At 37.1% G+C, this 121279-nt stretch overlaps 6 protein-coding genes, 1 long non-coding RNA gene and 7 pseudogenes across 8 annotated transcripts; 6 read left to right on the forward strand and 8 right to left on the reverse strand.

Moving 5' to 3' along the window:
* Positions 1-24963: 24963 nt before the first annotated feature.
* LOC121268905 (actin-depolymerizing factor 10) lies at positions 24964-26616 on the reverse strand. The gene is made up of 3 exons (XM_041173177.1): positions 26405-26616; positions 25728-25993; positions 24964-25352 (listed from the first exon to the last, which is right to left on the reverse strand). The coding sequence occupies exons 1-3, from the start codon at positions 26405-26407 to the stop codon at positions 25202-25204; spliced, it is 420 nt and encodes a 139-aa protein (XP_041029111.1). The 5' UTR covers positions 26408-26616; the 3' UTR covers positions 24964-25201.
* An 11110-nt stretch (positions 26617-37726) lies between these two features.
* Positions 37727-43074, forward strand: LOC121239979 (FT-interacting protein 3-like). 2 transcript variants are annotated; one of them, XM_041137411.1, is made up of 3 exons: positions 37727-37979; positions 38425-38486; positions 39781-43074. In XM_041137411.1, exon 3 carries the CDS (start codon positions 39859-39861, stop codon positions 42889-42891), a length of 3033 nt encoding a protein of 1010 aa, XP_040993345.1. In that variant the 5' UTR covers positions 37727-37979; positions 38425-38486; positions 39781-39858; the 3' UTR covers positions 42892-43074. The 2 variants fall into 2 exon arrangements, with proteins under 2 accessions (XP_040993345.1, XP_040993337.1); XM_041137403.1 differs by lacking the exon at positions 38425-38486.
* Positions 43075-44418: 1344 nt separating this feature from the next.
* LOC121240026 lies at positions 44419-45490 on the reverse strand (annotated as a pseudogene).
* A 4267-nt stretch (positions 45491-49757) lies between these two features.
* On the forward strand, positions 49758-50622 carry LOC121240011 (annotated as a pseudogene).
* Positions 50623-51631: 1009 nt separating this feature from the next.
* Positions 51632-52198, reverse strand: LOC121239995 (kiwellin-1-like). Its single transcript, XM_041137421.1, has one exon. The coding sequence runs from the start codon at positions 52196-52198 to the stop codon at positions 51632-51634; it is 567 nt and encodes a 188-aa protein (XP_040993355.1).
* Positions 52199-54460: 2262 nt separating this feature from the next.
* Positions 54461-55310, forward strand: LOC121240019 (kiwellin-1-like). Its single transcript, XM_041137456.1, is given in 3 exon segments — positions 54461-54529; positions 54532-55001; positions 55283-55310. Coding segments are annotated over 3 exon segments (567 nt in total).
* A 1054-nt stretch (positions 55311-56364) lies between these two features.
* On the reverse strand, positions 56365-56927 carry LOC121240001 (annotated as a pseudogene).
* A 23777-nt stretch (positions 56928-80704) lies between these two features.
* On the reverse strand, positions 80705-90811 carry LOC121258720 (annotated as a pseudogene).
* A 3140-nt stretch (positions 90812-93951) lies between these two features.
* LOC121242998 lies at positions 93952-94646 on the forward strand (annotated as a pseudogene).
* A 2468-nt stretch (positions 94647-97114) lies between these two features.
* On the forward strand, positions 97115-116462 carry LOC121243030. The gene is made up of 3 exons (XR_005936042.1): positions 97115-97605; positions 112103-112105; positions 116452-116462. It is a non-coding gene; the product is annotated as an uncharacterized LOC121243030 (long non-coding RNA).
* LOC121243023 lies at positions 97915-98478 on the reverse strand (annotated as a pseudogene).
* On the reverse strand, positions 104286-104852 carry LOC121243017 (kiwellin-1-like). Its single transcript, XM_041141066.1, has one exon. It carries the CDS (start codon positions 104850-104852, stop codon positions 104286-104288), a length of 567 nt encoding a protein of 188 aa, XP_040997000.1.
* A 1136-nt stretch (positions 116463-117598) lies between the features above and the next one.
* LOC121258801 lies at positions 117599-118342 on the forward strand. Its single transcript, XM_041160362.1, has one exon. It carries the CDS (start codon positions 117599-117601, stop codon positions 118340-118342), a length of 744 nt encoding a protein of 247 aa, XP_041016296.1.
* Positions 118343-119454: 1112 nt separating this feature from the next.
* On the reverse strand, positions 119455-120063 carry LOC121258890 (annotated as a pseudogene).
* Between the last annotated feature and the right edge of the window lie 1216 nt (positions 120064-121279).

Below are 121279 nucleotides of genomic sequence, written 5' to 3' on the forward strand. Positions count from 1 at the left end.
ATGGATGATGAGAATACATGTAAAAATATGATTTTCTTTTTATTTTTATTTTTGGAATGCATGTCAGTATGTTACTTGTTTTATTTAGTTGTATTTTTTGTTATAATCAAAAGTTTAATAAGTTTAGATTGTAATTTTGAGAAAATTAAAATTTGAAAGCCCACAATTTTTTTTTTAAAAAGTGGGTCAAATATGAAGTTAGAAAAGACAACAAAAAAAAAAAAAAAGTCCAGAAATCCGACTCCATTCCGAGAAGTTGAAGTCAGAGGCGGAGCGGATTCTGTACATCTCGGAGTCGGAGTCGGAGGTTGGGCCCTCCGACTCCGAAATGGTCAGTACTCAGCCCTACAAATGAGCGTTGCGCGGTTGAAGGGAGAGTTTCTCTTACTCCGCGTTCACCCAGGGACGTTAACAATGACGTTAGGACTATTTGGATAGTAAAAATATTTCATCTCATTTCATCATTATAATTTTTTTAAATTTTCATGTAAAATATAATAAATAATTTAACTTTTTCAAATGTAAAAACAATAATAATATTCAAAAATAATATTCTAACAACATTTTATTTAATTTTCGTCTGATCAACTCACTATCCAAACGGCACTAGCTAAGAAGATCAAAGTGTCACTCACCTTACCTTTAAAAACTTTTATTTTATTATCGAAGCACTAGATACAAAAGATTCTATAATTTAAAATAAAACATAATTCACTAAAATCTAAAAGAAAATACGTGAAACTACTTATTAAAATTTCTCAAACTTTATACTATAATACTCATTAACTCAAGTTTTGTACATAATCTAGGCATCTGTCACACCTGTTAAGATATGAAATAAATAATAAAATCCATCAATTCTCATAAGCTTAAACGTTTAAGACAAGTGGTGATTTCACATTATATAAGAGCAGAGATCTTGAGTTCGAACCCTGACTCTACACTTTATCACATTGAATTAAATATTCCACATGTTGAGCCACCCATTGAGGGAGAGTCTGACTCACACGTGAGTGGAAGTGTTGAGATATAAAATAAATAATAAAATCTATCTCTTCTCATCAAATTAAACTTTTGAGATAAGTGGTGGTTTCACAATGCCTCCCTAGGCCGAGTCACATCCTGCACTCCATCATTATAAATATTCTCACTTGTGGTGCTTAAAACATAAAACATATAATAACAAAATAAGTTGAATACTCAATAAGTAGTTTATCATACAATAAACATAACAAATATAGGGTTTCTGGAAATACGTGCATACTTAATTCTTATATTAACATAATACTTATGACATGCTTGACTTTTCTTATCATAATTGATCTTGACTTATTTAAATTATCTGACCATTTGAATTATCTTACTTATATAAATTATCTAACTGACCAACACACTGTAATTCGTGTGTAAGGTTGTGTACCGATTCCACATTTTGTGGCCACAGGAGGTGTAATAACCCAGCCCATATTAAGACCCAAGTCCAAATTTTAAGCCCAAGCTTAAGTCATCAAAAAACCATATTTCTCTTCCCCAGCCCCTGCCCCAACCTCTCCTTTCCTCTTTTTCTCTCCTCCTAGAGACAACCCCACACCTCTCCTTCTCTCTACCTGTTTCCCTCGTCATTCGTCTTGTTTATGAGTTCAATCATTTTGGTGATAAAGTAGTTTATGTTATGCTTGGCCATATCTGCAGAATGCACAACTCTGCCATGGGGTAAACATGGCCTTTGTTTTGAGTACTTCAATTTGGTTACAAAAAAGTAATTTATGTTCTATTTGGCTAACCGCATACATGCAGACCCCTGCCATGTTTCTGATGTTGTTTCAGTTATGTTTATGCCTATAGTATTTTGTATATTATTATTGTAATGAAAATACCATTGCCATATTTTTTTAGATCTATCTATTTCTGCATTCTATAATTAGCTCATTTTTACACACTAGTATAGATTCGCTACTTATTGAATTGTTTATAACTCACCCAATTATCTCCATTATCTTTTGCCAAATGACGTTGAGATTCTAATTGAGGACCAAGAATGGAAAGCACAGGCGAGATTAGTTGAGCGAAGGACTAGGAATGGGAAGCATGGACGAGATTAGTTGAGCGTAGAGGAATAACTGCTTAAAAGGCACAAGTAAGCTATCAGACTGAAATAAGTGCCAAATGATACAAGTGATTATTGGTTTATTGTTATTTAGGATATTAGTTATTGTACCTTTGAGTAGTATTTTTAGACAATGATCCATTATTTGAGACCTTGTGGAGTTTGTTTTTTATGTGGAAGGAGTTTCATTGGCGTCCCTATGGAGGGCGGTAAATTTGCATAAATGAAGTACACATATTATAGAGCCTAGGCTTTTATTGTTTGGAGTCTATGCTTGTATTGTTGGAAATCTGAATTTTTAAATGACAAGAACTAACCTTCTGACCCTCTAGGATCGAGGCATTACAAGGGGAATCTCTGATTTAATCATAACATATTGTAGTGAATCACGCTTAAGTTCGTGGCTTGCACATCCATCCCTGATGGTATTTGTACTATGCATATATGATGGTCATTCTTAAATCTTCTTTCATAAATTGTTTTTTATCTTTCTTACCGTGATGCATGTGGAACACATAATGACATAGCTTATTGTAATCATGAATGAAAACATATCATGATCATGCATATAACACATATTACTATGACATTCAAAATTCACATACATAAAAAGGAGCTTCTAATAAAGGACATACATGCACAATACTTTTATAAAATGACATGTCATTTACCGTACACACGTTGGTATGATGATGCTACTTCTCGTATCGCTAATACAATATTTCTAGAGTGCGACTGATTACCTATAAAATACACGTATCGTCACGTAAATTACTAATAAAATGTACAATTTAATTATAAACTCTAAATACTTAAATAACCTATATTCCTTAAAACTTAAGATTATCGTCACTTCACATAATTTCTCTAAACAATCTCACTATTAAATCTTAAGATCATATTAGCTTCAGTTGAGTTTTGTTCTAATCCAACTGCTGCAGAAATTCGGGTTGCACCAATGGCATGTATTAATAGTAGAAATTTGGGATTAGTTAATGTGATTCTTGAAGGGGATGCATTAGTTGTTGTACATGTTCACAAATCTGAAGAAAACTTGAGCAAGTATAGGCATATGGTGGAAGTAATTGGTAGATTCAAGCTGTGAAGAGGGACTGCAACCAAGTTGCTCATTTGTTAGCAAAAAATGCGTTGTTATGTACTTTTTAGTTATTGATTTTGAAAGTGTTCCTAGATGTATTCATTCAGCTGTATTGACTGAGTTAGCTCATCATTAGTATATGAAGTTCTTTATTCTCATAAAAAAAATCATATTAGCTTCGTAAATTGGTCTTATATTATCGCCTATGCAAGGTCGTATCATCCATGCAAATACATGGTCTTAACCCATAAAATAAACATATTAAGTCCACTCTAAACATAAATTCATGACCAACTTTAAGACATGGGAGTACAACTCTCAACTCAGGTAATATGCCCTCACCTGTAATATACTTGTAATGCATGAGAGAGAGATTGTGAGAGAGAGACTAACCGAGAGAGAGAGCTTGACCAGCAGAGGAGTATGGGTCAACGGAAACATGGTGTTGGCGTTTTGTGGAGGCACAACAAGTTAAGGCTTGATATTTATATCGAAATGTTGCCGAGCGTGTATGGAGCTGTGCGATGGAGTTGGTTTCGCTTTGGACGGAGGACCCATGTGGTTTGGGCTGCAATCTAGGTGATCTTAGAGGGAGGAGATGCCGTGGTTTACGGTTGGGTTCGTTTGTGGTTTGCAGCGATGCAAGGGCTGCGACGTTGCTCTATTTTGTGGTGTGAAAACAGACTGTGCATTTGAGTATAGCTTGTGGCGTTCTGGTGGAGCGTCGCGGTGGTGTAGGCGATGGTATAGGGCTGAAAGCGGGGTGTGCTTCCAGCTTCCCTGACCATGAGGGAAAGGGGCATGGCAATTTCCATTTTCGTCTTACAAGAGAAAGCTCGGCAGCGTGCAGTGGTCTGGCTTCTACTAGCTACGTAGGGTAGGTCTCCATTGGTTCTTTTGCTGCCCTAATTTACGTAAGATGGTGGAGGAGCTACCTGTGGCTGAGGGGTGTCGCTTACGTGGGCTGCGGTTGTGTTAGGGACCTCGGTCAAGTCCCTAAACACTATGATCTCCACGCCTAGGATCTCCTTGAGATGACCGAAAGCTCGTTCCTCTCTTGCTTGATTCTCGAACAATGGTGGCCAAGATAACCACTTTGGTATGGTGAGTTTAGGTGTTTAGGCTTGAATTGGTGTATGGGATGATGGAAAGGTTTGATGAAGTGTATGAGCTACAATGGAGCAAGGGCGCACAACACTAGTGAGGAACTAGGGTTGGCGCCACTTAGAACTTTGGGTTGAGGGTTTGGAAGATGGTGATGGACGGCTAGGGTTTAGGTTTAGGGTTTTGGAGTTGGGCGGCTAGGGTTGGACGAGTTGGGTGTTGATTGATTTTAGGAAAGTTTCCTAAAATCTTAGAACTCAAATGATGGGAAGTGTATGGCCGGCTAGGGTAAAGGTTTTGGTCAATTAGGAATCCTAAAATGTAGGAACACTAATATGGAAAGAGTGATGGACGGCTAGGGCAAATTCAAATAAGGCAAGTAGTGACCGAATAGGAATTTGAACCAAGTAGGAAAGTGTGTTTCGGCTAGGGTAAAATGGATGGAGCAAATGAATTATGAAAAGTTGACAAACACTTGGATTGGTCGACTAGGAAATTCAAGTGCAAGACATCATTTATGATGTCTCAAACAATAGTCTTCCCTCTAGGAAATTTTCCAAAAGATCCTAAAGCAAGTAAATGATGTCCTATTTATAAGCAATACAATTTGAAAACCCCCAATAGGTCCCTTAAAAATAAATAAATAAATAACATAATAGTGGCATGGACCAAGCTTGGTTGTGGCATGCATGGGCCCATGGCGGCTAGGTTGGTTCATGGTGGTCTTTGGGCTGGTCCACGGTTAAGTTGTGCGGCATGGCTTGCCGATGGTGAGTCATGTGTGTTCATTGAATGGCCCAGGCTGGTGGCCTTGGCGCCAACTTTGCATGGCCCAAGCTGGTGCCTTGGGCGTTGAGGCTACAAGGCATGGGCTGGAGCCATGCGCTGGACCAGGCATGCCACTGGCCTAGCCTGCAAGGCATGGGCTGGAACTGTGCACTGGATGGCATGCATGTGAGGCATGCCACTAACCTCGCTGGCGTGCGGCAGGTGGTTGTGCAGGGCCACGCGATGTAGGGGCCTGCGCAATGGGGTGCGTGGCGCAGTGCTACCTGCATGGGTAGGCACCCCTAACCTCGCTGGCCCACATGCTGCGCGCATGGGCAGGCGCCCACCAACCTCACTGGCCTGCATGCTGGGCACCCCGTGTGTGTAATCGTGGGGCTTGTGCGACACATGGGCGCACGTATGGCCTTGCGGCACCTGGGCGCGCACAGGGCCACGCGACGCATGGGGCTGGCATGAGCGCGCGGTGCAGCGCTAAGCGCAATGTCACTAACCTCTCTGGCATTGCGGCTCATGACTGTGCCCATGACTGCGTAGGCCCACAAGGTGCGGCGCATGACTGCATGCATAGGCAAGCGTCCACTAACCTCGCTAGCCTGCATGCTAAGCGCCCCTGTGTGTCATCGCACGGGCCAAGGCATACATGCATGCTAGGCGCCCCATGCTTGTCACCCCACGAGCCAAGGCATGTTTGTGGCCTAGCTAAGGTGCATGTCCCCACCATGACTAGGCATGTGCGGCATCTCTAGAGGCTACTCGACATGGGGGTCTAGCAATCCCCCTCTCTTTAAGTATATCCTTGCCCTTAAGGATAAATTTAGGAAATCTTTCCCTTATATCATCATAATCTTTCCAAGTAGCCTCTTCTCTTGGAGCTTTATCCCACTTAATGAAAACTTGCCACACACTTTGCCTCTTTCTTCCTCTTGGAATAACCCTATAGTTAAGAGCCTCATTTGGTTGTAAAAGCATATGCCCTTCTTCATCAACCTTGGAAAGCTCTTCCACAATGAGACTAGGGTCACCAATCTTCTTCTTGAGCACGGTTACATGGAACACCGGGTGTAGTTTGGAACTTGGAGGAAGTTCCAACCTATATGCCACTTCGCCCAACCTCTCAAGCACCTTGAAAGGTCCATAGTGCTTCTTGGCCAATTTCAAGTTAAGCTTATTTCTCAATGTCATTTGGCCAAAGGGTTGAAGCTTTAAATACACATAGTCTCCCACTTCAAAAGCAACCATTCTTCTACACTAGGACCTCATCCCTAGTTAGCAATTCCTTTTCAACTTCATCATTTTTAGCCGTGCCCCTCTCATAGTTCACCAATATTGGTGGTGGTCTTCTATAGACAACCTCAAATGGGCTTCATTGTATGGAAGCATGGAATGAAGTGTTGTACCAATACTTGGCCCAAGACAAATAATCATCCCACTTTCTTTGTTCTTCATGACAAAATCACCTCAAGTATTGCTCAAGTGTTTTATTAACCACTTCCATTTGCCCATCGGTTTGTGGGTAATATGATGAACTAGCCTTCAACTTGCTCCCTTGGAGCTCAAACAATTCCTTCCAAAAGGAACTCATAAACACTCTACCCCTATCCGTGACAATGCTCATGGATAACCCATGAAGCTTCACAACATGATCAACAAAAGCCTTGGCCACACTTTTTGTCGTGTATGGGTGAGTGAGTGGAATGAAATGCCCATACTTGTTTAGTCTATCAACCACAACAAGTATCACCTCGAAACCGCTACTAATGGGGAGCCCTTCAACAAAATCTATGCTCAAGTCCTCCTAAATCAAATTAGGAATAGGAAGGGGTTGTAATAACCCGGATGGAAGTCTCGTCTCATACTTAGACTTTTGGCACACATCACATTCAGCTACAAGCTTCTTCACAGCCTTCTTTATGCCTTTCCAATAGAATAAATGTTTCACACTTATGTAAGTCCTTAACCACCCCAAGTGTCTACCCTCTTTGCTATGATGGAAGTGATCAAGAATCTCTCTTCTCAAATTAAGCACGTTGGGAACATAAATATAATCTTTGTAGTAGATTAGGCCATCTTTCACCTTGAACTCAATGACTCCATCATCTTGAGCTTCTAAAAGCTCCACAATTTCAATGGTTCTTGCATCTAACTTTGTTGCTTTCCGGATCTTATCCCATATCCTCCATTCGGCCCCACTCAAGGCCAACAAACTAGCTTCATCTTCATCATGTACTTGCCACAACAATGAACTTCCCTCTCTTCTACTAAAGCATTTGCCACCTTGTTTTCTTTACCCGGTTGGTAAATGATGTCATACTCAAAACCAAGCAACTTTACTAAGAACTTTTGTTGATCGGGTGTCACTATCTTTTGTTGAAGTAAGTGCCTCAATGCTTGTTGATCTGTGACAATAGCAAACTTCCTTCCCAACAAATAAGGTCTCCACACTTTCACGGCATGCACAACCGCAAGCACCTCCCTAGCATAAGTACTCCAAGCTTTCTTCATAGGACCAAGTGCTTTGGAAATAAAGGCTATTGGTCTTTTTTCTTGAACCAAAACAGCCCTTATCCCCTCACCACTAACATCGGTGTATACCTCAAAAGGTTTCTCAAAGTTTGGCAAATCCAATACGAGAGTGGTAGGCATTGCCCTCTTCATCTCATCAAAGGCTTCTTTAGCCTCTTGTGTCCATTCAAAGTTGTCTTTTTTTAACAAAAAGGTGAGAGGCTTAGCAATCAACCCATAATGCTTGACAAACCTTCTATAGTAACCGGTTAAGCCCAAAAATCCCCTCAAGGCCGAAACATCAATGGGCAATGGCCAATCTACCATAGCTTCAATCTTCCTTTGGTCTACCTTCACTCATTCTCCAGAAATAAAGTGGCCCAAATATTCAAGTTCTTTTTCCATGAAGGCACATTTGGATGCCTTAATGAAAAAATGATGTTCTTCAAGGATCTTCATCACAACCTTCAAGTGTAGCTTATGTTCTTTTACGATCTTGGAATACACCAATATATCATCAAAGAAAACCAACACAAACTTCCTCAACAACGGCTTGAAGATAGTGTTCATGGCGGCTTGGAAAGTGGCATAGCAAGGTACTCAAAGTGCCCATTGTGAGTTCTAAAAGTCGTTTTGTGTACATCTCCTTCCCTCATGCAGATTTGATGATAACCCACCCTCAAGTCAAGCTTTGAAAAGATACTAGCCCCATGCAACTCATCCAACATTTCATCAACGGTAGATATGGGAAACCTATCCTTGATGGTAACTTCATTCAATGCTCTATAATCGGTACAAAACTGCCAAGTGCCATCCTTCTTTCTCACCAATAATACTGGTGAAGAAAAAGGACTAGTACTAGGCCTTATCAAACCTTCCTTGAACATCTCCTCAACTTGCCTCTCTATTTCTTCTTTTTTAAAGTGAGCATACCGGTATGGAAGAACATTAACCGGTTTACTCTCATCACAAGGTAATGCGATGATCAAAGAACCTAGTGGGTGGTAAAGTAGTTGGAACCTCTAGGACCCCCCAATGGTCTCTCAAGACCTCTTGGACCTCCACGGGCAGCAATGACAAATCATCCTTCTTGCTCCCCTCTTCAATCTTTTCAACCCCAAAAAGTGCCTCTTGCTTTGCTTGCAAAGCAACTAGCTCCACCCTTGCATAGTCTTTCAAACATCATAGGTTCACAAGACTTTATTTCCTTGGATGTCAAAGCGTCCACAACTTCTTCTTGGACCCAATCCAAAATTTCATGGTCATTTTATCATAGTCATTCGCAACTTTGCCAATGCCTCTAAGCCAAGCATTGCCCAAGACAACATCTAGTCCCACTAGTGATAAAATATGCAAATCCGCAACAATTCTCACTCCTTGGACATTCATCTTGACCTCTCTCACAAGGCCTTCATATCTTAGCTTGTCTCCATTGACAACCTTCACTTCAAATGGTTTAATAGTGCTCGACATCAATCCAACTTTGGTGACAATGTTGGAATTGATAAAATTGTGGGTTGAGCCACTATCAACCAATAATGTAACCTCAAACTTGTTTATCCATGCCATGACCCTCATAGAAGTGGGCTTTTGAACCTCGGATATGGCATTTAGAGACAACGCGGCATCCTCCTCTTCATCACTAGGTTTGGCCTCCTCATGCTTGGATTCATGACTTGAAGATTCTTCATGTTCATCATCTTCATGTTCATCATCTTCAATCATTACAAAGGTTTTACCGGATTTACAAGAGTGCTCCGTGCTCCACTTATCTCCACACTTGGAAGCACAATCCCTTCTTAATTTTCTCTTGAACTTCCTTTCTAGAAAATTTCTTAATCTCATATGGCTTAGGTTTAGAAACATCCACCTCCACTCTATTTTTCCAAGGTGGTTTGGTTTGCAAAGTTTTTGAGACTTTACTCCCCACATCCTTGGAAAAATTTCTCTCCATGGTATTACTTTCTTCAAGGATCTCGGCCATCCTCATCACCTCTTGAATTCTTGTAGGTTGCTTCAACTTAATTTCATTGGCTAACCAAGCCTTCAAGCCATCAATGAATGTACCCAAGTGTGCCTTTTCGGACCATCCTCTCACAAGGGTTTGTAATTGGCAAAATTCTTCAATATAGTGGTGGACTTTTCCTTGCTTCAATTTAGCCAATTGCCCATGATGATTAATGGTGAGCGAATGGCTAAATTGTAGCACAAATTCCTTTTCAAATGCGGTCCACTCCAATCTCTTCTCATCCTTCTCATATTGATCTCTAATCCACCTCCACCACTTGCTTGTTTTTCCTTCCAAGAACATGTCGTAGACACTCTTTCTCTCATCGGCACCTCATAAGTATGGAAGTAGTGATCCACCTTGTCAAGCCATTCATATCGATCTTTCCCATTGAACTCAGGGAAGTCCACCTTAAGTCACTTGGGTCCATGATCATTAGCCCGGTTTCCCCTTCTGTCTTCATAGAATTCATCATCAAATCTTCTTCCATGGTTGCCTCCATTTCTATCATAGTAATGGTGTCTTCTGTCTTCACGGTTTTCATAGCCCCAAGGCCTCTCATCTTCATAAGTATATTCGGCCTCATAGCCATCTTTATATCTTGGCATCTCATACCTCACATCTTGGTGTCTCCCTCTAATGCTCGGGCTTCTATGGTGGCTTCCACCATGAATCCATCTTTCAACCGCAACATCATCATGCTCAACACATCCACCTCTTCTTAACTCTACTCTTGGTGGTTCATGCATAGATTTGGTCACACTTGTTTCAACACCATCCACAAAAGCATCTTGCCTTTGTCCATTAGTCTCATGCCAATCTTCTTTCAATTCTTTCAATACTCTCATGTGTTTCTCTTTTCATAGTCTCTATGGTCCTTCTATGCTCTTCACTATCACGGGTTGTAACATTCAAAGCCATCTTAAGTTTGGCCATAATGGTGTTGACCTCACTTAGAATGTCCATGACTTTAGCATTGTGCTCTTGAAGCACCTCAATCCGTTCCCGGTTGGAACTCTTATTCAACTCGGCTTCTTGATTGCTTGTAGACATGGCGCTTGCAAACTACCCACTTGCAAACTAGTCTTGCAAACTGAAATTTCTGGTTTGTGTACTTTGGACAGCAACTTGCACTCTTCTGTGGACGGTAGGAAGGGCTCAAAAATCCAACCTTGAGTTGTCCACCTTTGTGGGTGGGCAACCCCTCTTGCACAAGCAAATGTCCAACCTTGGATCCCCCACCTTCAAGGGTGGTTGATCCCTTCGAAAGCACTACTTCGTCTTTCACCTCAACCCCCAAACTTCGTATTTCACAATCAACAAAAATAAATGGGATCCAACGAGAGTCTCCCCCAATCAATTCATAAATTTTTTGGGTTAACGCGTCTTTTACCTCTTGGAGAAGTAAGAACTTCTCAAAATTCACCAAACAAGAATCCTCTCAATGAAAGCACCAATTAATGTTAAGGACCTCAGTCAAGTCCCTAAACACTATGATCTCCACGACTAGGATCTCCTTGAGATAACCGAAAGCCCGTTCCTCTTTTGCTTGATGCATAGGGTTTAGGTTTAGGGTTTTGGAGTTGGGCGGCTAGGGATGGACGAGTTGGGTGTTGAGTGATTTTAGGAAAGTTTCCTAAAATCTTCGAACTCAAATGATGGGAAGTGTATGGTCGGCTAGGGTAAAGGATTTGGTCAATTAGGAATCCTAAAATGTAGGAACACTAATATGGAAAGAGTGATGGAAGGTTAGGGCAAATTCAAATAAGACAAGTGGTGACCGAATAGGAATTTGAACCAAGTAGGAAAGTGTGTTTCGGCTAGGGTAAAATGGATGGAGCAAATGAATTATGGAAAGTTGACAAACATTTGGATTGGTCGACTATTAGGGTTGATGGATTGGAAGAGTAATAATGTGATGAACACCAAGAACACAGTGAAGAACACTCAAGAACAAAATCATAAAACACTTAAGAACTTGAATGAACAAATGAACAATAATGACAATTCAATAATTGATTCACAGATTGCACAAGAGTTGAATAAACCTTATATATTGATAAACACAACTTGGATTCACGAATTGCACCAAGTTGCTTGAACAAGATAACTAAATCACACTTATTCAAAGAATTGCAAAGTGTGATTCTCTCTTTGGGATTCACGAATTTCACCCAAAAAGCCCAAGTGTAAAGACATCGTTTATGATCTCTCAAACAATAGTCTTCCCTCTAGGAAATTTGCCAAAAGATCCTAAGGCAAGTGAATGATGTTCTATTTATAAGTAATACAATTTGGAAAACCCCAAGAAAATAAATAAATAAATCAAATTAAATAAATAAAATAAATAACATGATAGTGGTATAGACCAAGCTTGGTCATGGCATGCATGGGCCTATGGCGGGCTAGGTTGGTGCATGGTGGTCTTCGGGCTGGTCCATGGCTAAGTGGTGCGGCATGGCTTGCTGATGGTGAACCATGTGTGCGCGCTGCAAGGCCCAGGCTAGTGGCCAACGCGCTGACTCTGCATGGCTCAAGCTGGTGGCTTGGGCGTTGAGGTTGCAAGGTATGGGCTAGAGCCATGCGCTGCAAGGCATGGGCTGGATGGCATGCCTGGTAGGCATGCCACTGGCCTAGCCTGCAGGGCACGGGCTGGAGCCATGCACTGGATGGCATGCCTACTAACCTCCTTGGCGTGCGGCAGGTGGCTGTGCGTGAGCGCCCGCATGGCCTTGCGGCACTTGGGCATGCGCTGGGCCATGCAACACATGGGCCTGTACAATGGGGCCCGCATGAGCATGCGGCGCAATGCCACTCGCATGGGTGCGGTGCTGGGCGCAATGCTGCGCTCATGAGCGTGCGGCGCATGCCTGCGCGCTTTGTCGCACTCATGGGTACGCGGCGCATGACTGCGCGCATGGGCAGGCGCCCACTAACCTCGTTGGCCCGCATGCTGGGCTCCCCGTGTGTGTCATCGTGCAGGCCAATGCATGCATCAATGCTGGGCACACCATGCGTATCACCCCACGAGCCAAGGTATGCTTGTAGGCTAGTCGAGGTGCATATCCCCACCATGACTAGGACATGTGCAGCATCTCTAGAGGTAACTCGAGGTGGAGGTCTAATAGGTTGCTGGACTTCACCGTTCACGGCAGTGGGAGTCGTGCAGGACTGCTCTATTTTGAACAGAAAGAACAGAGGCTTAACCAAGTGGTTTACAGTGGTCTATAGGTGGTGCTTGCAGAGGAGGGAGGTGCATCGGAGTGGGTCTTCACATCCTTGGGGAGCAGTTGGCATGACGGTAGCTTCCGGTTTTGCAGTCATGGAGGTTGGCCACAATTTTGGCATGGTGAACGTGGGACTTGCACGATGCTACCGTTTTGGTCATGTTGTGCATGTTAGTAGTGCTAGCTGGTTTTATACATATAATTTTTTCTTATTAATAAATAATTTTTTTTTACACTATAGAGCACACTTTTTTATAAAGATTTATATAAAATTTGTGAGAAAAGCTGGGGAACGGTTCGACTGTTAAGTAAAGAATAGCAGCCCTTCATTCACGGCGTGACACGTAGGTGATTTATTGTGTTTATTTTACATCTGCATGGAGCCAATCATTGAATCCATTACATCTTCCTCACTCGTATTCTTATGCTGCCCTTTCTACTTCTTCCTATGGAACCCTGACGGGCTCAAGATCTCAACACTGCCATCCCGGACGACGCTCAACTCAATTGGTGGCAGAGCTCAACCAAGATGGTGTCGGTGACCCAGACGGTGGCGATGACCCAGACGATCCAGAGGATTGGCTGAGGCCGAGAGGAACAGAAAGGGAGTGCGAGAGAGAGGAACCCGCTTACTTGACTCACCTTGCTCATGGCAGATTTTCTAGAATGAAGGAATCGGGTTCCATCTTCTACAACTTTTGGACAAAAATCAAGCAAAAATTCTCAAGAACACAAAAGCCCTCAAGAGAAAACAAAAAATAACTTGAATCGCAACTCATCAAAGCTTTAATCCAACTAAGAAATCACAAAAATCTAGAAAATAATTAGAAAAAATGAGAAAGAAGGTGAGAATCCAGCAATGGAGACACACAAAGATGGGAAGAAGAAGAAAATCTTGAGCTTCACCCCGCTCAACCCATCTCTCTTCCGTTAGAAGCTCGAGCTCCCCTTAATCGAGTTTTCAGACTGTGAACTCCCTTTCTCATGTTCTTGCAAAGTGGGCTGCCTCCAACCTTGGTCGGTGGTCGACGGTGGAGGGCGAGTCTTGGTCTTTGGGCGGCGGGCTCGGTGGCGAAGCAAGGAGGTGGGCTGGAAATGCACGAAGACAAGAAAAGAAATGTGAAAGTTGGAAACCCAATTATGTGGAGAGAATTGCTTGTGATTCTGTGTGGTGAGGTCTAAAAGGTTTATTATGTTGTCCAAGTGTCACCGTATCAATGGAGGGCTGCTCACTATAGGAGATTGTGTTTTTGAGACAAAAAATTGTCTCAAAAACCACAATTTTCGTCACAAATTATATTTGAAGATAAAAAAAATAAAAATAAAAATAAAAATCGTCTCTAATTTGTCTCAAAAAGACCGTCTCAAAAAATTTTTGAGGACGAAAATCAAATTTTGTCTCAAAAAATCATTTTTAGAGACGAAATTGGAAAGATCCAGTTGAAACCGTTCAAATGGATAATTTTTTTTAGATGAACCGATTTCGTCTCAATAAATTGTTCAAATGGAATATTTCTCCATCCGAACCGAGATGTCCATTTGAATATTATGAAATATTCACTTAAACTAATGACCATATTTGATCATGTTCGAACGAATAGAGTGTTCGAACTAATAAATTTTTCAAACAACTTGTGTTCGAGCAAAAATTATGTCTGTTAGAATAGATATTTTATTTTCAGAAATTATATCCGTTCGAACAGGGTTTTGCATATTAATGTTGTTCAAACAAATAATTTATTGTTCGAATGTCCGTATTTCTCTTTTGTCATTCGAATGGGTTAATTTTTTGTTTGAATAGGTCTGTTTTAGTTTGAATGTAATTACAAATAGTAATTTACCGTTCAAACTGTATTAATCATACAAATCATTATTTAATTAAAAATACCATACTAATATTACACAAATTGTAATTCAAATATCAATTGTTCAAATGTTTTGGAATATCATAATATAAATGCAATTAAAGAAAATATAAATTTTAAGACTATGGTGGTGGCATAGAGTTTTGGAACATCATTGCCTGAATTGTTCAAAAAAGTTTTGGTTATTCAACTACATCCTCTCTTCTAATCTTACCTCCAAATTCGCTGCTTAATCTAATCTGGTCAGCAACTCTTTTTTCCTCGGACCTCAACCGTTCTATCTCAAGTGCTGCTTCCTCTAATTGTTTAATCTTGTCTTCATTCGATCTAGCTTGAGAATAGGATGATGATGATGAGGATGGCTTTATGCAACGTCCTAAGCCCCTCAAATATCTAGAACGTGATCCAAGAACTTGAGAAAGGATTTGAGCATCGTTGATAGATGACGCATCAGATGGATCCGCAGCAGTTTCCTTAAGAGATATCATCTTGTCCTACAAAAACAAAAACATTAAAGTTAATATAAGTAACAAAAATATTATATGACAATGGAATTAAAAAAACTTAAATTTACATAATTTGCCTCTGCTTCGAGACTGGACCAAACACCATCATGATTTTTATGTGTTTTATGATACAATTAGGTGAAATCATAGTAGCGAGATTTTCTTCTTTCTGTAAAAGGAAAATCTATATTAAAACTTAAATCAGAAAATGTGTATTATATGTTAATATTTAACGGTCACTAAAATACCTTACCATTTTGTTAGACAAACGATGAAAAGATTGAGAATCTGCATGATGGTTTATCTTTAAATTTGATCTATTTGCTTTGTTCATAGTACTCCGTTGCTAAAAAAAATATTAGTCTATATGTTTATTACATCTGTGATATACTATTAAAAAAAGATAATAACAATATTACCTGATAAGTAGGATCTTCAAACATATCACAAATATTCTCTCATTCATTTAGTGAAATTGCTTGGAATGGATTTTGGCGCGCCTCTATTGTAGTACTGAACTTCTTACAATATGCATAGCATCGACCTTTGTACTTCCGAATGCATTCGACGTCAATTCCTCAACCTTTAATCGATTCTCTCTTCGGCCAAAATTAAGCTCAAACTCATCATTTCAAAAATTATAAACAATTAGTATAAATACAAAGTAACTTGAAAGTAACATGTTATATACTTAGTTGCTAAAAATGTAGCTTATTACCAAATAACGATTTTTGATGTGGTCTTTCACATCTTGGGGAACTTTAGACCAAGAGGATGTAGCAATCGGTGCATACGTGCGAGTAAGTGTACCAACATAAGAAGCAAGCCACGCTGCCGAATCTCTGGAGCCACCGGTGTGATCATCAGGAATATCAACCTTGATTTTACCCACTTTCCTTATTTTCTCTATGCAGACACCCATCGTAATGCCTCTACCTCAGTGCTTGCTTTCAACAGCTATATATACAATAATTAAAGCATAACATTTTAATTAATTTATTTTATTTTATAGATATACTACTTAAATTTAGTATAAAATGTGATATTTAATTTGATAAAACATCTTGTTCTGGGCCTGTGATGTTGGCTCACTATTCATGACAGGTGAATCACACGAGGAGTCAGTAATGGATGAGGATGGCACATGTTGCTTTGCGTTTAGGAGTCATATCTATTTGAAATTGTAACAAATTATTATTCAAACAAACGTTACAGATATTTATAAGGTAATATTACTTACAAAAATTTATGTTTGAAATTCATTCACGATCCGTTTTGCCGGACCAGTCGCCCTCATCCTCACTAGACACTTCAATTGATTCATCTTCTTCCGATATTTCACCCTCAATTACTTTGGACTGAACATCTTCTCTACGTAATAGGACCATATCATATTGGCTTAGATCAACAAATAGATTGATGCCTACTTCATTTTCTTGATATGCTTCTTCATTTGCTAGACTATCAACTTCTTCATGTGGTTCGTTTGGTTTTGGAATGTAATCATATACATTTCTTGGTGCAAACTTCTCCACTACCTGTCATGGGTTTATGTACTCCGAATCATCTAAATAAAAAATTGATTTGCTTGGCAAGCGAGAATGAAAGGATCGTCCTCATACCATGTGCGAGATGTATTGACACTCACAAAATAATCATCGTTACGCACTCCCAACCTAGGATTTGAGACATCCCACCAATTACATTTAAACAGCCAAACCATATATCCCCCCCCCCCACGAACTTTAACGCTATGATATCTTCCACAATTCCGTAGAAGTCAATGTTATCATCCATATGGCTTCCTTCGACTACGACCCCACAATTTTGAGTTTTCCTATATCGTTCTCTATCAGTTGAGTGAAATCTATATCCATGCACCAAACATCCTGAGTATTGGATGGCCCGCCTAGATGAACCACATGCTAGAGCATACAGTTCTGGTGAGATTTCTTTTGAATTTTCACCATATTTCAATACAACCTATATCAATAAATATTATTATATACAAAGAAAAGTAGAGTTTAGTAGTATGAAATTCATATTATAAAATGTGGCTTAACAGTAATACCGTATGTTCAAACCATAAGGCAAATTCTTCTTCGTGTGTCTTTTCTATGTCAATTACACCATTCGAGTGAAATAGTTGTATATGTTCGTTGCGTATGTTCATGTGAATGTTTAATGTGTATGAAGTTATAATATATTATTATACATAAACTTAAAGATAATATTGAGTTAAAGGATCATCACTAACCTCAAGTAGTGATCAATCTCTGCGCAGTTATTCAAAACATATCATTGACCTCTTTCAAACTCTCGCTCACATAGATCGTAGCCCCTTGTGTGCCTATGGGATGCACGGTCTGAGAACATACAGTAAATGTCGATAAGACTCTCATCTCTCGCCCACTTTCATAATTTTGGTCTAGTCTTGTAAATCTAGTATCAGTCCCATGAAAATACATATGACTCTGCAATCAAATCTTCTGGATGAGTTTTATTCCCCACAATAGGAAACATCCACCTATACTAAACCGGGCCAGGGACTAAAGCCTCACGAGGTAGGTGCACAACCAAATGAACCATTACATCAAAGAATGAAGGCGGGTACAAACTCTCTAATTTGCACAATATTACTGCAATGTCAGCTTCCATTTTTAACAATGCATCAACTTTCAACGTTCTACTACAAATGTCTCTGAAGATTCCCCCTAATTCTGTGAGAGCTGTACGAAATCTTTGGTAAGCTTTTAAAGCACACCAACCGACAACAGACGCTACAAAAATACATGACAGTCGTGACTTTTAAGACCAGTTATCTTCCAATCATGTGTTCGAACACATCTTGTTATGTTTGAAGCATAGTCATTGAGTAATTTGATTTTCATAAACCAATCACAAAATTTTTTTCTCTCATCATTTGAAAGTGTATACCATCCTATGGACATATAAGTTGACGACCCATTATCTTGCAAATGCAACTCCGATCTTTTCCCTAGCTCCTTTACGTCTTTATGAGAATTAGCTGTATCTTTTGTCTTCTCTTCTATTGACATCAGAGTGCCCAATATATTCTCACATATATTTTTCTCAATGTGCATAACATCTAAATTATGGCGCAATGTCAAGGTAGATCAGTATGACAATTCAAATAAAATACTTTTTTTGTCCAATTCAACTCCACATTTTGTCCTTTTCTCTTTCGAACCCTTGCATCTTTCCCAAATCTATTTTCTGAATTATCCCCCAACTGCGTGATAATATCATTTCCAGACAAAGCTAGCAGTGATGCCCTGCGCTCTTCCCTTCTATCAAACATCGCTCTATTTGAACGTCATCTATAATCATGTGGTAGATAATGACAATGTCCCATAAAACATAATTTCCTACCATGACTCAAGCACTGAGACTGTGTATCTTTATTGCAAACATGACAAGTCATTTTACCTTTTGTGCTCCACCCAGACAAAGTTTCATATGCTGAAAAATCGTTTATTGTCCACATTACTGCAGCATGCATCTTGAACTCCGCCGACGAGGCCGCATCATATGTACTGACACCTTGATACCACCACTTTTTCAACTCTGCAATCAATGATTGCAGATATACATCTAATTCATTCCCTGGTGACATTGGCCCTGTTATCAGTAGAGTCATCATAAAATATGGATCCTTCATACACTTCCAAGGTGGCAAGTTATAGGACATTAATATGACAGCTCAAGTACTATGAGAAGTGCTCATGTTGCCAAATGGATTAAAATCATCCGCTGCTAAACCAAGACGTACATTGCGAGATTTTTCAGCAAACATTTTAGTGCAAAACATTTTGTAATTATATTATATTATTTTGTAATTAAATATTTTATAAGTATAGTACATTAATTTAAGTATAATTATTTTACTATGTTATATTATATTTTAAGTTTCCATTTTAATTTTAGTACAAAATATTTTGTAATTATACTACATGATTTTATATTTTTATATCTTATAATTTTATAATTGTTATGTTATATTAAGATTCTATTCGAACAAGATTCTTATCGGACAGGATCTCATTCGAACTAATAATATAGCGTTCGAACGGGACAAACCCAGATTCCAGACATGAAACAGAGACAAAATGGTTGTCACAAAACACAATTTTCACAATCACAATCTCATAAAATGTATATTGGCAGAATGCCCATTTTAAATGGGATTTCACAAACACAAATATATCAAAAATCTTAACATAATTAATTATAAACTATAAATTATCAAAAATCTAAAAATTATAAATATTACTTCGAATTTAAGCAATCCAAACAAAATATGAATCCACAATACCTACATAAGCATAAAACACATTATGAGAAAACCTAAAACTCGAAATACAAAAAAACATAGAAAAAAAAAAGTAATACCTTTTATAAACCCTTTCAAACTCTCAAGAATCTCTTCTCTTATTCAAGTTTGTTCCTCTCCCTCTCTCCACAACACTCACACACACAAAATCGCCTGCCATGCTCTACCTCTAAAGAAATTTTCATCAATTGTGAAAATGAACTGGAGGTTGAGGTATTTGAATCTGTGAAGTCTCGTTCGAACTGGACATTTACGCATTCGAACACGAAAATTTTGAATACGCACCAAATTTGCCGTGATTTATTTTATGTTCAAACGTGTAATATTGTTGTTCAAACTAACAAATCAGAATATTTCTTGGAATATTCTTCAAATGTAGACAAGCTCAAAGGGTATTTTCTTAACATTATTCGACCAGTGCATTCGAATGAAGAATTTTCACGTTTGAATAAACAAACATTCAGAGTATTTGACGCGAAGTTTCCCTCCAAATACATTCCACGAGATAAAACCGTTCGAACGGTTCCGTTATTGGGTTCGAACTAATGTATACAATATTTTAATATTATATAGTATAAGTATTATATTAACTATTAGAACAAAAGTATATTATATATTATCAATTATAATATAAAATATAAAATATAAAATATAAGCTATAGTATATATATATATATATTATATACTATATACTAACTATTAATATATAGTACTTATTAATATATATATATATATACTTTTGGTCTTCTAATTTTGCACTATATATTATATAACGTACTACCTTGTAATATAAAATATAATAAGTATAGTTATCATAACTTATAATAGTAACTAGTAATTATAGTAACCATAGTAGTTATAATAGTTATGATAACTTGTATAGTTATCCTAACTTATAATACTTACATTGTAGTAGCTATATAACTAATAGCTACTATATATATATATATTAACTATATTAACTTGTATAGTTATCATAATTTATAATAGTTATACCTATATACTAACTATTTATAATACTTACGCTGTAATAGCTATATAACTAATAACTACTATAATTAATAACTACTATAGCTATATAGTAACTATATATAATACTTACACTGTAATAACTATATAACTAATAGCTACTATATCTATATTTATATTAATTATATTAACTTATATAATTATCATAACTTTTAATAGTTATAGCTATATAGTAACTATATATAATACTTACACATAGTAACTAACTAATAACTATTATAGCTATATTTATATTAATTATATTAACTTGTATAGTTATCATAATTTATAATAGCTATAGCTATATAGTAACTATATATAATACTTACACTGTAGTAGCTATATAACTAATAACTACTATAGCTATATTTATATTAATTATATTAACTTGTTTAGTTATCATAACTTATAATAGTTATAGTTATATAGTAACTATATATAATAGTTATATAACTAGTAACTATAGTTAGTGTTATAATATTATATAAACTATATGAGTATAGTTATCATAACTTATATATAGTAGCTATATAATTGAGCCATTGTAATTATACTAAGTAATTAGTATGTGCTTAGTAGAATAGAATAAATATATTTACAAATAATATACTAAATATATTACTACTTCTGTACTTTGTAATATTAGTATTATTATATATTACTATTAGTAATATAATTATAAATATATTAGATTAATAACAGTTCAAACGGATATTTATCCCGTTCGAACGAGATGCCGCAGTCATTGTATACCAAGTTCAATTACAATGAAACAAAACTCTCTCATTCGAACCAGCAATCGTCGAGAGCCTCCAAGTTAGCCCCTTATCTCCGTCGCGAAAACCGCCACTCAACCACCGTAGCAACCCCACATTTGAACTTCTAAGAGGTATGGGTCAACTCTCCACCCCTATTGTTTAGTTTTTTGCATGAATGGATTGTGTTTAGGGGATATGGATTTCAAATCCGAAATCCCTCCATTTTGGTGTATTCCGTAGAAATAACATCAAAATAATCAGTAGAAATGATTGAGTTTCACTCCTTAATCATTTCTATCGATTAAAACAAAGGATAACATCTAGATAAGAAGTTTTTTAGTTCAGGACTGAGTCGACTCAGCCATGGCTGTTTGGCTTATTTTCGTTCGAACTAACTCTATTCTGTTCAAACTCTCAGTTGCCAAACAGCATTATTTCTATTCGAACAAAATAAATTCGTTCGAATGAATAAAGATTGCTGGTTTGAATGAATAGAACAGTCCATTCGAATAGATTTTACTAGTTCGAACAAAATATGTTCCGTTCGAACGAGTTATTTCAATTCAGTTCAATATAGTATAATTATTCAATAATATAATTTAAATATTATGGTTAATTAAATTCTTAGTTTCCTTATGGTTAAAAAGTATATCAATGGCATCCAGCGGAATAAAACATGCGAGAGATCAGTCGAGCTAAAGTAGTGGAGCAGCTCATGCTCAGGAGACGAGGCCTATACTTGTCGAGCGTCTAGTCATTGTCTGACTTCTCCAATCTTTCATGGGAGGGACAGAGCATACAGACCATCTTCACCGAATGGAGATGGATACCGATCTGTGAGCAGCGGGGACTGCATATCCAAAGATGGTCGGTGAGTTCTACTGTGCCATGGGAGAACTTAGGGCTGATGCTCTATTTTACACTTTATCGGTCCAGGGAGTAAGTATTAATTTCTCTCCCCGCATTATTGTTGAGTTCCTTGACATCCCGCGCGTGGCCAACGCATTTCCTGCACCGGCTACAAGGGGACCAGCGGCTACACCATCTGATTCCGACACACCGGCCGCATCCTCCTCGCTAGTCTTGAATGTAGATTCGGATGCTAGTTCGGATGGTAGTGAGAATGAGGATCTACCTAATCATGGTCTCACAGATGATCAAGTGCGTCAGCAAGTGCGAGATCCATCGGTTCCTCCATATGATAGGAGCAAGGTGATCCGACAGGCTAATTATATAACATTTTTCAGAATGCTTAATTTGATTGTTGGCTATAACATCAATCCGAAAAAACACAAGACTGATTTCTGGATCGATCGAGCCAAATTTTTGCTACGGATAGCACGGGGGATCCCATTGATCTGGCATTGTATTTATTCCTCTGCACTCGATCGGAGTCACACTTTTCCAGTGGAGGTAGTCTATCATTTGCACTGTTGATATCTAACCTCCTACTCCGATTGGGAGTTACAGTGTCGGCTACTGAGCGGATGTCTCTACAGATGGATCCCCTTAACAAGATCACATTCAGCAGGAGTAAGAGGCACTTGCGAAAAACTGTACCAGAACAGCCTAGTGATTCTTCCACAAATCCAGCTTCTAGTAGTATTGCCGCTGTTGAGAGACAGCCTCGTGGGACTACTTTGGATCAGGTACGAGCTTTGTTTGTGGAGTTCGTTGAGCCCATCATGAAGAAGCTTAGGGATCTAGAATGAAGTATTAAAATGTTGCAAGAGGATGTTGATCTACTTAGGCAATAGTGATCATTTTAGTTATTATTTTACTTTTTATGTTGTATTGAACATTATATATTTGAGAAGTAATTAATGTATAGTTTTTATTTTTTGTGTTTACTACTTTATTTATTTTTTTCATTTTACATGTCATTCATGATAATATAAAAAATGATATTATTTTTAAAGTTATATTTATATAAATTTAACATAAAAGAAATCACTATAAAGTTTTAAAATTAATTACGTAAAATTAATTTATAAATTTATAAATATTTTAACTCATCGTAAATCATAATATATAATATATACACATTTTTATATTTTGAAAATGATAACAAATTAATGGAAAAAACTATTTATTACTTTAATGGAAAAAAATATATGCACAATCCCATATTAATAAAAAAAATTAATTGAAAAAATGTCCGTTCGATCAAAGAAATTTAAGTTCGAACGGTTATTAAATTTTCCTGGAAAAAATAAATTAATTTCCCGTCAATATTATTATTCGAACAGATTATATACTGTTCGAACAGACATTAATTCCATATCTGAATCTATTTTGTTCCGTTCGAACGGTTTTACTTTTTTTAGACGATTTTGTTCATTACAAAATATCTTGTTCAAATGGATATTTCTCCGTTCAAACGAATTTAGTAGCTCAGGCATTTTTTGAGACGAAAATTACTTTTAGGGACGAAAATTACTTTTGAGACGAAAATGTAAATTTTGTCTAAAAAAATGACTTTTAGGGACGAAATTTAATTTCTCTCTAACAAATTTCATCTAGGGGTGTAAATTTAAACCGAAAAGGTTTTGAACCGGTCTGGTCCGAAATCGATTCTTGAATTATGCAAACCGGCCGGAACCGGACTGGTTCCAGTTCTACAATTTTTAGGAACGGACCAGACCGATTGGAGGAAAAAATATAAAAATTAATATTTTATATATAAGTTTTTTATATAATATATAATTATATGTGAAATTTTTATATATAATATATATAATTATATATCATATATGAAATAATTTCATATAATAATTTATAAATTATAACATAAAATATTAATCTTAAATATGAACATTTGTAATTTATTTGATTATATGTTATTAACATAATTATATATAAGATAATGTTATTATAATTTATAAAATAAAAGTTTAATCTTGAAGATGAAAATTTAATTGCTCATATGCTTTAAACATAAAATATATATATTAAATTATATTATATATAGTCTAATATATTATATAGCTATACTACTAATACTAATTTTTTTACTAAAACAGACTTTTTTACTAAAACAGATTTTGTAATAGGAACAAATTTTTAGAACAGATTTTTTGAACCAATTTTTTTTATTAACAGATTTTTATTTTTTAATGAAAAACTTATATTTTAAAAAATCGTAAAACTGAACCGGAAACCGGTAAAACCAGAGATACCGGTTTAGGAGGGTAACCGGTGTGTAATCGGTTTTGAAAAATACAAAACCGGTATATAACAGTTCGGTCTTAAATTTTATCTAAAACCGAATCGGTTACGCCTCTAATTTCATTCCTAAAAATCAAATTTCTTATAGTGGCTTTTCTCAGCTTAAAAGCCGGACTGCACCGCAGCAGAACTGAAAATTTGTCTATGCATATATGCGGTACACGGGCCAGAGAATGAAGTCGGCATGTGCATGGGGCTCGTGGGTATATAAAGCAGTCGGCCCGTTGGGTATGGTTTTCTTTGCAACTGGGTTTGGGCTTTTCATTGGGTTCTTGAGTTGGCCAGTCACACACATACATACAATCTAACAAATGAGTTGGGCCATTTTAAGGGTTCAACTAAATTTTAGAACTTACCTATAATTTCTCGAGTCAGTAATCAATAAATTCTAATGGGTCTAGTATCCAATTAAGAAATCCCTGCATATGCCAGTAGTACTCCAACAAATTAAGAATCTATAACATGAAATTATATCGTAATTTCCAGACTCAACCAAAACATGAATGATCCAAAGAAAAGAGAAAAAAAAAAAAAGTCACCGGAAAAGAGGTATAGATGATCTCGAGTACAAGTACTCGAACAATAATAGATCAGGACAATCAGGCTTTGTCTTGAAGATAACAGTGAATGAATACTATAAGATGATTTAGAGAGCTCGCCCCTTAATGATATCAAAGCTCATCTCGCTTGGATCTGTTGCTTGCAACTCCACTTGAACCCCGTCCAATTCTCTCCTGAATCTGTCCTTCGAGCTTGCATAAAGCATCTTACTCCTCACCCTGGATGTGTCAGGTGCCCTATTGTACATGACATATGAGGAGGTAAGAAAATAATATTCATAAGAAAAACTCTCTGTTCTCAAGCATGTGTGTAGAGTATACTGTATAAAGTGCTTACATGAATAATCTGATTTGTAAGATAAAAAATTTTAAAATTTGAATTTTACAAATCATGAAGTCTTACCATCTAAGTGATATAAATGATGTGTTCTACACACTAATAAAGAATTATATCGTAATAATAATATTCATCATGACATGATTATATGTGTGTGTGTGTGTGTGTGTTGAGACATTTATACTTTCTGCTAATTAACTGAAAGCTAGCTCTCGTGCATGCATGCTGCAGATTGTACGTATGTATAAATTAATTAACATAATTAATTATATTACCATGCAATGAAGAAGATCTTGCTTTTCTGGCAATTCTCGTTGGTAGTGAAATCAAGATCATAGACAGCATAACGACACTCATTTTCGGGCATGGAGGCAGTGAAATCATCATAGGTTTCATCAGGATTCCCAAGCTTCTCTACTATCACCTGTTGGATCTTCTCTTCAATCTTAAACACAATGAATCGATAGTTCCTCTTTGCTTTTAGCTCCAAGAACTTGAGCTTGCATTCATCATGTACAGCCATCCCAGATGATGAATTTGCCTATCAATTATTAAAAATAATATATATATATTGCAGGGAATAAGATCTAAAGGAATGGATATATGTAGATCAATAACTCCCAAACTTAGCAGTACAAGACTTGTAATAACTCCCAAATCATTCCTCGTTTGTTCGTTATAATTATGGGGGGAGAAAAAAAAAGATATACGATGAACATATCAATGTAATATACATATATATATATATATATATATATATATATATGTCTGCGGGCATCTCATTTCATGCCATGTCATGTCATACGAATCCTTATTTGATCTACTGTACATGTGAGAAAAGAATATATGGAAATTAGCAGGATAATTCAAACCTCCAATTAACCACCGCACCAAGCCAGCTTTATCGTATGAAATGACGAACATGTTTGGCTAAAGAGGTTTGAGAACATACCATGTTAATGCTATAGGATCTTCTCCGATGATGGATGGAATATGAGTAGTACCCACTTATTAGCTAGGGAATGAACAAAAAAATTAAAGAAAATTAAGCAGAAAACAGATGGAGTAATAGTAATGGATCTGGATCAACAGAAAGAAGAAGAGAGAAAGAGATGAAGAAGATGGATCCCCCCTAGGCTGGATTTGATAGGGGCATGAGAATTGGGTTGTTTTCAGGAGGATAATAATATTATAAAATAGAGTACTTGGCATTGCATGGATGCATATAATCTTCTTTGTTTAGCTTTTCTTATTTGGGATTGAACCATTCATTCCATTACCAACTTTGCGTTGCATGCTGCCACGTTGTGGGTTAATTTCGTTTTTTCCCAATTTTGGTTCAAGAATTCGATATTTTAGGCTCTGGAAATTTTATTTATTTTGGATTTTACAGAGTTGTTGGAATTTTGACCATGTTTTTCTCCCTTTTTAAGGTCTCTCAAACCTTGGCTTCCCATATACTTCGGAATTCTGTTCCATTGTTATAGCTAGCTAGGTTAATTTGGTAATTAGAACCAGTTAGGATTGGTCATAAACAAAAATAGCTTTTAATTAATTAATTTTTTTTTTTTTTAATTCAAGCTTTGGATCAGCCTTATTATAAACAGATAATGCTATTAATTATAATGCTATTTTAAAACATTTTGGGGGTGTGAAACTTTAGGACACAATCATGGCATGAAAAAGGAGACTTTGGTGGATTTTATGAAATTTGTGATACAAAAGTGTGTGTTGTTCTGAGTCAGCTTCCATCCCAACCTACCATACTGAATTATATTAATTATCAGAAGACTTGGACTTAATTTGGTAATATATTAACCCTTTTTTTGTGTTTTTTTTTTTTTTTAAGAAGCAATTAAATTTTCATTTCCTTTAGCTGTAAGTACAAATGGATATGCTATTTTAATTAGCCTTTTAATCCCAATTTGATTGACCGAAACGAGCAAATGAATTGGGGGAACTCAATAAGGCCTCGTTTCGTTACGTAGTTCAGTTCAGATTAGATGAGATGTTAAAAGTTGAATAAAATATTATTATAATATAATTTTTATTTTAAGATTTAAAAAATTAAATTGTTTATTATATTTTATGTGGAAGTTTGATAAATTGTAATGATTATATGAGATGAAATAATTTGATTTTATATAATCAAACAGAACTAAGTTACTCAAGTAGTTCCTTCTGCCTTTTGGACGTTTAACTTAATTGAATTAAGTTGACATGAATGGTAGAAATTATAAAAAAAATATGAAAGTTTCTACTTGTATAAAAAAATATGGAAAAATATTATTTTTATAGAAGATTTTTACCGAAATGTTGTATCAAATTTTATTTTTTAATTTTTTTACTTAACGATGGTAGAAGTATTTTTAAATAAATTTATATTTTTTTATATTTTTTAAAAGGAAAATGCTTGCTCCACATATGAAGTCCACCGAAAGTAGCTACCGATTTCTTTTTTTATTTTTTTATTATTATTTTTTTACTTAGTGATTAAGAAAATTTTTTAAAAAAATATTGTGAATTTTAAAAAAATATATAAAAAATGTATGAAAAAAGAAAGAAATTAAAAAAAAAATACATTTACTCTATTCGATGGCCTTCTTCTGTAGATGTAGCAGCGTCCTTTTTAAAAATATTTAAAGTATGAATTCTCTATAAGAATCTTCTATAGATGTAGCAACACCCGTTATTAATACTTTGACCATTTTTTTATAAATATAAGTTATCGATGTCATAGTCAGGAAACAATATAACCATTTATGCACTATATCTATTATTTCCTTTCGGCTATAATCAACCCAAAAGGTCTTACGTGTTTGAAACATCAAACATCTCTATAAAAAACTTTTTTCATCATTCTTACATCACACATTATATATATTTTTATCTTTTTATTTTTTTCTTATAACAAGTACGTGGTATAAGATGATGAGTAAAAGAATTCAATTAGTTTCTTAAAAATAAAATAAAAATAAATATAATATGTGACGTGCGAGATGATGAATAACAAAGCTCGAAATGTTATCATCATGAAATTTACAAGAATTCCACATCTTGGAACCAAATACTGATGTTCCAAGCAATTACATTAATTAGGTTTCCATCATTTTCATCTTTTTTTCGTTGGTCTGGCTGAGTTCTCATTGACAATTTAAAAAAAAAAAAAAAAAGTTTCTGAATTTTTGATATATTTATTAGAGTGATGCAAACAGAGTTTCGACAAAGAAATTAAAAAAATATATATTAATCTTATTTTCTTGTTGCATTGAATATGACAACAAATTTCTAGGAAAATGCTTAATTGCCGAAAGGGTCCAAGTTTATTAGAGTGGGCATGCGTTGAGTCAATGTTACTGTTAGAGCCAAATTCAGAGTACTGTGAAGTGCTCGTCAGGCGTCATGACTAGGTGTTGCTGTCTATGCCTTGGTGAATTGTATGGCCCCTATTTTTTTATAAGTTAGGTGTGTTAATCAAACCATTCAAAAATCTTAGGTTGGTAACACTTTCGAATCACAAATTAATAAATTATATGGTCCCAATTAATATATATTACGTATGAATTGACGTTTTTTTTTTTTTTTTTTTTTAACAGCGTGGTTGTCACGTCAGTTGCTTTCTTCTATCTTAAATTTGGCTTTTCAGCTCGACATCAATTGATGTTCTTCATCGAATATTGTGCTTTTGGGTTTTTTTTTTTTATTATTTTATTATTTTTTTATTTAAATCAAAGTATTAGAAAAACTTTATACACAAAATGCCCTCAAATTATTGATAAGATCAGTTATTATTTATTTTCATATTTTATATTTATAATTTTTTAATAAAATATTGAGATATATTTTTATAAAATGTGAAGTATGAGATAATAAATAATAGTTGATACATAAATTTTTTTTTTTATTATTGATTTGCAAATGCAAGAACACAAAAGTAAAACTCTTGTAAATAATCTTTATTGCTAAAAAAAAATACAAATTAAAGAAAAGACACAAAATTATTAATATTTCTTAATATATTGCAAATTGTAGCAGTAAAATCAGAACCCATTTTCCTTTTAACTTTAATGGGACATATAGCTAGCGTAGATCAAGGGAAGCACTACAGAGTTTCAGAGGGTCCAAGAGAACAGTAAAGTTGTGTTTAGACGTTTAATTTAATTGAATTAAATTAATTTGAAATATAAAAATTAAATAAAATATTATTAAAATATTATTTTTTAATATTATTATTATTTAAAAATTTTAAATAATAATAATAATTAAATAAAATAAATCTATATAAATTGAATTTGAGATCCAAAGTAGCCCAACAGACTGCAGTTGGACCATATTACAGACTAGTGTACAGGTTGAACTTTGGGCAGGCAGCCATCATCAATGACTTTTCTTAGTATTGCAACTTCGCCGTGTTTCATGCCATTTCTATGAAAGTTCATTAATTATGGACAACTCATCAACACGCAAGATTTTAAAAGCATTCTTATAAAAATAAATAAATCAATTAAATAGGCCTACTTTTAGAATTCATTTTAAAAGAGTTTAAATATATTTAAATATTAAAATAAATTTAATATTATTTATAAAAAATTAAAAAAATTGGTAAGTCTCACGTAAAAAAAATATTTTGAGTTAAAAAAATTATAAATCTTACGTATAAAAAAATTTTAAGTTAAGATAATTTTAATAATTTAAAAATTAGATATTTAAATGTTAGACTTAATTTAAATTTAAAGTGAATTGAGCCAATTGAGTCTTATAATCAAACAGAATACTTAAGAAGTGTTGAGAATGTTTGTGAATAGTAGTAAAAAAGTAATAAAAAAATAATAATAGAATAATGAATAGTAGATAAAAAGTATTGAATAGTAAAAAAATAGGTAAAAAATAATAATAAAGTAAAGAATAATAATGAAAGTACTTGAAGTACTTTTGATATCCAAACGTAACCGAATCTTATAACCAAACAGAAACTCCCATATGAGATCTAAACAACATTATCCTTTTTTTTAAAAAAAAAAATCAAATCACGTGATCTATTGTTTGTGCGCGCGGTTGTTTCTCAATTCCCTTTTGAATTCTCGCACAGGTTGTCCTTCCTCGGGGAGGATGATGCTTGACACTTTAGCTAGAATATAATCACGAGTGGATGTTGCACATTGATACTTGTTCGCTTTCTAGATTACTTCTTTGTTCCAATAACTTTGGTTTTTCTCCACTTCCTCCGTCTCCACGTTCTCGCTTGCAGGACAATGATGACAAGTTTATCGAAGTCTTTAGTCATGTATGTGCAACACAAGCCCCTCAATGACTTTCTAGAGGATAAATAACAACTTTAATTCCAAAGCGCACATGGCTCCATGTGTCGTAAAGGTTGTGTGTGGTCTTCACAACTGTCTCGTTTGTTTTTTGAGATCAGATAAAATGAATTAAGATGAAAGTTAAATAAAATATTTTTTAATATTATTTTTATATTAAGATTTGAAAAAGTTGAATTGTTTATTATATTTTATATAGAAATTTAAAAAAGTTGAAATGATTAAATGAGATGAGTTGAGATGAATTATAAAAACAAACGAATCTTCAATTTTAAATCTTTTAGACTTGACTATATACGCTCATCTACTAACTGCGCGTGAGTCTTATGCATCGATACAAAATTATTTTATGTATGCTCAACTTGTTCACTAGTTGAATTCGAAGTCTGATTTTGCTTACCAACGTCTTTGTATAACATTTTGGGTCACTCATCCAACCATCCATCCTTGTGATGATACTTTACTATCATTTAATAGGTAAAAAACTTGAAATCAATGCATTATGACTTCACTTCTTAATAATTTTTATTTTCTTTTTTTGTTCCAATACTATATATTAATTTGTGTCATGAATTCCATATTTTTCTTAGCTATCATTAATACAAATAGAAAAAAGAAGAAAAGAAGAAAAGGTGGTCCAAGATGGTCATATGCATGTGAAAAGTGGAGGAGATAGAAGATATAAAAATTTTAAAAATTTTTTATGTAATTATTTTTATATATATTTTTATACTTTTTATTAATATGATTAATTGCATTATTTTTTTTAATAACAAATAACTGTTTCAATCAATTATATCAAATAAATGTCAAATATAAAATATACAAAGTAATATATATATATATATATATATATATATATATATATATATAGCAGAAATCTAAAATTAAGCTCCAAAGCTTCTTTTTCGTGGGCATGGGATCCACACATTGGAATATCCAATATGCTTCTCAATTCCCCCATCAATTTGACCCCACCACCATCCTCCCTCTCACCTTTTCATCCCCATTTGTTCCACCTTTCCCTTGTCAAGGTGGAGGCGAAATCAGTCATTTGCCACTCCTTCTGTTCACTTTTTATCCTAGCTTTAAATTGCAGTATCAAGCATCGAGGTGGTGATAACGATGTGTCGACCGGAATGGACCCCACCTTAGTTTTGGGTACAGGCAAAAATTCAAGAATACAAAAATAAAATAGCGGGGCGACATGCTCCAAATAAAAACTCAATAAAATCAAACCACCATATAAAAATAAAATTGAAAAAGCATAATGGACCAAAAATTCAAGTTGTGCGAAAATCAATTCGAATAATTTTTTCAAATTATTTTTTTTTTCTAGAAATATTTATACATACCAATCATATATATATTAGTTTGATTTAATGTGATTTAAGAATATAACTGATGCAGTATTAATTTTTTAAATTTTAAAACTAGTATATATATAAATTCGATGTTAAAATATATCTAAAATGGAACTAACCGGACCGGTTACCCTTGGCAAAAATAATCCCGTCCGCGAATATCTATTGAATTTATGAGACCAGCCAAAACAGTCTCTGATGTTACAAATATGGGATATACTTCATGTACTTAAATTTTCGTTTTTTATTTACTAAAAATATCTTCAAAAACTAATAAGTTGCCGTTTTTTTTTTATCCCCACTTAATATTTAAGCTATAACGTATATACCTCAATTAAAACTTGACTGTTAATATAAAAAGTAATATAATATAAGATAATTTTAATGATTATATTTTAAGAGGAAATTATTGATTAACTCCACTCTGGTGGACCACCTCATCTTATATATATAGATTAGCCAGTAGTACTCATTTTATTTGTTTTATACATCCTTTTATATATATCATTGGACGAAGCATATACGTCATTTTTTATATTTAAAACAGATGGAAGGTAGTTTTAGTAATAGTATTGGTGGATCAGTACCTATTTCATTGGATATAGAAGAAAATATTAGTCATTTAGTACATTTCTCTATGAATACCTAAAATCCCACACAATCTCTCCCTCCAAAGTCAAAAAGAGCCAAGAAGGCTACGAACCAATCTCTTGGATGTGATCATTTTACAAGGATTGAACCTATTGATCTCATTGCACCCAAAGTTCAATGCAATTATTGCTTTAAGATTTATGGGTGCCATTATAAAAATGGTACTTCATCAATGTCACACCATCTAAGATATTCTTATCCAAACTCTCCCATTAGAGAGAATAAAAATCTTGGGAATGATAAATCACTATCACATACTAGAGTTAGGATTGATGGTAAAGGATCTAGTCCTCAAGTGTTAGGACAATATGATCGTGAAAAATTAAAGGCGAGGATTTCCAATTTGTTTATCCAGTGTGAATTGCCATTCAAAGTTATAGAGTATCCGGCATTTGTTAAACTTTTGGGTTATTTAGAACCTATACACACTTTGCCATCCCGAACCACCTTTCAAAAATAGTGTATTAATTTATATAAAGAGGAGAAGCAAAAGTTGAAGGTATTGTTGAGCAGTCAAAGAGTTTGTTTGACCACAGGTATATAGAGATCGGTACAAAACAAGAATTATATTTGTGTTACATGCCATTATATTGATCAAAGTTGGGTATTACACAAGAAAATTATAATGTTTTTCAAGATTACTAATCATAGGGGTGAGACTATTGCTTAGATGTTAGAGTCTTGCTTAGCGGATTGGGAGATTAACCGTCTTTGTACGATCACCATGGATAATGCTTCCTCTAATGATGTTGCTATTGATCATGTGAGGAGGAACATAAGAGATAATGAGTTCACAATTTTGAGAGGCGAGTTCATACATGTGCGATGTGCTGCACATATTTTAAACCTCATTGTATGTGATGGTTTAAAAATTATTCATGATGCTATAAATAAGATTAGAGAAGCAATAAGATTTGTGAGGTCCTTACCGGCAATGCTTGATATGTTTAAAACGTGTGCAAACAAGCTGAATATTTTGTGTGGAAAAATGGTATGTCTAGATGTTCCTACTAGATGGAACTCAACATACCTAATGCTTAGTATTGCTGAAAAATACGAAAGAGTTTTCGTACTAATGGGAGTGAAGGAGTCACAGCTTTTGGCACCTCCGTTTGAAGATTGGTAAATGGCTCGTATTTTTATTAAATTTCTAAAAGTTTTTTATGATGCCACTTTGAAAATCTCTGGCTCATTGTACGTGACCTCTAATAAGTTATTTCAATAAATTTATACAATTGAGAACACTTTAAACAACATAGGTCAGAGTGGGGATGCTATGTTGATGAAGATGGCTTCTACTATGAAACTTAAGTTTGATAAATATTATGGGAAACAGATAGGATGGACATGATTGTTTATGTAGCTTTTGTCCTTGACCCTCGATATAAGATTACAGCCTTGTCATATTGGTTAAAAAGGTGCAAAGGGGATGAATGCGGGATAGAATTGAGGCCAAAGTAAGATTGCTCATGAATCGTTTGATTGAGCAATACTGCAAGTTTTATGGGCTAGGTAGTGGAAGATCAAATATGACCCATAGAAGTTCATCAAGTATTATTGGTGATGACTTGAACTGTGAATATTTTGATACAGCTCTAGAGCAATATCTTGAGAAGCAAAACAATTCAGTACTTGGCTCGGACATAGATAGGTATTTGTCGAATGTGATTGAACCAAAAATACCCGAGTTTGATATTTTGGATTGGTGGAAGAAGAACTCATTTAGATATCTCATCCTTGCGGAGATCGCACGTGATGTATTGGGCATTTCTATTTTCACCGTTGCATCCGAGTCCGCATTTAGCACCGGTGGACGTGTAATAGACCCATATCGAAGCTCATTAGCTCCAGAGACTGTCCAAGCACTAATTTGCACGCAAAATTGGTTGACTTGTAAACCACTTAGTTCTTGGGAGGTCAAGGAGCATGTAGAACGCGTTGACATCGAAGGTAAACACTTTTATTTGTTAAGTTTGGTTTTTTATTATTAATTTATCCATTTAACTTAACATATATATATATATATATATATATATTTTGCTTAAGGTAACCCCCTTCCTTCAACTTCAGCAACTTAAGTAACTTCAACTTCAACTTAATTCTCTTCTTAAGGTTCCCTTTATTTTTGTAATAATTCATTGTAATACTCTGTTTGTTTGGATTAATGAATTACTGGTTTGTTCTGATTTCTGATTTATATGGTCTAGATTTTGATGCCAATAACTACAAGGTATGATCATATAAGACAAATTTTGATGCCAATAACTACAAGGTTTATATGGTCTCAGCCTAGTCTTTTGTTTCAACTTTTTAATGCTCCACTCAACACAAATGTATCTATCTAACATATATATGAAACGTTTTACTTCTTATTTCTGTCTTTTTTATACTTTATGATCTTAAAACTCAGATTGAAACTCTTAAATATTTTTTTCCTATAAAATGAAAGTATCACCAGATCAAAGAGAATATGAATTGAATGGACTAGGAAAAAAAAAAAAAAAAAGAGGAAGAAAAGAGAGAAGATTGGCATTCTAATACTTACACTACTCCTATATATCTAACCAGTTCTTATTTAACAGTAACACCATACAATGCTAGAAGATCAAAATTGAGAGCAAAGAAATATATATTCTCATAATTTGTACATTGCTGAAGGCACATAGATAGATCATTTGGGGAAGTTATTTAATAATACTTTTTCTTTTCAAGTCTCTTCATGCCAGTGGCTGAGTAGCTGAGTAGTGTTTCATTTGAAATGAATAGGGGAGGACAATGGAATTCAGGTGAGAATTGTGAGGAAGGTACTCAACACCTCAACAAAACTTCAATCACCAGCTACCCTGAGAAGAATATCATTGTAGAGCAAGTCATAAAGCAGGTAAAAACTCCTGTGACTTTCTTGAATATTACTGATTTATTGAGTTTTTTTTATCTGGATTCATTTTGCAAGCAGCTTCATTTGTATATTCATCTATGTGGTGCCACCAAGAAATAGTTTAATTAGTTGTGATGTATTGTTATTTCTTTTGTTTTTTATAAATTTATGTTTTAGTTTAATTCGTTGTGATGTATTATTATTTATTTTATTTTTTTGTAAATTTATATTTTGCATTGTGATGTAATAACAATATTATTTATTTTGTATTTTTATTTATTTTGTTTTTTAATTGATTTTTTTATCAAAATCTTTTATAAAGTGTTTAAATTATTTTTTTAAAACAATTTGGGCAATTTAAGCATATCAGATTTTTTTTTTTAAAAAAAACAAGTGTTATGAATCATTTTTTTAAGTTTTAAAAATAAAAAATAAAAAATAAAAACCGGATTTATCCAGTTATAACCCGGATTAAAACCGAATTTTTAATCCGATTATCCGTCCGGATTAAATCCAGATTAATCCGGGCGATTATCCACCAGTATTTTAGCATCCGGATCTTGGTCCGGTTATATTCGGATCCCGATGAACACCCGTATTGGTGGTGGGTAACTTCTCCTGATTTCATATTTAATGGTAAAAAAACTTAATTTTTTTCCACATAAAACTTTATTTCTCCAATTAGTGTGAAAGATGGATCAGAAATTATTAAAAAAAAAACGCCTATTTAGAAATAATTCTCAAGATTTTCATTAGAGGGGTGCGAGTGTATTAACATTTTTAATAATTTTTCTCCAGACTTGAAAACTTAGATATTTTTATAATTTCTTGCCCCTGATTAATATATATATATATATATTTAAAATAGAAATGATATATATAATCCTGAAGTGTATATTCTCTGCATACTCTCTTTAAAAAAAGTAGATAAATTTATGATCTTTATCTTTTTCTTTTTTAAAGTGCTTCCATTTTTTTCCAAATAGAGTATGCTGAGACTACATAATTTATAACTGTATATAGTATTACTGTATTTAAAATCAAAATCCTATTTTTATATTGAATCATAGAAGACAAACTCGTGATCAATTGTAAAATAATTTTGTTATACATCAGCTACTATTCACATCCATACTCTAAACCTGATAAATTTTTTTCCCATAGAGTATGTGATGTTTTTTTATAAGATATGAAATGTAGAGTATAAGGAAGTAAATAGTTACTGATGAAAAGAATTATTTATTACAGAAAAAGAGAATATTTATTGTTGGATTCCAACCTATTAGCACATGGTTCAGACATTAATAATTAAGTAAAAGACAGCCACTAGGCTAGCAACTTAACATGGATATACTTGGCTTGGGAAGCTTTTCACAAATTTTTTATAATTATTTTTTTATATATTCCAAATATAAACACTTTCTGATCTGTTCTAAAGAAATTCTCATGTCTCCAAACTTTACTTTACATCTCATCATCTGTCTCGATCTTTATAATAAAAAGATAAAAATTAGAATAATTTTTATATAAGCTAAAATAAACACATTTTAAACAATTTTTGTCCAAATAGTTTCTTATTCCATCTCTCCACTTTCAACAAATACAATATAAATAATATATCATTAATTTTGTTTTTTAAAAAAAATCAGGCAACCTTTCGTTATCAATCTATGTCCTAATAATCGTGTTGTCTGAGCGTAGGGGATAAGATTCTCGTATCTCCAGCCTCAAAAGGAGAGAAAAAAATTCAACAGAAAATTTTAAAGTTGCGTGGTTAGTTGAAATTGAATTGAAATTATAAAATATTATTATTATTTTAAAATTTAAAAAAATTATAATAATAAATTAAAATAAATTAAGATGAATTTAATAACCGTCAGGACGTAGAGATGTCACGTCAGCGTGCTTGACTCATGCAGAGAGTCTTTGCGTTCTACCCAATACCGCAATACGTACATTCCCATTGGCCATTATCTTTTGAAGCATATGGCATGCCAACAGAAAAGTACAAAGGAGTAGGGACAAATAATCCACACGCGATTCTCAAGAGCCTCCTTAGTTTTACCCCCTCTTCTTTCTTTGTTGATTCTCTCTTCTCCGTTCAATAATATAAACCTGTTTTACTCGTTTTCTAGGACTCTCTTACGCCTTTTGGAACCATCCCAGAACCAAACCTGGGCTTTCCATCTGTTTTTCTTCTTCTCCTTCGTTTATAAGTTTATCAAAGTCTGTCTCTGAGCTCACCAAAACAGGTTCTTTGTTTTTTTTTTAATTACTCGGCTCCTGATCTCAAGTACTCTGTGGCTTTGAAACAAGGTGCGTCGGATCTTGTTCTTCTTTCTGAGTTTTGATTATTGTGGTTTTTTGTTGTTGTATTTGGGTTTAATCAGCTGTAAATGATTTTTACTGCTTGAGGGTGTTCTTGTTTGATGGTGTATGAGGTATTTGAAGCTAAATGGTTCTTTGACCCAGTGGGAAAATTTCAGAAATTTTGTTTTGGGGGATAACTATTTTTGCACAAGTTTACTTTAGAATCTGGATTTTAAGTATTTCCCGAAACTTTTAGAGTAACTGGGTGGAAAACTTGTCTGTTTTATCTCTTTGTTCTGGGGAAAAAGTTTATTTTTGCAGAAAATTATTTTTTCTAGTTTTCTAGAAATTTTTGGAGGATCGGATTAATTAGAGAGACTCGGATTTTTTGTTTTTTGTTTCTGTTTTTGTGTTCTGTCCCGATTAAAAATCTGATAATTTCTTTTTGAAGATTCCGTATATTATGCCCTCTTTTACGGTCAATGGTCACTGAAACGGCTCAGGAATTTTCTGGTGTGATTCTTATTTCAAAAAGTCAAGGACTTTTCGCTATTTGTTCCTTCCTCTTTTCTTTTCGTTTATCTGTTCTATTGTAATTCTTAGTTTCATTAGAAAGCTAAAAAGCGATGTAGCTTTTCTATGAGAATCTGCTGCTGAAAAGATGCATCAATTTTCTTTTCCTCTTTATCTTTTGTTTGGAAGCCAATGAAAATTTAGGGTTATTGTCCCATTTTTATTGATTCTTTCTTGCTTTTCGTAGGAGTTTCATGATATATCTATTATTGTTTTGCTTACTGAGATATACGAGATAATTAAAAAAAACATGGTGTCTGATTTTTAATAAAAGATTAAAATATGATGACCTGAAACTTATTTCAATTAAACCAATTAACGGGGGCTGTGGTGCATAATTTAGTGATAGAAGTTAATATCTTTGTCAAGGAGCCCCGACTTACTATTATCTTTGTAGGAGTTATTATCTCTACTTTAAGCTCGATGCACTGTGTCATGGGTAGATAATTGGGGAATCAGTCAAAAGAGACTGCATGTTAGATTGATTTGATAATTGACTTTAGTGTTTTCCATCAGCCTAGGTTTTTAGCGTAAATGATAATTTACCATGATATTAGTCTTTCTATCTTCTTTCTAGACCACAAGTTCAAGTTCGAAAGTTCTATGCATCTGATTCTGTTCATTAAGAGTAAATGTGGACCCATTTTTTTTTATGGGGGGGGGGGGGGGAGAGGGGGTCTTTTAGATTGATTTAATGATTAAATTTACTTCTTCTCATCACCTTGTGTTTTTTAGATAAGTATTAATTTATCAAAGGGGCTTGAGATAGTTTTGGAAGACCTAATGGCTTATGTCTAAACTAAAATATGCTTGAGGAATGACAGACAGAAAGGATTAACCTGTTGACTCTAGATTGTCAAGAATGGAATCAATTGAGTATAGTTGGATTGCATTTTGATGGTTGCTGTGATTAAATATCTCCAAACTGATATTGTATTCTCTCTCTTTCTCTATAAAGCTAAGTGTCTCGTGCATTCTTGCTTCATATTAGGTAACATTGAAAGTGCAGGTTATTGTAAGATATTGACTTGAATTTGGGCATACAGATGCAAAAGTACAGCGGACTAGATCCAATATAAGTTGTTCTTTTTTGCATTTTCTGTTTTGTGTGTTTCAACTTTCAACTGGTTCGAGTGTTTCAGTTTCTCAAGTCCATGTGTGAATTGTTTAATTATTCTTCTCTATTTTCTTGGTTAATATTCTTCAATGCTGACTATTTGTTCCTGCCTTTCAGGTGCCCTACTGACAAGTCCGGCGAATAGCTTCTTATATAATTTTCACTTATCTCTTGCCAGTTCTAAACATACATATCATGAGTAATCTCAAACTAGGGGTTGAAGTTGTGAGTGCTCATGACCTTATGGCCAAAGATGGGCAGGGCTCATCTGATACTTTTGTGGAACTCCACTTTGATGGACAAAGATTCCGTACTGCTACTAAAGAAAAAGACCTGAATCCTGTTTGGAACGAACAGTTTTACTTCAATGTCTCTGACCCAAACATCCTATCTAACCTCACCCTTGATGCCTGTATCTATAACCTTAATAAAGCCAACAACTCAAAATCCTTCCTTGGTAAGGTTCGTCTCACTGGGACATCATTTGTGCCATATTCTGATGCTGTTGTTTTGCACTACCCTCTTGAAAAGCGTGGTTTTTTATCACGCGTAAAAGGGGAGCTTGGTCTGAAAGTCTTTGTCACCGATGATCCTTCTATAAAATCCTCAAATCCACTCCCTGCAATGGAGTCCTCTCTGCATACAGGCTCAGATTCAATCCAAAGTCAAGAACCAGTAGAACAGGTTCAAAAATTTCTCCCAAACCTTTTCTCTAATGAAAAGTCCCGGTCAAGACAAACATTCCACCACCTTCCTAATGCCAATCCTGCACAACCACTGCAGCATAACATTCCCTCGATGGCAACCCAGTCAACTGTAAACTATGGGATGCAAGAGATGAAATCTGAACCACAGGCCCCAAAAGTTTTTCAGATGTATTCGGGTTCATCACCGCAATCAGCTGATTATACAGTTAGAGAGACGAGTCCTCACCTTGGAGGGGGACGAATTGTTCATGGTCGAGTGATACCTGGAGACAGGCCAGTTAGCACATATGATCTTGTTGAACAGATGCGGTACCTTTTTGTACGTGTTGTGAAAGCTCGTGATCTTCCTTCAAAAGATGTGACTGGTAGCCTTGACCCTTATGTTGAAGTAAAAGTTGGGAACTTCAAAGGAACTACAAAGTACTTTGAGAAAAAACAAAACCCTGAGTGGAATGAGGTGTTTGCCTTTGCAAAGGACAATGTACAGTCAACTTTTCTGGAAGTTGTAGTAAAGGATAAGGATACACTAAAAGATGACTTTGTTGGGCTTCTGCGGTTTGATCTCCGTGAAGTGCCTACACGGGTTCCACCTGATAGTCCTTTGGCTCCAGAATGGTATAGGCTTGAAGACAAGAAAGGGGAGAGGGTGAAAGGAGAGCTAATGCTTGCTGTCTGGTATGGCACACAAGCTGATGAGGCTTTTCCTGATGCTTGGCACTCGGATACATATACTCCCAATGATAGCTCTTCAACTATCTCCTCACATACCCGCTCAAAAGTTTACCATTCACCCAGATTATGGTATGTTCGTGTTAATATAATTGAGGCACAAGACTTGGTTGTATCTGATAAGTCTCGTTTTCCAGATGCATATGTTAAGGTCCAGATTGGTAACCAGCAGTTAAAGACAAAACCAACTCAAGTGCGAAGTCTTAATGCAGTCTGGAAGGAGGAGTTCTTGCTTGTTGCTTCTGAGCCTTTTGAAGAACTTCTGGTCCTTTCAGTTGAAGATCGAGTTAGTCCCACCAAAGAGGAGACCATTGGGAAGGTTGTTATACCTTTAAGTATAGTTGAGAGGCGTGCTGATGATCGAATCATCCGAAGCCGGTGGGTCAACATTGAGAAGTCCATGTCAGCTGCCATGGATGGGGATCAGGGAAAGAAAGACAAGTTCTCTAGTAAACTACATCTCAGTGTATGTCTCGATGGAGGTTACCATGTGCTTGATGAGCCTACTCACTACAGTAGTGACCTCCGTCCTACAGCAAAGCAGCTCTGGAAGCCTTCAATTGGTGTCTTGGAACTCGGCATTCTGAATGCTGATGGGCTCCACCCAATCAAAACAAGGGGAGAGAAAGGTACAGCAGACACGTATTGTGTAGCAAAGTATGGGCACAAATGGGTTCGAACTCGAACAATAATGAACAGCTTGAGTCCAAAGTACAATGAACAGTACACTTGGGAGGTTTACGATCCAGCTACGGTTATTACAGTCGGGGTTTTTGATGACAGCCACGTTGGTGGTTCAAATGATAACAAAGACTTAAAAGTTGGCAAAGTCCGTATTCGAATTTCTACTCTTGAGACTGGCCGAGTTTACACCCACTCTTATCCATTGCTAGTCCTGCACCCTTCCGGTGTCAAAAAAATGGGTGAATTACATCTGGCAATACGGTTCTCGTGCACATCACTGATGAACATGATGATGATATACTCTCGACCTGTTCTGCCGAAGATGCACTACATAAGGCCTCTGAATGTGATGCAGCAGGATTGGTTGCGTCACCAGGCTGTAAGCATAGTGGCAGCAAGGCTTGGTCGAGCAGAACCCCCGCTTAGGAGGGAGGTAGTTGAGTACATGTCTGATGCACACTCTCATCTTTGGAGCATGAGGCGTAGCAAGGCAAACTTTTTCCGGGTGATGTCGGTTTTCTCTGGATTACTGGCGGTTGGAAAGTGGTTTGGGGATGTATGCATGTGGAAGAACCCGATAACAGCAGTACTAGTACATGTTCTCTTTGTCATGCTCGTGTGTTTTCCAGAGCTGATTCTACCAACAGTTTTTCTGTACTTGGTCGTGATAGGATTTTGGAATTTGAGGTTCCGCCCAAAAACTCCTCCTCATATGAATACAAGAATCTCTTATGCGGATTCAGCACTCCCTGATGAGCTTGATGAAGAATTCGATACATTTCCAACACAACGGGCTCCTGACATAGTTCGAGTAAGATATGATCGGTTAAGGGTTGTGGCTGGGAAAATTCAGAATGTTGTGGGGGATGTGGCTTCCCAGCTAGAGCGAGTTCAGGCACTCCTAAGCTGGCGGGATACTCGTGCCACCATTATATTTGTGATCTTCTGTTTTGTGTCTGCCATTGTATTGTATGTGACACCTTTCCAGGTGATTGTTCTTCTGGCCGGGTTTTACTTCATGAGACACCCCAGGTTTCGGCGTAGGACCCCGGGAGCACCACTTAATTTCTTCCGCCGGCTGCCAGCCAGGACAGATATCATGTTGTAGGCTCGTTTTGTATCAAAATATTCTCCTTTCAGCGCGAAAGTGTTTTGGATGTGTTTTGCAGTGATTGTAAATGTTTTGTCCATCTCTAGTTTCTGTTGCTTATGTTTTCCTGTCATGTAAGTTGATACAAATGAATGCAAGCTATAATATACATTGTAGTTTTGTATAAACTTATGTTTATTTCTGAGTTTGAATAAATTCTTGGTCTGAATGTCTTTTTAGATTAAATTCCTAGAGATTTGGGGGTTTGCTTAAGTCTTAAGGTTATACTTTTTGGGCGCAAGCAATTTCTATGGATCATGTTTTCATTGGTTTTTAAATTGATAATTCACATGATCATCCATGTGATATATGTGCATTACTTGGGTCTAACCGGACAAAATACATGTTGCGTTTTCTCCAAATTTTCTCGAAACAAAAAAAAAAAAAAAAAAAAAAAAAAAAAAAAAAAAAAATTGTCTTTCTTGATCTTCTTTTGAACGACAAAGGGGCGTTAGTTGTCGTGCCGCTATTTTGGGGACCTTGACTGGAACTCTTTAAATTTCAGACACATCGTGGCAATACTTTGATGGCTTCTCCAAAATAAAATAGCTGAATATTTAGCAGATATGGAGTAAAATGTCTGAATGAGAGGATTAACTTGGTTCTTATTCAATGAAGCCACCTTTTTTATTTGAGAAATGATATTTGCAGTCGTGGAGTGCGTAAGTGTCGTGCAATCTTTTAAAAAAAAATGAATAAATATTAGATTCACATAAAAAAATTTAATTTTTTAATAATAGATTTTACTCTTTTACAAAGCGATTGCGAGACGCTTACACATTCTACGACTGTATATAACATTACTCTTTTACTTTTTGGCTATTGTATAGCACGGATTTTGCTAGAAAAAATGACATTGCGGATTGTCATTTACTCATTGTAACAAGTTCTTGAGCACTAATGTCATGTAATCTAGTAGGGTTGGTGTAACTCGACTAGTACCATAAAAATGTTCCAAAAATGATGAGTTGACAACGGTTTCTGGGGTGATGCATACATACATACAGATCTTCCTTCCACTTATGTTTGTGTTTAATCCACGTAATACGAACTCTGAAGCCCAACTCGTTGCTTCAATTGAAACCTTTACCACTTCAGGCATTTGTCACAATCAAGCAAACCAAACCAGGTTTATATTATAATTTTGCACAGAAAGAAAAATCTTAAATTCATTTGCCTATTTTAACTTGCTGAGAAGTAGACATGAAGTAAGTAGAGGTCAGAACAGAGCACAAGGATCTCTTTGGCTGGCAGGTGATAGTAGCTATTCGATTTAAGAAGAAGATTTATATGATTATACACCCCAGGCAAGCTTTTGTTTCTAGTCAGGTTAACCCTGAGGACTGCATACCATCTATGCAAAAGGTGTCCCAATTTTCAGCATCAAAGTAGCCAGTTCTCAAAACATGTATATCTTTTGGTCCGTTACAGAATAGTATCAAAAAGCATGATTTATGGAGAAAATGGTTGCGTGATGTGATTCAGTTGTCTACACCTATGCCACAAGATGATAACCAGCACCCATCTATCAATGCAAAAGCAAACATATGAAACATAATAATCAAACCAGCTAAAGAGAAAATATTTTGTACCTGCCACCCTTTGCACTATCCACAAGAATCCAATCAACTAGAGAGCATTCTTCATCAGAAATTTGGTTTAGAAGGTTTCCATCTTCATTTGCATGTAGAACATATATTAGTCGCTTCTCTTGCAATATATCCGGAAAATCCTCTCGAGAATCATTTCCATGAAGCTGCATCACCTCAAATCAATGCCATACTAACTATCTCGTTATTCTCTATGAAAGGTAATGAGGATTAGGCAAATATGTACCTGCACAAGTTCAAGGTTCGATGCATCAGAAGCTCTTAAAATCGTGTCTGCATCATCATCCACAAATACTCCATCCAACAGGCTCTGCCCCATATTCCCTTGCAACTTTTGAAATTTCCTCCGCTTCCGAAAGTGAAACAGAACGTTTTGAATTGGGCCAAATAATCATCCCAATAAAATCAGCACCAGCTTCTGCAGCCATTGCAGCATCTTTAGCTGATGTAATCCCGCACATTTTAACCAAAAGGCCTAGTCTTTTCAGCTTCCTGATCAGGACTGAAGGAGACTTTTTCTGACTGGGAAAACTTACGAGTAAATTTATTCTGCGTAGATGACTTGATTCTTGAAAAGTGTAGTATTCGCCCTTTCATTCCTGCAAGTACAGTGGAGAAATAAGCCAGCGATCCATCTGGTTAAGAGGATAGGAATATGGCTTATTTTTTCCAGGACTAACTTCAGCCCCTATGCCTAAAGTTCATCCATGGGTCCATAAGAGGCTCCATTTTCAAGGCAGGGTAAAAGGGAGAGGGAGGAGGAAGAAAGAAAGAGAGAAAGAAAAGAACGTCTGTTCTTCCGACCAAGCAATGCCTTCGACCTATGCAGCACGTAGAACATCCTGAAGGATGAAACTACTTCCTTCGGCCAAGAACAATGGCTTGGGCTTCACGTAAAACTAACACCTGAAATTTCAATGAAACATGGAGAAGAACTCAAGTAACCGAACCATGATATGTCTCTATACGATCTTTGTGAGGAAATTCACTGAGTAGTTAAAGTGCAATGCGATAAAGCAAACATTCAAACAATAGAAAACACGCAGAGAGACTGTGAGCATATTAATTGTTTATTTTGGGATTAAAAAACGAAACTTGTTTTCAGGAGGTGCCGATGAAAGGAGCAAAGATCGTCGATCTCCGTCTCAATTCACGCCTTTGACTGAACAATGCACCAAATCATCATAGTCATCCATCACAAATGGATCATTTGTTGCATGTTTTTCAGCAAAATGGATAACATCTAATTAACATTGCCAAAGTAACTTAAATCAATCTTGTACACCAATCATTATAAATAATAAATAAAACCATTTAAAATACAATAGATCAAAAGTTAGGAGATGCCAAAATCCGGGATGAAATATAACATTTCCCTTTCCTCAAAATTGACGATGAGGACTTGAGTTTTTGGGATTTGGCTAATATGGCTCGGGAAAGAGGGTCAGAGTAGGACTTGGCTACTTTTATTGCAATTGCTTGGGCGCTTTGGTATAGAAGAAACAATTTGATATATGAGCAGGTCCTTCTTGGAACACAAATGGTGGTTAATAATACTCTTATCTTTGAAGTTAGAGTTCAAATAACTTCAAGTTTTTGATGCATCACAGAATCACGTTAAGAAAGTTGTATCTTGGGATTCTCTACTAGGCTACCTTAAGTTGAATGTTGATGGTACAACCTTTTATGAACAACATACAACAGGGGTAGGAGTGCTTCTTCGAGATTACAATGGTGATGTTTTGGTTGCTTGCAGTAAAGTGGAAAGGGAGGTAGTGTCTTCTGAATTTATTGAGGCTATTGCTATGCTTAGAGGATTGCAATTGTGTGTCCAATGGTGTGTTCCAAAGTTAATGATTGAAACAGATTGTTTGCTTCTTGTGAATGCTTGAATAATCTTACTGATTATATTACTGATTTTGATTTTCTACTTCAAGATATTCGAAGAATGATGACTTGTTTTCAAGACGTTCAAGTTTTGCATGTAAACAGACTAGGGAATACTACTGCACATCAATTGGCAAGGTATCTTAGAATGTTAGTGATATTGAAATGTGGTGGGATTTTTGTCCTTCATTTGAAAGTTAAGCTGTTTGGTTTGACCAAAACAATTTGTTGTAAGGACTTATTTGATTCAATGAATGAGATGTTGGTTATAAGAAAAAAAAAATTGATGATGAGGAATAATTATCCATATCAATGTTTTGAATATCGTTTTGGTGGCTGTTTCAGTTAAGACACTGAAATAAAATATTTCGATACTGGTACCGTTTCGGATAACGTTTTGGGATAGTCTATATATAATAAATTAATTATATATGTATAAATTATATTTCAAAATAACATCAACGCAAGTTTTTAAAAGTTAAAACACATATTTATAAAACTCAATAATACTTTTAAGTTCTCAATCCAACTTTTTTAAAAAATAATTACTCATCTTCATCACCAAAAGGGAAGTAGGGATTTGATTTTTAGTTCTCGAGAAAAGGGGATTAAAAAAATTTAAGAAAATAGTCTTCAAATGTGAGAATTGGCTTTCCTGAGCAGCTATAAAATTGAAAGAAGCTAAGAGTCTTAGTAGACGGGATGAAGAGGTTTTAAGGTGCCTTAACTTGCCAATTAAGCCTAGTAACTTGGCCATTTCTATGGTCCGGTGGAATCGTCCTAAGGAGGGATGGGTAAAGTTGAATGTGAAAGGAAGTTCTATGGGTAATCCAGGTCCCTCAGGTGTGGGGGGAGTTATTCGTGATTCAAAAGGGGATTTTCTTTGTGGTTTTGTTGTTTCTACTGGCCATAACTCAAATAATTATATAGAATTGATGGGATTATTACATGGCCTTCGACATATTTGCAGCTTGGGTTACACAAATGTAGAAATTGAACTTGATTCTATGATTATTATTCATTGGCTTAGGATGAAGAGATGTAGGATTTGGTATATGGAGGATTTTTGAGAGGAAATTCAAATGGAGGTTAGTAGACCTCAATTACTCTTTTTCTCATTCTTTCAGAGAAACTAATGCAGCAGTGGATGGTTTAGCTAAAAAAGGAGCTCAAGGTGTTAATGGGTCTTGGTCCTCAATTTCGGATCTCCCTTCTTTCATTAGAGGAATCATTAGATTGAATAGGGGTGGTTTCCCTTATGTTCGGAGGAATAGGAAATGAAGTTTAGTTTTGGGATGGTTGTTAGTTTGTTTTTGATTGTTATTTATGATTTGTTCTTTTGTGTTGCGGGGTCAAAAAGTCTTGAATGTTATCACGGTATTCTTCTGCTATTAAGTGAGGGAGTTTAATAAAACTAGGAGGGAGTCATTCTTGGACATGAGACCTTTTTCTCTTTATAAAAAAAAAAAAAAAGATGTTAGAATTAGATTGAAAATTATGAAAAAGTCAGAGTTTTAACATTAGTTACAAAAAAAAAAATAATTTCGGCTGGTACACTGAAAGAAGCTGGCACATCAAAAACCGGTCGGTATTGACCAAAACACACCGGTACGGCTGATATTTGACCCAGTACCAAACATATACATTTCCTGCATCGGTCACTATCCCGATACGATACGAAATTTAAAAGACTGATCCATATATCACTCAATTTCATTTCATTTTATTCTAATTTGACATTAAAATTATTAAATGGGTTTGGATGGGTTTTCCTTGAGAGAAATGATATTTACAGTCGTGGAGTGTGTGAGTAAATAAGAGACCCACATGAAAAAAAATAATTTTTTAATAGTAAATTTCACTATTTTCAAAACTATTGCGAGATACTGACGTACTTCACGACTGTATCTAGCATTACTGATGAGGCAAAAATAATAAAACTTATTATGTTTTTGTTTTCATTTTGATGCACCAAGTTAAAGATATTCAAAAACTAGGACTACACAGCTTGGGCCACCCACAGGTTGGCTCCAGATGGCCCAGCCCGTCTTGGGTGGTCTGAGTTGGACTACCATGGGGCCTATCAAGAGGTCATAGCCCAATATATAGTTGCTACCTCTAGTGCAGGTATCCCTTTTTTTTTTTTTTGTTTTTTTTTTGAGTTTTATTATGGGTTGTTTTTATAATAATTTGATAAGCACGTGTTAAATTTGATTATAATAATTTAAGGTACAATATGCGGGTTGGGGATCTCTACAGTCATCCCAAAATACTCAAACCTACGTATTAAATAGTAAGAAAATTATAAAAAGAAAATACAGGGAAGGAAAATTGGAAAAAAGGGAGTTGCCCGGCCAACTCCTAATTGGCAAATAAACTGCTACATAATCCTAGAGAAGGCCTTTGATCATGAAGGTGATTTTTGCTAGCTAGTAGTCAGAGAAGAGTTACTACGTACCCTAAGTTTCTACTATAGCTATTATATATATATATATATATATATATATATATATATATATATATATATAGGATTTCTCTAGTTCTGAAGGACTTAACTAGTTTCTACTATAGCTAAGTTTCTACTATAATAACAGTACTCTTGCATGTCTTAATTAAACATGTTTGTAGCCCTCATCTTTCAGCAAGTATTAGCAGTTATTTGAAGAGAAATGATAACCTTTTTACTCTTCTACAATTTCTATACAACTTTCTAATAAAATAATATTTTTTAAATTTTGATTTAAATTTGATGTATTTAAAATTTAAAAAAAATATTATTTTATTAAAAATTTGTAGAAAAAATGTAAAAGAGGGGTATGGATATCATTGCTCTTCTTTGAATATCCATCGGTCTGTAAACAGTGTCATGACAACGAAACAGCTGCTCCAGACAATCAAGTCAAAACTGATAAAGCATACAAAAGGGCTTGTTATAGTTTGCCAACATATACACTAGCCTTGCTCTTTGTATCTTCTAACGAGTGTCTTTTCTGCATCTATACCGGATCAACTTTATTATATATATAATTCAACCTGCAGATCAATCTCTGTCATGTGTGCATATATGTGCGCTTTAAAATTCAAAGTCGGGTATGCTAATCTCCGCCAGGAGAAAAAGAAAAAAAATACAATCATTCTCAGCCAGTATAAGATGCTTTTAGACCACAAACATCCAATGAAAAACATCTAGCGCACGAGGGAAATCCTAGAAAAGAAGCACACAATTAATTACGTTTAATTCTCTCTCTCTCTAGATATCTATATTGTATGTACCTACGCGTAATTCATCTATGCATGAGCATTCAACACAAGAAAAAAAGTGTGAGAATGAAGAGCTTGTGCTCAAAAGCATCCTTTCATCCTTTCTCCTTTTTTTCAATTCTCCTATTAACAAACTACTGGGGCGTAAAAGCTAAGAAATGCAATCCAAGCGGCAGCATATAAAGGGGAAAGGAACGCCCTAGCCTCTTGGGCAATGCAATACTGAGAATGACTCAGAATGTTGTCTTGAAGGCAAGATATACACCACTTACGAGTGCTCACCACCAGTAGTTTGCTACACAAAAGCCTTTCTCACCCTCAACAACTTAGAGGAGGGAGGAGATGGTGGTGGCCCATCAGAATGTGATGATCAGTTCCACTCTAACGACAAACCCATGGTGGCGCTATTGACCGGATGGTTCAACAAAAAGAGGAGATGTCTTAACAACGTCACCATTAGAACCAATGGGCAGAGTGTGGTAGCCTTGGTGGTAGACGAGTGTGATTCAACTATAGGGTGTGATGCAGACCATGATTATCAGCCTCCATGTCCTGACAACATTGTTGATGCCTCTAAGGCCGTGTGGGAAGCTTTGGGTGTGCCTCGTGATGATTGGGGTGGGCTATGTTAAGATATAAAATAAATAATAAAAATTTAACTCTTCCTATCAGCTTAACCTTTCGGGACAAGTGGTAATTTCACATGGTATCATAGTAGAGATCTTGAGTTCAAACCCTGACTCTACACTCTACCCCATTTAATTAAATATTCCACGTGTTGGATTACCTATTGAGGGAGAGTCTGGCTCACGCGTGAGAGAGATTGTTAAGATATATAATAAATAATAAAAATCTATCCCTTCCTATTAGTTTAAGCTTTTGGGACAAGTGGTAATTTCACAGGCTAGACATTATATGGTCCGATGCTTAGTTACTTTCATATGGATTGCCTTTAAAATAACAAACTTTCAAGTCCTCTTGCTGTTATATATTGTAGTTGTTTTATGGTGATGGAGAACTGGAAATGCACTTGAAATAATCTATTATGTATGGTAAGTGTTAAATATAGTTTTCATATTCAAGTTAATACACTACTAGGTATGCACTTCCACCTGCTATATTGCTTTTTATCATCATTGGCCATGCTTGAAGAATCTTGTAGTATTTGAAAAATTATATTTACAAGCTAGTATGGATAGGAGTGCACGTCCTTCACACTGAGGACATAGCTGGATTTCTCTAAATTTGCCCACCCATACATGGTTGTTGCGAGTAAAGATATATATGTGGGTTTAGTTGGTTCATCAATAGAACAAAGAAATAACAAAACCATCGCCTTACGAGAAAACTGGATTACTTCAATGTGCGCATGCATGGTGCATAGCATGGCAAACAAGAAATCAATAAAGAATAGAGTAGGGGACTATATATTTTAGGTTGATTCATAGACAAAAGAATCGGCCACTATTATGGTGAGATTGGAAGACTAGTTTTTAGCATGGTTATTTTTTCTTTCATGGAAAATTACTCGTAGCAAATTAATCTCACTCTCCTTGTGGGCTATTGTACATCCCGACTCCAAGATCCTCATGTCAATACAACACAATAGATGTATTAATTGATGCAAAACTTTCAAGGTGCTGAATACAAACAGGTTTTTAATTTCGTAGGCATTCAAAGTTATAGCAAAAAAAAAAAAAAAAAAAAAAATCTTCTTACTCATTCGGTTCATGAAGTACTAGCAAGTTGCAAACATGGTGCAATGAAATTGTAAAAATTGTAAATAGTATACCATATACTCTGCAATAACGTAGAAATGCAAAACAAAAGTACTAGCAGAATAAACATGCCTTTGTATTCATAGTAATATCATACACGTACAAACTATAAATCAGAATGAACCTCCCCACAGGTGTAGTATATCTTAAATACAATGGAAACTAAACATCAAACCAATAAATGTCTAATTCACCCCAATCACTTTGTGGCACTCCCAAAGCCATCCAAACAGCTTTAGAGGCATCAACAATGTTGTTAGGACATGGAGGTTGGTAATCATGGTCAGCATCACAACCCATAGTGGAATCACACTCGTAAACTACCTTGGCCTTGACACTCCTTCCATTGCCATAGATGGTGATATAATTCGAACACCTTTGCTTATTATTGAACCATCCTGTTGACAGTGCTACCATAGGAGTGTCATCAGGGTGATACTTGTTGTCGCATTCTGAAGGTCCGCCACCATCCCCACCTTTTTGAAAGCTGTTGTTGGTTAGTGTCGCCTTTGTATGGCTAGACACGGGGGGTGAACACTTATAAATAGTACAAGGCTTGCCTTGCACGTAACAACCAGAGTCGTTCTCTTGGTTATGTTGTCCTGGTGGAGGCTTTGTCCCCCTTATTATGCCACTGGGCTTGCAAGTTTGAGCTTCAACTCCGGACCACTTGGTGAGAAGGAGAAAGAAGAAGAGGGCAAAGCTTGTAAAACAAACTTGGTTCTTCATATTTTTTTCCTCTCTGGCTTCAGTTATGTTCGGTGTGAAGAAGTTGTAGTGGTTGTGTGTCCTATTTATCAGGGGCGACTCAATATAAATTGTGGTCTAAGGTGAAATTTAACTGAATAATTCGTAATTATAATACAATAAAATATAAATTATTATATGAAATATTTTCAAACTTTTCAATAAAATGAGATTTTAATTAAAATATTTAAATTTAATTTTTTATGAATTTATATTTACAACAACAACTTAAAATGAGGTCTCAATACAGATTTTGTGCCCTCAATTTAGCAAGATCTTAAAAAAATTATTTAAAATATAAATAATCCATTGTATTACTTATAAAAAAAATCATTGTATTAAATATTAAATTTAATATTATGGGGCCTTGCACATATTGAAAACTATAACAATTATTTAAAATTTTATTTAATGAAATGATTTTTATTTTTTTTTCAAAAAAAAAAATCTGGAGGCCTTACATAGGGTGGGGCTTTAAGTAATGGCCTAAATGGCCTTACCATTGAGTCGGCCCTGCTTTTTACAGAGATATTTTTAATGTCATGGTGGGACATGTGTGTAGCCATATCTTTTGAGGAAATATATATATGGTACTTTTTCTTTGAAAGGTGATTTGGTATGTACATGCATCTTGGAAAAGAACGAAACTCGACTCAACGATTGAAATTAAATATAAAACCATATTATAAAACTGTGTTGATTACGTACGTAACCATATACGAAGCCCTACTTTTGTATCTTTTGGCCAGCCTCTAACATCTCAATCTTGTGGCCGGGCAGTCAATCTGTACCCTTGAGATGCAGATCCAGTACTAATGCATGCTTTTGATCATGTCTATTGTCTACAATCTCAACTTTTCATCGCCAAGCAAATTTGTTATATATGGAAGGTTGTAAGTATGTTTTCTAACGTCAAAAAATAATTTTGAGGGATAAGTACTATTCTGGCTTGTAGGATTTGATTTTTTTTCAAATGAGTCCTTGAGATCTGCCGCCGGGGGAGGGGGGGGGGGATATCAAATGATTTCTTCTAGCACTGTTCATTCGTTCCCGGCCTGGTTCGGAACCTGCAAAACAGGATTTCGATTTTGGGTTCCAGCCCGGATAAAAACGGATCCGGAACCCGGATTGCAAAATCCGGACCAACACGGTCTGGGTACGGGTCGAGGACCTTGGTACCGGATTTAAACCCTATACCTAGGTCTTTTTAAAAAGAGCCCCCGTGTGATTGCTCCCCCCCCCACTCACTTCTCTCTCTCTCTCTCTAGTCTCTCGTTCTCTCTCTCGTTGCATTGCGGCAGAAGCAGAAATCCTAGGTCCGTAATTTCTTCATCGAAATTCCCTTAATTAATGAAAGTTACTTTACATGAAACTCATTTGTTACCATTCTTTTAAGAATCTAAAAAATGATGTCAATCAAAATGCCAAGTGAACAACAAATGTTACAATATTAAAAGCCTTGAAAAAACTTAAACTTATAAAACTAAAATCAAAGCCAAAATTAATAACCTAAATTCTTTTGGAAAATCAAATTAATTTAAAATTATAAATAAAAATGCCCAATTAGAAGAAATTGAAACACTAATATTTAAAATACATTTGAGAAAAAGATTGAGAAAAAAATGGAGCCAACCAGTACGAACTAATTCAGGTGGCACTAATCATGGATGGCCGGCCACATATACATGGCCACGTTCAACAACTAATCATCCTTGTTTTAGAGATTTATTATGAATCAGTCACTATTTATTTTTAATTTATAATTTTTTCATGAAGTGTGTTGGTATTTTTATAGGATATGAGGTGTAAAGTAATGAATAATTAGTGAGAAGAATTTTTCTTTATTTTATTTTATTTTTTCTCCTTGCTTTTCATTTTTTTAATTATAGTTTCTAATCTTTTTACTTTCAGTTTATTGTTATAATATCAACTTTATTATATATATAATTCAACCTGCAGATCAATCTCTGTCATGTGTGCATATATGTCCGCTTTAAAATACAAAGTCGGGTATGCTAATCTCCGCCAGGAGAAAAAGAAAAAAATACAATCATTCTCAGCCAGTATAAGATGCTTTTAGACCACAAACATCCAATGAAAAACATCTAGCGCACGAGGGAAATCCTAGAAAAGAAGCACACAATTAATTACGTTTAATTCTCTCTCTCTTGATATCTATATTATATGTACCTACGCATAATTCATCTATGCATGAGCATTCAACACAAGAAAAAAAGTGTGAGAATGAAGAGCTTGTGCTCAGAAGCATCCTTTCTCCTTTTTTTCAATTCTCCTATTAACAAACTGTTGGGGGCGTAAAAGCTAAGAAATGCAATCCAAGCGGCAGCATAAGGGGAAAGGAACCCCCTCTTGGGCAATGCAATACTGAGAATGACTCAGAATGTTGTGTTGAAGGCAAGATATACACCACTTACGAGTGCTCACCACCAGTAGTTCGCCACACAAAAGCCTTTCTCACCCTCAACAGCTTTGAGGAGGGAGGAGATGGCGGTGGTCCATTAGAATGTGTTAATCAGTTCCACTCTAACGACAAACCCGTGGTGGCGCTATCGACCGGATGGTTCAACAAAAAGAGGAGATGTCTTAACAACGTCACCATCAAAGCCAATGGGCGGAGTGTGCAAACCGTGGTGGTAGACGAGTGTGATTCAACTATAGGGTGTGATGCAGACCATGATTATCAGCCTCCATGTCCTAACAACATTGTTGATGCCTCTAGGGCCGTGTGGGAAGCTTTGGGTGTGCCTCGTGATAATTGGGGTGAGCTATGTTAAGATATAAAATAAATAATAAAAATCTAACTCTTCCTATCAGCTTAAACTTTTGGGACAAGTAGTAATTTCACATAGTATCAGAGCCGAGGTTCTGAGTTCAAACCCTGACTCTACACTTTACCCCATGTAATTAAATATTTCACGTGTTGGGTCACCCATTGAGGGAGAGTCTGGCTCACACGTGAGAGGGAGTGTTAATATATAAAATAAATAATAAAAATATACTTCTTCCTATCAGTTTAAGCTTTTGGGAGAAGTAGTAATTTCACAGGCTAGACATTATATGGTCCGATGCTTAGTTACTTTCATATGGATTGCCTTTAAAAAAAAAAAGCTTGCAAGTCCTCTTGCTGTTATATATTGTAGTTGTTTTATGGTGATGGAGAACGTAACTAGAAATGCACTTGAAATAATCTATTATGTATGGTAAGTGTTAAATATGGTTTTCATGTTTAAGTTAATACACTATTATGTATGCACTTCCACCTGCTATATTGCTTTTTATCATCATTGGCCATACTTGTAGAATCTTGTAGTATTTGAAAAATTATATTTGCAAGTTATTATGGATATGGAGTGCACGTCCTTTACACCGAGGACATAGCAGGATTTCTCTAAATTTGCCCACACATACATGGTTGTTGCGAGTAAAGAGATGTGGGTTAGTTGGTTCATCAATGAAACAAAGAAATAACAAAATCCATCGCCTTACGAGAAAACTGGATTACTTCAATGTACGCATGGTGCATAGCATGGCAAACAAGAAATTGATAAAGAATAGAGTAGGGGACTATATATTTTAGGATGATTCATAGACAATTTTAGCAGAATCGGCCACTATTATGGTGAGATTGGAAGACTAGTTTTTAGCATGGTTATTTTTCTTTTGTGGAAAATTACTCGTAGCAAATCTCACTTGCCTTGTGGCCTATTGTACATCCCAAATCCAAGATCCTCACGAGCACTTAATGTCAATACAACATAATAGATGTATTTGATGCAAAACTTTCAAGGTACTGAATACAAACAGGGTTTTAATTTCTTAGGCATTCAGAGTTACACAAAAAAAAAAAAAAAAAAAAAAAAAAAAAAAAAAAAAAAAAAAAAAAAAAGAAAAGAAAAGAAAAAAAAACTTCTTAAGCATTCGGTTCATGAAGTACTAGCAAGTTGCAAACACGGTGCACTGAAATTGTAAAAGTCGTAAATAGCATATACTCTGGAATAACGCAGAAATGCAAAATAAAACTAGTAGAATAAACACGCATTTGTATTCATAGTAATACAATACACGTACGAACTATAAATCACAATGAACCTCCACACATGTGTAGTATATCTTAAATATAATGGAAACTAAGCATCAGACCAATAAATGTCTAGTTCACCCCAATCACTTTCTGGCACCCCCAGAGCCTTCCAAACAGCTTTAGAGGCATCGATAATGTTGTTAGGACATGGAGGTTGGTAATCATGGTCGGCATCGGAACCCATAGTGGAATCACACTCGTCAACTACCTTGGCCTTGACGCTCATTCCATTGCCATAGATCGTGATATAATTCAAACACCTCTACTTATTATTGAACCATCCTGTTGACAGTGCTACCACAGGAGTGTCATCAGGGTGATACTTGTCGCATTCTGATGGTCCACCACCATCCCCTCCTTTCTGAAAGCTGTTGATGGTTAGTGTCGCCTTTGTATGGTTGGACATGGGGGGTGAACACTTATAAATACTGTAAGGCTTGCCTTGCACGCAACAACAGAGTCGTTCTCTTGGTTACATTGTCCTGGTGGAGTCTTTTTCCCCCTTATCATGCCACTGGGCTTGCAAGTTTGAGCTTCAACTCCGGACCACTTGGTGAGAAGGAGAAAGAAGAAGAGAGCAAAGCCTGTAAAACAAACTTGGTTCTTCATATTTATTTCCTCTTTGGCTTTAGTTATGTTTGGTGTGAAGAAGTTGTAGTGGTTGTGTGTCCTATTTATAGAGATATTTTTAATGTCATGGTGTATTAAGGCCTCAGTCATCACTCCCTCAGCTGAGCATTAGTAGTCCAGCACACATGGAAATATTCAGCACGTACAAGGAGGAATATTCTAGAATCTATCCATAACAGATTGGTAGCTAGGTGTTACAATATGATTGGCCAAAGGCCTAAAGTTTTTTATTGTATTATGCCTATATAAGAGGCAAATAGTCTGTATAAGAGGACACGCAATAAGAAACATACTTGTCTTTTCTCTATGGCATTTATACAAACAGTTATCGTCTCTCTCTATTTTGCTTGATTCAACATGGTATCAAGAGCCATTCCGACTCATGTCTGAATCCATGGCAACTTTTGACAAAACCAACCCTCCCTCCACCATCTCCTCCTCCTCCGTCATCACCTCTACCTCTCATTTAGTCACAGTCAAGCTTACCATAGAAAACTATCTTCTATGGAAAGCTCAAACTGTCCCATTTCTTAAGGGACATCAACTCTTTGGCCATGTTGATGGATCCTTACCTATTCCCCCCCCCCCCACCCCCACCATTAGTGGCGAAATTAATCCTGCTCATTCCCAATGGATGCTGCAAGATCAGTTGATCATCTCGACTATAAACTCCTCCTTATCTAAGTCAGTTCTATCGCAGGTCTTGGACTGTAAGACCTCGGGTGATGTCTGGACCACTATAGAAAATTTATTTAGTGCTCAGTCCACTGCTTATGCTATGCACACCCGTTTTTAACTTGCTACTCTTCGAAAGGGATCTGAGTCAATCTCTGAGTATTTTACTAAGGCTAAAAACCTCTCTTCCTCTCTTGGAGCTGCCGGTCATCCCTTAACTGACCAAGAATTTTCTGTCTATCTCTTGGCGGGACTTGGGACTGACTATGAGTCTCTTGTCACGTCTCTCACCACCAGACCAGAACCTCTTTCCCTTTACCAACTATATAGCTTTCTCTTGAATCATGAATCTCGTCTTTCTCATCAAACTAAGTCCCTCCTTTCTGGCACCAATCTTGCAGCTCATAACATGTCTGTCACAAATCAGGCCATTCTGCTGATTCCTGCTACCATCGGTTTGACTATTCCTATCAACCTCCAGGCCCGTCCTCCTTGGCTGCTAATTTCACGACGATACCAGCTACTTCACCACCTACCTCGGCTTGGTTTCCAGATACGGCAGCCACACATCATTTCACCTCTGAATTTTCTAAACTAAACCTTGGTTAAGGCAGGGATTTGACACAGTTAGTATTGGAGATGGCAGTTCTCTTCCTATCCAACATCAAGGCTCGGCTCATCTCAACACTTCCTCTGGCGATTTTCTTTTACACAGCTTACTTCATGTTCCTGCAATCTGTCATAACCTTCTTTCTGTTCTACAATTTTGCCATGATAATCTGGTATTTTTTGAATTTCACCATAACTCTTTCTTTGTGAAGGATTCTCATTCCCGGGCTGTTCTTCTTCAGGGAGCTGTTGAAGATGGATTGTATGTCCTTCCTGCTGTTGCGAACAAGGCCACTATTCCATCAAATCTCTCTCCTCAGGCTCACATTGGTGTTCGGACCTCTCCTATCTTTGGCATCTTTGCATGGGACATCCTTTTTCCAGACTCACTGCTTTTACTCTTCGTCACTTCAATCTGCCATCTGCAGGTCATGGGTTCTCTCATTGTTCAACCTGTCATCAGGCCAAGGCCCATACCCTACCTTATCCTAGTTCCCCTTCCCGGTCCAATAAACTATTTAGTTTACTATTTCTTGATGTATGGGGTCCGGCCCCGATATTATCCACCAATGGTAGTCGTTATTATCTTTCTGTTTTAGATGATTTCTCTAAGTACCTCTGGCTTTTTCCAATGCAAACTAAATCTAATGTGTCTCCTCTAATTCTGGCATTTTTACGCTTTGTTCATAATACTTTTTCTACAAATATCATTTCCAATCAATCCGATTGGGGTGGGGAATTTTGTCCCCTTCGTTCAATTTTTCAACAATTTGGTATCACACATCGCATTACTTGTCCTCACTCTCATCCTCAAAATGAGAGCATTGAACGCTGTCATCGACATATAGTTGAGACGGGTCTTTCTCTTTTGGCCCATGCTTCCATGCCTCAAAAGTATTGGGCCGAGGCTTTTCAAACGGCCGCATTTTTAATTAATCGAATGCCCACTCCCATTCTTAATCACAAATCTCCTTATGAAACTTTGATGGGTTGCCCGCCCGATTACAAATTTCTTCGTGTCTTTGGGTCCACTTGTTGGCCTAATCTCCATCCCTACAATAAACATAAACTAGACTTTAAGTCTTTACCTTGTGTCTTCATGGGCTACAGCCCAGATCATAAAGGGTATCTTTGTCTTCATTTACCAATGGGCCGGACCTACATCTCAAGGGATGTAACTTTCAATGAAACTCTGTTTCCCTTTGAAAAACAACCTAGCTCTCCCTCTAATTCTAATCCTTCTCCTACTGGCGTCGTTCCTCTCTCTTTGGTCTCGCCCATTACTCCTTTAGGCCCACTTGCACCAAGCTCAAGCCCACAAACACCTTTACGCCCATCCAGCCCGTCCACTACCTTGCCTAGGGTTACATCTCAAGTTTCATCCTCATCCTCCAGCCGTCACACACCCCTGCACACAGAGTCTTCATCATCTCGTGAATCTCCCCCTAATCCACCTCCTCCACTCTCTAATCACCCCATGAAAACATGATCTCAAGCCAACATACATCGCCCTCGCGTCTTCAAAGATGGAACCGTCCCTTGGCCTCCCCTAAAACCCACGACCTCTCTCTCCACCGTGACTTCTTCCTCCATACCAAAGGAACCATCCTCCTTTTCTGAAGCGGCGAAACATCCCGAATGGCACTCAGCCATGAACCAAGAATTTCATGCTCTTCTCTCCAACCATACCTGGGATCTTGTTCCATCCACGCCTCAGTTCAACATTTTGGGATCCAAATGGATCCTCAAAACCAAACGTAGGGCCGATGGGTCCCTTGAACGCCGGAAGGCGCGCCTTGTGGCCAAGGGGTACCATCAACAGCCCGGCGTGGACTTCTCTGAAACCTTTAGCCTAGTTGTCAAACCAGTCACCATTCGTCTACTTCTTTCCATTGCTGTTACCTCACGGTGGTCTCTTCGGCAGTTGGACATCCAAAATGCCTTCCTACATGGCGACCTTGAAGAGACGGTTTACATGCATCAACCACCCGGGTTCGTCAATCCGGATCATCCCTCCTATGTCTGCAAACTACGTAAGTCCATTTATGGTTTGAAATAGGCTCCTCGGGCCTGGTTTGCAAAGTTGTCCGACTGTCTTCTAATCTTGGGATTTCTTTGTTCTCGATCTAATGCATCTCTGTTTATTCATAAAACTGTGTCTGCGTGTATTTATGTGTTGATTTATGTTGACGATATAATCGTCACTGGTTCTGACTCTAGGTTGATTTATGAATTTATTTGCACTTTAAGCAATTATTTTCCGGTTAAGGATTTAGGCACTCTACATTATTTCCTAGGCATTGAAGTCACACATTCATCCTCTGGTTTGCACTTGTCTCAGTCAAAATATGTCACCGATCTCTTGGTTCGTACTAATATGCACCAGTCCAAACCAGTGTCCACTCCTATGTCTTCTTCCATTAAACTTTCAGCTGTTGAGGGGTGCTCTTTTGAGGATCCTCATCTCTATCGGAGTGTGGTTGGAAGCTTACAATACTTAGCTTTTACTAGACCCGATATCTTTTTTGCTGTCAACCGAGTTTGTCAATATATGCACTCTCCTCGGTTGCCCCACTGGCAGGTCGTAAAACGCATACTGCGTTACTTGAACAACACCAAGTCCTTCGGCCTCACCTTCTCCCCATCCTCTTCCTTTACACTCTTTGCCTTCTCCGATGCCGACTGGGGTGGATGCCCTGATGATCGTAGATCAACAGCAGGATTTTGTGTCTATTTTGGTAAGCATCTTATTTCATGGGGATCAAAGAAACAAGCCACCATTGCTCGGTCCTCTACTGAGGCTGAGTATAAAACTGTGGCCAATACCACTTGTGAACTTTTGTGGATTCAATCCCTGTTGAAAGAACTTGGCATTTCCCTTCTTAATCCCCCCACTCTTTGGTGTGACAATATGGGGGCAACTTATCTTGCTGTAAATCCTGTCTTTCACTCACGAATGAAACATGTTGAACTTGATTATTACTTGTCCGTGATAGAGTGGCAGCAAAGTCATTGCAGGTGTCTTTCATCTCCAGCAAAGACCAAATAGCAAATATACTCACCAAGCCCTTATCATCATTACGGTTTCTTCAACTCGATCAAGCCTCACTGTTGACTCAGTGCCGCTTAACTCGTGGGAGGATATTAAGGCCTCAGTCATCACTCCCTCAGCTGAGCATTAGTAGTCCAGCACACATGGAAATATTCAGCACGTACAAGGAGGAATATTCTAGAATCTGTCCATAACAGATTGGTAGCTAGGTGTTACAATATGATTGGCCAAAGGCCTGAAGTTTGTTATTGTATTACGCCTATATAAGAGGCAAATAGTCTGTATAAGAGGACAAGCAATAAGAAACATACTTGTCTTTTCTCTATGGCATTTATACAAACAGTTAATCGTCTCTCTCTGTTTTGCTTGATTCAACATGGTGGGACATGTGTGTAGTTATATCTTTTGAGGAAATATATATGGTACTTTTTCTTTGAAAGGTGATTTGGTATGTACATGCATCTTGGAAAAGAACGAAACTCGACTCAACGATTGAAATTAAATATAAAACCATATTATAAAACTGTGTTGATTACGTACGTAACCATATACGAAGCCCTACGTTTGTATCTTTTGGCCTGCATCTAACATCTCAATCTTGTGGCCGGCAGTCAATCCGTAGCCTTGAGATGCAGATCCAGTAATGCATGCTTTTGATCATGTCTATTGTCTACAATCTCAATTTTTCATCGCCAAGCAAATCTGTTATATATGGAAGGTTGTAAGTATGTTTTGTAACATCAAAAAATAATTTTGAGGGATAAGTTCTATACTGGCTTGTAGCATTTTATATTTTTCAAATGAGTCCTTGAGATCATAAGAAAAAAGGGAAAAAAAGAAAAATAAAAAAAGTCTTTCTGGGTTCCTAACATAATACTCATATATATCAAATGATTTCTTCATCCAAATTCCCTTAATTAATGAAAGTTACTTCACACGAAACTCATTTGTTGCCATTCTTTTAGAATCTTAAAAATGATGTCAATCAAAATGCCAAGTGAACAACAAATGTTACAATATTAAAAGCATTGAAAAAACTTAAACTTATAAAACTAAAATCAAAGCCAAAATTAATAACCTAAACTCTTTTGGAAAATCAAATTAATTTAAAAATATAAATAAAAATGCCCAATTAGAAGAAATTGAAACACTAATATTTAAAATACATTTGAGAAAACAATAATCCTAAATACAACTGGATTGAGCACCTGCCGCGGAACTAGCTGACATGGCAGACTGCCACGTTATTGGGTAATATTAAAAAAAAAAAAACCGCAGAAAGAGAAACAAAGTATTAGTTTATGGATAATGCTACGGCCCCAGCTCTTCAGTCCCGCTTCTCCTTCTCGCTTGATGTGGCAAGCCCTTGTGACATCTATTTTAATATTAAAAAAAAAATATCAGGCATCTATTTTAATAACAAAAAAAATCACAGAAACGCTTCATTTCTTTTTTTTTTCTTCTTCTCTCTCGAAAAGCTTCTTTCTTTTTTTGTCGCTTCATTTATTTTTCCAGAAAAGCTTCTTTCTTTTTTGTTCTGGGCTAACTTTGTGTCAGCTTTTTTTATTTTTTTTTGTTCTTCTTCTTCTTCTTTGAATCAGTAGGCTTTTGTTCTTCTCTCCCGAAAAAAAAATACCCATTCTGGTGGCAAGTAACAATTTCAAATGCCAAAATGGTTTGCAGCATTTTGAAAATTATTGAGGCTCAGTCTTGCCCAATAGGTCTTTGGCCCGAATCACCTCCATTGATGCTTTGCATCATTCATCATGTGCTACACATCATTGCCAACTCTCATAATCCGAACGAGCACCTCAAGATTCCCCTCGCCCATTGGGTCTCCTAAGTCCCTTGTGGAGTTCTACATGGAAGACAAGGACTTCGTATGTGCCAATATTGTTGGTATCACCTTGGTCTCAGCTGAATCACATCATAGTTGACATTATTGGTTCTCATTAATCGGTTGGTATTGGAAGCCACCATCTGCATCGAGGTGAGATTCACAAAATGAGAGGATGATATGCTGTACTAGTACTGCATGTTGCCCATGCAAACCATTTTGGCATTTGAAATTGTTGCTTGCCATCAGAATGGGTATTTTTTTTTTATTTATTTTTTTCCAAGAGAGAAGAATAATATACATGTTGGTGAAACTAGGGGTGTTCATCTGGATTCCAACTCGGGAACCTGGGTATACTCGGACCGGAACCCTGGTTTCAAACTCGGGCTGGGTTGGTCCGGGTCAGACCCGAGCTGGAACCCGGATGGATCCGGGTTGTACCTGGGTTTTTTTTTTTTTATTTTGGGTTGATATAAAGGGTTTAGAACCATAATTTTTCTTGATAAAAGCCTATAATTAAAATATTGAAAAGCATAATTCTTCTATATTTATTAAAAAAAATTTAAATAAGTGTTGAAAATCATAATTTTTTTATAAAAGCATATATTTATGAAAAAAATTTCTGAGTCATCATTAAAAAGCATAATACTAACATTTTCTAGAATAATAAAAATATATAAAAATGAAAAACTAAAATGAATGCAATCCATTACATATTACACTATTTTGTTATTTACACATTACATTACATTGCAAAATACAAAACTACAATATATGAATTATAAAATAATTCTGGCAAGTAGCAACTTCAAGTGATCTGACTACCTATTACATTATTTGTTATTTCTATATTACATTACAAAATACAAAATTATAATATATGAATTACAAAATCCGTAACATGTCCATCAATGATTTAATCTTAAACCAAATAGCAACTTCAAGTGATTGGACTGAGAGATCCTGCAAAAACAAAAAATTTCAAGTCAAAAAGTGTTCAGGAACGAAAGAAATATTTCATTCCATCTACCTTGTAGTCATCATGCTTCTCAAAGAAAATTTTCCACAAAAATGAGCGGAAACCCACCATTTGACAATTAGGCCGCACTGGTTCTTTTATCAAGCCAAACAATACAATACAAAATGATAAAAATCAAGCATATGGGTAAATCTGAAAGGATATACACCTACAATGGAATTATTGACTTGGTGGAATACACGAAAGTGAACTTTTGTAACATACTTGAGTTTTAACATAACCCTGACTTATTATGGTTAGCAAGGGCAGTAATAAGTATATGAAGTACTTAAAACAAGCAGAGAGGGAAAGAACGCAGCAGAGATGCAAATATGTAATGACACTTATCCAAATCTCACGTGATCCACCAAGTAGTATAATGTAATATTGTTGTATTGGGCAATCACAAATAATTTAATAAGAAAATATACAACCTATATGATTATGATAAGATGGATAAGTGGTGACACAAGGAATATGCAACATTTAATAAGATCATAAAACAGTCGAATAAAAGATGATAGATCCATGTTGAAGACCTATAACATGGCCATCACATGATATTATACAGATAACAACATTTTACTAAACTTTGTTATAATCTACTCTGCTTCTCCATTCTTTAAGATAATCTACAAAGCATACCTTCCCGAAATATAAGTACAGTAGCTAACTGCTAAATATTGCTGTGATCGACTCTCCAAGTTGTTCCCAATTACATGTCTTCTTGAATCTTCCCGAAAATTTTAATTTGACCAACTCTTGTTACCCTAAAACATAGAATAGTGATTTGGTTGGATCTAGAGAGTACAGACTACAAGGAGCTTCTATTGGCATGGTACATGCCGACAGATCATAACAAAACAATACATTTTTATACAAATCAACAATAAGAAAGCACAGAGCAATAAAATAAAACCAACAACAAAAAAGAAAGTAACGTGAATGGTGGGATTATAACAAAGAGCAGGCAAACACATGGCAGATAGAGAGAGAGAGAGAGAGAGAGAGAGAGAGAGAGAGAGAGAGAGAGAGAGAGAGAGAGAGCGAGTGAGAGACTTACCGAAGTGAGAGACAGAAGAGAGACTTACCGATCGGAAGTCTGGCCAGCGGCAACGGTGAGAGAGAGAGAGTGAGATGGCAAAACTTGAAGGAGAAAGCTAGAGTTTCATGGCTCGAGGGGGAGAGAGAGGAGAGCAGAGATTCGAGAGATAACATTCAGCCAAAATTATCACACCGGGGGGGGGGGGGGGTGGGGGCTTAGATTTAGGCTTAGTTATTTTTTTTTATTAAAATCGGGTACCGGGGTTAAAATCCGGTACCCGGGTGTAATATCGTAATCGGCCTGGGTTGGGTCGGTTAGGAGTGATGCGGGTTCCGGACTAGGCCAGATAACAATCAGGCCCAGATGAACAGTCTTAGGTGAAACCTTCATTTTCTTTGTGATAGATGGTGTGTTGTTGACTGTTGCAAGGTCATCTTCATGGCCAAAGAAGAGTAAAAATCAAATGGAAGAAAAGGAGAAGAGAGATTGAAGAGAATAGAAAGGAGTTTCTGTTCAGGCCACTGCAATTATGTTATGTCTCGATCGAATATCCAAGAGGTTACTTATACACCAACTGTACTGCTGCTAGCTCAGAAGCTTTAGGATCAACAATGGTAACTCAAATTGTTGGAAAGGGAGTATAGCTTTGTTGAGGGTAAACTTACAGCAAATAAAAGCCGACTGATTCAGAGAAGAAGAAGAACAAAAAAATAGAAGCTGAGGCCGAGTTCACCCAGAACAGAAAAGAAATAAGCTTTTCAGGAAAAAGAAATGAAGTGACAAAAAAGAAAGAAGCTTTTCGGAAGAGATGAAGAAGAAGAAAAGAAATAAAGCGTTTTAGACATTTTTTTTTTATTAAAATAGATGCCTGACATTTGTTTTTTTTTCTTAATTTTAAAATCGATGTCACGGAGGCATGCCACATCAAGCGGGAAGGGAAAACGGGACTCAAGAGCGGGGGTCGTAGCAATATCCTTAGTTTATTTATTACTCTCTTTATCCATTGCCGCTCTCTTTTGAAATTGAAAAGTTCTGGTTCTATCCCTCCATACTTCCTTAGTTCCTTTGAACAAAGTTCAAAAGAATCAAAACTCCAGACTCCATGACCAAACAACACCACCAAAATGGCTGTCCATTTCATCCACTTCGTCGTCGGCTTGGTTCTATTCACCGTTTTACCATTCTTGGTCGCCCAGTCTCTGTCTAAGGGTGCCGATTCACGAAACGGCGTATACTTGTCCTACACCTACAACGGTGGAAGGAAGCTCATGCCGAATCGTACGTCGTATCCACCCGGCAGCCTTACCGGTTCGAGTTGGTTCTGACCGTGCTCAACAACGGGATCGTGGACCTCAAGTCGTGGAGGGTCTTCGTTGGGTTCAAGCACGACGAGTACTTGGTCTCCTTTTCCAACGCAGTGTTGGCCGACGGGACCAGCCTTCTAGGTAGCATCGAAAATGACACCATTTTCTCCGGGTACCTGATGATGGACCTCAAGACGGTAGTTGAGATCGCCATGGACTTGACCTAGATTCTGGTCTAGGTCTAGCTAGTGGGAACACCGTTTGGTGTGGCTCCCCCCACGGTTCCATTGCCCTCGAACATTTCTCTGGCCAATGATGGCTGGGTTTGTCCTAGGCCAGTTGCTCGAGGTAAACATCTCTTCCTTTTTTTTTTTTCCCCAATTTTGATTTATGGGTATTTGGTGGCCCTTTGTTTTGAATCTTTGGATTTTTTTTTTCCTTAAAATTTTATTTTTTGGTGTGTACTTGTATGTGGTGCTGTATGGGTATTTTTATGCTCTCCATATTCTTCACATTATTTTGAGTTGTAGTAATGGTTTTTCAGGTAGTGTCGAGTCAGTGGTTATATTAATTTTGATCTATATTATGCGATCAGGTGCTCCAGATTTTTTTGGCCAACTCCCTAACATCCTCCATGGTCAAGTTAGAATCTTATCCTCTACTGTTTCTACATGCGACTACTTCATGAATCCTGTTAGAATTATGTGTTCTTGTATTGTGAAGGCTTAAGGTTGTGGCAGTTTTAGTTGTTTCACTAGAAAGTGAAGGTTTAAAAGAAGGGGGAGAAAAATATCGAAAACATGCAACATACTTCTTTGTGCTAATTAGTATTTTGTTGAAGAGAATGGGATCAAGATTTTTTTGACGTGGCATGCTAATATAAAGTGGTCCATATTAACTTGTTTAAGAGTATCATATTTTGTAAACTTGGCGTCGCTTTATTGCTTGGCCAGATGAATTTTCAATTTTCATTCATGAGGAAAGTCTTGACGACGCATAATTACCATAGAAAATGAAATGGAGAGTGGAACAAAGTTCTTTGCTCTCGGAAAACTCGTTTTTTTTTTTTTTTTTTTTTTTTTTTTTTTTTTTTTTTTTATGCTGCCTTCTTTTTGTAAACAAAATTATAAATGCACTTGATGTCAGAGCACAACATATAGTTTTTACGATGAATTGGTTTTGTGCTTGAAGAGAATATGTTCATGAGCATGAATGTTGGTTTTTCAGGGAATGTGACAAAAGTATGTTGCACACAAGACCCAAATGCCAAATCAAACATTACTGTAGATGAGGAGTTCCTGCCTCGCCAGAGTGGCTACCTTACTATTATGTATGATGTGATCTGGACATATGAGTCGAACTACTGGGTACAAGTCACACTCTCAAACCACAAGGGATGAATTTATCTATGCGATGAAAGGGGCATATCCATCAGCTGTTGATTCTTTTGAATGCTTATTTGGCCCTCAAGGTACATATTACCAGAGTATAGAATTTTCCACTGTATTAAATTGCGAAAGAACTCCAACCATAATTGACTTGCCTCCAACCAAGTACAACAACACGACCATTGGATTGATCCCTTATTGTTGCCGAAATGGTACAATCTTACCTCATGAGATGGCCCCAAGCAAGTCAATTTCAGCATTCTAGATGCAAGCCTATAAAATGCCACCAGATCTCAAACGATCACTGTTTAAGGGGCTGACTGAAGAAATAAATATTTCAGTCCTCTTTGGAAGAACATGGAAAGCATTGGTAGAGTGGCATACAATGAAAGCAGGTCTGGAGCTATTTTTTTGGGAACTTATATTACATTTTGACTCTCATTTGGAATGAAAATCAATCTGTGTAATGCTTTGAGAAGCTGAAATGAAATCTGTGTAATGCATGCGAAATGAAATCTGTTTCGCTTGTATCCATAGTTTATACTCATTGCTCAGCTTCACTGCAATTTGAAGAATGCAGACTTCAAAACAAATTGTGCTTTAGCTCACCTTTAAGCATAGGCCTAATCAGATCAAGATTTTCAGTCTCAATAGTCTCACAATAAAATTAGTTTCACGGATGAAAAGTGTATTTTCACTTCTCACTAAGCATATGCATAAAACTGTAAAGAGAGACAATATTTCTACTGGTTTACTTGAACTTTTATACAAATTGGCCAATAACCAAAGTGAGTTTATGTGACACCCGGGTCTAGCATAGAGCTCGCAGTCAATATACATATATATTTTTTTATTTACTCCCAACTCTCACTCATCCGTTCCTCATGCCCACGTACAAGAAGTTCCCCGCATCAAGCACGGCAACTGCATGTAACCGCTGCCCCATGCGTGTAACCACCCTTTTTCCCGTGCGTTTTGGTTTCTCAATAAACTTCACCTTGTAGATCGATGCTCTCTACCTTTATTTTTTTTTTCTATCTTCTCTGCACCAAGTCGGAAGGCACCTAGAATCCACCACAAACCAGTTACTGCCTGCGTGAACCCGAGTTACCCAGCAACCTCCAACGGACACCACCATCCAACCACCTCGTAAGCCTCGACTCCTCCACGCATGACCAATGCAACACCCCTGTTTAACCACCGTGTGAAACTGCCCAGCTCCATGCACAGCATCTAGCGACGCTGACCAGCATGCCGAGGTACTCTCCCACGCACGTCGAAAGCCACTGAGCCACATTTTAAACCTCCACTGCTCTGCCTTGCACCACCGTACCCCACACTTAGCCACCGAACGTAAAGCTCTGTCGCACGCATCACCGAAACACCCCTGTTTTTGCATCTCAAAACAGAGCACCACTCAACTCTTTCGGTGACGCTAGCCACGGCAGGGGAAGTCCAGCGGCGTTAACGCCCAACGACTCCGCGATCTACTGCCGCCCCAACCACCTTGTCGCTGTCTCTTGCTGCCTCGGTGAGCATCTCGCATGGATCCCTCTCACCGTGTTTCATCTCTCTGGCGTCTCTCTCACTCTCTCACCGTGTGTTTCTCTCGTTCATCTCTCTCTCACTCTCTATCATTTTTTTCAACTGCTCAAGCGCCGCACCTCCACCGCCGACCTCAGCTATCTCCAAGCGCTGGCGCACGTTCCCTTCCTTCTCAGTGAGTTCCTGTCATCGTTGTTTTCTTTTATTCATGTGTATGTTCATCTCTAGTTTTTCTTCTTTAGGTGTATTTTTATTTATATATATATATATATATGTATATATATGGAAGGTTCTCAATTTTAACCTAATGTTTTTCGGGTGAGTAGTCTTTATTTTTATTTTTTAATTTTTTTTGGATTTATTTAAATGGGAATTTTGCTTTGAGTTTCAATAATTATTATTGTATTTTGATAATATTGTTAGTTAAAGGAAGTAAGCCTAGTTTTCTTAAGAGATGAATTTTTTTTTTCGTTACTTACTTTATGGAAATTTTTAATAACCAATGTATTCTTTTTATTTATAAAATATTGTTGGTATTTTAGATATTTTGTATATTAATTTTTATTGAGTTCTATAATTATCATAATACTTATTAGATAAATTTTATTCTTCAGTACGAATTCGAGTAAGTGGATATTGATGATCTTAGAAAATGATGGTATTTTTTTTTTTAGGTTATAAGGATTTGTTAGGTATTGAAGGATTAAAACAAGTTATTTTAGAAGCCTAGGATTAAATATCGAAATATGTGATTAATTAGAAATTTATAGGTGACGATTAATAATTGTTCGGCATTTTGAGAAAATTCCAGAAAAGCTAGGAAGTTCAGGTAAGCGGGGTTCATATACTAGTTTTGCATAAAACAAATAAAATGAGGTTGACTTTGAGAATAAATGTGTTTATTTTTTTGAAAAGAGATGATCTGAAAACAACCTCAGATGTTTATTCTGCATATGCATAAATTCTACATAAGAGAAAGTATTTTTCTGTCATGACTGGTGTAGACATGAGCTACTTTTGTGCACTTTATTTCTGAACTATGTAAAAGAGTGAATAAGGAATTCTAAAAGTTTTATTATGAACAAATGAGAATATTTTGTTTATGTTTATCTCGAAAATGTGAAATGATCTGAAACTTTTTAGTGTTTTGTTTTGATGTGATGTGTCATCTGAAAACCTTGGCATGAAGTTTTGATTCTGTATATGATTGTAATCAGATTTTCGATGAAATCCGTTCTGTTTCTGTTAAGGCCCAGGCACGGGTATAATGGTGGTTCATAACCCTACCACGTGGGTGAAACATGGTATACGGCCCAGCCATGGGTATAATGGTGGTTTATAACCTTACCACGGGGGTGAAACATGGAAAATGACCCAGCCACGGGTATAATGGTGGTTTATAACCCTACCACGGGAGTGAAACATGGAAAATGGCCCAGCCATGGGTATAATGGTGGTTTATAACCCTACCACGGGGGTTAAACATGGTATTGTCCCGATGTGATATTAAACGATGATAAGATTATAATTGTAACACCCCGTATTTCAGTGTATTTTTACTAAAGGATTATTTTTTTATTGTTCAAAAATTTATCCTCTTATTTTTAAATTGGTTGGATTTTTAGTAAGTTTATTTCTATGATTTTAATTTGGTGAAAATTATTTTTATGTGCTTTCCAAATATTTATTTATTGTTATGCATTTAAATTACTTTTAATATTTAAATTAATTACTGTGAGATTTAATTATTTCAATTTGACTTTACCATTACGTTTAAATTATTTTGTTTAACTTGTGGTTTTAAAATCATCTCCATTGGATCATTTTTGTGACCCAAGTTATGAGGATTGGACCTCATTTCTTTTCCCTCCATTTTTCTTTCCTTCCTTTTTCTTTTCTTTCTTTTCTTTTTTCTTCTTTATTTTTCTCCTTCCCGCGCGCAACTCCCTCTCCCTCCCTCTCTCTCCGTCCGTTCTTCCTCTCCCCCAGCCCGCCGCCGTCGCGCCGCCGTGCGCGACACCGCCCGGCCGACCAGCTCCCCCTCCCTCCGGCGACCTCACCTCCCAAATCTTAGCCCCTACCTCGCCGCCGGTAGCCCACACGCACCCCACGAAGCCGCGGGCCACTTTCACGCCAGCGCCGCCGTGAGCCGGCGGTGGCCTTCACCGCCCAGCCCGCTAGCTTCCCCAGCCGCCGGCGACCTCACCCCACCAATATCACCTCCGTTCGTGCCGCCGTTAGCCCCCACGAAGCCCACGAAGCCCATGAGGCCGCGGCACTCTTTCCGCCGTTGCGCCGCCGTCGCACCGCCATTGGCCACCATCTTCCTACCACTTCATCCCCGACCTCTTGGCAACCCATTGGACCCAACTCCAGCTCCGATCCGTCACCGGTGAAGCCCCACCAAGCCTATTTCCGATTTGTGCATTTTTAGCCTAAAACCACCCCTTGCGCCGCCACCCACGGCAAACCACTACCACCATTGGCTTCACCGACCTCTCTAGGCCCTACCCTACCATTTTTGGGTCTTCGTTTGTCCTCGTTGAAAAGTGGGTATCTGTGACCCACGGCCACAGTGTATTTTACACTGTGGTGTTGCTCAGACATCACCACTTGCAACTTCGTGATCCTTCGGAAATTGTTATATTGCACTGTAAGTATTTTCCTTAAAGAACTTTCGTGATTTAAATATATTTTTACACTAACACATATTATCTGTGAATTGGTTTGTTTTGCCGGACTGAGTCCGAGGAGTTTCGGGGGTCGGATGGATTGTGGACGGAGTTGTGTGTTTGTTTGCATTGTGAATTGTGGTTGTTGGTTATTGGTTATGGCTTGTTCATGTACATCGCATATTGCATGCATGATCATGTTTGTAAAGAAAACTGGGTTTTCGCATGATTGCATACATGTTCATGTGTTTATTGGAATTGGATTCTCATGTGAGTAAAAGGAAAAGAGACTGTAGGGATGGTGGTAAGCAGGGATGGTGGTTGTGTCCCGCCTGTGATTCCCGCCTACAATGCTCTGTTAAGTATTTATTATGTGTAAAGGAACTGTAGGGATGGTGCTAAGCAGGGATGGTGGTAGAGTCCCGCCTGTGATTCCCGCCTACGGTGCACGCGATAGGGATGGTGGTAAGCAGGGATGGTGGTTGTGTCCAGCTTGTGATTCCCGCCTACGGTGCACGCGGTAGGGATGGTGGTAAGCAGGGACGGTGGTAGAGTCCCGCCTGCGATTCCCGCCTACAGTGTCCGATAAATGGATTGTTTGTGTGAATCATTTTATGGGAAAATGTTTTACGGATATTTTGGGCCAAAATGGTATTTTATAGCTAAATGTATTTTGCTATATTGTTGGTTGCATTAATGTATTTTTATCCCGAGAGTTGTTTGGTTTATACTTACCTGTGGTACCATTTTATGGTATCGCAGATTTTGATGCAGATGATGATGACGAGCCTTAGCTTGGCTCCCTTGGAGGAGTGATCTGGGATTGCTCCTGTTTAGTGAGTTATGTTTTTATCAATTTATGTATTTACCTTTTGTATTATATTTGGGATGACTGTATATTTTTAAAGATAAATTGTGTTGAATATTTGTATTTAAATTTCTGGTACTTAGTTGACTTATTTATATTATCCGCTGCGACTTTTATTGTGCACCTTTGCATGTTGCACACACACTTGAGCACATTTCGTTGGGATGCGTGACCGTGTTGTCACCATCCTGACGTCACGATTCCCTTGTTTTTTGTACGTGGGAGTCGGGGCGTCACAATAATGTTTCAGTTTGGAAATGCCAACGGATTTTCTTTTTGGAATAAGTTTATTTTTTCTGAACATTTCGCTCTAATGTTTTTGTACAAAGTTTTGTTTCTGCATTCTGAAAATAAATGTTTTGTTCTGCTTATCAAATGTTATAAATGCTCATGTTTACATGCTAGTATATGCTCTCTGCTTACTGAGTTGTTGATAACTCACCCCTTATCTCCACAATATTTTTCAGATATTTTGATGGTTCAGCTGATGATCAAGATTTTGAGGCTTTGGGTGAGATGATTTAAGTATAGTGGTTTGAATCAAATTTTTCTTTATGATATTGGGAATTTGGAGTTTTTTTTTTTTAATATTGTTGAAATGTGAGTTTAAGTGTTAGGAAGTAACTCTCCGACCCGTGCGGGACCGGGGCATTACAGTTTAAGATTACAAGTTAGTCACCAACTTTGGGCAGAATCTAAGAACTTAATATATTTGCATCAAGTATGAAGTCCAATACAACAAGCAACTACAAATGCAAAAGCACAATACAACCGTAGTAGTGTGCCTGAATGCGACATTTCAGCTTCACGTACAACGAGCACCGACTCCTTCTGAACCTTCTCATTAGTTTTGGATAGTAGCATCTCTCTCTTCTTGATGTCATCCGATCTCTTACGGAGCTCAATCTCCTTCTTTTCGACATTGTCAAGTCTCTTATTGAGTTCTCTCTCATTTCTTAACAGTTCATTTGTTCTTTCTCGAAGTTGAAGCTCATTCTCTTAATTATTATCTGCCCACTTGAAAAACTTACAGTATGATAAATCATTTTATACATATATAAATATAGGAAATGTTAGATGTGCAGCATATTAATCATCAAATATTAAAAATGTATTATGTACAAATGATATAGTCACCTTTGTGTTGTAGTTTGGACACCCTAAGAAGGGTCGTCCTGGATTTTTTGTAGTATTTGAGAATTTCAGTGTGGCTTCGACATCACAAAAGTAAGGTTGACCCAAAGTGTGTTTAACAAAGGATGACCCAAACATTGTTGATGATGACGACAACATTCTAAGATGAACCAAAATATTCTTGTGGTGAAATCGTAAAGAGAAAGAATATACAAAAGAGCTTTGATGAAACAAATTCATGTCTCATGAATGTTGTTTTTGTATATCATGTCAACACCAATTAAAGCCCTTGCAACAAACTATCAAGGTTCCATGTAGGTCATAAATCAGAATGGAGTCCATCAATCAAACCACACATCCAAATTGAACATATATCTGAGTGCATCTTGAAACATCAGTACAACCTAATATCTATCGACAGAGAAACATTCATAGAGCATTCATCAATCAGTCGACACATTCATAGAACTTAGCTCATAGCTATCAACAAAGAAACAAGAAGTCCTACAAATGAATAATTATTCGCGGCAATTATGATTCCACTTGTACCGGGACATATATCTGAGCTGTTCAAGGACTATAATTCAAAAACTATGATTCCACTGAACATATATCTGAGTTGTTCAAAGAATTGAAAAAAAAAGTAAGTATAGCTAAGGATTGTTTGAAAAAAAACAAGTGCGCCAAAATGGAGAAAAAAATAGGACAACGGACATGGAACCTTACTTGGGACAACCTGTCTTCGTGCGTTAGCTCCTTTGTTCACTCCCACAACTGTGTTGCTGCTGTAAGTGAGGTATGGATTGTATTTGAAGTTTTGAACTTAGAAAGGGTATGGGTTAGGTCATGCGTTAGGGTTTCGGGTTAGGGTTTGGATTAGGGTTTCGGGGCTCTGTGGGATGGGGATTTCAGGGTACAGGTTAGGTTGTGTGTTAGGGTTGGGGTTTCAGGGCTCTGTGGGAAGGGAATTTCAGATCTGGGTGGAGAAGAAGAAAAAAGGGGCTTCTTCGATTCGTTGGTGTGGCTTTTTGGCTTCGTGGATACGACGGCGAGAAGAGATCCATCGTGGGTTCGACTGTTTTTATGGCTATTTTCGTGAGACAGAGCGGTGAAAGTGGAAGGGAGAAGAAAAAGATGGCAAGAGTTCATGGGTGGGTGGATTTATGGCTTTGTCGAAGATGAAGGGTAATCGTGACAGAAGGGATCTGCGGGTTTCTCGAAGCGACAAAAGGGAGAAGAAGAAGATGGAAGAAAGAGAGACAAAATGTGAACCAAAATGGGGAGACGAGAGGCCCTTCTTTGAGTTGCAGTATTGTTACGAAACAATGTCGTTTTTAATTTTTGCCACGTCGGATCCGATACTGCGTCTCGGTGGTATATAGAATTATTGTTGAGAAAAAGATTGAAAAAAAAAAATGGAGCCAACCACGAACTAATTTAGGTGGCACTAATCATGGATGGCAGGCCCTATATATATGTGGCCACGTTCAACCACTAATTTTCCCTTAGGTGATGCTTTTTATTTTAGGGATTTATTATGCATCAGTCACTATTCACTCTTACACCCTACGCCTATAACTTTTTCATAGGGCGTGATGGTGTTTTCATAGGAAATGGGGGTGTTTTTCATAGGGTGGGGTGTAGGGCAGTAAATAATTGCTGATAAGAAGAATTTTTCTTTATTTTGATTTACATTTTCTTTTCATTTATTTAATTACAGTTTCTAATCTTTATTTTAGTTTCTAATCTTTTTAGTTTCAGTTTATTGTTATAATATCATGATATCTTAATGAAGTTAGTTATTAACTTCATTAAAATATCATGATATTTTAATTATATTTTACTTTTTTGGTAACATGGCATGTTAAGTTGTATTTTTTAATCTTTTATTAAAAAAGATTAACCATGCACATGATATGCGTGACAAACACATGAATTCACCTAGAGAGAGAGAGAGAGAGAGAGAGAGAGAGCAGTACTGCTACATCTACGAGGGTTGTAGCCCGAGGATCTCCCGAGATTGAAGGCAAAAAAAGTTTTCTATTTTTTCTGATTTATTTTTATTCATTTTTCGGTATATTTAAATATTTTTTACAAAAGAAAAAAAATTCACATCATTAAAAAACACTTTCTTAATTACTAAGTAAAATAATAAAAAAAAAATAACACTGTCAGGAGAAATGCTTGGTTCCCATTATCTAGATCCCAAACATATCTCATACATATATATATATATAATATATATATATACATTTGTCTGTAAAGGGTTATAACCTCGCGACAAGTGAGTAGTACTAACAACATCTTCCATTCCTCTATCCGGGTTGCTACAGCCACTTCCTATTCCTAATTTGATTTGGAGGACTTAAGCATGGATTTTGTTGAAAGGCTTCCTATTAGTAGCGGTTTTGAAGTGATACTTGTGGTGGTTGATAGACTAAGCAAGAATGGACATTTCATTCCACTCACTCACCCATACATGACCAAGAGTGTGGCCAAGACTTTTGTTGATCATGTTGTGAAGCTTCATGGGTTTTCCAAGAGCATTGTCACGGATAGGGATATGGTGTTTATGAGCTCCTTTTGGAAGGAGTTGTTTGAGCTCCAAGGGATCAAGTTGAAGGTTTGTTCATCACATCACCCACAAACCGATGGGCAAACGGAAGTGGTTAATAGAACACTTAAGCGATACTTGAGATGCTTTTGCCATGAAGAACAAAGGAGGTGGGGTGATTATTTATCTTGGGCCGAATTTTGGTATAATACTACATTCTATGCTTCCATACAACGAAAACCTTTTGAAGTTGTCTATGGAAGACCACCACCAATATTGGTGAACTATGAGAGGGGCACGGCTAAAAATGATGAAGTTGAAAAAGAATTGTTTACTAGGGATGAGATCCTAGTGAAAGTGAAAAAGGAGCTACAAAGAATGAAAAAAAATACTATGATGAGGGTAGGAGAATGGTTACCTTTGAAGTGGAAGATTATGTGTATTTAAAGTTACAACCTTTTGGCCAAATAACATTAATAAAGAAGCTTAACTTGAAGTTGGCCAAGAAATACTATGGACCTTTCAAAGTGCTTGAGAGATTGGGTGAAGTGGCATATAGGTTTGAACTTCCTCCAACTTCCAAACTACACCCGGTGTTCCAACCGTGCTCAAGAAGAGAATTGGCGACCCTAGTCTCATTGTGGAAGAGCTACCCAAGTTTGATGGGAATGGCGTATGTTCTTACAACCAAAGGAAGCTCTTAATTATAGGGTTGTATCAAGGGGAAGGAAGAGGCTTATATTGTGGCAAGTTTTGATTAAATGTGGTAGAGCTCCAAGAGAAGAGGCTATTTCGGAAGATTATGATGATATGAGGGAAATATTTTCTGAATTTATCCTTGAGGGCAAGGATATACTTGAAGAGAGGGGGATTGTTAGACCTCCACGTCGAGTTGCCTCTAGAGATGCCGCACATGCCCTAGTCATGATGGGGACATGCCCCTTGGCTAGCCCACAAATATGACTTGGCTAGTGTCGTGACACGCACAGGGCGCCCAGCATGCATGTATGCCTTGGCCCATGTGATGGCACGCATGGGGTGCCTAGCATGCAGGCCAGTGAGGTTAGTGACCCTGGCATGCGCACGCCCATGCGCCCGGCATTGCGCATGCCCCTGCGCATTCCTATGCGCCGCATGGCCCTGCGCGCTCCTAGGTGCCGCAAGGCCATGCATGTGCCCATGCGCCGCAATGCTCCCATGCGCGCGCCCATGCGCAGTGCAGCAATGTCAGCACCCAAGCCTCCAGCCTGGGCCATGCCACTCAACAGCATGTCCCAAGCCACCTGCCGCACACCAGCGAGGTTAGTGGCATGCCCTCACAGGCATGCCATCTAGCGCATGGCTCCAGCCTGTGCCTTGCAGGTAAGGCCAGTGGCATGCCCACCAAACATGCCATCCAACACATGGCTCCATCCCATGCTTTGCAGTCTCAATGCCCAAGCCACGAGTTTCGGCCATGCAGAGCTAGCGCCTAAGCCACCAACCTGGGCCATGCAGTGCACACACATGGCTCACCATCAGTAAGCCATGCCGCACCACCTAGCCATGGGCCAACCCGAAGACCACCATGCAGCATCCTAGCCCACCGTGGGCCCATGCATGCCACAACCAAGCTTGGTCCATGCCACTATCTTATTGTTTTATTTATTTATTTTTATTTATTTTCAAGGGACCTATTGAAAGTTTCCAACTTGTATTGCTTATAAATAGGACATCATTCACTTGCTTTAGAATCTATTGGCAAATACCTTAGAGGGAGGATTATTGTTTGAGAGATCATAAATGGTGCCTTTGCACTTGAGCTTTTTGAGTAAAATTCGTGACTCTCAAAGAGAGGATCACACCTTACAATTCTTTGAATAGGTGTGATTCATTTATCTTGTTCTTGCAACTTGGTGCAATTCGTGAATCCAAGTTGTGGTTATCATTGTTTTTATCATTTGATCAATATATGAGGTTTATTCAACACTTGTGCAATCCGTGAATCATTTGTTAAATTATTATCATTTTGTTCAATCAAGTTCTTAAGTATTTTTGCTTTTGTTCTTGAGTGTTCATCTTTGTGTTCTTCATTCCAATTGCTCTTCCAATCCATCCAATCCATAATCTCGACCAACCCTAGTATTTGTCACTTTCCATAAATTGTTTGCCTCATCAAACCTTGCCCTAGCCGAAATACATTATCCTTGCTAATTCAAATTCAAATTTGGGCAATCACTTGCCTTATTTGAATTGCCATAGCCTCCCACTCCACTTTCCATATTAGTGTTCCTATAATTTAGGAACTCAAATTGCTCCATCTTATTCCCTATAGCCGGCCATATACACTTCCCATTTGAGTTCCAAGATTTTAGAAAACTTTCCTAAAATCACTCAACTACCTAACTCGTCCAACCCAAGCCGCCCATCACCAAAACCCTAATTCCAAACCCTAGCTGTCCATCATCATCATCCAAACTCTAAACCTAATTCCCAAGTGGCGCCAACACTAGTTCCTCACTAGTGCCGTGCACCCCTTACACCATTGCAGCCCATACCCTCCATCACCTTTTTCCCACCATTCCATACACCAATCCTAACCTAAACACATAACCTCATCTTACCAAAGTGGTCATCTTGGCCACCATTGTTTGAGAATCAAGTAAGAGAGGAACGGAGATTCGGTCACATTCATGACAATTGTTAATAGCTTCCAGCACACTTCCGTGATTGACATGGTTTAGTCCAGACAACAGATCTCTAAATACCTAAGTCTAAGAGATAGCACAACTGGGTCCACGATAGAGGTAATAGAACCCCGTGACAAAATCCCATACCTCGACTAAGCAGAGTAGGGTGCACCAAAACCCACCATAAGCACAGCCTAAGCGGAGGGGGACCACTCCATTTGGGGAAGGTGGGTTGCGTTCGATCAACAGACGGAATCCATTGCCTCTCTTAGATCATTGACAAGCTTTTTTCATTCCACGTACGGACTAGTTTTAAAATTAATGAAACTGATCTATGGAACAATACTCCTATAACTAATTATTATCTTCATCCAAAGTTTACTAATTCGTTCATATTAATTGATATGTTTTATTTTAAATAATCTTTTGCCCAACAAATTAAATAGAAAGTAAGTTATAGGAAGTGCGCTGCAATTAAATTGCAAACATAGTAACCAGTACTATAACACGAGGGAATTAACATAGAAAAGCAAAACAAAGCTAACAAAATAAACACACTCATGTATTCAAAGTAATTCCTTAGGCATTCGGTTCATGAAATACTAGCAAGTTGCAAACATGGTGCAATTAGGGCTGAAAAAAAATCGGTGAAGCGGTAAACCAAACCAGTGGGTTAATTGGTCCAGTCCGGTACCGGTTTTATTTTTTTCAAAACCGGTCAAAATTAGTCCGGTTCCAGTTTTCCTTTTTCTAACACCGGATCTAACCGGTTCATATATATATATATATTTTAATTTTTATATTGTATAAAATATTTTTTATATGATTTTTTATATGATATATAATTTTTATATATAACATACATAATTATATATAAAATAAATTTTTATTATATGATAAATTACTAATTAATATAATATTAAATTTTAAAATCCTATATCACTATAGTCTATAATATAATTATAATATATATTATAATATATTATTACTATATTATTATATGCTATAATATACCATATTATATGTGTTATATAATATATCGAAAAAATCAGACTGAACTGGACTAGAACTGATAAAACCGGAAGTACCAGTTTAAGAGTGTAACCAGTGCGGTATCGATTTTTCAAATCTCAAAACTGAAATATACCAGTTTGCTTCTAAAATATGTCCAAAACAGAACTGAACCAGATCGGTTACACCCCTAAGTGCAATGAAATTGTAAAAATCGTAAACGATATACCATATACTCCAGAATAACGCAGAAATGAAAAACAAAACTAGCAAAATAAACAAGCCTTTGTATTTATAGTAATACCATAAACGTACAAACATATAAATCACAACAAACCTCTACACAGGTGTAGTATATCTTAAACACAATGGAAACTAAGCATCAGACCAATATATGTTTAATTCACCCCAATCACTTTCTGGCACTCCCAAAGCCTTCCAAACAGCTTTAGAGGCATCAACAATATTATTAGGACATGGAGGTTGGTAATCATGGTCAGCATCGCACCCCATAGTGGAATCACACTCGTCAACTACCTTGGCCTTGACGCTCCTTCCATTGCCATGGATGGTGATATAATTCAAACACCTTTGCTTATTGTTGAACCATCCTGTTGATAGTGCCACCACAGGGGTGTCATCAGGGTGATACTTGTTGTCGCATTCCGATGGTCCACCACCATCCCCACCTTTCTGAAAGCTGTTGATGGTTAGTGTCGCCTTTGTATGACTAAACACGGGGGGTGAACACTTATAAACAGTGTAAGGCTTGCCTTGCACGCAACATTCAGAATCGTTTGCTTTGTTACATTGTCCTGGTGGAGGCTTTTTCCCCTTTATCGTCCCGCTAGGTTTGCATGTCTGAGCTTCAACATTTGACCACTTTGTAACAAGAAGAAAGAAGAAGATGGCAAAGCTTGTAAAACAAATTTGGTTCTTCATTTTCTTTTTCTCTCTTGCTTTGGTTATGTTTGTTGTAAAGAAGTTGTAGTGGGCGTATCCTATTTATAGATCAGATTAACTAGTACTCCAAATAGATATTTTAAATGTCAAAGTAGGACACGTGTGTAGTCATGTCTTTTGAGGAAAAATACTTTTTTCTTTGAAAGGTGATTTGGCATTTTCGTGGATCTTGAAAAGGAACAAAACTCGACTCAAGGATTTAAATTAAGTATAAAAAACCACATTATAAAACTCATGTGTTGATAACGTACGTAACCATGCATATACGGAACCCTACTTTTATATCTTTTGGCCGTAAGCATCTAACATCTTATGGAATTTCCTTAATTTATTCGGAAAGAAAAAAGGTATTCATTCCTTTGAATCTTGTGGCAGTCAATGATTAGCCTTGAGATGCAGATCCAGTAATACTTTTGATGTAATCTCAAATTTCCATTCATCGCCAAGCAAACTTGATGTTATTATATAATGGTTGTAAGTATTATTTTTGGCTTTATCGAATTCTCCTTGGCAACTTGTACAATTTTTTCTAACATCACAAAATAATTTTGAGGGATAAGTAATAGAGTGATTGTAGGATTTGATATTTTTTTGAGATGATTCTTTGAGGGTAAGATGAAAAGAAAAAGAAAAGAAAATAAAACAAAGTCTTGTCTGGATTACTATGCTAATACTTATATATAATCAAATGATTTTTTCATCCAAATTCCCTTAAGTAATTAAAATTACTTTACATGTAACTCATTTGTCACCATTTTTTTAAGAATTTAAAAATGATGTCAATCAACATGCATGCCAGCCAAGTCATGAACAACAAATGTTACAATATCAAAAGCATTGAGAAAACAAGTTACAAAATAAAATGACTTGAATTTCAAAATATGTCTAAAATAATAATAAAAAACTTATAAAACTGAAATCAAAACCAAAATTAATAACCTGAATTCTTTCGAAAAATCAAATTAATTTAAAATTATAAATAAAAATATCCAATTAGAAGAAAAAACACTAAAATACATTTAAGAAAAAGATTGAGATTACAAACAAAAAAGAAACTAAACCACAGGTTGAGAGACTACGGCTCAAGGGGTGGCTTATGAAGGAGTAGTGCTACACCCACCGAGGGTGTAGTGTTAGGAACCTTGGTCTTGTCCCTAAACATTAAATCCACGAGCTCGCCTTGGTGATGTTGGTGATTGAGTGATCTTGCCAACTTGCTTGGCCATCAACAAAGGGTAGGTGTGTGGGAGGTGGAATGATGGAGATGATGGTGGAATTGGATAGGCTAAGTGTTCAGGGTTTGCAATTCACTATGGACGGCTAGGGTTTGTCCCTTGAGTGTGGCGCCAAGTTGATAGGGCTAGGGTTGATGAGAGATAGTGAGGCTAGGGTTTAGGGTATGCGGCAACTGGGGTTGCCGAAATTAGCTAATGGGAATTAGGGTTGGCGCCAAGATGGATGGATGCTAGGGTTTCGGATCGCAAGGCAACTAGGGTTGTCGAAATTGATGAGTGGAAGGGTTTTTGGAAAGATTTCTAAGTGGTAGGAATCCTTGAGGATTCGGTTGGGCTAGTTTGGAAAGTCAATGTTGACTTCAGAGATTTAAGGGATGAGGGATTTAAGGAATTGAAGAGGATTATCAATTCCTTAAATTAAGGGATTTGAATTGGAGGAAGTCAAGACTCCTAAAAGGAAAGAGTTTCCTTATGGAGAATTGAGGGTTTGGCTAGGGCAATTTGGGATGGAAGAAGGGTAAAGATGGTAGTGCCGTGTATGGTAAGTGAGGATTTGGCTAGGGTTTTATGGAAGTGGCGGCAAGGCTATTTATGGAATGGGGGCTAGGGAAAACACTATAGTGGGTGACACTAAGTGTTTGGATGGATCAAATGAGGCAAATGGTGGATTATGGCAAAGAACAACCGAAGAACACAAGTATTCATAAGAACATCTCAAGAACAATTCAAGAACAATGCATATAAAATAATAAGATCAATGGATGGAAAATGGAAGACAAGAGAGTGAATGAATAATACTCATAAGATTGATAAATTGAATCACACTTATTCACGAATTGCAAAGTGTGATTATCTCCTTAGGGATTCACGAATTGCACTCCAAAGAGCCCAAGTGCTAAGCACTGAAATAGATGATCTCAAGAACAAAGCTGTCCAAAAGGAATTTGTCAAAAGATGTAAAAGAAAAGACTATGAGTCCTATTTATAAGAGTTATAAACTTGAAACCCCCAATAGGTCCATTGAAAATAAATAAATAAAATAAAATAAATAAAATGGAAATAACATAGTGGCATGAGCCAAGTTGGCCGTGGCATGCATGAGCCCATGGTGGGCTAGAATGGTGCATGGTGGCCTTCGGGCTGGTCCATGGCTAGGTGGCACAACATGGTTTGCTGATGGGCATGACATGATGCCATGCAAGGGCCTGCTGGTAGGCATGGCATGGTGCCATGCAAGGCTAGCTGATGGTGAGCCATGTGTGCGTGCTATATGGCCCAGGCTAATGGCCTGGGCATTGAAGCTGCAAGGCATGGGCTGGAGCCATGCACTGGATGGCATGCTATTAGCCTGGGCATTGAAGCTGCAAGGCATGGGCTGGAGCCATGCACTGGATGGCATGCCACTAGCTTAACCTGTAAGGCACAAGCTGGAGCCGTGCACTGGATGGCATGCTTGCGAAGGTATGCCACTAACCTCGCTGGCGTGCGGCGTGGGGCGCATGCTAGGGTGCTCCTAGGGGCGCGCGCGCAAGGGCTTGCGTGTGGCCGTGTGCAGGGGCGTGCGCATGGGCGTGCGGCGCAGGGTTGTGTGCTTGGGCATGTGCATAGGCGTGCGCATGCCAGGCCACGCGCTGGGCTGCAGGCGGCTACTAACCTTGCTGGCTTGCATGCTGGTCGCCCCGTGAGTGTCAATGCGCGGGCCAAGGCATGTGTGTAAGCTGGCTATGGTGCTATCCTTGCCTCCTAAGGGCAATGTCGAGGCTTGTATCGAGGCCAATTTTCTAGGGATTTTAACATGTAGCCTGATGATGGGTCCCGAGAAAGCCAAATCCTACTTCTTCTTCTTCTTCTTCTTCCTTTTCTTTTTTTTTTTTTTTTTTTTTTTTTTTTTTTTTTTTTTTAATATCCTTAAACATTATAAAAAAAAAAAATACAACCTTCTTAAAAAATACATCCTTAATCACTAAGTAAAAAAAAAGTGTCAGTACCAACTCTCGGTAGCTCTATCATTTTCCCCTAAGAAGGCTACCCTATATATGGGTGGCCACCTTCAACCACTAATCTCCCCTTAGGTTCTAGTGCATTCTCTTTCTCTTTCTCTTTCTCTTTCTCTTTCTCTCCCTCTCTCTTAATTTTAGTTTCTAATCTTTGTCTTATTTTATTTTTAAATTTTTTCTAGTATTAAGTCTTTTAAGGGGGCTCGTTGTGGGGAGAGGTAGCTCTGATGACTAAGTTAGTGAGAATCGAGTATATTGAGTATTTTAGTTTTCGAATTGAGAAGTTACCTTTGGTATGTACTTTGACCTCTATTTATATAGATCAAGTGTTTAATTAGTAAGGCATGCCTTACAACCTGATTCTATCTAATTCGTGAACAGTTAGAACTTCAAATTTGCTTCTATGGGAAGTACTATGATGAGCATAATTAATATTATGGACGGATTTTGTGAGCAGGCATCACACTGGAGGTTATTAATATTGCTTCGTGTCCGTTACATAATTAAATCACTATTAATGACAATTGGATTCAAATTCCGTATTAATGCATTTTGATAGTTTACGATCTTAGCCTTCATTGGTCAAGCTTACTCTTTTGAGCCCATGGGGATGTAGTAATGCTGCATCCCCGAGGGATGTAGCCCGAGGATCTCCCGAGATCGAAGGCAAAAAATATTTTTTTATTTTTTCTGATTTATTTTTATTCATTTCTTGGTATATTTAAATATATTTTAAAAAAGAAAAAAATTCACAACATAATTAAAAAACACTTTCTTAATTGCTAAGTAAAAAAAAAAAAAAAAAACATTGTCAGGAGAAATGCTTGGTTCCCATTATTTGGATCCCAAACATTTCTCATACACACAAACAAGCATGCGCGCGCGCACACACACACATATACACACATTTGTTTGTAAAGGGTTATAATGTCGTGACAAGTGAGTAGTACCATCTCTTTTTTTTTTTTTTTTTGATAATATTGGATCACATTCCATTCATTAAGAGAGGACATTACAAAGTTGACTTAAAAACAAGCCAGTTACAATCATTAATAGCTTCCCAACAAGCTTCCCAACACACTTTCGTGACTGATATGGTCTAGTCCAGACAACAAATCTCTAAAGATTTAAGTCTAAGAGATAGCAAAACTCTGTCCACGACAGAGGTAACAGAATCCCGTGACAAAGCCCCATACCCCGACTAAGCGGAGTAGGTTGCACCAAACCCCACCATAAGCACCGCCTAAGCAGAGGGGGGACCACTCCATTCGGACTATGGTCCGAAGGTACTATTTTTTAGATTTTTATTTTTCTAAAATACACTGCGAAAATAAAAAAAATAGTGCACACAAAGGCTGCTTGGCGAGTGCAGTACACGCGCTACTCTAGGAGGAAAGTTGGCGGTCTTAGAAGTCCCTGATTGACAAGCCCCAGAAACTTCGACTCGTGCTTGCGGGCTACTCGCAGCTCCGTTTGGTGCCTCATTCGGTGGTCTTGAAGATCGGCGGCTAGGCAACACCATGGAGGGCGTGCTGGTCTATGATCAGCGGAAGGATCCAAATCTGCGATTCTCCCTTATTTGGCCTGAAAAAATACAAAAATACAAAACAAAATAATATACAGAGGAGGAGAGAGGGGGAAGGGAGCCGAAGCTCCCACTCCTTCTAGTCGGATCTGTGGAGAAAGTTTAGAGAGAAGGGAGAGAGTTTTGGTCTAGAGAGAGAACAAGGAAGTTCTTGGATCTGTTGGCTATTGCAAGAAATTCGAAATTGCATCGGGGAAGGTGGGTTGCGTTCGATCAACGGACGGAATCCATTGCCTCTCTTAGATCATTGACAAGCTTTTTTCATTCCACGTACGGACTAGTTTTAAAATTAATGAAATTGATCTATGGACCAATACAATAATTGGAATGTTTTCCTATAACTAATTATTATCTTCATCCAAAGTTTACTAATTCGTTCATATTAATTGATATGGTTTATTTTAAATAATCTTTTGCCCACCAAATTAAATAGAAAGTAAGTTATAGGAAATGTGTTGCAGTTAAACTGTAAACATAGTAAACAGTATAACACGAGGGAATTAACATAGAAAAGCAAAAGAAAGCTAACAAAATAAACACACTCTTGTATTCAAAGTAATTCCTTAGGCATTCGGTTCATGAAATATTAGCAAGTTGCAAACATGGTGTAACTAGAGGTGAAAAAAAAATCGGTGAACGGTAACCCAGACTGGTGGGTTTGGTCTGGTCTGGTACCAGTTTTATTTTTCTCAAAACCGGTCAAAATTAGTCCGGTTCTAGTTTTCCTTTTTCTAACACCAGACCAGACCAGTTCACCGGTTCATATATATATTTTTTAATTTTTATATTGTATAAAATATTTTTTATATGATTTTTTATATTATATATAATTTATATATATAATTATATATAAAATAATTTTTTATTTTATGATAAATTACAAATTAATATAATATTAAATTTTAAAATCCTATATCACTATAGTCTATTGTATTAATAGTTATACTAATACCATATCACTCAATATTATAATATACTATAATATATCACTATAGTCTATAATATATATTATAATATATATTATCACTATATTATTATATACTATAATATACTATATTATATTATACTATATAATATACTATATTATATATGCTATATAATATACCGAACAAATAAGACCGAACCAGACTAGAACTGATAAAACTGGACGTACTTGTTTAGCGGTGTAACTAGTGCGGTTTCGGTTTTTCAAATCTCAAAACTGGAATATACCGATTCAATTCTAAAATATGTCAAAAACTGAACCGAACCGGACCGGTTATACCTCTAGGTGCAATGAAATTGTAAAAATTGTAAACAACATACTCTAGAGTAACACAAAAATGCAAAACAAAACTAGCAAAATAAACAAGCCTTTGTATTTGTAGTAATATCATAAACGTAGAAACATATAAATCACAACATACCACTGCACAGGTGTAGTATATCATAAACACAATGGAAACTAAACATCAGACCAATATATGTCTAATTCACCCCAATCACTTTTTGGCACCCCTAAAGCCTTCCAAACAGCTTTAGAGGCATCAACAATATTGTTAGGACATGGAGGTTGGTAATCATGGTCGGTATCGCACCCCATAGTGGAATCACACTCGTCAACTACCTTGGCCTTGACGCTCCTTCCATTGCCATGGATGGTGATATAATTCAAACACCTTTACTTATTGTTGAACCATCTTGTTGATAGTGCCACCACAGGGGTGTCATCAGGGTGATACTTGTTGTCGCATTCCGATGGTTCACCACCATCCCCATCTTTCTGAAAGCTGTTGATGGTTAGTGTCGCCTTTGTATTAATAGTTATACTAATACCATATCACTAAATATTATAATATACTATAATATATCACTATAGTCTATAATATATATTATCACTATATTATTATATACTATAATATACTATATTATATATGCTATATAATATGCCGAACAAATAAGACCGAACCGGACTAGAACTGATAAAACTGGACGTACTTGTTTAGCGGTGTAACTAGTGCCGTTTCGGTTTTTCAAATCTCAAAACTGTAATATACCGATTCAATTATAAAATATGTCAAAAATTGAACCGAACCGGACCGGTTACACCTCTAGGTGCAATGAAATTGTAAAAATTGTAAACAACATACTCTAGAGTAACACAAAAATGCAAAACAAAACTAGCAAAATAAACAAGCCTTTGTATTTATAGTAATATCATAAACGTAGAAACATATAAATCACAACATACCACTACACAGGTGTAGTATATCATAAACACAATGGAAACTAAGCATCAGACCAATATATGTCTAATTCACCCCAATCACTTTTTGGCACCCCTAAAGCCTTCCAAACAGCTTTAGAGGTATCAACAATATTGTTAGGACATGGAGGTTGGTAATCATGGTCGGCATTGCACCCCATAGTGGAATCACACTCGTCAACTACCTTGGCCTTGACGCTCCTTCCATTGCCATGGATGGTGATATAATTCAAACACCTCTGCTTATTGTTGAACCATCCTGTTGATAGTGCCACCACAGGGGTGTCATCAGGGTGATACTTGTCGCATTCCGATGGTCCACCACCATCCCCATCTTTCTGAAAGCTGATGATGGTTAGTGTCGCCTTTGTACGACTAAACACGGGGGGTGAACACTTATAAACAGTGTAAGGCTTTCCTTGCACGCAACATTCAGAATCGTTTGCTTTGTTACATTGTCCTGGTGGAGGCTTTTTCCCCTTTATCGTCCCGCTAGGTTTGCAAGTCTGAGCATCAACGTCTGATCACTTTGTAATAAGAAGAAAGAAGAAGATGGCAAAGCTTGTAAAACAAATTTGGTTCTTCATTTTCTTTTTCTCTCTTGCTTTGGTTATGTTTGTTGTAAAGAAGTTGTAGTTGGCGTATCCTATTTATAGATCAGATTAATTAGTACTCCAAATAGATATTTTAAATGTCAAAGTAGGACACGTGTGTAGTCATGTCTTTTGGGGAAAAATACTTTTTTCTTTGAAAGGTGATTTGGCATTTTCTTGGATCTTGAAAAGGAACAAAACTCGACTCAAGGATTTAAATTAAGTATAAAAAACCACATTATAAAACTCATGTGTTGATAACGTACATAACCATGCATATACGGAACCCTACTTTTATATATTTTGGCCGTAAGCATCTAACATCTTATGGAATTTCCTTAATTTATTCGGAAAGAAAAAAGGTATTCATTCCTTTGAATCTTGGTCAATGATTAGCCTTGAGATGCAGATCCAGTAATACTTTTGATGTAATCTCAAATTTCCATTCATCGCCAAGCAAACTTATATAGTGGATAAGTAATAGAGTGATTTGTAGGATTTGATATTTTTGAAATGATTCCTTGAGGGTAAGATCAAAAGAAAAACAAAAATAAAAACAAAACAAAAGAATTAAAATTCCCTTAAGTAATTAAAATTACTTTACATGAAACTCATTTGTCACCATTTTTTTTTAAGAATTTAAAAAATGATGTCAATCAACATGCATGCCAAGTCATGAACAACAAATGTTACAAACATTAAAGGCATTGAGAAAACAAGTTACAAAATAAAATGACTTGAATTTCAAAATATGTCTAAAATAATAAAAGAAACTTGTAAAACTAAAATGAAAAACAAAATTAATAACCTAAATTCTTTTGAAAAATCAAATTAATTTAAAATTATAAATAAAAACCTCCAATTAGAGGAAGAAACACTAAAATACATTTAAGAAAAAGATTGAGATTACCAAAGAAAAAAAAAAAAAACCTAAACCACAGGTTGAGAGACTATAGCTCAGGGCGTGGCTTACAAAGGTGTGGTGCTGCACCCACCGAGGGTGTAGTTTGAGGATGGGTCCTGAGAAGGCCAAATCTTTTTTTTTTGTCCCTAGATTTTTTATATCCTTAAACATTATAAAAAAAAATTACAACATTATTAAAAAACACATCCTTAATCATTAAGTAAAAAAAAAAAAAAAGTGTCGGTACCAACTCTATGTAGCTCTATCATTTTCCCTTAAGAAGGCTACCCTATATATGGGTGGCCATGCACCTTCAACCACTAATCACCCCTTAGATTCTAGTGCATTCTCTCTCTCTCTCCCCCTCTGTCTTAATTTTAGTTTCTAATCTGTCTTATTTTATTATTATTTTTCTAGTATTAAGTCTTTTAAGGCGGCTCATTGTGGGGAGAGGTAGCTCTGATGACTAAGTTAGTGAGAATAGAGTATATTGTGTATTTTAGTTTTCGAGTTGAGAAGTTACCTTTGATATGTACTTTGACCTCTATTTATATAGATCGAGTGTTCAATTAATAAGGCTTGCCTGACAGCTTGATTCTATCTAATCCGCGAACTGTTAGAACTTCAAATTTGCTTCTATGAGAAGTACTGTTCTGAGGATAATTAATATTATGGACGGATATTGTGGGCAGGCATCACACTGGAGGTTATTAATATTGCTCCGCGTTCGTTACATCATTAAATCACTATTAATGACAATTGGATTCAAATTCCATATCAATGCATTTTGATAGTTTACGATCTTAGCCTTCGTTGGTCAAGCTTACTCTTTCGAGCCCATGGGGCCCTAGGTATTGTGGTCTTGTCCAAATCTCTTTGGGGAATACTTAGCCCACCAGTTATCCCGCAAACTCCTATCACATGGGTTTGATGGGAATTTTCCACTTTGCTTCGTGTCATTTCAGTGACTTTTTGTTCGTTTCGTCCCACTTGTAACTGCCTTCTTGATGACACATATTCCCACGTCTGGGGTTGCTGTGTAGCTTACCTTCCACTTCCTTTCGTGCAATGCGGGTCACAGAATTGCTCGTTCCATTCCTGTGTCAGTGACACCTGTTATTTCCTTGTTGCACTCACTTTCAAACGCTAATAGTTTCTTGTCGTTGCACTCCCCTAATCTTCTATCTTTCAGTCTTCCCTTTTGGTCTTTGCTCTTTCCATCGCTAATGGCTCCCTATAATGGCTCTCGCTTTGGCTCCTATGGCATACATTTTTCATGCCCTCAAGGTTCTCCCAACAAATTTGAGGGTGCCAGTCTGCATCGTTCAAATGGTTTTGCGGAACACCGATGGTCTGACCTCCTAGGTCTCGATTTGGCGAGGAACCGATATGGGGTCCCAAATTCTGTAGTCATGGACCTACTTGGTACCCATCGTGGGGTTGTCGACTAGGATGGTTTTGTGGAACGGGTCACTCTGTACACAAGCATGTTCCTGTGGGGGCTACGACTATCCTTTTGCTACCCTGTTCGCGATGTTTTGGATTTCTTGGGTTTGACCCATTCACAACTCCTTCCTAATGCCTAGCGGATCCTGTTATCATGCTACGTGGTTTGGCACCAAGCTTGGAGCCCACCGATGAGGAATATCCAGACCTCACTACCCGGGAGTTCGTTTATACCCCCAATGTTAGACGTTACGATGGGAACTAGTGTAGCTTTCGTTCCTCGACTGGATATAGAGTGGCATGTTTGGAGTCTCGCTTCTGCCTTGCCAAAGATTGGCATAAGATATTTTTCTTCTTTTATGGTTTAGGTTGGGAGTTTCTGGCAGGAATTTCTAGTTCATGCCATGTGGGGGATTCGTCCCCGAGGAACGTGAAATGGGTGTAACTCTTTCCAACCAGGAACAAGCATGCTTAGAACTCATATATTTATGAATTGATCAAAATCCTAATGCTGTTTGGTTTGATTTTCTTCTCACTTGGGTGGATATTGACTAATTTCTAGTGTTACTGAATCGTCCCCATGTTGTGTGTCGCAAATTTCTTAGCGAGCTGTCTGTTCCTTTCGGACAGAAAAGGCCTACTTCTGTCATGGTGGGCCAAGATATGCAAACAGAGTTTTAGTTCCTTAGACATTCGGTTCATGAACTTGCAAATGTGTTGAAATTAAACTACAAACATAATAAACAATATAACATGAGGGAAGTAACACATAAAAGCAAAAAAAAACTAACAAAATAAACACACATTTGTATTCATAGTAATCATGAACATAAATTCATAAATCACAACAAATCTCCACTCAGGTTTGGTATATCTTATATAAAATGGAAGTTAAGCATCATAACACTATCTAGGAAAGGAACAAAACTCGATTCAATGAATTAAAATATCAAAAATCATATTATAAAACTATTACTTTTTTTTTTTGTATACGCGTATACAAAGCCCTACTTTTGTATTTTAACGCAAGCATATTTCATCTCATCTTATCGCATGGCCGTAATTTATTCTTAAAGAGTAACTGTTAATCTTTTTGAATCTCGTGGTAGTCAATCAGTCTTGAGATGCAGGCCCAGTAATAGTTTTCAAATCCAAAATCTCAAGTTTTCAACCCCTAGCAAATTTATAGAGCAATCTTACTCCGTTACACGCCAATGAAGGAAAATTGGAAGTGAAGGGAGAGGAGTTATGGTGCGGCTGTGTTCGGGGATGTGGAGGAGTGCTGTTGGAGAATATCCTAGAAGCTGAGTATGGAGCTCGAGCCAGATGGGCTGGAAGACAATCAAGGAGTTGGGCCAATGAAGAGATGCGATGGTCCAAGGGCCAAGAGTCATGCTCGGGCCTCTTAGTTGCTTATGTTTATTTGCAGTTACATTTACAATATGGGCTGTAGGCCTTAGTGATAAGGGTAGTTAAGTACTTTACGATCTTTGCTTTATATTCCCTGTAAGCAGATAGTTATTTTTTTTCTAGACTATTGTTGTGTTGTCAGGCTTTTGGAGGAGCTCCCCTCGAAGAGAGCATTTCACTATCAATTTCAATACAATATCACTATTCTTCTATCATTTTCTCAGAATTTTTGTTGCTATTATACAATCCATCGACTTAAGTGTAACAAATTGGTACTAGAGACCCCATTCCTCCCCTGCTTCCATGGCTGATGGCATAAGATTGAGGGATCTTCAAGAAGGATTTCAATCCTTCAAGAAGACCACAGAGGCTCACATTAAACAATCGGAATCCCAGTTTTGTACAGTTGTGGAGCTACAAGCAATGAGGAAACAAATGGAGGGCATGATGAAGCAGTTATCCACCGTTGCAACGGATCTGCACAAAAATAAAAAGCAAGGGTCAGGTGGATCCATCAGTCATGAAAAGGCATATCAACAAGATCAAGTGACTCCTCACACAAGGGAAATACTTCCTAGAGCCGTGCAACTAGATTTCCTTACTTTTCATGGTGAAGAACTCCATGGTTGGCTGTATAAGGTCAATCAATTCTTCAAGTTCCATAATAATTTACCACAATAGCGTTCTTGTTTCTTTCCATATGTAGGGCAAGGGCCTAGTATGGTTTCAGGACTTGGATGAATCTGGTTTGGTTTATGATTGGGAAGGGTTTGTGAGAGAATTGTTGATTAGGTTTGGGCCCAGTAGTTATGATAACCCCATGGAATAATTAACTGTGGAAGAATACAAGGCTCACTTTGAAGACTTTTCTAATAGACTTTGAGGTTTATAGGAACAATACAAATTAACCTGTTTCCTAAGTGGCCTAAGAGATGAATTTGGATTACCGGTGCATATGTTCAACCCAATCAATCTCACCTCAGCCAATAACCTTGCCAAAATACAAGAAGAACACGTTTCCCTCTATAAAAAAAAACTCATAACCTGAACCTACATCAAGCATCAGCATGAACCAGCCTCACTTAAAATCAACTCAAGCCCTAAAAACCATGACACCAAAAACTCTGGAAGGGCTGTAGTACCTGTGCAGAAAATTATGTTTCTCTCTCTCTAGATATCTATATATGTACCTACGCATAATTCGTCTATGCATGAACATTCAACACAAGAAACAAAGTGTGAGAATGAAGAGCTTGTGCTCAAAAGCATCCTGTCTCCTTTTTCCATTCTCCTATTAACAAACTATTGGGGCGTAAAAGCTAAGAAATGCAATCCAAGTGGCAACATAAGGGGAAAGAAACCCCCTCTTGGGCAATGCAATACTGAGAATGACTCAGAATGTTGTGTTGAAGGTAAAATATACACCACTTATGAGTGCTCACCACTAATAGTTCGCCACAAAAAAGCCCTTCTCACCCTTAACAACTTTGAGGAGGGAGGAGATGGTTGTGGCCCATCAGAATGTGATGATCAGTTCCACTCTAATGATAAACCGGTGGTGGTGCTATCGACTTGGTGGTTCAACCAAAAGAGGAGATGTCTTAACAGCACACTACAAGAAAGCTGATTAATTATGGCCAGTTATTCCTTGTGAAAATGACTATTTTCTACTAAAATGAATATGTTTTCATTGCAAATAGTTATTGTTGTCGCAAATACTCGATTTTATTTTAGTGACATCACCATTAGAGCCAATGGGCAGAGTGTGGTAGCCATGGTGGTAGATGAGTGTGATTTGACTATAAGGTGTGATGCAGACCATGATTATTAGCCTCCATGTCTTAACAACATTGTTGATGCCTCTAGGGCTGTGTGGGATGCTTTGGGTGTGCCTTGTGATGATTGGGGTGGGCTAGACATTACATGGTCCGATGCTTAGTTACTTTCATTTGGGCCGTAGACCTTTAAAATAAAAAACTTGCATGTCCTCTTGCTGTTATATATTGTAGTTGTTTTATGGTGATGGAGAACTGGAAATGCACTTGAATTAATCTATTACGTATGGTAAGTGTTAAATATAGTTTTCATGTTCAAGTTAATACACTATTATGTATGCACTTCCACTTGCTATATTGTTTTTTATCATCATTGGCCATACTTGTAGAATCTTGTAGTATTTGAAAAATTATATTTGCAAGCTAGTATGGATATGGAGTGCAAGTCCTTTACACTGAGGACATAGCAGGATTTCTCTAAATTTGCCCAACCATACATGGTTGTTGCGAGTAAAGATATATGGGTTTAGTTGGTTCATCAACAGAACAAAGAAATAACAAAGAAATATATATAGAGTAGGGGACTATATATTTTAGGATGATTCATGGACAATTTTAGCAGAATCGGCCACTATTATGGTGAGATTGGAAGACTAGTTTTTAGCATGGTTATTTTTTCTTTCGTGGAAAATTACTCGTAGCAAATCTCACTCGCCTTGTGGCCTATTGTACATCCCAATTCCAAGATCCTCACAAGCACTTAATGTCAATACAACATAATAGATGTATTTGATGCAAAAATTTCAAGGTGCTGAATACAAACAAGGTTTTAATTTCTTAGGCATTCAGAGTTATACAAAAAAAAAAAAAAAAAAAAAAAAAAAACTTCTTAAGCATTGGGTTAATGAAGTACTAGCAAGTTGCAAACATGGTGCAATGAAATTGTAAAAGTCGTAAATAGTATACCATATACTTTTTTTTTTGGTAAGTAAAAATATTATATATATATATACATATATATCAAAATGAGTAATCAAGTATACTAATGTATACAAAAGAACACCTTGCCCATAATAGAAAACCCCTAATAACCCAAAAAGCCCGCGAAAAACAACCAAAAGTACACCAAACTTGACCCCAACCCCTTGTTTCCCTTAGAATTAAAACTCTTCCCAAAAACCCCACTCGAACCCCTTGTTTCTCATCTTCACAATGCCCTCCCTTTAGACTTTCCTTTAGTTGAGCTACCACTCTTAGCGTCGTAGTTGATTGTCGAAAAGAGATATTGTAACTCCCTGCTTTTCTTGAAACTTGATTTGGTTTCAAGCGAGTGGCTTGCCTCGATTGCAGTAATTAATTCTTTAAATTGGTTTTCATATCCTCTATGTGAAATTCCCACGAACTGCTGAATCTCATTAACTTTAGGCAGAATCCAATCTGCTATTGGAGGAAGAGAGACCAAGGGAGCCACAATATCCCCAGGCACAGTATCCAGCTGCACTCCCGACTCTAGGCAAGGCACCAACGCCAAATCCATATTCAAATCCCATACCTCCTTAGAAACTCCATTGGTTATCTCCAATGGTATGACATCAAGTCCCTTCACCTCTGGTGACCCTTTATGTGTAATGTCAGCGGGTCCCTTCACCAACGGTATGACACCAATGTCTTTTAACTCCGACGAGAGAGCCATAGTTTCTTTGAGTACAGAAGTCACTTGAGCCGAATGGCATTATATTACAGATGTCTCTACGTTGATACTCGACGTAGAACCCACTTCAAATAACCCAGACTTCCTTTTGACCCGCCATACTCTTCTAGATCTAGTTATAGGAACAGGACCGAATCTGATTTTTCATTTTCATTTATCTGAGTTTAAAGGATTCGAGCCTATCTTAGTCTTGTTCTTTACAACCATGTTGCCTATAGTTGAAAGCAAGTCTATTTTTGTAGACAAAATAGCTATCACTGCCTTTAATTTGACAAGTTGGGTTTCCATCTCCTTTAAAGAATTATGCATCGCGACAAGCTGGTTCTGAGGCGTGATCTGCAAACCACTTACATCATTCCCCTCACTATGAACCCCATAATCAAGAGCGGTCTTCAAAGCTGCCACATATGATCGTCTCGCCACCGTGGATGTACTATTGTCTTTATGATTCACCTCCAAGTTGATATTCTCATTCTTCTTTTGGTTTTCCTTTTACCCATTAGCGAAAAGCATATCCGCAGCTCTACGTAATTCCATAGCAAATTTCTCCCAACCTAGACCTTCATACCCTTCAGGAATGGCTACAACAATTCGCCGGCCTTCTCCACATATTCAGTGACAGTTAAAAACCTAGCATGCTTATTGGAGCATCTTTGAGCCATGAATGTTCTGCTGCGTTCGCGCAAGTGTTTTGTGAAGTCCAAATTTTTTCCCGCTTGTAGTACTGCTTCCATCGTAGCTGTCAACCATTCTAGACCACTACGACCCATCACTACAGATCTCCACACCCTTCTACTTCTCTCCACAATTTTTAATGATGATCTCCATGATTCTGGCAAAAGCTCAAAAGCCTTCGATTCCACTCAAAAGTGCACCAGCTGACCCATACTGATCAACCTTTCTAATTCAGATGCAGGGGCATCGATGCTGAAATGCATCATTCTATCGAGTAAAAGCAGTGCGCGAAGGTGGTTGGAGTTATCAGTTTGGGAAAACCAGAGCCCAAAGGCACACCAGGTTGGTAAAAACAGAACCCCTTAACTGAGATAACGGAAACTTCCAGTCGTCGGAGAATGACCGGCATCGGAGACCCCACAATGGGGTCGCTGGAGTCTGTCGAACACGTCTGTAACGATGGCTAATGCAAAGGCTCGGGTCGCGTGAAGTAACGGAGGAAGTAACGGAGAAACAACAGAATACTCCCAGTGGCCGGCAAAGGACCGATGTTGGATGCCTCACAACGGACTCATCGGAGTCCGTCGTCCAAGTTTGTGGCAGAGTTGAAAGTGCACGGCGACAGTACAACACCTTCGACAGAGATGAAGTGAAAAAACCAAGTTCGCTGGCAAGGACCGACGCCGGACGGCCCTTAGCGAGGACGTCGGTGTTCGCCGGCCTCGTCTTTGACAGAGGTGAGATATCACACTCCGATTGATGACGCGTGAGGGGTGGCGATGGGTTGGTTGAGTTAGGGTTTCTCGCTTCACTGTTCACCCACGGGAATCGCAAGGTGTACGGAGAGAATCCCTTTCATAGTTCTTCCCTCACTTTAGAAAAATAGCGAATTTTGAATAAACATATACTCTAGAATAACGAAGAAATGCAAAACAAAACTAGTAGAATAAACACGCATTTGTATTCATAGTAATGCCATACACGTACGAACTATAAATCACAATGAACCTCCACATAGGTGTAGTATATCTTAAATATAATGGAAACTAAGCATCAGACCAATAAATGTCTAGTTCACCCCAATCACTTTCTGGCACCCCCAGAGCCTTCTAAATAGCTTTAGGGTCATTGACAATGATGTTAGGACACGGAGGTTGGTAATGATGGTCAGCATTGCAACCCATAGTGGAATCACACTCGTCAACTACCTTGGCCTTGACTCTCCTTCCATTGCCATAGATCGTGATATAATTCAAACACCTTTGCTTATTATTTAACCATCCTGTTGACAGTGCTACCACAGGAGTGTCATCAGGGTGATATTTGTTGTCGCATTCTGATGGTCCACCACCATCCCCACCTTTTTGAAAGCTGTTGATGGTTAGTGTCGCCTTAGTATGGCTAGACATGGGGGGTGAACACTTATAAATAGTGTAAGGCTTGCCTTGCACCCAACGATCAGAGTCGTTCTCTTGGTTACATTGTCATGGTGGAGGTTTTTCCCCCCTTATTATGCCATTGGGCTTGCAAGTTTGAACAACTCCGGTCCACTTGGTGAGAAGGAGAAAGAAGAAGAGGGCAAGGCCTGTAAAACAAACACGGTTCTTCATATTTTTTCCTCTTTGGCTTCAGTTATGTTTGGTGTGAAGAAGTTGTAGTGGTTGTGTGTCCTATTTATGGAGATATTTTTAATGCCATGGTGGGACGTGTGTAGTCATATCTTTTGAGGAAATATAGTACTTTTTCTTTGGAAGGTGATTTGGTATTTACGTGATGCATCTAGGAAAAGAACAAAACTCGACTCAATGATTGAAATTAAATATAAAACCATATTATAAAACTGTGTTGATCACGTACGTAACCATATACGAAGCCCTACTTTTGTATCTTTTGGGCCAGCATCTAACATCTCAATCTTGTGGCTGGGTAGTCAATCTGTAGCCTTGAGATGCAGATCTAGTAATGCGTGCTTTTGATCTTGTCTACAATCTCAATTTTTCATTGCCAAGCAAATTTGTTATATATGGAAGGTTGTAAGTATTTTTTCTAACATCACAAAATAATTTTGAGGGATAAGTACTACACTGGCTTGTAGGATTTGATATTTTCCAAATGAGTCATTGAGATAAGAAAAGGGGGGAAAAAAAAAGAAAAATAAAAAAAAGTCTATCTGGGTTCCTATAATATACTATGTAATAGCCTGCTAGAAATTCACTGGTGGAATTTCTATTGACTTTATGAACCTCGTGAAAACCCCATAAGTTTTTACGAATTGACCAATCGCGTAGGTTTTAGTCTGTCAACATAGTCAGTGTTATCACTCATTATGGTGCTAGAATATGAGTTTAATTATTTGAGGTAGTTAGAAGTGTCAGTATGAGTTATGGTCGACGCCATTTGACTTAGTTGATTATTTAGGATTTTATGGCGTAATAGCTAATTTTCATAATTCCGGACGAAACGCCTGTTTGAAATTGTGAATTTATTTTTGGGGGCACTTCGGGGTTGAATTTCAGTAAACGATTTTCACTATAGGTTAATATGAATATTTAAAATTTTTCAGTACTAAGTTTATTATGCTTTTTTTTTGGAGTGAATAGTAACCTCGATAAGCGCACCTAGTGTAATGTTTTCAAAATCACAGTGTGAAATGTCCAAATTAGGTTAGAGAAGTTTTATTTGGACACTTGGCAAGATCTTAACCACACATAGTGAATAATATTAGAGACTTGACACAAAGAGGAACCATTAGATGGATTTGTGAAGGAAATCAATGTGTGAGATCATGTCATCCAAGCAAGACTTTGTTTCATCTGATCAACCAATTTGTGCCAGACCAAAGAAGGTTTCAATCCTAGCGAAACCCTAAATGGTTGGAATCCAATTGAACTTCCAAAAGCTTGATTGAAACCAAAACCCGAAACGGTTTCCCCAAACCCTAAAGTTGGCCTCCGAACCTTTTCTAACCCGATTTCTAGTATTGTGTTTAATCACTTGATTAAATTACTTTCACATGCTATTAATTAATCAAATCTTTGTTATGACATCATTTTCCAACCTTTTAAATCTTGGAAATTTGATTGGGCCAAGAAAAATTACTTTTGGGCTTGATAGCATCTCAAACCCTAACCAAACCCCCTTTAAACCCCAAATTGAAGCCCACTTGGTTGGGGCCCACCAAGGCCCACCAAATTGGACACCTTGGCAAAGCTTCTTGAAGAAGTTTCCTCCCCCACATGGCAGACCATCCACTGCCATTGGCTGCACCCAATAGTGCCTTGATGTGAATAAGAAATCAACTCCATCAACCTCCATCTCTCACAACTGCTGTAGGCAGTCCTTGCTCCTCTCTATTCTCCACTTTATGTCACATAGCCACCTCCAATCAAGGGTCATTCAAGCCCATAACTTCCCCCTCCAGGAGTCCAAAGTCGTGCAAGACACACTTCTCTCCATTTTATCACTTCTTTCCCCCGTTCTTAGAAAGAAACCCAAAAGAGCTCTCTCGTCAGATCTCTGGGTCTTTTTACATGGCCATTTACGACCCTTTTGAGGTACTTTCTCATAATGAATCCTTCATAAAATTTGTTCTTATTTGCGTCTAGTTTCCGTGGATATCTTATTAGTCTTATTCCAAGCTCATTTGGTCGGTCAAAAGTATTTTTAACCATGGAAAGGTCATTCTAGGCGTGAAACTGGAGAGTATGATATGTTTTGGAATTTTTGACCAAGCTAGTGGACATATCTTGGTCTGAAAATTTTATAGAGTATTGTTAGCATGTGTTTATGAAATGTTCATTGATGTTTTGTTTTATGAATAAAGCTTTTGATGATAGAGTTTCTTAGATTTAGAAACTTGAAAACTGGAAGTGGAAAAACAGTTTTTGTTTTGTGAAAGTTTGGATATTTTGTGGTTTAGGATGTTATTTCGAAGATATTTAGTATCATTTTTAAAGATATGATTTTCTATGCAAGAGGATTTCGGTTTGGCCTAAGATTTGATGTTTTTGGGTTAGATCCATGTTTTGTTGAATTTTAGCCATGTGATGTTAAGTTTGATGGTTGGATCTTCTTTAGGACACATTTTTAAACCATGAGATGTTTTAGTTTGAAGATCACATGTCTTTAAGTCATGGATCAAGAGATTGATCAAAGTTGGTTGAGAGAAAAGTTTCTGTTTTTGGACTAAGTTTAAAACCAAAAAAACTCCAAGTGTTGTCTTGTGATTTTGGTGACTTTTGTTTGATGATTTAAATCATGGTTGATCTTAGGATGATGTTATGAATATGTTAGAAGTAAAATTTGATTTTTTTTGAAATTCTTGGAGATGTTTTTATTAAGGTCAAAACTTGTGATTTAAGGATTTATTTTTTGTTAAAAAGTTTGGGTCTTTTTACAAAAAGTTTGGTATTGATGATTAGCTTTTCTTAATGGATATTTTAAGTATATTTTTAAACTTAGGATAGGAAGATCCTTGTTACAAAATTTTGGTTTAATCATGGGTTTTGAACATGGAAGAAATTGCAACCAAAATCAAGAAAATGGCCTATGAATGTTTCGGCCATTGTGAGTTTTCCTTAGTTGTGAATGATTTTAAATTTTTCTGAGTTGATATTTGAGTCTAGGACAAAATTTACATGAGGAATGTAAATTTTGGTAATTTGTGGCATTAGGATGTGAAATCTTTAAGTTAGGGGTAAAATAGTCATTTTCTCACATGAAGAGGGTAAAATGGTAATTTTACTCGAAGTTGTCCATTTTCACTTTTCTAATTGTTAGTAATTAAATTTCTAACTTTTAGAATACTCTCTTACAGTTCCTCGTGTTTCGCTCTTTATTCTAGTAGAATGAGACGATCAAAGTAAGTTGGCTCTAACTTACTATCAGTTTACTGTGTATGTGTGATGGGTAAGAGAACTACAATTTATGTTCGTATGTTGTTATATATCCCATGTCATCACATATTTATCTATTACACGAAACATTCTGTCATGAAATATTTATTTATTACATAATATATTCTGTCTTATGTTTCTATCTGTTGTAAGTATGTCACATTACGTATGCTATCTGTTACATGTATGTCATGTTACGTAATATACATTCTCACATGCTATGCAATGTTATGAAATATTTTCTGTTACATGTTATGCCATGTTACGAAATATTGTCTATTACATGTGTGCCATGTTATGAAATGTTGTTTGTTACATTTTATGTCATGTCTGTGGTCTTACGTTCATGTCACGTTACGCTAAGTCGGGACTTCTGTCGTTTATGTCACGTCACGTTACGAACTGTCATGTATGCCAGTTAAGTTGTTCATGTCATTTACGACCCTAAGCTCTAGGATGTGGTAATATCCTAGTGGAACTCTTTTGTTCATGCTGAAGTGTCTAAATATGTGTGAAATTTCTTGGGTTGACGAAGTACAGTCAACAGGTTGTGAATGAGGCCTAACTAGCTGGTCACCGGAGCGTGACAGGCACTAATGCAGATAGAGCCACACATTATGTTACGTGTGTCCACAGCAAGTGTGGCATAAACAATTCATGGGGCCACAACAACTGTGCATACACTACGTGAGACACAGTAATTGTGACACGTAGAATATGTGAGGCCACAACAACTGTGGAGTACGTATTAACGCACTCACAGCTGGTATAGACACCTGTGTTGTGATGCGGTAATCGGCAGGGACACACGGCTCAAGGGGACCCGTGTAGCACCCGTATGGTCACTTTATTAATTAAGTCCATTGAATAAGATTCCAAGTTCATGTATTTCACGTTGAAGTCATGTTTCACGTCATGTTATGTTCAAGTTTACGTTCATGTCAAGTTTCAAGTTCATGTCAATCATGGTGACTCTAAGAGATAAGAATACGCAATCATGGTAATCCTATGAGATAAGAACACGCAATCATGGGTAACTCCAGGAGATAAGAATACGCAATCATGGTAATCCCATGAGATAAGACTACTCAATCATAGTGACCCTATGAGACAAGAATATGTTTCAAGTTCATGTTTATGTCATGTTAGGTTCATGTTCAAGTTCACGTTCATGTTATGTCATGTTCACGTTCACGTTATGTTTCAAATTCACGTTTATGTTATGTTGTGCTCAGGTTCATGTTATGTTCAAGTTCATGTTCAAATTATGTATGTTCACGTTCATGCTATGTTTCAAGTCCATGTTAAGTTTCAAGTTCACGTTCATGTTATGTTGCTAGTCCATGTTATGTTTTAAGTTCACGTACATGCCATGTCACGTGAAGCTAAGTTTAAGTTTAAGTTTAAGTTCAAGTTATGTCATTTATGCCATGCTATATGTCAAGTTATGCTATGCTTACTTATGACTTTGATTATGCATTCATACTTTTACTGCCATACATGCATCATTAACTTGTGTGGAAGTTTCCTGTTAACTTGCTGAGATTTGTAATCAAATCTCACCGTGGTAGTCCCAACTACCATTCTCCCGAATGGTAGGTGATGTGTCAGGATCAATGTAGGGAGCAGACACTGGCAGATTGGAGGAGGTTGACTAGACGCCGTAGATGCAACACGGAGCTTGCAACCTCTATAGTTAGGTTTTTGGATAGTATTTTGGCATTATTAGTCGAGTTACGCACGTTACTCAACGAACTAGCCCAATAGTGTATTTTGGCAATGTAATTATAGAGTCAGGTCTCCGTTGTTTTGTGATTACAGTCTTCTGAGACCCGTGCTGTAATCGTGGATGTTTTAAGTATGCATGGTTTATGTTTTAACTATTTGGGATATTATAAGTTTGGTGCAAAGTATTGCTCAAAAAAAAGAAAAATTATCAGCTGCGAGTATTGCATAGTGCTATATGCATGTTAGGAACATTGCATTTTATATGTCATGAACTGTGGCAGGTAACCTTATGTTGCATGTCCCGACGCTTCGAATGTCCGTCCAATCCCAAGCGAAATCTGGGGGCGTCTCATACTATATTATGTCACTATAGTCTATAATATAATTATAATATATATTATAATATATTATCACTATATTATTATATAAGCTATATAATATACCGAATAAATTAGACCGAACCGGACTAGAACTAATAAAACCGGAGGTACTAGTTTAGGGGTGTAACCAGTGCAGTATCGGTTTTTCAAATCTCAGAACTGGAATATACCGGTTAGATTCTAAAATATGTCCAAAATCGAACTGAATCGAACCGGACCGATTACACCCCTAGGTGCAATGAAATTGTAAAAATTATAAGCAATATACCATATACTCCAGAATAACGAAGAAATGCAAAACAAAACTAGCAAAATAAACAAGCCTTTGTATTTATGGTAATATCGTAAACGTAGAAACATATAAATCACAACCAACCTCAACACAGGTGTAGTATATTTTAAACACAATGGAAACTAAGCATCAGACCAATATATGTCTAATTCACCCCAATCACTTTCTGGCACTCCCAAAGCCTTCCAAACAGCTTTAGAGGCATCAACAATATTATTAGGACATGGAGGTTGGTAATCATGGTCGGCATCGCACCCCATAGTGGAATCACACTCGTCAACTACCTTGGCCTTGACGCTCATTCCATTGCCATAGATCGTGATATAATTCAAACACCTCTTCTTATTGTTGAACCATCCTGTTGATAGTGCCACCACAGGGGTGTCATCAGGGTGATACTTGTTGTCGCATTCCGATGGTCCACCACCATCCCCACCTTTCTGAAAGCTGTTGATGGTTAGTGTCGCCTTTGTATGACTAAACACGGGGGGTGAACACTTATAAACAGTGTAAGGCTTGCCTTGCACGCAACATTCAGAATCGTTTGCTTTGTTACATTGTCCTGGTGGAGGCTTTTTCCCCTTTATCGTCCCACTAGGTTTGCATGTCTGAGCTTCAACGTTTGACCACTTTGTAACAAGAAGAAAGAAGAAGATGGCAAAGCTTGTTAAACAAATTTGGTTCTTCATTTTCTTTTTCTCTCTTGCTTTGGTTATGTTTGTTGTAAAGAAGTTGTAGTGGCGTATCCTATTTATAGATCAGATTAACTAGTACTCCAAATAGGTATTTTAAATGTCAAAGTAGGACACGTGTGTAGTCATGTCTTTTGAGGAAAAATACTTTTTTCTTTGAAAGGTGATTTGGCATTTTCGTGGATCTTGAAAAGGAACAAAACTCGACTCAAGGATTTAAATAAAGTATAAAAAACCACATTATAAAACTCATGTGTTGATAACGTACGTAACCATGCATATACGGAACCCTGCTTTTATATCTTTTGGCCGTAAGCATCTAATATCTTATGGAATTTCCTTAATTTATTCGGAAAGAAAAAAGGTATTCATTCCTTTGAATCTTGTGGCAGTCAATGATTAACCTTGAGATGCAGATCCAGTAATACTTTTGATGTAATCTCAAATTTCCATTCATCGCCAAGCAAACTCGACGTTATTATATAATGGCTGTAAGTATTATTTTTGGCCTTATCGAATTCTCCTCAGCCACTTGTACAATGTTTTCTAACATGATCACAAAATAATTTTGAGGGATAAGTAATATAGTGACTTGTAGGATTTCATATTTTTCAAATGATTCCTTGAGGGTAAGATAAAAGAAAACAAAATAAAACAAAGTCTTGTCTGGATTTTTTATTTTTTTAGAAGAGTCAAGACCACATGTCCATGAGTGGCCCTATCCCAATTTTATTAATTAAAAAACCCTCACTTAAGGCGGAGGAATACCGTGGAATCAACATTACAAACTAAAAAAACAAGAACATCACACCCCAATACAACTCCCAACATCAAAAAACACAACATCACACTCAAAAAAGAAAAAAACTAAATCCAAACACTCCTTATATAAGGACATCCCATCTTCTCCAATCTAATAATACCTTTAATATCCACAGGTCAATATGAAAATGAAAACCATACTCCATTGCAACCTTTGGCACCATATCGAGCCAACCCATCCGCCGCAGCATTAATCTCTCTATACGCATGATTCGTAGAGAATCTAAGTCCACCAAATAAATGCAAAATTTCATCCCAATAATCCTCTAGATACCACAACCCACATTTCTTATCCTGCAACCATTTTATTACTAGCATAGAATCCATTTCAATTTCCACATCCCGAATACCCAAATCCCAAACATTACGTAGACCATATAATAGACCCAAAACTTCTGCTGATTATTAGTATTCTGACTTGTAAATTTTGCAAAACTACAAACAAACTCCCCTTTATCATTCCGAATTACACCACCCACACCGGAAGGACCTGGATTACCAAACGAACTTCCGTCTACATTTAATTTAAACCACCCATTCTTTGGCCTTGACCACCTTACTTGTTTCATAGCCATCGGTGACATCTGTTTAATCGGCAGCTGCAAATTTTTCAAAATTTCTTTATCACGCCTTGATATTTCTTTCAACTCCTTCAATCTCAAGACAATCCAAGAGAGCCAATGCAATATCGAACACCATACTGAGCTTACAGATTCAAATTTCCTTTCCATCCTTGCCTTGTGGCGTCGCCACCATAGTCTCCACGTAATCACCGAAGGAATAATACCTAATAGTTGACCCTTTTGTGTGGATCCTCTAGCAATTCGATGCCAACTATCCACACGTCCTCTCCAATTAATCCCAGCCATATTTCTCATGCCAATTCGAATAGCGCACAAGCTCCAAATCTTCTCTGCAAATTCCCCTGTTGCAAGAACATGGCTCATATCCTCATAAGTACCGGATTCACAACAGTCGCATCTTGAAACTATTTGTATTCCCACTTTACGGATCCTATCATCCACAGCCAAGCATTCATGCATAGCCTTCCACATTGTGACTGAAATCTTCTTAGGAATAGCCGTATGCCATACCCATTTTGCCCAAGGAATTTCCAAAGATCTTACATGAATACACTGCCAAGCACTACTAGTAGAAAACTCCCCACTTGGATTTTGAAGCCATATCAACTTATCCTTACCGTGTTTCAAACAACCCAGTTGTTCAATTAATTCTTCTGCTTTTTCTATCCCCACTAATTGTGAAAATAACTTTCCATTCCATCCACTCGCTGTTTTACAGTCCTTCAATAATAACTCTGGCCTCTCACTGATTTCTTGCTGTGCATAAATTGGGCCATTTTCAGACCAATTATCCCTCCAAAAAAATACGTTTCCTTCCCTCACCTTCCATCTTGAATTTTCCATTACCTTAGTCAAAGCATGCATAATACTTTTCCAGAAGTTCGATCCTTTATTCATAGGCACCAGAGTTATATGCTTTGTCCCAATGTATTTGTGCCTAAAAAATGACTCCCATAACGATGTTCCTTGAATCAAATTCTAGGCTAACTTCATATGTAATGAGCTCTGCACTTCCTGTAGATTACAGAGACCCAACCCTCCCTCAGAAACTGGTCTACAAATACTACTCCACTCCTTCCATTTCTTTTTTTTCTTCCCATCCTTTATACCCCAAAAAAAGGTGCTCATAAGTTTTTGAATTTTGTCCACCACCGATTTGGGTACTTTTATCACCGCAAGACAATGAATTGGGAGACTCTGAATCACAAGTTTTAACAATAGAAGACGAGCACCATTCGACAGTAAATGAATTTTCCATCCATCTAAACGATTTCTGATCTTATTTATAATATCTTCAAAATGAGCACTAAGCAACCTTCTAGAAATGATTGGAACTTCTAAATAGGTGAACGGAAAAACCCCTTCTGAAAACTCCGTCATCCTTAATATCATCCGACGCCTTCCTTCCGAAACTTGTTTGGAAAAGAAAATCGAAGATTTTCTGTTATTAACCACTTGCCCTGCCCATTCTTCATAGACTTTCAGAATTTTAATAATAGCTCGTATTGAAGCTTTTCCCCCATTAGAAAATAAAACAATATCATCTGTATATATAAGATGTGAAATAATAGGCGTACCTCGAGGCTGAGTAAACGGCTTGATCTTTCCCAAATCCAGTTCTCTCTTTATCAAACGAGTAAAAATCTCTTCAACTATCATAAATAAATATGGCGACAACGGATCACCCTGTCTCAACCCTCTCCCACTTTTAAAAAACCCCTTAGGAATCCCATTCATCACCACTGAGAACCAAGGAGTAGTAATGCATTGTCGAAGAATACCGCAAACTACTTCTGAAAATCCAAAAGCCCATAAAATATGCATAAAAAATTCCCAATCAATACTATCATAGGCCTTGGCCATATCAATTTTTAACATAACATTTCCACCATGGCATGATTTATTCATATTATGGACCATTTCTTGCATTAAACTAATATTCTCGAAAATGGTCAAACTTGGAATAAAGGCCCCTTGTTCAGGAGCGATTATTTTTTTTAACAACAGGGAGAGCCGATTTACCAATATCTTTGAACAAACCTTGTAAATGACAACGCAAACTAATCGGTCGAAACTTATTAAAAATCTCAGGACTTTCCACTTTCGGAATTAATACCAGAAAGGTGGCTGTATAAAACCGGGGAAAATCCACACCTTGAAAGAATTCAGCTACTGCCTCAACCACCTCACCGCCAATAATATGCCAACAAGCACGATAAAATCCTGACCCAAAACCATCCGGACCCGGACTACTGTCACTTGGAATAGAGAGGAAAGCGTCAAAAACTTCATTCAAACTCAGCACTCGACGTAACTCTTCATTGTCTTCCGGTATAATGACCTCTTGAACCAGCCCCTCCAAAGAAGGCAAAGAACGACCCTCCCCTGTTGTTAAAAAATTCTGAAAGTGAAAAATAGCACCATCATGAATATCCTCTGGCGATGAAAGCATAGATCCATCCTACATTTTCATTTCACAAACAATAAGAGACTTTCGACTTCGAATAGCACGGAAAAATCTTGACGACGCTTCCCCCGATTTAACCCAAGTTAGCTTCGACTGATAAGCAATTCTCTGCTCTTCACGATCTAGCCACGTGGAGAGCTCAACCTGTGAAGCCACCAAGTCTAATTCAACATGTTTCGAATACCCTGCCTGTAGATCTCATTCCAGCCCCTCAATACGATTTTGAAGATTTTCAATATGTATTTACATTCGGCCAAAAACATTCTTATTCCATTCCCTCAATGCTACCTTAACAAGCTTTAATTTAATCATAAGTTTAAGCAAAGCAGAACCTGCGAACACCTCCCTACCCGAAGCTTTATCAACACAATCCAAAAATAATGGATGGGAAATCCACATTTGGTGAAATTTAAATGAAGGGAATCCATACTTCACTACAGGCCTCTCCATCGAAATCAACATAAGGGAGTGATCAGATGAAGACCTATTTAAATATTTTAATTGAACATTCTGAAATACTTCCATAGCAGAAACATTCATCAATCCTCTATCTAATTTCACCCAAGATCTGCTAAGACTTGAGTGACCATTACACCAAGAGTATTTCGGACCAGATGTCTGGATTACTGAGGTAATACTTATATATAATAAAATGACTTTTTTCATCCAAATTCCCTTAAGTAATTAAAATTACTTTACATGAAACTCATTTGTCACCATTTTTTTAAGAATTTAAAAAATAATGTCAATCAGCATGCATGCAAAGTCATGAGAAAAATGTTACAATATTAAAAGCATTGATAAAACAAGTTACAAAATAAAATGACTCGAATTTGAAAATATGCCTAAAATAATAAAAAAAAAACTTATAAAACTAAAATCAAAACCAAAATTAATAACCTAAATTCTTTTGAAAAATCAAATTAATTTAAAATTATAAATAAAAATATCCGATTAGAAGAAAAAAACACTAAAATACATTTAAGAAAAAGATTGAGATTACCAAAAAAAAACTAAGCCACAGTTTGAGAGACTACGGCTCAAGGGGTGGCTTACGAAGGTGTAGTGCTACACCCACCGAGGGTGTAGCCCAAGAATGGGTCCTGAGAAGGCCAAATCCTCTTTTTTTTTTCATTGATTTTTTATATCCTTACACATTATAAAAAAAAAATTACAATATTATTAAAAAACACATCCATAATTACTAAGTAAATCAAAAAAATAAATAAATAAAGTGTCGGTACCAACTCTCAGTAGCTCTATCATTTTCCCTTAAGAAGGCTACCCTATATATGGGTGGCCATGCACCTTCAACCCCTAATACCCCTTAGGTTCTAGTGCGTACTCTCTCTCTCTCTCTCTCTCTCTCTCTCTCTATCAAAAACCATATTATAAAACTATTACTTTTTCTTTGTACATGCGTATACAAAGCCCTACTTTTGTATCTTAACGCAAGTATGTTTCATCTTATAGCATTGTCGTAATTTATTCGTAAAGAGTAAATTGTTAATCTTTTTGAATCTTGCAGTAGTCAATCAGTCTTGAGATGCAAGTCTAGTAATAGTTTTCAAGTCCAAAATATCAAGTTTTTGTCCCCTAGCGAATTTATAGAGCAATCTTACTCTGTTACACACCGATGGAGGAAAATTGGGAGTGAAGGGAGAGGAGTTATGATGCTGCTGTGTTCGGGGATGTGGAATAGTGCTGTTGGAGAATATCCTAGAAGCTAAGTATGGAGCTTGGGCCGGAGCTGGAAGATAATCAAGGAGTCGGGCTCATGAAGAGATGCGATGGGCCAAGGGCCAAGTGTCATGCTTGGGCCTCTTAGTTGCTTATATTTATTTGCAGTTACATTTACAATATGGGCCGTAGGCCTTAGTGATAAGGGTAGTTAAGTACTTTACTATCTTTACTTTATATTCCCTGTAAGCAGACAATTATGTTTTGTCTAGAATATTCTTGTGTTGTCAGGGTTTTGGAGGAGCTCCCCTCAAAGAGAGCATTTAACTATCAATTTCAATACAATATCACTATTCATCTATCATTTTCCCAGAATTTTTCTGCTGCTATTATACAATCCATTGACTTAAGTGTAACAAATTGTACCAGAAACCCCATTCCTCCCCTGCTTCCATGGCTGATGGCACAAGATTGAGGGATCTTCAACAAGGATTTCAATCCTTCAAGAAGACCACAGAGGCTCACATTATACAATTGGAATCCCAGTTTTCTACAGTTGGCGTGGAGCTACAAGCAATTAGGAAACAAATGGAGGGCATGATGAAGCAGTTCTCCTCCATTGCAACGGATCTGCAGAAAAACAAAAAACAAGGCTTAGGTGGGTCTAGCAGTCATGAAAAGGCATATCAACAAGAACAAATGATTCCCCACACAGGGGAAATACTTCCCAGAGCTGTGCAACTAGATTTTCCTACTTTTCATGGTGAAGAACCCCATGGTTGGCTGTATAAGGTGAATCAATTCTTCAAATTCCATGATACTTTACCACAACTGCGTTTGAGACTTGTTTCTTTCCATATGGAGGGCAAGGCCCTAGTATGGTTTCAACACTTAGATGAATCTAGTTTGGTTTATGATTGGGAAGGGTTTGTGAGAGCATTGTTGATTATGTTTGGGCCCAGCAATTATGATGACCCCATGGAACAATTAACTAGGTTGAGACAAGTTGGAACTGTGGAAGAATACAAGGCTCACTTTGAAGCCTTTTCTAATAGACTTGCAGGTCTATAGGAACAATGCAAATTAAGCTATTTCCTAAGTGGCCTAAGAGATGAAATCAGATTATCGGTGCGTATGTTTAACCCAAACAACCTCACCCTAGCCTATAGCTTTGCCAAAATACAAGAAGAACACATTTCCCTCCATTAAAAACTCATAACCCGAACCTACATCAACCATCACCATGAACCAGTCTCACTCAAAATCAACCCAAGCCCTTAAAACCATGACACCAAAAACTCTGGAAGGGCTGTAGTACCTGTGTAGAAAATTAGTGATAATCAAATGAAGGATAAAAAGGAGTAGGGTTTATGTTATCACTGTGACTCTAAGTGGAGACCTGGGCATCGTTACCAAAGCCCAAAATTATGCTTAATTGAAGAAATAGTTGAAGAAGTGGAGACTAATGAGGAAGGGTCAAGAACATAGACTGATCAAGAAGGTGGGGTAGGGCTGGAAAGTGTCCTGAAATATCGTGCATGCCATAATAGGGTCACTCAAGCTGAAAACAATATGTATCAAAGGTAGGATTGGCAGTCAAGGGGGTCACAATATTGATTGACTCGAGAAGTATGCATAATTTCCTAGACTCAACTTTACTTGCTAAGGTTTAGTTACCAGTCACAACCGAAGAGAGAGTGAAAGTTATAGTGGCAAATGGGGAATAGGTGGAAAGTGGTAGGGGTCAAAGTCATGATTCAGGAGCATATTTTTAACATGGATCTGTACCTATTGGTTTTGGCGGGATGTGATATGGTTTTAAGGGTGCAGTGGCTCTAAGGGCTAGGCTCTATCCTATGGAACTTCAGGGAATTGACAATGCAATTTTCTCTCAACAATGTGGTTGTGAAGTTAAAGGGGTTGAGTGCTAACTCGTGGATTGAGAAGGGCTATGTAAACAGTTCCAATCAAAGGGAGAAGAAAGGCATTTTACTGTAGTTAATTGAAAAGATCCCACCAACTCAAACACCAACCCTACCAGAGCCAATACAACAACTATTAAATCAATACCTAGATATTTTTCCCTCCCCATATGACCTTTCTCCTAACCGAACCCATGACCACTCTATCAACCTACAACCTGCCACTAAACCCATTTCAGTACGCCCTTACCGATATTCGTAATTTTAGAAGGATGAGATTGAGAAAATAGTAAATGAGCTACTGGATTCGGGGGCCATTTGTCCTATTCAAAGTCCTTATTCCCCACCCATCTTATTGTTGAGAAAAGTGGATGGAACATGGAGGTTTTGTGTGGATTACAGGGCGCTGAACAGTGTCACTATCAAGGATAAATATTGTATACCCGTCATGGAGGAGTTGATAATGAGCTACATGGGGCCAACATTTTTTCTAAGCTTAATTTATGGTCGGGCTACCGTCAAATCTGGGTGAAAGTAGAAGATGTGCCTAAGACTGCCTTCAGGACACACAAAGGGCACTACGAGTTCCTAGTCATGCCCTTTGGCTTGACCAATGCACCCTCGACATTTTAAAGCCTTATGAACCAGATTTTTAAACCTCATCTTAGACGTTTCATTTTGGTTTTTTTTTTCGACATTCTATAGCAGGGATGTCATGACTCACTTGACACACCTAAGGGTGACTTTTGACATTCGAAGGTAAAATCAGCTTTTTGCCAAAATGAACAAGTGCTGGTTTGGCTGTGAAGATATTGCTCATTTGGGCCATTTAATATTTGGCCAGGGAATTTAGGCTGACCTTGAAAAGTTGAATGCCATGTAAGACTGGTCTGTCCTGAAACCCATTAAGGCCTTAAGAGGTTTTTTAGGCTTCACATGTTATTGTAGAAGGTTTGTGAAGGGTTATGGGGCCATTACTGCTAAGTTGACTGGATTATTAAAAAAGGATGGGTTCAAGTGGGAAGAAGGTGCCCAGGCTGCTTTTGAGAAGCTAAAAACAACCATGACTCAACCCCCTGTTTTGACTTTACCCAATTTCCAATTACCCTTCACTATAGAATGTGATGCCTCCGGGGAGGCCATTGGGACTATTAGGACGGTAAGCCCCTTGCATTTTTCAGTCAAGCAATAAAAGGGAGGGTACTAAATATGTCCACTTATGAGAAAGAATTGCTGACACTAGTTTCAGTAGTGCAAAAGTGGCGGCCTTATTTATTAAGCCAATCCTTTGTGGTCAAAACAGACCACCAAAGTCTTAAGTTCCTACTGGACCAAATGGTGGGTACAACTATGCAGCAAAAGTGGGTCTCCAAACCTATGGGCTATGATTTTATTGTAGAATATAAGAAGGAAAAAGAAAACCTAGTGGCAAATGCACTTTCCAGACTGAATACTACAACAGAGACCACATTAGCTACCTAGTTGGGATTGGGTGATTAAAATCAAGTTTCTCTATGACACTGATGAGGTGACTCAAGGCCTATGACAAAAACATCGAGAAGGGAGTTTACCACAGCACTACTCAATAAAAAATGGCATTTTGTTATACAAAAATAGAATGTATGTGCCTACCAAGCCCACCATGATCACCAAATTGCTGCAATTGGTGCATAGCAGCCCCATGGGGAGCCACTTGAGTTTTGACAAGACGAGCCATAGACTAAAAAGAGATTTTTACTGGCGAGGTCAGAAAACTGATTTGAGAACATTTTTGAGGGACTGTGAAGTGTGTCAGACAGTTAAGATTGATAATACACTTCCTACTGGGCTATTATGGCCCTTGTTTGTACCCTCAAAACCATGGTCTGTGATCACCATGGATTTTGTTGGAGGTTTACCCACATTGATAATACACTTCCTACTAGGCTATTATGGCCCCTGCCTGTACCCTCAAAACCATGGTCTGTGATCACCATTGATTTTGTTGAAGATTTACCCACATGGATTTTGTGATCACCATGGTCTGTGATCACCATGGGTTGTGGTGGAAAGACTCAATAAATACTTCCCCTTTGAACTCATCTCACACCCCTATACAACCAAGGTGATAGCCCAGTAGTTTTTAAAACACATTTTCAAGCTCCATGGGTTGCCTGACTCCATCATATCAGACAAAGACCCTACATTTACTAGCAGATTTTGGAAGGAATTATATGCTTTGCAAGGAATCTATCTAACTTTCAGCACTGCCTACCACCCTCAAACAGATGGACAAACTGAAGTCATAAACAAGTGGGTCAAGAACTAACTTAGGAGCTATGTTAGTGATAATCCTAAGGTCTGGTTGAACTGGATTGCCCAAGCTGAGTGGTTCTACAACTCTAATCAACATGTAACAACAAAAGTGACTCCCTTTGAGGCCCTCAACGGGTATAAACTCCCTAGACTAATGAGCTGCAATCCAGGAACAACCAAGCAGAGGAAGTGGGTGTTACCTTGTAGGAGCATGACAAACTGTGGCACCTTCTAAAACAGAACATAGTTAACGCTCAAGAAAGGATGAAGAAAAATGTGGATTTGAAGAAAAAGGAGCAATAGTACCAGGTTGGTGATTGGGTCTGTTTGAGACTGCAACCGTATCGTCAAGCCTCAATCTAGCAACGGAAAAGTCTCAAACTTTCACCCAAATACTACGACCTCTTCCAAGTGGAGCAAAAGATCAGAGAAGTAGCATATCAGATTGAGCTTCCACCAACAGCCTAGATCCACAATGTATTTCATGTTTCTCTGTTAAAAAAAAGAATTAGGGCAGATTGTTAGTCCTTTACCCACGTTACCACCAATAGATTCAATGGGGGTTTTCAAACCAGAGCCAAAAGAAAAATTGACGAGAAGAATGAAGAAAGTGAAGTACAGACCTGTGGTGGAGCTCCTGGTTCGTTGGCAGGGGCAACTGGTGGAAGAGGCCTTGTGGGAATCGTACCACCAGTTGTGTGAAGCTTTCCCTCATCTTGTGGGCAATGTATTCTAAGGAGAGGAGCTTTGTTACACGTTGATGGAGGAACAATGGAAGTGAAGGGAGAGAAGTTACGCCGCTGCTGTGTTCGGGAATGTGGAAGAATGTAGTTGGACAATATCCTAGAAGCTAAGTATGGAGCTCGGGCCAGATGGGCTGGAAGACAATCAAGGAGTCGGGCTTACGAAGAAATGCGATGGACCAAGGGCCAAGGGTCCTGCTCGGGCCTCTTAGTTGCTTATGTTTATTTGTAGTTACATTTACAATATTGGCCGTAGGCCTTAGTGATAAGGGTAGTTAAGTATTTTACTATCTTTGCTTAATATTCCCTATAAGTAGACGATTATTTTTTGTATAAAATATTCTTGTGTTGTCAGACTTTTGGGGGAGCTCCCCCTCGAAGAGAGCATTTCACTATCAATTTCAATACAATATCACTATTCATCTATCATTTTCCCGAAATTTCTGTTGCTATTATACAATCCATTGACTAAGTGTAACATACTCTTGATCTTAAATTTCTTCCTAATTAGACTAGCTAATTTAACTTATTTATAGTATTATAATATGTCTATCACTTAAATATTGAACAACCATTTAAAAAAAAAAATAACAGCCATTTAAAGTATGACATTACTGTAAATATGACTAGGATAATATAATATAGGCTGAAAAATACCTATATTTCTCCTCTTCTTCTTCTTTTTTGACAAAGGGGGTGGGGGGTTTCAAACCTAGATTTTTCATTAGAAGAATCAGGTCATATGCCATTAGGCCATGATCAAGGGCTACCATTTCTCAATTTATAATAGAGTATTGAGTACTTTTTTAATTTCCTTTTGAGGTATTCCACCCACCTATTAGTACTTTTTTTTCCTAAACCTGACATTTCCCATATGTCAAATGATCTCTTCGTCCAAATTCTCTTAATTAATGACAATTACAAATTACTAATCATAATTAGACCTTATCACATTTATATAGTCATTTTTTAAAATAATTAGACCCGCAGCTTCTTTTGCATAAATATGAATTGGCATCAAGACAAAGAATAAATAAAGATAAAATTTCAATATTCAGCAAAAATGTACCAGAACCTATCAAGAGGAGAATCTTATCAATGTTGGGGGGGGGGTGTGGGGGGAAGCTCAACACAACAATATGAGAAATACCTGGGATTACCTCCTATGGTGGGGAAATCCAAGACTCTAGCTTTTGCTAAAATTCGAGGGAGAGTATGGAGGAAGCTGCAGGGCTAGAAAGAAAAGTTCTTGTCCATAGGTGGGAGGGAAATCCTTATCAAAGCAATAGCTCTCTCAATTCCATCCTATACCATGAGTTGCTTCAAGCAGCCAACAAGTTTATGTAAGGAATTAGAGAGGATTTTGGCTCAGTTTTGGTGGGGACAGAGAGCTGAGGAGAGGAAAATTCACTATTGCAAATGGAGTAAACTATGTGAACCAAAAATAAAGGTGGAATGGGGTTCAGATATTTAAAATGCTTTAATTTTGCTCTATTGGCCAAGCAGGCATAGAGAATCTTGAAGAATGAAGAATCCCTTTTACATCAAGTGTATAAAGCTAAGTATTTTCCCCAATGCTCATTCTTTGAATCAAAGTTGGGTTACAATCCATCCTATGCATGGAAAGGAATATGGGAAGCAAGGAAGATTCTATTGAAAGGGTGCCAATTGAGAATTGGGAATGGACACACTGCTAGAATTTGGGAGGACACATGGGTACCAGGACATCAAGCTCTAAAGAATGAGATGATCCTCTGTGAAGGGACTGACATGACAGTAAAGGTTGCAAGCGTAATATATAGACACACTGGGTGGTGGGATGTTCAATAGGTTAGAGCTCTCTTCAATCCAATTATTGCTTCTGATATTCCCAAGATAGTGTTAAGCCCTGGTAGATATGAAGATGCATGATTCTGGAGACATGAGAAGAGTGGAAATTTTAGTGTGAGGAGTGCATACAGATCCATGACAGCCCTGGAATCTCAAGACTCACCAGAAAACTCTACAAGAAATGAAGATAAGAAATTATGGAAGTCTTTGTGGCAAATGCATATTCCCCATATGATTAAGATCTTTGCATGGAGGGCTTGTAAAAGATGGGTTACCTACTAAACATAATTTGTTCAAAAGAAAGATTGTGGAATCTGCTCAGTGTGATTTCTATGGATCCCAAATTGAAGACCTTGCTCATGCAATTATTAACTGTCCTGATACTCTTGTTGCTTGGAACATGTTTATGCCTGCAATAAGCACTAGTCCTCCTACTGATTCTATTAAGGGTACATCCAGAAAGTTATTGAACACAGGTGACTTATCACAACTGGAAAGATTATTTCCCATCGCTTGGGCTTTCTGGTATAGACAAAACAAGTTGATTTATGAGCAATTAAAAGAGAATCTTGTAGCTATTATCAATCATGCATTAAGTCTTCAGAACCCAACCTCATCTTTCAGGAACACTCCAAATTCGACACCTACTCCTTGCTGGAATGTCCCTCCAACAAGTTTTTTCAAACTCAATGTAGATGGGGCATTGTTCTATGATAATCAAAAGGCAGGTGTGGGGGCTGTGGTTAGGGATGATCATGGTCAAGTAATAATGGCAGTTAGTAAAACAGAACCAGAGGTATCGAAAGCTGAATCGGTGGAATTACTTGCAATGCTTAGAGGGTTACAATTTAGCTCTCAAATGGGTTTGTCCAAAATAATCCTTGAAAGTGATTCCCTAATTTTAGTGGAAGCCTTGCAAGTAGAGGGGGAATCCTTATTAGTATTAGGCAATCTCATTTCTGAGGTGAAAAGAATGCTTCATCAGTTTCAAGAGGCCAAGGTACAACATGTCCCACGCATGGGGAACCAAGTAGCTCATTGCTTGGCAAGGCATGCTTGGAGAGTACAAGATGTGGAATTATGGATGCATTCTTTTCCTGATATTATTGCACAACATGTTTGGTTGGACAATTCTCTAGTGTAATCTTAGAGCTATTATATGAATGAATGAAGGTTAATTTTTTATCAAAAATAAAAAATAAAAAATGTCAATCAACATGACATATCAACAACAAATATTACAAAATTCAAAATAACGAAAAATTAAATTATAAAATATATAAAGTAGAATGACTTAGTTTTAGAAAACGACTAAATTAAAAACTTTTAAAAGCACATAAAGTTTACAAAATAAACTCTCAAATTTATGTTTTTTTATTTTATGTTTATTGTTATGATTAATTAATCTGATTTTTAATGAGTTTGGGCAATTAAGTTCGTTTAATTTATAATCTTTTAAAAAGCTTACCATATATACGTAACATGTGTTTGCTCATGATCGATTAATCATAACATGCATGGATTAATCATTTTCTTCCAAAGAATTAATGGAGTTTAGAACCATTTTGCGATACTTTATCATCCTTGCATACATAGACCGGCCGTTTGAAAATCTTTGAAACTCTAGGTCCAGTACCTTAATTTTCACGAACTTTCATGTCAATTCAAGCATGCTAAAATGCTGTTTTTTTCTTGATAAATTTGAGATGTAGATCATGAGTTTTGGTACCCTTATGTCCTAGGAGATATATAATTTTTGTGAGAGTATGTTTGCTGATCTTCATTCTTTTAATTTCTCTTTTGGTCTGAAATCATCCCCGGCCCTTATAATTGCATTCTCCTTTTAACGTTTCCATAGTACAATATCATATTCTCAAAAGAGTTGAAATGATGATATCTACCTTTAAGACAACATCAACATCAGTTCCATTTTCTGTCTTATGGACATTCTAATGGATCAAGATCTTTCGAAAATATGTCTAGCAATATGTATATATGTCAAAGCGGTATTACTGTATCACATCAAACATTTTTTTTATTTTTTTATTTTTTATAGCAAATACAATTGGAATGCCACAGATATAATTGGTTTTTGTTAGGGTTCATGAACTTGCAAACATAGTGCAAGTAAAGCTGTGAAAAGTGTAAATATTACAACAAATACTCTGTAATAACACGTAAAAGCAAAACAATACTTACAAAAGAAAGACACGTTTATTCATAGATACAACCATATAAATCACAACAAACCTTCACTCAAGTCATGTAGTATATGTTAAATGCGATAGAAATTAAGTAAATATCTAATTCACCCCAATCGCTTTCTGGCACTCCTAAAGCCTTCCAAACGGCCTTGGAGCCATCAACAATGTTGTTAGGACATGGAGGTTGATAAGCATGGTTGGGATCACACTCCATGGCCGTAGAATCACACTCGTCTACCACCTTGGCCTTGATGCTCCTGCCATTGCCTTGGATGGATGGTGATATAATTCAAACATCTCTTCTTATTGTTGAACCATCCTGTTGAAAGTGCCACCACAGGGGTATTATTTGAGTGGTACTTGTTGTCACATTCCGATGGTCCACCACCATCCCCACCTTTTTCAAAGTAGTTGATGGTTAACTTGGCCTTTGTATGGCTAGATCACACTGGTGGTGAAAACTTGTAAATGGTGTAAGACTTGCCATGCACGCAACAATCAGAGTTATTCTCTTTACTATACATTGTCCATTAGGAGCCTTTCTCCCCTTATCTTACCACTGCATGGGTTTGCAAGTCTCATGTGCTTCAGCACCTGACCACTTTGAAAGAAAAAGAAAGACTAAGAGAGCAAAGCCTATAGAACAAATATGGTTCTTCATCTTCTTTTCTTCTCTTGCTTTGGTTGTGTCTTGTGTGAAGAAGTTGTGTGAAGTGGACGTAGGCTATTTATAGAGATTTAACTACTCCAAATGAGCTATTTTAATGCCAGAGAACAACATGTGTGTAATCTTCTCTTATGAAAAAACATGCCATTTGTTTAAAGGCCAACAAATTAAACTATAAAAGAATAAAAGGGCATGTGGATTACTCCACCACCATCATATAAAACGATTATTAGTTTTGTATCTTTTTGAGTGGCGCCATTTATGCATCGACGTGAAATTCCTTTAATTAATTCAACAAGAGAAAACTGTCTCTTATAATCTTATGTCAGCTAGCCCAAGAGCCTCGGGATGCAAATGGATTCCAATCAAGTTAAAAATTATCAACCTTTACTTGTCTATAATTGAGATTTTTATTTTTATCACCACTGCCAGAGCAATATAAAGTCATTTTCAGCTAAGAGTTTTCGATCTTTAGATCCACAAACATCCAATGAAAACACTTTCTTCTTTAGATCCACTTTGTGACTGATACGTAATTAAAGTAGTAAATATTATTAGCCCATTTTATAAAGTTCAGAGTTTATAGAATTAATAGGGTGCTTTTAGACTCTGCTTTGATGTAATTAGCAGTTAATTATATATTGTTCTGGGACTAATGTACGTATGTATTTCTTCTATTGTTTGATTTATGAATGAACTCAGATTACAAAAAAAAGAAGAAAAAAAAAAAGAGTAGGTTCAAGAACACTTTCTTCTTAACACTTTTAATTATTTCTGAATTCATACAAATTAAAATATATAATATTCTGAGATAAGTTTCTGAGGAATGTTCTTCCAAGACTAGTTCACAAAGAAAGCCAAGAACTCTATGGCTGAACTCTGAAGAGCCAAGTATTAGGCTTCTGAACTGGAAAATGGAGCTTAACTTGCTATGGCAGCACCTCAATTCGTAGAACCCAGAGAAAGTTGTTTGAGATAGTGCTGAATGAGAAGGTCGACAACCCATTACCCCTCATGATCATGACTTCCCAACATGAGGTTTTCCATCAATTGAGCCCCCTCTAGGCTCTTCGAAGGGACAATATATCAATGCCATTATTGTGGTTTTTGTCATTTGCAAAAGGATTAAATTTGTATTAGCTTATTTGTTAGACAAACAAGATTATTGTGGCATACAAATTCTTGTAACCAATATTGTTTGTTCATAAGT

Source organism: Juglans microcarpa x Juglans regia, chromosome 1D (genome assembly GCF_004785595.1).
Source record: "Juglans microcarpa x Juglans regia isolate MS1-56 chromosome 1D, Jm3101_v1.0, whole genome shotgun sequence".
NCBI lineage: Eukaryota > Viridiplantae > Streptophyta > Magnoliopsida > Fagales > Juglandaceae > Juglans > Juglans microcarpa x Juglans regia.

Bases quoted from the DNA above. Each gene is read 5' to 3' on its own strand.
- LOC121268905 (XM_041173177.1), bottom strand. The intron at 25,353-25,727 runs GTAATATAATTA...CATGTACAATAG, and splicing joins AAGATCTTCTTCATTGCATG to GGCACCTGACACATCCAGGG.
- LOC121239979 (XM_041137411.1), top strand. From the start codon at position 39,859: ATGAGTAATCTCAAACTAGGGGTTGAAGTTGTGAGTGCTCATGACCTT.
- LOC121239995 (XM_041137421.1), bottom strand. From the start codon at position 52,198: ATGAAGAACCAAGTTTGTTTTACAAGCTTTGCCCTCTTCTTCTTTCTC.
- LOC121243017 (XM_041141066.1), bottom strand. From the start codon at position 104,852: ATGAAGAACCAAATTTGTTTAACAAGCTTTGCCATCTTCTTCTTTCTT.
- LOC121258801 (XM_041160362.1), top strand. From the start codon at position 117,599: ATGTTTATGCCTGCAATAAGCACTAGTCCTCCTACTGATTCTATTAAG.